The 144,179-nt window shown below is 36.9% G+C and overlaps 5 protein-coding genes, 1 long non-coding RNA gene and 1 other non-coding gene across 15 annotated transcripts; 2 read left to right on the forward strand and 5 right to left on the reverse strand.

Moving 5' to 3' along the window:
• Window positions 1-17,675: 17,675 nt before the first annotated feature.
• LOC104908797 (uncharacterized) lies at window positions 17,676-23,183 on the reverse strand. The gene is made up of 6 exons (XM_010697951.4): window positions 22,803-23,183; window positions 19,023-19,222; window positions 18,525-18,665; window positions 18,327-18,407; window positions 18,101-18,228; window positions 17,676-17,988 (listed from the first exon to the last, which is right to left on the reverse strand). Exons 1-6 carry the CDS (start codon window positions 23,032-23,034, stop codon window positions 17,943-17,945), a joined length of 828 nt encoding a protein of 275 aa, XP_010696253.2. The 5' UTR covers window positions 23,035-23,183; the 3' UTR covers window positions 17,676-17,942.
• A 6,135-nt stretch (window positions 23,184-29,318) lies between these two features.
• On the forward strand, window positions 29,319-31,547 carry LOC130592053 (uncharacterized). The gene is made up of 3 exons (XR_008970110.1): window positions 29,319-29,518; window positions 30,061-30,120; window positions 31,171-31,547. It is a non-coding gene; the product is annotated as an uncharacterized LOC130592053 (long non-coding RNA).
• Window positions 31,548-40,807: 9,260 nt separating this feature from the next.
• Window positions 40,808-64,652, reverse strand: LOC104908796 (uncharacterized). The gene is made up of 6 exons (XM_010697950.4): window positions 63,745-64,652; window positions 63,344-63,543; window positions 62,188-62,328; window positions 53,143-53,223; window positions 41,828-41,955; window positions 40,808-41,392 (listed from the first exon to the last, which is right to left on the reverse strand). The coding sequence occupies exons 1-6, from the start codon at window positions 63,977-63,979 to the stop codon at window positions 41,347-41,349; spliced, it is 831 nt and encodes a 276-aa protein (XP_010696252.1). The 5' UTR covers window positions 63,980-64,652; the 3' UTR covers window positions 40,808-41,346.
• LOC125492098 (small nucleolar RNA R71) lies at window positions 49,900-50,005 on the forward strand. Its single transcript, XR_007268545.2, has one exon. It is a non-coding gene; the product is annotated as a small nucleolar RNA R71 (small nucleolar RNA).
• Window positions 64,653-65,683: 1,031 nt separating the features above from the next.
• On the reverse strand, window positions 65,684-75,040 carry LOC104908793 (uncharacterized). 2 transcript variants are annotated; one of them, XM_010697942.2, is made up of 6 exons: window positions 74,542-75,037; window positions 71,009-71,208; window positions 69,704-69,835; window positions 66,862-66,942; window positions 66,609-66,736; window positions 65,684-66,222 (listed from the first exon to the last, which is right to left on the reverse strand). In XM_010697942.2, exons 1-6 carry the CDS (start codon window positions 74,771-74,773, stop codon window positions 66,177-66,179), a joined length of 819 nt encoding a protein of 272 aa, XP_010696244.1. In that variant the 5' UTR covers window positions 74,774-75,037; the 3' UTR covers window positions 65,684-66,176. The 2 variants fall into 2 exon arrangements, with proteins under 2 accessions (XP_010696244.1, XP_057252126.1); XM_057396143.1 differs by lacking the exon at window positions 66,862-66,942 and having other exon boundaries at window positions 74,542-75,040.
• Window positions 75,041-94,555: 19,515 nt separating this feature from the next.
• On the reverse strand, window positions 94,556-98,357 carry LOC104908794 (uncharacterized). 8 transcript variants are annotated; one of them, XM_057396409.1, is made up of 11 exons: window positions 98,167-98,354; window positions 96,512-96,592; window positions 96,327-96,379; window positions 96,146-96,199; window positions 96,024-96,074; window positions 95,853-95,915; window positions 95,622-95,687; window positions 95,436-95,474; window positions 95,213-95,335; window positions 95,017-95,109; window positions 94,556-94,939 (listed from the first exon to the last, which is right to left on the reverse strand). In XM_057396409.1, the coding sequence occupies exons 4-11, from the start codon at window positions 96,188-96,190 to the stop codon at window positions 94,682-94,684; spliced, it is 738 nt and encodes a 245-aa protein (XP_057252392.1). In that variant the 5' UTR covers window positions 96,191-96,199; window positions 96,327-96,379; window positions 96,512-96,592; window positions 98,167-98,354; the 3' UTR covers window positions 94,556-94,681. The 8 variants fall into 8 exon arrangements, with proteins under 8 accessions (XP_057252392.1, XP_048504605.1, XP_048504601.1 ...); XM_048648648.2 differs by lacking the exon at window positions 96,512-96,592 and having other exon boundaries at window positions 96,161-96,199; XM_048648644.2 differs by lacking the exon at window positions 96,512-96,592.
• A 3,687-nt stretch (window positions 98,358-102,044) lies between these two features.
• On the reverse strand, window positions 102,045-110,443 carry LOC104908795 (uncharacterized). Its single transcript, XM_010697949.4, has 6 exons — window positions 110,110-110,443; window positions 106,976-107,175; window positions 106,432-106,572; window positions 103,830-103,910; window positions 102,845-102,972; window positions 102,045-102,530 (listed from the first exon to the last, which is right to left on the reverse strand). Exons 1-6 carry the CDS (start codon window positions 110,339-110,341, stop codon window positions 102,485-102,487), a joined length of 828 nt encoding a protein of 275 aa, XP_010696251.1. The 5' UTR covers window positions 110,342-110,443; the 3' UTR covers window positions 102,045-102,484.
• Window positions 110,444-144,179: the final 33,736 nt, after the last annotated feature.

Raw genomic sequence — 144,179 nt, forward strand, 5'->3', positions numbered from 1 at the left:
CCACAGTCGCCCTCATCTGCGCCAAGTACTCATCATACACCCTGCGATCCTCCTCTCTCTCCTTTTGCCTGGCGATGTGTTCCTCTTCTCTCTCCTTTTGCATCCGCTCACGTTCTCTTTGAATCTCGGCTCTCTCTTCCTCGAACTTCGCAGACAACTGAGAAAACATGGAAGGAGTGCAACTGGAGGACGAACTACCTCCTCCCCTCGAAGACCTCTCAAAATAGAGGTCTGCACTCGTTCGGGGCCTTGGTTTCACCTCTTTCTTCACATTGAGCAAGAGTTTTGTCATAACTTTTCTGCAAGAATGGATTAAGCAAGTTTAAGACACTTAGCCAATGAAAATGAGAAAAACTAAGCATTTTCGTGTCCTTTTTTGGGTTCATGTTACAATAATCCTACCTCTATGCCTATTTCAAGTTCTAATAGCTCATGCAAGTCCTAGAATACTCATTTAAACTATCTACTAGTTGGTTGTATGATTCTAAGCAAGTTTTAATACACTTAGCCAATGAAAATGAGAGAAACTAAGCCATTTCGAGCCTTTTTTTGGGTTTCATGTTCCTATAATCCTACCTCTATGCCTATTGCAAGTTCTAATGGCTCATGCAAGTCCTAGAATACTCATTTAAACTTTCTACTACTTGGTTGTATGATTCTAAGCAAGTTTAATACACTTAGCCAATGAAAATGAGAGAAACTAAGCCATTTCGAGCCGTTTTTTGGGTTTCATGTTCCTATAATCCTACCTCTATGCCTATTTTAAGTTCTAATGGCTCATGCAAGTCCTAGAATACTCATTTCAACTTTCTACTACTTGGTTTTATGATTCTAAGCAAGTTTAATACACTTAGCCAATGAAAATGAGAGAAATTAAGCCATTTCGAGCCCTTTTTTGGGTTTCTTGTTCCTATAATCCTACTTCTATGCCTATTTCAAGTGTAATGCCTCATGCAAGTCCTAGAATATTCATTTCAACTTTCTACTACTTGGTTGTATGATTCTAAGCAAGTTTAATACACTTAGCTAATGAAAATGAGAGAAACTAAGCCATTTCGAGCCGTTTTTTGGGTTTCATGTTTCTATAATCCAACCTCTATGCCTATTTCAAGTTCTAATGTCTCATGCAAGTCCTAGAATACTCATTTAAACTTTCTACTACTTGGTTGTATGATTCTAAGCAAGGTTAAGACACTTAGCCAATGAAAATGAGAAAAACTAAGCCATTTCGAGCCCTTTTTTGGGTTTCATGTTCCTATAATCCTACCTCTATGCCTATTTCAAGTTCTAATGTCATGCAAGTCCTAGAATACTCATTCAAACTTCTACTACTTGGTTGTATGATTCTAAGCAAGTTTAATACACTTAGCCAATGAAAATGAGAGAAACTAAGCCATTTCGAGCCCTTTTTTGGGTTTCATGTTCCTATAATCCTACTGATATGCCTATTTCAAGTTTTCATGCCTCATGCAAGTCCTAGAATACTCATTTCAACTTTTTACTACTTGGTTGTATGTGATGCAAGCCCAAAATCCATGAGAAAAGCCCATGCATTAGTGTTGATACTTATATTTCCAACAGCCATAATTCGGTCAATTTGGTCATTTCGTGGACTTTAATATGTCTATCAATAAGTTCACATTCTGAACCTACGGAAAAAGTGGTCAAACACTTGATTTGGACACGTTTTAAGCCAAATTCAAGTGTTGCATTACATGGGATGTTGATTAAAGGCCCAACGAGTTGCTGCTTGAAGTTGGACGTGTTGAGCTTTTTCCAGTGGTGTTTTTACTTGCTTAACTTGGATGTCGGACTGAAAGTAACGTGAAACATTGAAGGGCCCGAGTTCTGTTTGGGCTTCAAGCATGGTTGTAAAGGAAGTCCAAGTTCTGTTGGATTCCTATTTAATCTATTTGTTTTTCTTTGTTTGAGTTGTAATAAATCATGAGCTTACTCATCAAGTAAAAGCTCATGTTAGGCGTGTGGTTGCTGATTATTAGGGAAGTCTAAGCATCATATTAGGGTGAAGAAATGCTGCTGTAACTCCTTGTAATAGCCCCATTAAAAAGGAGTTACTAGGGGCGTAAATCAAGGAGCATTTGGAGCTCCTAAAACCATAGCTTAGGATTGATTGTTAGTTGTTTTTTTGTGTGTTTGGTACTTCATTTGGCTGCTCCTATTTCCTATATAAGGAGAGCTTAAGCAATGAGAAGTTAGATTTGAGTTTGATAAAAAAAAACCTTTGTGTTTATAGTTTTTACTTTGAGTTTGTCTCAAGTATTGCTAACCCTTATTACTTTGAGTGAGTCTTGAGTGATAAGCCTAGGAGAGATTGAGTGAGTCTTATCTCTGACCTAGAACCCCAAAACATTGAGTGTGTTCTTGTGTTTTGGTACTATCCCTTGTTTCGAGTGATTTCTTGTCAAAGTGAGTATTCTATTGTTCATAAGTTTAGAATCATCATCCAATCCTTTGGAGGGTGATTTTAGATTCACATCAGTATGATTCTAAGCAAGTTTAATACACTTAGCCAATGAAAATGAGAGAAACTAAGCCATTTTGAGCCCCTTTTTTGGGTTTCATATTCCTATAATCCTACCTCTATGCCTATTTCAAGCTCTAATAGCTTATGCAAGTCCTAGAATACTCATTTAAACTTTTTACTACTTGGTTGTATGATTCTAAGCAAGTTTAAGAACACTTAGCCAATGAAAATGAGAGAAACTAAGCCATTTCGAGCCCTTTTTTGGGTTTCATGTTCCATAATCCACCTATATGCCTATTTAAGTATAATGGCATGCAAGTCCTAGAATACTCATTTCAACTTTCTACTACTTGGTTGTATGATTCTAAGCAAGTTTAATACACTTAGCCAATGAAAATGAGAGAAACTAAGCCATTTCGAGCCCTTTTTTGGGTTTCATGTTCCTATAATTCTACTTCTATGCCTATTTCAAGTTTTAATGCCTCATGCAAGTCCTAGAATACTCATTTCAACTTTCTACTACTTGGTTGTATGATTCTAAGCAAGTTTAATACACTTAGCCAATGAAAATGAGAGAAACTAAGCCATTTCGAGCCGTTTTTTGGGTTTCATGTTCCTATAATCCTACATCTATGCCTATTTCAAGTTCTAATGGCTCATGCAAGTCCTAGAATACTCATTTAAACTTTCTACTACTTGGTTGTATGATTCTAAGCAAGTTTAAGACACTTAGCCAATGAAAATGAGAGAAACTAAGCTATTTCGAGCCCTTTTTTGGGTTTATGTTCCTATAATCCTACCTCTATGCCTATTTCAAGTTCTAATGGCTCATGCAAGTTCTAGAATACTCATTCAAACTTTATACTACTTGGTTGTATGATTCTAAGCAAGTTTAATACACTTAGCCAATGAAAATGAGAGAAACTAAGCCATTTCGAGCCCTTTTTTGGGTTTCATGTTCCTATAATCCTACCTCTATGCCTATTTCAAGTTTTAATGTCTCATGCAAGTCCTAGAATACTCATTTCATCTTTCTACTACTTGGTTGTATGATTCTAAGCAAGTTTAATACACTTAGCCAATGAAAATGAGAGAAACTAAGCCATTTCGAGCCGTTTTTTTGGGTTTCATGTTCCTATAATCTTACCTCTATGCCTATTTCAAGTTCTAATGGCTCATGCAAGTCCTAGAATACTCATTTAAAGTTTCTACTACTTGGTTGTATGATTCTAAGCAAGTTTAAGACACTTAGCCAATGAACATGAGAGAAACTAAGCCATTTCGAGCCGTTTTTTGGGTTTCATGTTCCTATAATCCTACATCTATGCCTATTTCAAGTTCTAATGGCTCATGCAAGTTCTAGAATACTCATTTAAACTTTCTACTACTTGGTTGTATGATTCTAAGCAAGTTTAATACACTTAGCCAATGAAAATGAGAGAAACTAAGCCATTTCGAGCCCTTTTTTGGGTTTCATGTTCCTATAATCCAACCTCTATAAAAATGTATGATCCTATATTATTTCAATTACCTTGATTTTTTGGACTTTGTCGTTGATCGGCACCTTCTTTCCAGACTCATCCCTCATGTATGTGTCTATGAACAAGTCCACAGTGGAAGGCAGCACCCCTCCACGCTGTGCGGCCTACACGTTCAAAGACATTAATTAAATCAAGTTTCCGGATTAAATGTATTCAAACAAGTTACACTTACCAATCTCTTGGCGCGCTCTGCTGAGGAAATGGAGCCCTGGACATGAGAAGGAGGTACGTTGCTGGTCAAGTCACCTCCTCGCCGGTTCTTGCTAGCCTTCTGAGATCGGGCTTTGAACTCCTTGTCTTGAGCACTCTTCATCATTTGCTCGTGAATGCTCAGAGACAACCATGTCGGACAAACACCACCCTTCTTCTTTACTATCGAGTGGTGATTATCTTTCAACCTTTTGGCCATTTTCCTGTCGAATGTAGACCTCACTTGGGATTGAAGCTCCTCCCTCCATTTATATGTGCCCTACATGCATGTAAGAAACCAATCATAAAGGGTTAGTTTACATATTATAAACTTAAGTATAAAGTGTTAGTTTACATATATAAGAAAATAGAGAACCTCAAATATGATTTCACCTTGAAAATAGAGAACCAAAGGTTTTTTGTATCGTCATCAACCTACGAATAGTTCCTCCATGGATGATGGAAATGTTGCTTGAAGCATTTAGTCATGTCGCGAATGACTCCATTGTCTTCAAACCTGATAAAAAGCAATTAAAAAAAAGTGAACAACACCAATAAAATCTATTAAAAGTAATAGAGTATTACGCTCATAATATAACTTACCAAAGTCCATTGGGATCCAACTCCTTTTTCTTGTCACCTACCCCAACCTCATGATTATCCTCGTCCCTCTCCAACTCGCCATCACGCTCAGGCTGAGGCTCACGCCCCTCTCTGCCACTACCCCCATCACGAGGACCACCTCCGGATCCGGTACCTGATGACATCTGCAAAAGCTTGAAAGTAATCACATATTATAATCAATAAACTATGAAATTAATCACAAACAAATTATAAAACCGTAGTACAAAATATTGAAAATCACATAATTAATCAATTTGGAAAAAGCTTCAAATTAAAAACATATTAAATGACTAAAAAAAAACATATAATAGAAATAAATAATATGTCTTACACATAGAGGTCTGCACTAGCGATAAAATGACAAACATATTGTCTTACAACAAAAGCAAACTACATAAGGTAACAAAATACACTAACCGTCATCAAACAAATCACCTCGTCATCATCATCGTCAGTCAAATCACCAGTCTCGTCGCTGCTTTCATATTCACTTGGTTCTCCTTGTTCATTCGGCGCCCCAAATTCCATGATCTCATCATTATTGTTGTCGTCACCAGCATCATAATCTGGTATCTCATCCGGAGCACAAAGAACTGCAGCGGTATCAACTCTTTCCCCCTGGAGAACATCCAAATCAACCGAGGCATCAACTTCGGACCTTGCCTTCGTTTTAAACACAACCCACCAATTGCAGTTTATCCCTCCTAAGACTGGGATACGGCGCGTAGTATACTTGGCTAACTTGGTACGACAATACAAACAGATCATATTTTGGGTATTTCTTGGTGTGATTGACTTCCACAAGTTTGTACTATTCATGAATGTTCATACCCTTGTCCGAGTCCATCCAATTGCACTTGAATAAAATTATCTTATAAACAGCCAAATAACCATGGTACACCAGTTCAATAACCTCCTCCAAAATGCCAAACTAATCAGCTCTATCAGCAGCTTGTACACATACACCATAGTTCATAGTTGACTTATTCTTGTCATATTCCTATGTATGAAAGTTATATCCATTCACAAAAAACTGATTCCACATTCTCACATGTCTGGAAGGACCCATAGCAAGAGCTCGAGTGACATCGTCACTCGTCATGGCACCAAGAACCTGATGTTAGGGACTAAGTTAGTTCATGAAGGAATCTCAATGGTTATAATAAATAATGTACGAAACTCACATTTGTCTTGAACCAACTAGGGAACTCGGCTTCGCATTTGCTCCACACATCATCCTTAGCAATGTTCGGTCTTGAATTGACAATATAATCCTCGAATCGCCTTGAGTACGTAATGTCACACACGTTAGGCAAAGGACAAGTAGAATGTAACACAATGGGTCTACAACTTCTCGCCAAATTACCTTTCATAATCACTTAAGATGCCACTGTTTGCAAGTACGTAAAGATGTGATCGATCGTACTCATTATCTTCCAACCATCGCAAACATCCATCTGTTCCCGGTCGACCGCAGTCTTCCCTGAACAACTCGGGGACACCAAGACCATGTGTGCTAGCGACATCAGGATTGACATTTCTTCCTAAGTCCCTTGATTTTGTGTCAACCCCGGGCTGAAAGTAGTTGGAGCAGAAGTTCGTTGTCTCCTCAGTTAGGTAGGCATTGCATATTGAACCTTCAACACGTGCTTTGTTTCCCACTTTACGTTTTAAGTGGTTAAGCAACCTGTCAGTAAGGCGAGGATTAACACTTTATGTATGAATTCAGTATTATATGACACTTAAAACAAATCCAATTACCTTTCAAAAGGGTACATCCACCTATACTGGACGGGGCCACCAACTTTTGCTTACTGACAGTTTTGACCCTTCACATCCATCACAGTGTTAATGAGTTGGTCGAAAAAATTCTTTTCAACATGCATGACATCTAAGTTGTGATGGATAATCAAATCTTTCCAATATGGAAGCTCCCACAAAATATTCTGTTTCAACCAACCTTTTTTATCCTTCTTCAATCGGTTCAGCGCCTCAGGACCATCAGTTGCTTTAGGTAAGTCTTTCACGCACTGCCACAGTTCCTCTCCAGACATTATGTGAGGAGCTACGCCATTCTCAACCCTATTCTTACAAAAAGCAGTCTTATTCCTTCGAAATGGGTGGTCAGAGTGAAGAAATTGTCGATGACAATCGAACCATGTCACTTTACCCCCATGTTCAAGCCAAAATGCCTTACTTTTATCCATGCAATAAGGGCATGCCTTCTTTCCAGCAGTAGACCATCCGGACAACATACAATACGCAGGAAAGTCACTAATTGTCCAAAGCAGCGTTGCTCGAAGGTTGAAATTTTGCTTCCTTGAAACATCATAGGTCATAGCCCCAATATGCCACAACTGCTTCAACTCTTCAACTAGAGGTTGCATAAACACATCCAAGTTTGCTTTGGGATTTTTAGGCCCCGGAACGAACAAAGAAAGAAACATGAATGGTTTCTTCATGCACATGGATGGAGGCAAATTGTTTGGTGTGAGGATAACTGGCCAGCATGAATATTGCCCTCCGAACTTACCATATGGAGAAAATCCGTCGGTGCACAGCCCGAGTCTAACATTTTGAGCCTCAGCGGCGAAATCGGGAAAGGTTCTATCAAAGTGTTTCCATGCTTCACTGTCACTTGGATATGTTAAGGTACCTTGCATTCGAGGATTGTCGGAATGCCATGTCATTTATTGAGAGATGTTCTTAGTTGCAAACAACCTCTGCAACCTCGGTGTGATTGGAAAGTAGATTAACACTTTTGCATGAATAAGCTTGCCCTTAGAGGTTTTCTTGTACCGATCACTACCGCATACACTACACTTATCTAAGTGAGCATCGCCCTTCCAAAACAACATACAACCTTTAGGACATGCATGTACCTCTCATGAGGAAGCTCCAAATAAACCCTTTAGAACTTTCTTTGTCTCGTAGAAAGTTTTTCCCATGTTGTTGTTCTGGGGTATCACCTCATTCAATAAACTAAGAAACCCATCAACACATGTGTGGTAGGTTATACTCACACTTTAAACTTATGATTCTAGAAGCCATCTCCAGCACGGACATCTTGCTCCCTTCATACAAGGGATTCTCGGCCGCCTTGAGAAGGTCGAAAAACTTCTTTACTTCACCATTCGGTTCTTCTTCAACTGAGTTTGAACCGGCAAGCATGGCATGATTTTCAGTATTCCCTAAAGCATCCACAACCATATCCATATATGGATTTGACTGAGCGGAAGATTAGGAGGACCTCGTAGCACGTTCACCATGACATAACCAGTCAAAGTAATTCGGTTTAAAACCCTTACTATACAAATGTACTTTGACCGTGTCCACATCCAAGTAACGCAAGTTATTACACCTCATGCATGGACATTTTATCTTGTCACCGTCATTTGAATGAGGATGTTGTAAACAAAACTCAATGAACTTATCAACTCCTTTCACAAACTCAGTTCTAAGGGAACGCCCATCAAGTTTGTTATACATCCAGCTACGTTCCTTCCTTTTCATAGTTTAAAACTCTACATACAACTAGAAAATATCAATTCATTATATTCACTACTTGTTAATAGAAGTACGTAAGATATGTAGTAGACAAATATTAGACAATTTATGAATAATTAAGAATTACTAACAAATCCAAAAGATTAACAACACTACATAATAACCACATTCACAAATATATAGTGAACATATACTAAATATACACTAAGTCTAGTATACTAAACAATCAACTCAATTCGATACAACTAAATATACGTGTAATAAATTAATCACTCAATTTATCAAAAGCATGTAACATTAATAACATCACTTCACTAATTATCATGAATAAATTAAACAAGTTAATGAACAACACCAATACTAAACATGTTCTTTTATCAACAACACTTAACATATTCGATTATCAACAACAACACTTAACATATTTAATTATCAACAACAACAACACTTAACATGTTCAATTGTCAACAACAAATTCACTTAACAACAACAACAAATTCACTAAACAACAACAACAATACAATTAAAAACAACAACAACAAATTCACTAAACAACAACAACAATACAAATTAAAAACAACAACAAATTCACTAAACAACAACAATAATACAATTAAAAACAACAACAACAAATTCACTAAACAACAACAACAATACAATTAAAAACAACAACAATCATCACACACAACAACTATCAACAACAACTATGAACAACAACTATACATCAAAAATACCAAAAACCTCAATTAACAACAAGAAATTCAAGCAAAAAATCAACAAAATTAAAGTATAAATCCATACCTTAAACAACTGTAGAAGAGAGAGAAAAGGAGGCGGCGGCCAACGGTTGGCGGCGTATCAACCCTAGAAGAGAGAGAGGAGCTGCGGCGCCACGTGAAGAGAGAGAGTGAGGTTTGGCGATGGGGTTTAGAACGCCACGCGAAGAGAGAGAGAGAGAAAGCAGCGACGAGTGCGGCAAGGTCGCCAGTCCGGCGGCGGTGGGAGTGTCCGGCGACATGAGGTGGAGATTCGCCGGCGAAAATGAGAGAAAGGTTAGGTTTTTCGTAGAAGCAATTTGGGGAAGGTGTGGTCGAAAAATTTTGGGGAGGGGTCGAAGAATTCTTGGTATAACCGCGAAAATAGCGTCCGCTAAGGGACTTTAGCGTCCGCTTAACGGACGCTAATTTGCGTCTGCGTCCAAAATGGACGCTAACGTCCATTAGCGAACGCTAATTGTCGTCTGATAAATAAACAGGCGCTAAATTAGACGCTATTTACCGTCTGATGGTAATACGGACGCTATTTTCGCGGATACCGTCTGTTTTGTTAGACGGACGCTAAGGTCAGACGCTAAAGACGCGAATTCTTGTTGTGTCACAAACTCACCAAGAGATAGAAGACTGACTTCAAAGGAAGGATATAAGCCTGTGGCCCAAAGTCCTAGGAGACTGGCGCCAGAACTAACATAACCTATACAAGAGGAGATAAACAAACTCCTTAAGGCAAAGTTCATAAGGCTTTGCCAATATGCTGATTGGATTTCTAATATAGTCCTAGTGGTTAAGAAAAATGGCAAGATACGAATCTGTATTGACTTTAGGGACTTAAATAAAGCAAAACCTAAAGATCAATATTCCATGTCTGTAACTGATATCCTAATAGATGCATCATCCAGATATGAATATATATCTTCCATGGATGGGTGCACATGCTATCACCAATTAAGGATTACACATGAAGATTGTAACAAAATAACTTTTAAATGTCCAAAGTCATTAGGCTTATTTGAATATGTACCTATGCCATTTGTTTTAAAAAATGCTGGTGCTACATACCAACGAGTCATGGACGCAATCTTTAAAGATATGATTGGTGAGATAATGGAAGTTTATGTGGATGGCATACTTGTGAAGTCAAATGATTTTTTAAAACATAAAGAACAATTGATTAAGTCATTTACAAGAATGAAAGACTATCACCTAAAGATGAATCCACTAAAATTTGCATTCGGGGTTAAAGCCAATAACTTTTTAGGATTTCTTATTCATAAAATGTAATGAAAATTGATCAAAATAAGGCAAAAGCAGTTTTGGCAGCTAAGCCACCTTCTAATAAAAAGGAGTTTCAAAAGTTCCTTGGATAGGTCAATTATGATAAGAGATTCATGACTAATCTAGATGGGAAGATTAATAAGTTTCCACCTCTATTATGATTAAAACATGAATCAGAATTTAAATGGAATAAGGAGCATCAAAAGGCTTTTGATCAAATCAAGCAAGATTTAGCAAGTCCTCCGGTATGAATTCCTCCAAGGCAAATGGAAAAACATTAAGGTTGTATCTATCAGCTTGTGAAGATTTCATTGGTAGTATCCTTACTCAAGAAAATGAGAAGGGACATGAACAAGTCATTTTCTATCTATGTAGAATCTTGCATGATACATAGCGAAGGTATACCATGGCAAAAAAAAATGGTATTTATGCTTATATGATGCATCCATTAAGCTCATACATTATTTCATGGCCTTCACAGTGGAAGTGGTGTCCCCAACAGATGTCATAATATATATAATATCTCAACCTTTTATAAAAGGTAGGTTAAGTAAGTGGAGTCTACTTTCATCTACTGCAATTTGACTTAATATATATGCCTCAAAAGGTAGTAAAAGGTCAAGCTCTAGCTGATTTCTTAGCAAATCACCTTTGCTGTGAATATGGAATTATTGATGAAATAATCCTTCCATGGACATTATTCTTTGATGGCTCTAATACTAGAGAGACAACGAGAGCTGAAATATATATTCTATCTCCTGAAGGGATTCCAACCAAATTAGCCTTAACCTTCACTAGTAGAATAAATGCTATTTGTTGCGGTGATATTGCTGCGGTTTTACCTATACGCAACAATATAACACGAAAAAAGAAATAAAAAAATAGAAATTGATAATATTGTTGCGGTTCCCGCCCAAAACCGCAACAATATTGTTCAACGGATAAATTTTGAAAAACATGTGGGGCCCATAACAGCTAATATTGTTGCGGTTTCCACGTAGGACCGCAACAATATATTAAAAAAATATTTTTTTAATATATTGTTGCGGTCCTACGTGGCAACCGGAGCAATATTAGCTGTTACCAAAAAAAAGGGGGCGGGTTTCACGACATTCTCTTAGTCTCTCTCACACTCTCTCAAACTCTCTCACACTCTCGACCCTCTCACACACACTCTCTCTCTGTCCTCCGGCGAAAGATTTCTTTCTTCCGTGTTTGCAACAAATTTCCGGCGAAAGATTCTCCTCCTTCGTTTTCCGGCGACATTCGAATTCCTCAACTTCTCTCCTTCGTTGCTCCAACGAATTCGATCCTCCGCTTCTATTTCACCGGCGCCACTTCAAATTTCCGGTGCTTATCCTCCGGCGCTTCTCCTCTGAATTTCAGGTGCTTCTCCTTTAATTTCCGGTGCATTCAAGCTATTTCCTCGAATTTGTCATCTTAGGTTAGTTTTTTTGTAAATTTTTCTTAATTAATGTTTTAATAAAATTTTTGGCTTAAATTGTAGTTTAAAATGATTAGTATAAAGTATATATATATATGCTTAGTTATAAGATTTGAGTATTAAAAACTGATTCTGTGATAATTTTGCTTTAGTTTTTGTATGCCTAATATGTTATACGGGATTGTTTATGCTTAAGTTATTGTGATGTTTTTGCAATTCTTTGTTTAAAGTGATATGCATGCAATACCTTTATATTGATAGACTCACCAATGGGAAGGGAAGGGAAATCTAAGGAATGGTTTGGTACTTGTTGTTTGATGATAACTTGAAATCGCTTGAATGCGATTATTGTTTGGTGAATACTTGGAATCGCTTGAATGCGATTGTTTTTATGTACATCATATTGCCTAGATACCCGTTCAAGACTTACTCATTAGGAGTAAGTCTTAAATAGTCCCCGTTTTGGGACTATTCTTAAACGTCACATCTCACTTAGGTGGTGAATGTGTGTTGATTCTTTGATTATAAGTGAAATACGATTAGTCATTTCCCTAATTTATTCTCCAAGTACATATAAGATAAACAATTATCTTTATCATGTACTTGGAGAACTGAAGGGAAATGCTGCCGAATTTTACTTAGAATCAAAGATGATACATGCATTCACTAGTGGGATTGGACGTTTAAGGATGGGTTAGGTTGGAGTGATAAGGACCCAATGAAGCATGCATTGAATATTAGTTTGTTTGTTGGAGTTATGTGAATTTTAAATTGATAATAATTTGTATGTATGTGTTGGGGTTTTTAGAAATGGATCGAAGTTGGATGTATGGAAAGCAGAATACGTTGGAGTTCGTAGAAGGTGTAAATGCGTTTTGTAAACGTGCTGTACAACATCAACAACTTACTTGCGAGGCTGAGATTTATTGTCCATGTGTTGATTGCTACAATGTGAATATGATTTCTGATATTAGGACCATATGGGATCATATTATTCGTCGTGGATTTAGGGCTAGTATTATATTTGGTTATGGCATGGTGAGAAGGGAAAATATACTCAGAATAGGGTTAATGTTGATGTTAGCACTAGTAATTCATTAGAGATTGATATGTCGAATGTCGGGGTTGAGAATGAAGTTGTGATAGAAGATCATGTTAGGATTAAGGTGATGATGTAGTAGGTGATGAAAATGACAACGGAGATAATAGTGACACTAAGGATGAAGAGTTTGGTGATCGATTAGGTGAGATGTTGGAAGGGGCTCTTGACCATTTTAATGAGCGGCCACGAGTGTTTGACAGTTTGTCTGAAGCTGCTGGGAAACACCTTTATCCAGGGTGTACAAAATACACTCAATTGAGTGGGGTTTTAACTCTTTTCAACATAAAAGCGAAACATAATTTGACTAATGTAGGCTTCACAGAAGTCTTAGAAGCTTTGCAAGATATGTTTCCTAAGGGTAATGTTACCAAAATCTACCTACTATGCCAAAAAAATTAATGTGTCCTTTGGGTTTGGAATATGAGCGGATCGATGCATGTCTGAATGATTGCATGTTGTATCGAAATGTGTATGCGGACCTTTATGAATGCCCGAGATGTGCCAAGTCCCGCTACAAATTGGCGGATGGGGTTGAGCCCGAACCGGGCAATACTGGTCCTTCTGCGAAAGTGTTGTGGTATCTTCCAGTTGTGCCAAGGTTTAGGAGGCTCTTTTCTATCAAAAAAGATGCCCAAAACCTAAGATGGCATGCTGATCGGAGAAAGAAAGATGGGATGCTTAGGCATCTAGAATATTCTCCTCAATGGAAAGCTATCGATTCCAGATATAGATAATTTGGTCAGGAAGTTAGGAACTTGAGACTTGCATTGTGTACGGACGGAATGAACCCTTACGGTACTTTGAGTAGTCAACATAGTACTTGGCCTGTTCTTTTAGTGATATACAATATTCCTCCATGGTTGTGCATGAACGAATATATATTGTTGTCTCTTTTAATTTTGGGCCTAAGCAGCCGGGAAATGATATAGACATATATCTTGCACCTCTCATCGAAGATCTCAAAAAGATGTGGGACGAAGGTGTTACGGTGTTTGATGCGTATTCTAATGAAGATTTTAGGCTTCGTGCTATGTTTTCTGTACTATAAATGATTATCCTGCTTATGGGAATTTATCGGGGTATAAGGTCAAAGGGAAAAAGGCATGTCCCATTTGTGAGAATGGTATGGAGGCTACACATTTGCCACATTGTGGGAAACATGTCTATATCATTAATAGGCAATTCCTACATAGTTCTCATCCATATCGAAAGAAAAAAGCACCATTTAACGAGTTTGTTGAAAATGCTCCAGCTCCTAGACCGTTAACTGGAAAAGAAGTTTAAATGATCGTGTTAAGGGGATGGGAACATATTTGGTAAGGGGGTTAAACCTTCAGAAGACGATGGTGTCATTTGGAAAAAAGAGTCTATATTCTGGAGACTTTCTTATTGGAAATACTTACCAGTTAGACATTGTCTCAACATAATGCATATTGAAAAAAATGTTTGTGATGCAATTATCGGTACTCTGTTGAATATGCCAGGAAAGACTAAGGATGGTCTTAAGGTTCGTAGAGATATGGAGAAATTGAAGATTCGGCCTAATTTATGGCCAAAGGTTAAGGAAAAGCTAAGAAAGGAAAGGGAACAACAAGTATTTGCCTCCAGCTTGCTATACATTGTCTAGGAAAGAGAAACGATTGTTAGTGAGTGTTTATACGGTATTAAGGTTCCCACTGGATACTCATCTAACATGAGAAGACTTGTTTCTATGACTGATCTGAAATTAATTGGGTTGAAGTCTCATGACTGTCATGTGATGATGCAAGTGTTTTTGCCGATTGCAATACGCGGGATTCTTCCAAAACATGTCAGGCTTGCTATCAGAGGTGTGTTCATTTTAATACCATATGCAACAAGGTACTTGATCCTGATAAGTTGGATGCTTTGCAAAATGAATGGTGATCACACTTTGTGAATTTGAGATGTAATTTCCACCTTCTTTTTTTGACATTATGGTTCACTTAGTCTTTCATTTGGTAAGGGAGGTTAAATTGTGTGGTCCTGTGTTTTTAAGATGGGCATACCCTTTTGAGAACATATGGGTTCTTTGAAAAAGAAAGTGAAGAATCCAGCAAGACCAGAGACGAGTATTATTCAAGGAACAATTACCGAAGAGGTTGGAGGATATTGTCCTTCTTATTTTGCTAAGGCTGTGACGATAGGTCTTCCAAAGTCCAGACACGAGGGTAGATTAGAAGGCAAAGGTAGGGTCGGAATGCGACATATTGCACCTTCATTGGGTGAGTTGCATAAAGCTCATCTTTTCGTGTTGCACCATGTTACTGAAGTTAATCCATACTTAGAAAGACATATGCGTGAATTGCGTCACAAAAATCCGTCAAAAGGGGAGAGGGCATTGATGAATGAGCATAACAGGTCGTTCATTGACTGGTTTCACAATAAAGTAATTGGTGAATTGTTTGCAAACAACCATCATGTACCTGATACAATTAAGTGGTTGGCATACGGTCCACGTGACAGTTTTAACTCGTATGAAGGATATGATATCAATGGTTATACCTTTTACACTGAACGTCAGGATAAGAAATCAAAGGTGGTCCAGAATTGTGGGGTTTCAACGGTTGCATCATCTAGGGAGTATGCGAGTGCAAAGGATAAAACTCCGATTGATGCTACACAATCATATTATGGGATCATTCAAGAAATTGGGAGCTCGATTATTGTGACTTCACTATGCCTATTTTTCGATGCAAGTGGCGGATAATAGACGTGGTTTGCAAGGGATGAGTGCGGTTTTACTCTAGTCGATATGAGTCGTCTGAGTGACACTGAAGAACCTTTTATCCTCGCATCGCAAGGAAAACAAGTGTTCTATGTATCTGATCCTGAAAACACTCAATGGTGCATTGTTGTTAATGGTAAAAGGCGAATTTTAGGAGTAGGTGATGTTGACGACGAAGAAGAATATGATAAGTTTGATGATATCCCCCCTTTCTCAATCCCAAATGATGATATGATGAATGTTTGATACTGAAAATAGTTACATGCGAATGGATCACCAAGAAGGTATAACAGTCATCGAGCAACCTATTGACCAAAATTAAAGGTAAAAAATGTTCTATATGAGTAATTTGACTTATTTTGGATTTTGTTACAATAATGTGATGATGTATATTGTTTTAAATTTCGTTAACACTCTTTCTTATTTCTATGTATATGCTACAGATATGGCTAGTGACGATTCGAGCGATCATTCATCGGAGTCTGATGCCCCTTTTCACCCAGAAAAAAAGGCTGACCAGGGAGAGGACAATGATCGTGCTGCAGATGCGTTAGATGCATGGATGGAGAGATTTGAGCTAGAGGCTGATAGGAATGCTTTACTTGGCATTAAGGTGTCAGGTGATGGGCAGCCAACCCCCTCAGGTTCGCGTTTATTTCAATATTGTAAATATTCAATATGTAATTTACTTGTTCGTTCTCTAATTTAATTTCCTTATTTTTATTCTTAGATCCACGTCAGACCACTACATATTATGGTGCACAAGGGAGCGGGAAGAAGTCAAGTGGGAATCCAAAGGCATCTAAAAGAGTAAACGAGGTCCCACGATGAATCTCCACAACACAGGAGATATGGTCTTAGAGTTTGATGATTTGGGAAGACCAACAGGTAAATAGATGTAATTTATCATACTTAGCTTATTACAATTTCATGTTTGGATTTCTAATTGTTTCTTTACTAGGTCAATGGTGAGCCAAGTATGGTATTTGGATCGGTCTTTCTATACGGAAGCTGAACATCAATTGGTCATGGAGACACATTTCTCCTACCTTGTTGGATGTGATGTGGACAGACACTATGGCAAACACCTCTAACATATCATATATACTTAGTTTCATGTATTTATTGGTAAATTTGATTGGTAATGCAACATATGGACAAGTTGGAACCAAAATTAGCCATTTTAGGCAATTTCAGGCCGTTTTCTTTCCATATTAATGAATATGAGTTGTTTCATGCTAGTTTAAGTTGTAAACACCTCTAACATATCATATATACTTAGTTTCATGTATTTATTGATAGATTTGATTGGTAATACCACATATAGACAAGTTGGAACCAAAATTAGCCATTTTAGGCCATTTTCTTCCCAAATGAATGAATATGAGTTGTTTCATGCTAGTTTAAGTTGTAAACACCTCTAACATATCATATATACTTAGTTTCATGTATTTATTGGTATATTTGATTGGTAATACCACATATAGACAAGTTGGAACCAAAATTAGCCATTTTAGGCCATTTCGGGCCATTTTCTTCCCAAATTAATACCTATTGCTTTCCCATAATTGATGCGCGCCCAAAACCGCAGCAATAGGGCGCTTTTTAACCGCAGCAAATAGCATTTATTCTACTAGTGCTTAAAGGGTCCATGCACTAATAATAGAGCGAAATATGAAGCTTTATTGATTGAATTGGAGTTGTTATTAGAATTGAGGGCTAAAAAAGCTAAGGTATATGGAGATTCTCAGCTGGTTATTTATCAAATGACTGAAGAATTTAAATGTATTTCATCTGTATTCCAGGAATATGGCAAGAAAGCACATGAATTATCTAAACAATTTAAAATGATTTCTTTCATGCACATTCCTAGAGAAGAGAATGGAATAGCAGATCGGTTATCCCAAATAGCTTCTGCTAGAGATAGGATATACCTTCACAAATGAGGATATCATCCTTCAGGAAGAGATCAGTCATCCTCACTGATGATACAATGAAGCATACAATATATAGATAGGATGATGACTTTTTCACTGATTATACATGGTTGATGAAGTCGAAATCCATACGTCTACCAGAAAAATCCATCACTGAGAGCATACAATGTTTTGAATCCCATACCCACAAATTATGAGAAACAAAATCTTATTCTTTTTCTTTTCTTTATTTCGTGAAGAAACTGAGTTATACAGATAAACTTGTGCCTTTCCATAAACAGAGTTTATTGATGCAGCTCTCAGCACATCCTATATCTCACACAAATGAAGGTAGCTTCATCATGCGCCGTCCCTCCATCACACTGTCGAATTCAATTTCTCTTTAGAAATTATACTTTTGTAATCATAGAAGACACAAAAAATACATGAACATCATAACAGATGTTTTGTATCAGGAAAGGGAATCGGTCATACCTCTTGACGTAGTAGTAGCAGAAGTCAGCCAAGATGAAAGTTTGAACCACCTCGGCGAGTAGAGCAACCAGTATATAAAGATGACCAGACCCTATTTGGGTCAGAAATGCTCCCCTGCTATCAATAATCTGTATGTAGTCGCAACAATATACAGCTCTAAGTCAAGCAATATAGACAAAATCTCAATACAACAGTAAAATGACATATTATGTCCCGAGTTCCTAACCAAATTTATCCAATTTGCGCACGAGAAAAATCTTGAGATACCCAAGGCAAATACATAGTGGGATGTAAATGGTTCAACCATCTGCAGCGCAAAAAAACAAGCCGAGAAGATAGTGGACAATGTGAGATCAGGAATTCTTGGCCTACACAGATCTTTATTACATTCTCATATGACCTATGTGAGAATGTATTACATTACCTTAGCATTTTGTATTAAATGAAGTTGAGGGAGTACTGAAACGGCTTCAACTGTCATATAATACACAAACACGAATCCTAATACCAAGCTAGCTTTCAATCCAGGATGACCAATTACTGCAACGATGGCACAGGGCACCAGCTGCCAGTAACAAACATAGCATGTCACTATATATTACCGAAATTTATTAGTTATACAGATATTATCAATAATCCAGCGATCTCAATATAGCTAGAGTTCTCTGACAGAGCTTGTAGATGACTAGCTGAAACCAATGTTGGAAAGTTTTTAAAAGAAAATATAGCAGAGCTGCAAAGTTTCTCTCCAGTAATGCTAACAAATTGTGAGTGCATTAGATCTAGTGACAATACTAACATATACAGCAATATATGATTCGCTGGAAATGTGAGTCCATGTCGATGGTAATAAAGAGAAGAAACATATGTGAAAAGTCGAAAGGTAAAGGATTGAATAGAAGGCAAGAAAATAATTGCTTACCACATAATACAAAGGCAAGTTGTCAAGTTCTTTCATGTAGGTGTCCTTTAACTTGAAACGCATCATATAGATCACCCAGAGAGTACATAGAAGGGTTAGAGAATCAATCAGAACGTGTACATCGCGTAAGAATCCAAGAGAAGATAGGATTCTCAGGCCTAAGAATATTGCTGTAAGCTCCTGGGACTTCAATGATAGACCTGCGAAGAATAACAAGGCTATGTAAATATAGACATTTCGAAGTTGAGACAGAGAACCGATTTGATCCAACACATGCTATGGAAACCATTTCTCAAAGGTTGGAACTTGAATTAGAAAAATGTTGTTTTATTTTCAAGTTTGGTGGATAGAGAGCCACACAAGATGATAGTATGGACAAGATTTGATCCTAATTTTTGGCTACCATCTCCACTTTACCAACTAAGCTACTAGGTACCCACGCTATGAGCCAGAAGATTGAGACAGAACCGATCAGATCCATCACATGTTACCATAACCATCTCTCACAATTGGACTGGAAAATTATGTATATTTTCAAGTTTAGTGGATAGAGAGTCATGCAAGGTGATGATATGGACGGGATCATTTGATCCCAAGTCTCGGCTACTATCCCCATTTAACCAACCAAGCTACTAGGTGTCCAAACTATGAGCTAGAAGATTGTGGCTATCTATATCAATATGATAAGCAGACAAACAAGTGAAGGAGCCACACTATGTTAATGAAATTCTTAGAGGAGATGAACAAAGATTGTCTGATGGTATCTCTTTTCTTCTTTTTCATTGATCTGAATTCTGAGGTAAGGAATTCAAGGAGATTAGCATCACCACTATGTTGCAAAAATTCTCATGCTAGTCTTTACAAACTTACTATCAATAAGGATAGATTTCTAACCTTAACTTCTTCGCGACGTTTGGTAATGCTAGCAAAAAAATTCATAAGCAATTTTGTGAAGAAGGTTCCTTGTTTATTGTGCATGGTAATGACAATGCTTACCATCCTTGTTATAGTGGAAACAAAAGTATGAAGAATAATATGTTTGTGGATGGGAATTAACAAGTTTTATTTTTATGAATTTACATCTAACTCAGTTCCCATTAGGATGTTCTAATTGGTGATCATGTGCTTTTTTCTCTTTCAATTCTGGATGGTTACTAAACCACTTTAAAGTTTAGGAGTAAATCCTCGTATCTCCTAGGGCTGGCAAAAACTGACCCAACCTGATAACCCGACCTGAAATTGACCTGAAAGTTTCGGGTTTGGGTTGAGATTTTCGACCCGAAAAAAAAAATGGGTCGACCCAACCCGACCTGAAAATATAATGGGTTAGGTTCAGGTTGAGGTTTTGAACCTGAAAACAACCCGAAATGACCTGAAATAAAAATAACATAAACTTTCTTATAATATTGGGCCAAGCCAATAAGTCAATAACCCTAATAAGTCAATAACCCTGAAATATGTCCTAACATTTATGGTTTTGAATGTAGAAAGTTGAAACTTTAACTTTTACATCTACAAGTGTTTTGCGAATTAAGTTGACAATATTTTAGTTGATTCTTATTTCAGGTCATTTTGGGTTGGTTTCGGGTCAACCCGAAATATATAAGGTCGGGTTTGGGTTGACATTTTCGACCTGAAATATAAATCAGGTCGGGTTTGGGTTGAGGTTTTCGACCTGAAATATAAATCAGGTCGACCTGAAATTGACCCAACCCGACCTGATTGCCAGCCCTAGTATCTCCTCCTCCTTATTGGGCCCATTTCATGTAATCTGAAAATTTACATGGTATCAGAACCCGGGTTGTGAGTCTCTTCTAAACTGGGCCTTTAATCAAGCAACTGCGTAAGTATTTACCTCGACAGGATGTCCAACCCCTAATAGATTATTTCTAATTACCTTTCTAGTTAGCTTTAAATTCTAAAGAAGCTCACATGTAAGGGGGAGTGTTGAACCCCATTGATCACCGCATGAGTGTTCCATATTGGAGAAAGAAAAGAGACTAAAACACTTTATAAGCTTAAGAGTTACTCCTCCTATCACCAATTGGTTTTAGGATGGAACCTCCTCGGGCTTGTAACTTTGTATAAAGTAACTTTGTAGTTGATTATCTCCATAGGATTTTAGTTGATGATGCTCGTGGTGTTGCAACTCCACGCTTAGTGCATTAGTAGGTTTGGTTTTGTTTTTTTTTTCCTTGTTTGCTTTTTTCTTATTCTTGGCTTTTGCTTCTTTTCAATTAAAAAAAATCTAAATTCCTTCAACCAACTGTTATCTAATTAAGAAAAAAAAATCTTTGAAAAAACTTGTTTTCCCTCTTTCTAAGAACTATAACTAAACTTCAATTAAACTAGAAATTAGCAAATATGAGAAATGAGTTCACGAGACTTACTTTATACACTTAATTAACAAGATTTAGATAAGTGGACCTAAACACCTTGATTCTTTGACAAATGGCCAAGGGGGACCAATCTGATCGACTTCACTTGTCCTATTTGGATTCTAATCTTCTCTGTAGTTGTACCAGAAATTGAAAAGTACATTTTTAGAGTATGAGGCTCCAATTCTATTGAGAGTTTTTTTTTTTTGTCTTAATGACTCCAAAGTCCAAACTGTTCTATAATCGAGCGAATATCATAACATCACGTTTTAAGTCTGTTTATAACTTTATCTTTTTATATTTTGTACTGCGTTCGTGTGTGACTCATATAGTAAAAAAAAATAACTTCAACAAATACACGCTTATAATGTAACCGAAGATCTATCTCCGCTCCTTATATAATTTTTTTTTAAAAATTGATAAGAAGAATTCTTCTAAGCCGTAAGGTTCATTATAAGTCAGACACTCCCAACCTCCCTCCCCCTTAAATTTCAAGCAAATGTTTGAGTAGGAATTAAACCCTAAACCTTGCTAAGGAAGATGAGAAAACTCACCACTTAAACCAACCAATCCTAAAGAAATATGCAGAAACCCCGCTCCTTATATACGGTGGGTATGACTTTCATTTCCATCCTCACTTCACCACCCGTCAGACATAGACCCATCCCTACCTTCCTCCAGTCACGGTGAGACGGTAATTCGGCGGGCCTTCTAATTGACTCGCGCAACTAATATCTCTAGATCACATTCCTATACATATATATACTACCTCCGTCCTTTATTAGTTTACCCACTTTAACTTATAACACTATTCAACTTTATTACTTTGACCATCATTTATACTTTATAGGTAAGGAAAATATAATCATGTGTGATAGTGTGTGATTCATCTTAATATGTAGTTTTGGAATATTAAATTTTTATAATTTTTACAAATACATAATTAGAGATATTATTACTCAAAATTTTACATTGATAAATGTGACGGAGGGAGTATATACTAATACATACAAAAAATTAGAAAATACATTGTATAACATTTGATTTCATGACTTTAATTTTATACACTAAAGTCTTAACCATTAAATCAATTAATTGTTTAATATTATAATTTCAAGGTAAAATATTAGAAATGAAAATTATAATTACCCCGCTAGCTACAGTATTATAAAATTATTTGTATTGAATTAATGTCAGTGTACAGTTCTAATTTATTAGTGACTGGGTCGGCACGGCCCAAAGCAAGGCGCATAACCAGCCGAAGGTGAGCTGTTGTATCAAGTCAACGGATAAAAAGTCGGAAAGAAAAGAAATGGTATGGTCTGATAATGATGGGAAAAAATGGTGTAATATTGACATAATACGAAATAGAAAAAGACAGAAAAGAGAAGGTAACACATACCAGAACAAGTTTTGGTGATGGTGAGCTTGTAAATTAAGAGTAAGATTCCAGTAAAATGAGCAACTTGAGAAGCAACAAACAAATAAGTTTGACTTTTTACGAAAAGTTTCAACAACACTAGCAACACAAATGCTGTAATCACAGCCATGGTTACTTGTTCTCTCACCGATCGACTTCGAACCCATCTCGATACTCGCTTCACTGCTACCGGAGATGCGTTTTTTTCGCCCATCTCGATATTCAGACTTCACACTTCTTTGTTAGAGAGATATTGATAGAAAGAGAAGAAAGAGAGAGAGATAGAGAGTTTGGTTAGTTAGAACTAAGAGACAGTAGCCAGTACAATTAATAATGACCAAGTGATTGTTCCATAAAAAAATTAATCGGGAAATGGTCAAGTGATTGCACCATAAAATAATAATGAGGTGGTGAGAGTCGTGTCTTTTTTTTTAATTGGTATTGGTTCCCACTTCCCAATCAGTTTTGAGATTGGATATCACTAAATCTTGAGCAATTGTTTGTATCTTAGAATATTACTCCAATAAGTTATCACCTCTCATTTGAAGTGAGAGTCGCGTTTATAACTCTAACTAGCTTTTAACCCGTGCAAAAATGCACGGGAGGTTTTATATAGATATGATTTGGTCCCGTGCATAATTTATGTGTTTAATTTTGTTTATTAAGTAGTGTTTTTATTCCAATTTATCTAATTCATAATTATTAGAATCCAAGTATTTAAAGTTGAAAGATTATAAAATGTAAAATTATATGTCTTGATATTTGTTACAACATTTTAAAGTTTGAAAATCTTATAATTGTGATAAATACATTATGAAACAAAAAACACATCAACATGCACATGAAGTTTTTTGTTTTATACATTTAATATTTTTAGGATGGTCTCATAAAATTATAGTTTGAATATTAGCTCGTGATTTAAAGTTTTTATAATAATATCGTGTATTAAGAATACATTTTAAAATCAGTTTTAGACTTGTGCCACTTGCACGGGAAGTTTTTGTTTTAATAAATTTATGATTTTATATTATCTCTCCTAAAATCATGGTGGAAGTATTTAACCCGTTAATCTATAAAAATAATAATATAAAAATTAAGAATATAAAAAGTGAAACATACATATAAGTTTAAAAAAGTAAATTTTAATTTGCTATTCTCATATACAGGTTTTCTAAAGTATGAGTGGTCAGCTATAGAAAATCAATGGTTGAATTCATGATTATTTACTTACATAAAAGAAAAAAAATTGTTCAATACTTTTGAATTGGTATGAAATACTTTTGACATATTATTATCAATTTCAATGATTATAGTAAATGCTTTTAGACTTTAAGAACTCATGAGATAATTCCATATAAATTTTAAAACCAATAACATGTGTTTTAAATTTTATGATCTTGTATCGAGAGTATTAAATGTGGCTATGACCCGTATATTATATAGTTATGATTTTTTTTTTAAATGGCCTTGATATCTGAAAATTTGCTCATACTTTTAAACTGGCAATATAAAATACTTTTTACATATTTCCATCAATGTTATTGACTATACCGTCCGTACTTTTAGACTTTGAGAACTGCATTAGAACAATTCTATCTAAATTGTAAAATTAATAACTTGTGATTTAAATTTTATAATCTTGTGTTAAGAATAATTAAAACCTGGTACGTTGAATAGCTACAATTTTAGGGAGAATGTTTGTTGTTGTAATGATTACTTAGCTTGTGTTCAATCAATATTCTTGTATTGAGAATAATTAAAATTGCCTTATGACCAGTACATTATACAGTCATGGTTTAAATATGTATGGATTATATTATACAATGAATATTAACTACGCGATTTTCATAACTTATATAAATATACTATCTAGTATTGCAAGTTGTTCCGATATAAACATATAATATAATTTTTAGTTATTAAAAGATTTATGCATAATATGATGTAATTGATAAATTTTTAGCAAGAAATCGTAGTGATTTTATTGCGTTTTTTTACAGTGTTTTGTTAAAAAACGTGAAAAATAAATAAATGTTGACATATGATTTTCGTTTTTAACAATTTTTTGAAAAGAAAGATAGATAACTGAGATCATTTCAAAAAAAAAAAAAAAATTCAAAGTCTTATTTCAATTTTGAATTTCAAATTTCAAAAATTGTAAAAATTACAGCTAAAAATAAAAATATTAGCTGGTGATTAAAATTTTATGATCTTGTATTTAGAATACTCGAAAATTAGCTTGCAACCCATGTGTTGAACTATGATTTATGACATTCATGTTATATCCATGTTATATTTTACAATGTCAACGATCCTGGAGCATTTACTAACAAAGTTATATGGAAAACTTTTTAGTGCTCGCAAAGGTAATATAATAGTGTTATATCCTTGTTATATCGTACAACATATATTATGGTAAAAACTAATAATTGAATATGTAATATAATTTTGGAAATAGTTTCATTTTTCTTTGCTCAAGTTACAGATTTTTTTTTAAAATCTCTATTCTCTTCACGTGGCTAAAATAAATTTTGCTTTTAGATAAATATATAGATTACTCATACTTTTAAAATAATGTTTGCTTGAAATAGTGACACTTCATTTATTGTTTCAATACTTGGAGAAAATATTTTCTAAACTTTCCTTAAAAATGGTGTAGATATCATAATTTCATTCTAGGTCATCATACAAATTTGGTTTGGTCAAATTATCTATATATATTTGCCTAATGAAATGTTTTAAAAAACATGGTCCAAAAAATTACACCCTAATTTTATGTAACTAAGTTGTTAATCTTATTTTTTCTTTAAAATTAAAGTCTTTCTACCTGCATCTACTATATAACTTTGTAGATAATAAATCATTTATAACTTAAAATGTACCATTTTTCCCCCTTTTGTTTAAGTGACGTTATATTAATCGATGCAATGGATCAATGTACTATGATTTTTGTATTGATGGAGCAATGAACTCAGCAAATGGTATAACAATATTTTATGATCATTTGAGACTGATAGACATGAACTCATCACATGTAGTATTATGATTTTTGTATTGATGGAGCAAATGATTTAAAGATGATAACAAATAAATCTTCCAATCAAATTTCCTTAATTCTTGTACATAAATCTTGTATATGTTTATTTGTTTGATTTAAGGATGATTATAATACTCTTTCCTAATGAGAGGATTGTAATTGATTTACTTGATATTCTTTCCTAGCTTTAAATATTATGGCACACGCCTTGAAAATATATGCAAACGACACGTAAGCAATAGATTTCCTCCAATTTACACGTGGCATATGGATTGTGAGAAGGCATGAGAATTTGACATTTGGCGAATTAATTGTGAGGGTGACACATAGGATTTATGTACCCAGCTTTATATAGATATATAGATAATAGCATTTTTGTTCATTACCATGTAAAAATATCAAAAAAAAAAAAAAAACATATCTCCTTCTGTCCTATTCTCTGTTTTTAAAAATTAATGTTTTGCCTTTTTTTACAAGAAACAATAATCCCTTAAAAGTTATTTTCATAGTTTTTTTTTTTTTTTTACAAAAGATCTTTTAAAATTACCAAAAGTAATAAAAAAGTCAATAAAATGAATTTTGTAAGAAGAGTAAAAAAATTGTGCATTTGAAATATTGATTTATTTTTCCCTTTAAAAAAATATAGATTTATTTATAGAGCCCTAATATAATAGCTTTATAAGGGTTGATATTATTATTATTTTTTTAAATATTTTTTTTTCATTAACCAGTTTATTCTCTCTCCTCTAAAGGTTGACAAGTGGCAAAAGTTTATTAGAGCCATGTTTGATGATTGATGATCAGGATAAGATTAGAGGTCTTGAAAGGGGGGCCAAGCACGGATAGACAAATCTGTAGTGTTAGAGCCCTTGGAATTTGTATTTGTATTTTTTTTTCTCTTTGGTTTAAATTGGGTGGGCCAACAGGTGGGCAAAAATTTGCATAAGTTATCCACGAGCAGCCCATTATCGAGCCTCTCTTGCAGGCTGAGCCGCTGAGCTCGTACCAGGCTTGTTTCGGAGCTGGGCTAAAAGTCATGCTGACTCAACACACATACATTACTAAAAGGAAAATTTGTTAAATAAAACTGTTTAAAAGTTCAATTTTACGAAAAAGAATATGTTAAAGCATTTTTTGCAAAAAAAATCACAAACTTAATTTTCTTTGCAAGATGAAACTTATTCCTATTTTAGGTATGATTTTTGAGATGCATAGGAGTGACCATTCAATCTTCCAATTAACCCTCTATTTTCATTAACTGCAACACCACGTCTGTGAATCTCAAAAAGCACAACGAAAAATGCTAATAGGTTTCATCTAGCAAAAAAGAATTAAGTTTGTGGCTTTTTTTTTTTGCGAATAATGCTTTAAAATTTTTTTTTCCGTAACATTGAACTTTTAAAAAGGTTTTTTTGACAAACTTTCCTAACTAATAATAATTCTAGACTAGAGATTTCTCATATATAATGGAAAAATTATTCGGTGACATTTTGGTGATAGGAGATTGGACACGTTGAGATAAAATGATAGTACAATCATAAGCTGCCAAAAAAATTTCAAATGGAATGCAATTGTCATCAATATAACAATATTAATCATTTTATACAATTAAGAATAGATCAACCATAACCTATATTTCAAGCATTTTTATTAGCAAGTTTCATCTATACAAATATATTAAAAGACGTGTTTAAGCCAGAAACGGTGCCACATGGCACTGTTCCTGAGGGAGTTTTACTCCATATAATCCACAACAATAAAAAAAAATAGAAATTACATAGTGTAAGGTTTGATCCCAGAACCTCAAGAACATACACTAAAGTCTTGACCACTAGACCAAATAATATTTAGTATTATCAATATATTATAATATTAATAAATGAAACTTTTCCTTACCCGAGGCGTAGCCCGGACCTAATAACTAGTTTATTCACTAATCCATGTGAGACCAGATTAATGAATCTATATGCAAATATTAGTGCAATTGTACTTTAACATTCGGTTTATTAAGAATGCTCTATTGTAAGGCCAAGTATGCTGAAAAGTATACTTTCATACTCCCTCCGTTTCATTTTAATCTACACACTTACACTTTTCACGCATGCCAATGCAAAACTTTGAGGACATATATCTTTAGTTTTGTATTTGTAAAAATTATAAAAAGTACATATTAATAAAATACATGTTGAAACCCATTGAAAGCCCACTTGTGAGTGTCCCACATTGGAAAAAGAGGAGAGAATAAACCACTTTATAAGATTAAGAGTTACTCCTCTTATCACCAATTCGTTTTAGGATGGAACCTCCTAACTTGTAAGTGGGCTAAACTCTCCTCCTCCTTATTGGGTTACCCAGACCCATTTTCATATAATCTGAAATTTAACATGGTATCAGAGCCCGGGTTGTGAGTCTCTTCTAAACTGGGCTTCTAATCAAGCAACTGGATAAGGGTTTACCTCGACAGGATGTCCAACCCCTAAGAGGATTATTTCTGATTACCTTTCCAGTTAGCTCTAAATTCTAAAGACACTCACAAGTGAGGGGGTGTGTTGAAACCATTGAAAGCCCACTTGTGAGTGTTCCACATTGAAAAAAGAGGAGAGCCACTTTATAAGATTAAGAGTTACTCCTCTTATCACTAATTGGTTTTAGGATGGAACCTCCTAACTTGTAAATGGGCTAAACTCTCCTCCTCCTTATTGGGTTACCCAGGCCCATTTTCATATAATCTGAAATTTAACAATACATGTTATGATGAATCTAACAAGATCCCACATGACTATATTTTCATGCGCGTATAAATCACAAATGATGGTCAAAGTGAAATTTGTGAATAGTGTAAAATGTCAAAGTGTGTAGATTAAAATGAAACGGATGGAGTATATGATAATGCCTCCTCTCTCCTTTTTTTTTCTCTCCCACAAAAAAATTAATTTTCAACATAAGAGCTATAGCAATCCTTTTCGGCGGTGGTGAGCCCCTTTTCACCTTTTTCTCACTAGTTTTTTATATTTATGTTTCCAATAAACTTCAGTCCTTCTCTAATGGAGAGTTTTTCTACTCATATATTGGGTTATATTAGAGGTGATAATGGGACGGGCCGGGCCGCGGCTAAAAAAATTGCCCATTAAACGGGCCGGACCTAAATTCAGGCTAAATTTTCGTGCCCAAAGCCCGCTATTTTGGTGCCAAAAATTAGACTAAAAAGTCGTTTTTTGCCTTGCCCAAAGTGTAATATCCCAAATTTTTATAACTATTTTATAAAATTAATTTTGTTATAATAAGATTTTATATATATAAAATTCTGAAAATAAAGTAAAATCATAATAAATCAGATTTTTATGAAACTGTTTTTATGTATTAAATCAGATTTTTTTTAAAAGAAATTTCGAAATCAAAATTTTGAAATTAAATCAGATTTTTATCTTTTGAAGATAAAAAAAAAAAAAAAAAATCGGAATTTGATTTTCAGATTTTTCGTCCAAAACGAAAAATAGAGAGAAAAGAAAATTCTGAAATTATAATTTGAGTTGGTTTTGGAAAAGGATTAGATTTTTGTAAATACTTATCTTTTGGTGAAACCCTAGATTTACATATATATATATACCCCCAAAACACCAAAAAAAAAATTCTCACGTAATACACTTTCTTCATCTTTTTGGTAAGTTTTAAATTTCAGATCTAAAATCACCATTGTTGTGTTTGAAGGTTTCAACAAAATAAAAAAAAAAACTTTTAAAATCCGATGACTTGGCGCGGATCCGGCGTCGGTTTTCTTCTTCTCTTCTTCTTCTGTTTTCTTCTTTCTTCTTCCTTCTTCTTTCTTCTTTCTATTTCTTCCTTCCTCTTTCTTATTTCATTTGGCTTTGCGTGCGATGCTTCACAGTAGCTCCAAGATTTGATGTTTTTAAAATAAAAAAAAAAAGAAAAAGAAAAAGGAATTACAAGTGCATTAAAGTCCACGAGAGATTAGACTTACTGTAACATGAAAGTTGAAAAAAAATTTCAAGAAAAAATTTCCTTTCAATCTGTGACGATGCTGTCACTTTTTTTTCAAGTAAAAGCTTTTTAATTTTTTTTTCTTTTCAACCTTGGTTATTTAACTTTGTCAACTATTAAGTATTAACCTTGTAAGCTTTGATTAATTTTTCTTTCGGAATATTTTATTAAGTGACTAACATTAGGTAATATTATTTGTTGTAGACGGAAACTTCGTAGAAGGCGATTTTTAGTTGATATTGCTATACTTGGGACGCGTTTGAGGTAATTCACAATGTCCATCAACAACTAGAATCCCGTTAGGAATTGTATGTGCTATGTGTAATGCATGTGGTTATGTGATTCTATGTTTATGTTAGATGTATATTATGTGACAGGAATCGTATAGTACTTTCTATGACTAAAATTATTATTATTATTATTACTATAGTACTATTATCCCTGCGTATAATATATATGTATCTACTGGTATTGTTGTTATGAATTTGGATTTATAATGTACCTAATTATACCATCGTATTAAAATTATGCTAATATTGACAATGTACTTAATGGGTATAACTAGTGTGTTAATGATGTAGCGAACGGTATTATAAGTTGACATATATTGTAACTCTATGAGGCTCTTGATGGATATATTGGTTACTACGAATATATGGACGTTGATTAGTATATATTTTTATTAAGTGGCTAAGTTGTGAAAAATATTATTTGAACTAAAGATGTTCCTGCTAATGTTAATGTGATGTTTGATGTGTCACAACTTTTAAAAATCTATTAATCACGTAAAGTGGAAATTGAGGGAATTATCCTGTGGATTTGGATCCTCCATAGGTGATGAACAGTACTTGATTTTATTATGTTACAACTCTTTATTGTCTTCCTCCTAATACTATTGGTGCGCATTGCGGATACCCATTAGATTAGTGAGGGGTGTGCACACTAGGGACGTTCTGCAAAACGATATTGGCCATTACTCTTAATTATCTGGGTGACGAACCCATGTTGAAGTAGAGGTGTTACTGGGATTAAGTCCCGGCCACCTACTGACGTTCGATTCCCTTCTAATAAATAAAATTGTTGTGTATGACTCATATAAACTTGAATAATTGAAATGGTTAATCATATATATATACTTGTCTGTATTATGTTATACTTGTCTGATTGTATTATATTTGTATGTATGTTATAAAAATTATTTTTAAAATATAACTATTATTCTATTATTTTACGGGATGGAGTTGTAATTACTTAGCTTTCGCTAATTTTTGTGTTTTTGTTTTTCTTTGTTTTTTTCCTATTTATATTGTGCAGGTTGGTGAAAGGGACTACGTTGCAGGAATGAGTGAATTTATAGTTTTTAAGTTCACCTAGTTTAATAAACACTACAGTACTGCCATTTGAGATTGTTTAGTTTTGTTTGGTATAAAGTAGACAACTTAGTTTGGTTTATTTTGATACTTTGGTTTGTGAGTAAAATTTTTATTTCTAATAATTAGCCTTGCATTTATTTTGAACAATAGATGCGGCGGTAACACCCTAAAGGTTTGGTCAGATATTTTAATGAAAAGTGAATATTTTATAAAGTTTTAGAACCAAAGTTTTGGGGTGTTACAAATTGGTATTCAGAGCTTAGGTTATAATAAATATAAATTAGGAGTTAATAAAATTTGATAAATAATTACGAGTCTAAGGTTAAATTAAGTAATAAACATTAAAATAAATTGTGAGAGTGGGATCGAAAAGGGTTTATGTGCCTTAATGTGAAAGCACTTATTTCAGTGCTTATTAATTGTTTCTTTTCGTTCTTGTATGTTTAGATGTTGTAACTACAAGAAAATGTTGACGCTCTAACCATAGGATTTAGAAATTTATATTAAGGTCTGTATACAAGTTCTTTAGTAGTATTGAAATTCTCTAAGTTCCTTATTATGTGTTTTATTAGAGAATCTTATTACTTGACTATTTGAGTTGAATAGAGTTTAAGTTCTTGTTATAATTTATTGCTTACTTGTCAAATTGATGTTATGTGGAAGCATGCAAAGGTTGTCTTGAAATGTTATGATGAAATATAGTTTGGTTGAGTCATGTAATTTTCTTATGATGAAAGTTGTATTGAGTAAATAAAACGATGTGCAAGACCATGTATGGGTGAATAGATGTAGTAATACCAATGCTAATGTGCAGGAATTGTATGCAAACCTATCAAGTATACACTAGATCTCGTAGGAGGACTTTTGAACAAATGGCTGAAACCCCTGAACAACTACTTGAGAGATTGAGATCTCTTGAACAACTTTCGCAACGTATGGGTTTAGTGTTACAAAACCAATTAGGGAATAATGGTGGAGAGGCCCACAAGCTGCTATGGCAAAGAAGTTAGCAACCCTTAAACCTCCAATCTTTGTAGGAAAGGAAGACCCCTTACTCTTAGAGAACTGGCTAAGAGACTTTGATAAGTTATTCACTGCTACTGGGACACCTGAAGCTCAAAAAGTAGACCAAGCTACCTTTTATTTGAGGGAGGATGCAGACACTTGGTGGGAGAGTCAAGGACCTATTGTTAGAGCTCAGGAAAACTTTAATTGGAATGCTTTTAAGGTTGCTATTAAGGATAGATTTTTCCCTGAACATATTAGGAGGCAGAAATCAATGAGTTCACTAGATTTAACCAGGGAGGTACTATGTCTGTGCAAGAGTATGCCCAAAAGTTCAATGAGTTAGCTAGATTTTGCCCTAATGTTGTGCCAGATGAGAGAGCAAGGCTCAAAAGTTTGAGGATGGTTAGCATTTAGAATTCAGACCAGACTTGGGGGACAACTTCTGCAACTTTTCAGGAGGTTATGCTAAGGCTTCTAATATTGAGAGGGTTTTGAGGCGTGAAGAGGAAGTTATAGGGAGGAATAAGAGAAAAGACCCACCTAACAATCCAAAGACCATGGAAATGACAAGAAACCTCGATATGGGGGTAACAATAATAATGGGGGCAATAATCACACTAATGGTGGTGGTAATTATCAAGGGAATCGTAGCAACTACCAAGGTCAGGGGAGATCAAACCAGCAAGGATCCCGTACCCAGAACCCTACTTGTAGAAAGTGTAACAAAAGCCACCCAGGATTTACCTGTCAAGGAGACCCAATAACTTGTTATGCTTGTGGAGAGAAAGGCATAAGGCTAATCAGTGTCCCAAGCGTCAGAATAATGGACAAAATGGAAACAATGGGGGAAATAGGAATGGTCATGGGCCTAATCAGAACCAGAATAACAATAACCGTCCCTACAACAACAACTCCCAGGGTCAGACTTCGAATGCTCAAGGGGGAACAATACTCAGCATAATGGTCAGAATAACAATCGAGCAAATGGAGGAAACAACAATCAGAACGGCAATGGAAATGGTGCTCGAGGCAACAATGGAAGAATCTATGTTATGAACCAGAATGAAGCAGACACCAACGCCAATGTTGTGACGGGTACTTTCCTCGTAAACTCTAACCCTGCTTACTTGCTTTTTGATTCTGGGGCGTCTCATTCTTTCATAGCTAGTTCATTTGTTGAAAAGTTAGGTCTAAAACCCTCAATCTTGTGTCAAACTTTCATTACAATACCTTCAGGAGAAGTAGTTCCTTGTAGTTCTCTATACCAAGACATACCCATTACCATATTAGGATCTGATTTGCCGCTGATCTTATTCAGTTTGACCTACCCGACTTTGATGTAATATTGGGAATGGATTGGCTTGCTAAGTATAGAGCTAGGATAGAGTGTCATACTCAAAAGGTGTCTCTTAGGGGGCCAAAGGGAAATAGAATATCCTATCAAGGAATTGTTTCTAAACCTGGAGTCAGTATTGTGTCAGCCATGTCATTCAAAACCTATATTAGGAAGGGTTACCCATATATTTGTGCCATGTGAAGGATGTGAGTGTGGAGGATGGAGAGATATCTCAAATACCTGTGGTGAGTGAGTTCCAAGATGTTTTTCCAGAAGAAATTCCAGGGATGCCGCCAGTGAGAGAAATGGATTTTAAGATTGACCTAGTGCCTGGAACTGGAGCTATTTCTAAGGCACCATATAGGATGGCACCTGCAGAGATGCAAGAGTTGAAAGTGCAATTGGAGGAATTATTGGAGAAAGGGTACATTAGGCCAAGTGTTTCACCTTGGGGAGCACCAGTGTTATTTGTTCGAAAGAAGGATGGAACCTTGAGGTTGTGTATTGATTACAGAGAGTTGAATAATGTCACAATAAAGAATAAGTACCCATTGCCTAGGATTGAGGATTTATTTGATCAACTTAAGGGTGCTGGAATTTTCTCTAAGATTGATTTGAGGTCTGGGTATCACCAATTGAGAATTTCGGAGGAAGATATACCAAAAACAGCTTTCGTACGAGGTATGGGCATTATGAGTTCACAGTGATGCCATTTGGACTTACTAATGCACCTGCAGCATTTATGGATCTTATGAATAGAACATTTCAGCCGTATTTAGATAGATTTGTGGTGGTGTTCATAGATGATATATTGGTGTATTCGAAGGACAAAGAAGAGCATGAAGGTCATTTAAGGAAAGTTTTGGAGATACTTCGAGAGAAAAGGTTGTATGCTAAGTTATCAAAATGTGAGTTTTGGCTTGAGAAAGTTGCATTTTTAGGTCATGTGATTTCGAAGGAAGGTGTTGCTGTAGATCCATCAAAGATACAAGCAGTAACAGAATGGGTGAGACCTAGTAATGTGACTGAGATTAGAAGTTTCTTAGGACTTGCTGGCTACTATAGGAGGTTTGTGCAAGATTTCTCAAAAGTAGCTCAACCTTTGACAAATTTGATGAAGAAAACAACTCGATTTCAGTGGGATGAGAGGTGTGAGAAAGCTTTTCAGGAATTGAAGCAAAGACTTACTTCAGCACCAGTTTTGACTTACCATCTGGATTAGAAGGTTTTGAGGTGTATAGTGAGCTTCTAAGAATGGGTTAGGATGTGTATTGATGCAACATGGTAAGGTGGTAGCATATGCTTCGAGACAACTTAAGCCTTATGAACAGAATTACCCTACTCATGATTTAGAGTTAGCTGCTGTAGTATTCGCATTGAAGATTTGGAGGCATTATTTGTATGGTGTGTCATGTAAGATTTTCACTGATCATAAAAGTCTGAAATATATATTTACTCAGAAGGAGTTGAACATGAGACAGAGGAGATGGCTTGAACTATTAAGGATTATGATTTAGAGATTTGTTATCATGAGGGTAAAGCGAATAAAGTTGCTGATGCATTGAGTAGGAAGACTAGTCATTCGATGAACATGATGGTGTTATCTGAGAGATTGTGTGAAGATTTCAGGAGAATGAGTTTAGAAGTCATGGAGCAAGGGCAAGTGGAAGCTCAATTGAATGCACTATGCGTGCAACCCACCTTATTCGATGAGATTCGAGAGAAGCAAAGTAGTGATGAGTGGATGGTGAAGATAAAGAAAATGAAAGAAGATGGAGTTGTCATCGAGTTTGACATTGATGAAAATGGTGTTGTGAAGTACAAGGGAAGATGGTGTGTTCCTAAGGATGAGGAGTTAAAAAGAAAGATTTTGGAAGAAGCTCATAATACGCCATATTCTGTGCATCCTGGAGGAGATAAACTTTATAAGGATTTGAAGCAGCATTTTTGGTGGAAAAACATGAAACGTGAAGTGGCAGAGTTTGTTGCAAAGTGTTTGACGTGTCAGAAAGTGAAGATTCAGCATATGAGACCTGGTGGAATGATGCAACCTTTAGAAGTGCCGAGTTGGAAATGGGAGTCTATTTCAATGGATTTTGTGATGGGATTACCACTTACTAAGTCAGCTAAGAATGCCATATGGGTTATAGTGGATCGATTGACAAAGTCGGCCAGATTTATAGCAATGAAGGATACTGGAGTATGCAACAGTTGGCTAGTGCATATGTGCGAGAGGTTGTTAGACTGCATGGATACCAAAGGATATCGTTTCAGATAGAGACTCGAGATTTTTGTCCAAGTTTTGGGAGAGGTTACAACAAGCCTTTGGGACATTGCTCAAATTTAGTACAGCTTTCCACCCTGCAACAGATGGACAGACAGAGAGAACAATTCAAACATTGGAGGATATGTTGAGAGCATGTGTGATAGACTTTGGAGGATCTTGGGATGATTATTTGCCAACTATAGAGTTTTCGTATAACAACAGTTATCACTCAAGCATAAAGATGGCACCGTATGAAGCATTGTATGGGCGAAAATGTAGGAGTCCTTTGTGTTGGAGTGACATAAGTGAGACGATGACTTTAGGGCCTGAGATGATTGAAGAAACAACGAAACAAGTTAGGCTTATTCAGGAGCACATGAGGGCAGCTCAAGATAGACAAAAGGCTTACGCAGATCAGAATAGAAGGGAGATGGAATTTGAGGTTGGGGAGAAGGCTTTGCTAAAATGTCACCAACAAAGGGGGTCATGAGATTTGGTAGGAAAGGAAAGTTGAGTCCACGTTACATTGGACCATATGAGATCTTGGAACGAATTGGGGAAGTAGCCTATAGATTAGCCTTACCAATGGAGTTAGCTAATGTCCATAACGTCTTTCATGTGTCTCAACTTCGAAAATATGTCCATGATCCTACCCATATCATTCAACCTGAAACCATTGAACTAGATGAACCTTATCCTTTGAGCAACGCCCAGTTAGGATTCTTGATACCAAAACGAGAAGTACCCGGAACAAGGCGGTAAAACTAGTCAAGGTGTTATGGTCAAGTCAAACTTCTGAAGAGGCTACTTGGGAAGCCGAAGATGATATGAAAAACCGATATCCCGAACTTTTCCAGCAGGTACGCTTGAGTTTCGGGGACGAAACTCTTTAAGGGGGTAGAATGTGATACTAACTTTTTGTTTGCATATTAGTAGCGAGCGATAACGTTAAAGTTCGAGGACGAACTTTCTTTTAAGGGAGAGTAGATGTAATATCCCAAATTTTTATAACTATTTTATAAAATTAATTTTGTTATAATAAGATTTTATATATATAAAATTCTGAAAAATAAAGTAAAATCATAATAAATCAGATTTTTATGAAACTGTTTTTATGTATTAAATCAGATTTTTTTTAAAAGAAATTTCGAAATCAAAATTTTGAAATTAAATCAGATTTTTATCTTTTGAAGAAAAAAAAAAAAAAATCGGAATTTGATTTTCAGATTTTTCGTCCAAAACGAAAAATAGAGAGAAAAGAAAATTCTGAAATTATAATTTGAGTTGGTTTTGGAAAAGGATTAGATTTTTGTAAATACTTATCTTTTGTGAAACCCTAGATTTACATATATATATATCCCCAAAACACCAAAAAAATTCTCACGTAATACACTTTCTTCATCTTTTTGGTAAGTTTTAAATTTCAGATCTAAAATCACCATTGTTGTGTTTGAAGGTTTCAACAAAAAAAAAAAAAACTTTTAAAATCCGATGACTTGGCCGGAGTCCGGCGTCGGTTTTCTTCTTCTCTTCTTCTTCTGTTTTCTTCTTTCTTCTTCCTTCTTCTTTCTTCTTTCTATTTCTTCCTTCTCTTTCTTATTTCATTTGGCTTTGCGTGCGATGCTTCACAGTAGCTCCAAGATTTGATGTTTTTAAAAATAAAAAAAAAGAAAAAAGAAAAGGAATTACAGTGCATAAAGTCCACGAGAGTTGACTTACTGTAACATGAAAGTTGAAAAAAATTTCAAGAAAAAATTTCCTTTCAATCTGTGACGATGCTGTCACGTTTTTTTTCAAGTAAAAGCTTTTTAATTTTTTTTTCTTTTCAACCTTGGTTATTTAACTTTGTCAACTATTAAGTATTAACCTTGTAAGCTTTGATTAATTTTTCTTTCGGAATATTATATTAAGTGACTAACATTAGGTAATATTATTTGTTGTAGACGGAAACTTCGTAGAAGGCGATTTTTAGTTGATATTGCTATACTTGGGACGCGTTTGAGGTAATTCACAATGTCCATCAACAACTAGAATCCCGTTAGGAATTGTATGTGCTATGTGTAATGCATGTGGTTATGTGATTCTAGTTTATGTTAGATGTATATTATGTGACAGGAATCGTATAGTACTTTTATGACTAAAATTATTATTATTATTATACTATAGTACTATTATCCTGCGTATAATATATATGTATCTACTGGTATTGTTGTTATGAATTTGGATTTATAATGTACCTAATTATACCATCGTATTAAAATTATGCTAATATTGACAATGTACTTAATGGGTATAACTAGTGTGTTAATGATGTAGCGAACGGTATTATAAGTTGACATATATTGTAACTCTATGAGGCTCTAATGATGGATATATTGGTTACTACGAATTATGGACGTTGATTAGTATAATTTTTATTAAGTGGCTAAGTTGTGAAAAATATATTTGAACTAAAGATGTTCCTGCTAATGTTAATGTGATGTTTATGTGTCACAACTTTTAAAAATCTATTAATCACGTAAAGTGGAAATTGAGGGAATTATCCTGTGGATTTGGATCCTCCATAGGTGATGAACAGTACTTGATTTTATTATGTTACAACTCTTTATTGTCTTCCTCCTAATACTATTGGTGCGCATTGCGGATACCCATTAGATTAGTGAGGGGTGTGCACACTAGGGACGTTCTGCAAAACGATATTGGCCATTACTCTTAATTATCTGGGTGACGACCCATGTTGAAGTAGGTGGTTACTGGGATTAGTCCCGGCCTACTGACGTTCGATTCCCTTCTAATAAATAAAATTGTTGTGTATGACTCATATAAACTTGAATAATTGAAATGGTTAATCATATTATATATACTTGTCTGTATTATGTTATACTTGTCTGCATTGTATTATATTTGTATGTATGTTATAAAAATTATTTTTAAAATATAACTATTATTATATTATTTTACGGGATGGAGTTGTAATTACTTAGCTTTCGCTAATTTTTGTGTTTTTGTTTTCTTTGTTTTTCCTATTTATATTGTGCAGGTTGGTGAAAGGGACTACGTTGCAGGAATGAGTGAATTTATAGTTTTTAAGTTCACCTAGTTTAATAAACACTACAGTACTGCCATTTGAGATTGTTTAGTTTTGTTTTGGTATAAAGTAGACAACTTAGTTTGGTTTATTTTGATACTTTGGTTTTGTGAGTAAAATTTTATTTCTAATAATTAGCTTGCATTATTTTGAACAATAGATGCGGCGGTAACACCCTAAAGGTTTGGTCAGATATTTTAATGAAAAGTGAATATTTTATAAAGTTTTAGAATCAAAGTTTTGGGGTGTTACACAAAGGCCGCCCAAAGACAAAAAGCCCAAAATCCCGCCCGAAAATGGGGCGAGTCAAAATGATCACCTCTAGATTATATCTACCTATATATTGAGTTTTATCTCTCTTCATATGAGAGTTTGGAGAATTTTTGGGTTTTTGTGTAATTCAAGAGATTGATTTGTTGATCGAAATTTGTGCGGAGTTGCAACAGATGTCAAGACTTCGTTTACAATCACTTAAATTGAATCCAGTTCTGCTTCAAAACTACAAAAGATCGATAGACCCCCTTCCAGAAGGCTGCATCAGAGAGCGATGTGAAAGACGATGGTTTTCAGAAGTGTTAGATATACTCAACGATCGTGGTTTTGTCATATTAGAGATGTGTTGATTTCATTTTGATATATATTTGTTTAGTTTAGACTTCTATTGTATATGTCGTATGACTTTGAATCAATGAATTAATGTAAATTTTTTTTTTAAAAAAAGAATGTTCTATTGTAACCACGACGAACTCAAACCTATTTAGGGCCATGGGCTTATAAATTAAAGGATTTTTTGTGGAAAACGACCAATTAGAATAGGGTTTTTGTGGGATAACACCAATTTAATTTTTTTTGGAGGGAAGGACCAAATAAAATACCTTTGTTCACAACTAAACGCCACATTACGATTTTCAGGCCAAATTGTCAACTTTTTCCAGCGTTGACAATTGGTTTTCCCCAAAACCTCGATTATTTTTAGTTTTGTCAACTCATATTCTTTGTTTTCTCCTCTTTATTTCACAAGATCCCCATCTTTTTTCTTTCTCTCTAAAATCTTCATGTCATCTTATTCTTCTCCTTCTTATCCACTTCTCCATCTTCTCACTAGTTAACACTCTCTCTTCCTCTCTCCTCACTCACTCATATTGTTCCTTATTTTCGTTTACCAACAACAACAACAAGCCTGATTTCCAATCCGAGTTCACCCGTTTTTCTTTTTCGAATTCAGAATAGTGCACTTGCTCCAAGTTCTCTAACTAGTACTACTACCCACTTCGAGGTTGAGGATGAGAGTTTTAGCTTCAATTAATGAGGGAAATTGGAAAAATTGGGGGAAATTTGAGCTTTAAATAGTAAGAAGAGTAAATAATTCAAAACAAAAACAAAAAAAACGAGGTTTTGGAGGGAAAGAAATTATCAATGTCGGAAAGTTGACAATTTGGCCTGAAAATCATAATGTGGTGTTAAGTTGCCAATGAAAGTATTTGAATTGGTTCTTTCCTCCAAAAATAATTCTAAGTGGTGTTTTCCTAAAAAAATTCTATTTTAATTGGTATTTCCCAAAAAAAAACTAATCTAAATTACATTTCTTAGGAATCGTAAAAGCTATCGGAAAAAAAATTAGAGAACGCTTAGAATATCTACATCTTCCCGTTGGAGTAAAGGTCAATTTTCTCTCATTCTTTCTTTTTTCCACATTTTTCACTCTCAATTGACAAATTGGGAAAAATATTTTACTTAGTTAAGATTATATGAAATAATTAATAGTTGAGATTATCAATATTGCGACTATTTTAGTCAAATTTATCCAAAAAATAAAATGATCAAACCTTAAGATCTTTTGGACAAATAGTAACATGTGACTATATATATTTAGATAGATACTCATCACGTGGTGTAGTTTACACTTTACTTAGGCTCCGTTTGGTAGAGCATAAACGTTTTCATGTAAAACTGTTTTCCTATGTTTTCAGTTTTACATTGTTTGGTTAGCAAATGAGTGTAAAACCATTTTTCCTTGGGGTAAAAGTACTCTCACAATGATGGAAAACCATTTTTCATTCAAAATGAAAGGAAAACCGATTTCCTTACTCTCCAATTTTCCTTTCATTTCATTATTTTTCTTACATGAAACCAAACAACGAAAAACTAATTTTGGAATTGCGTTTTACATTGTAAATTGTTTTGCATGAAAATCATTTTACACTAAAAATGTTCTACACCCTACCAAACGGAGCCTTAGTTTCTAATTAAGGATAACTGAGAAAGAACAAAATCTTAGTCTAACTGGTAAATTTGAGACAGAGAGCATACAAGTCTTGCTGTCAAATTTACAAAGAATATTGGGATTAAACCAAGGAGTTACGAAACTTGAGCATCTCCATAAACACAGTTCATTACTGCACCTCGCAACATATCATACTCAGACTAGTGAAGGTAGCCTCACCATGCGATGTCCCTCCACCACACTGTAAAAACCATATTCATTTTTAGTATTTGCATTTATAACCAACCAAAGAAAGCAAGACAGATATTGAGAATATAACTTGTGAAATCAATGCTAGAGTAACTTAGTATGTTGATAAATTGAACGGATACTTAAATTCCCTCCATCCGGAAATAATTGTTGTCACGTACTGTAACGTAATTTAAACTAGTAAAGCGACCAATAACAAGAATGTAGCTAAGGTTTGAGGATAGTATTACGACAATGATGTAGCAAATGTTTATATATACCAAGGATGTCTTGGCTTAGTGGTTAAGATTGAGGTGCTGTGAACGATAGGTTACAAGCTTGATTCCCCCTCCCCTTCTTTGTACTTTGTACCGCCTTCATGATTTATATGGATAAAAAAAAAAAAAAAAAAAATGTTTATATATGAGTATTCACTAGTTGAGCATACCTCTTGACGTAGTAATAACAGTAGTCCGCCAAGATGAAAGTTTGGACCACCTCAGAGAGAAGAATTACTAGTAAGTAAAAGTGTCCTTGCCCTATTTGCATTAGTAGACCTCCTTTTGTGTCGATAAGCTGTATAATGCATTTGCAAAAGATGGATGTAAGTCAAATAAACTTATACGAAATGCTATCTACACCCTCCATTCTTAATATTTGTACTAGCCTTCATATGTACGCGATGCGTGCGTTAATTTTAAAATTTGTTATTCTATTAGATATGAAAGGCTTATCGCGTACCTAACAAAAATAACCTAACTATTCCTCCTAACTAATGTAGTCGGGCAAGTAAGGATCGAATCCCAAGAGACTAACTGATTCAAAGTAGTTAAATTGACCTAATTAATACTAAGCAAGTAATCAATTAAGTGATGATGAACTAATCTAAATAACTAAAGCAAATGAAATTATCAAGAGTGAATCAAAGACTAAAGACATCTAGGTTTAAGTATCCCCACTAATACAAATTAATGCCACAAACAATCCCTTTTCCCTTAATTAACTAATAAATAACTCATAGGATAGACGCGCCCTAATAATACTAAGGATTTCTTTCGATCAATCAATAGCTTCCCTAACAATGCAATCATGCCTATTTTCATGGAGTCATGCAAATTAAGGACTTTAGACATAGCATCCTAACATCCTAATAAATTCCATCAACTACTTTCGTGATGATTTCCTTTATCTTAAATTAGGGTTCTAGATTCGATTAAGATTCAACTTTCGTTGCAAAAATAATCACATTTAATATATACTATTTCTAGTCATAAATTGATAATTAAAACCAACCATAAAATAAATGAATCATAAATTAATAAAGTTTGGGAATTGGGAATTAAACAAGCATCAATTCATATTAGGGTTCAACCTAACCCTAGAATAAGAAACTACTCACACATGATGATTGAACAAACAAAATAAAGATTAAAAGAAAGCATGATTAACAATAATAATAAATAGACTAAAGAAGAGAAAATAATACTTGAATTAATTGATGAAATTGCAAACTTAATGTCGAAAACAAAACTTGATGAAAGTATGAAGAAAACAACGAAAAACGTGAAGAAGCGTCCAAGAGCCAAAACAAACGTGATTTTCTCTCCAAAAAATCCCCTTTTCAAATTCTATCCAAAACCTATTTATATCTATCCAAATACAAGGAGTTTGACTAGGATTTGGACTCCTAAAACACTCTAAAACTAAGATTACGTAATATTGAAATTGGAGACCGCCATGGCCTTGCGGTAAGCTTGAAAGGACCGCCAAAGGGTGGCGGTTTATGCTGTTTTTTTGTTCTCTTGCTATCAAAATTCCATTTTGTAGCTCCTTAGGCATGGTAATTAATGGTACCAACACCATATCGCAATATATCTTCAAAATCATCGCCGAATAAAGCTATCAATCCATCTGAATGCTCCGCAATCATCCAAGCTTTCGTGCAAATCCCAATCAACTCCAATAAACGCCATAATCCTACAAAAACAAAACAAATACACCCGAGGAGAGCAATAAGAAAAGTAAAAATAATAGCTCTAAGAGATTAAATATATGGGAAAAATATGGTGAAAACACACAAATAATCACATAAAAATGAGTATATAAACGTGTTATCAAATTCCCCCACACTTAACCTTTGCTCGTCCTCGAGAAAAGAACTAAAAAAAAAGGAAACTATTCTAAGGAAGCAGTAAAACCTATACTCACTGTCGTAGGAATCACGATTGCACTTAGCACGTGCAACAAGCCCTTTAAACCCCTAGGCTACCCTAGTGGACGAGTAAGGTCTCGTGAAGGTTTTCAGAAGGCATACCTACAAAGCCAAATGATGAATTCCCAAACCAAATAGCAAAACAAGATAGTCATGAGAAACAAAATTCATTTTCTTTCGAAATCACTTATGCGTTACAAATCAACAAGCACAAATCAATTTTCCATGCAAACCAGACTTAGCACCCTCAGTGATCAACCAGTCTTACCACACATCTCCCCCAAACTTGACTCAGTTGTACAATAACAGCTTCTCACTCTAGTTGTCAAAACAAAACAAAGAAGCCACTCATGTGTTTAAGAGGTTAGAATAAGAATCACTCATCCTAAATGCAATAAAGCACATCAACTTCATATAACTGTCTTCTTTAGATTTGCAAATTGACTTTCTCCACTTATACTGTTAGGATGCAACACGGAAGTCATGAGTTCTATAAAAAGGGTAGGCTTGGTTAAAGGGGTTGGATAACGTTATTTGGGATGTGGTGCTCAAAAATAAAAGAAAACTTAATCCCACTACATATTCCAAATGTCGGGTTCAATCCATCCTTATATCCACCAAACTCCATATAAGCTTGCCCTTTTTTTCTTTCACAAATAATTTCTTTCAAACAACAACCAAGGAACTTGTATGAACATTGAAACTTACATTGAGGAGATAATGCACATACTTGGGGATTATATATATAGATATATTTTTTCACTCTTCCCCATTTTGTTTCTTTTTCTCAAATTCATCTCCTTTCTATTTTTCTTCAAATTCCTTTTGTTTTCAAGAATCGATGTCTCTATTTTTTTCTTTTTCTTTTCAAGTTTCAATTACTCATAGGGCATACCAATTGATCCACCTTCAAGACAAAACCTAAAAAAAAGGCTCTAAGGCATATGATGTAAGGCTATCAAAAAGGCAATTATGAGGCTCAAATTGGTTCATCCTAGGGGTAAATGTAAAAAGGAAAAAAATTATTGTGGCCCTAAGATGTTGAAGCTCTAATCATCTAGATAGAACATCAATCATTCTTCCATATTGCATCGCAAAGTCTCAAATAGTCACAGAGCAAATCCAAGATTCAAGTTACATGAGGATAACTAACACACATGAAAAGAACACGACTGAAATAATGTGCAACAGTCGAATATGGCTTAAATTCCTCACCAAGGTACTCAAGCTATTATTGTCGGTCGAGTCAATATCAAAGGAGACCATTCTAGCCGCAAACCGAATCACAGAGGGATTTATGCTATCTTTCATGCAATAGATCATCAATTCAGTGCAAGTTGATTCATAACAAAACATTCAAAGCAATGTGTTTCAAAGTTCTCACTTGAATTGCCATTCAACTTGGAAATATCGAACTAACCTAAAAAAGAAAAAGAACTACCAAAAACAAAGAAAAATGAACAAACGACTATATACAATGAATCCCTCCCCCACACTTAAATGGTGCAATGTCCACATTGCAATAGTAAAGCACAAAAGAAAAAGGGAGAGGTACTCACAAGATCTCACTGATGAGGAGGAGATGGAAGATTGGGGAACCCTCCAGATTGCATCCAAGTGCTAAAGCTCTCCAAGATCGCAAACATAGATGACAATTGTTGCTTGATGTCCTTCTGCTCGTTGATGATTCCATTTACCGATGTTTGAAGTTGCTCAAGTTTGTCAAGTGCTCGCTCAATAGGTGTAGCAGAGAAGCTAGCACCTTCAGATGTGCTAGATGGAAGAGATTGTTCAAGGGATGGAGCAATAGGCAATGGTACAGTAATTCTCCTCGAAGAACAATCAAAGGACCAATTGACTGGATTCGTCAAGGTCATTTGCTCGGGCTGAGGAAGTTCATCCTCATCATTCTGGACACACCAAAGAGTAGTGCCGTCCTTCTTCTTAAACCAACCAAAAGGGACTTCAACAGCATCAGTCCCATCAACAAAGCCAGCGTGCTTAAGTTGTTCAGCATAGCCCAAATAAACAGCGATTCGAGTGATAAACCCTCCTTGCACAATTTTACCTCCAACATTGACATTGTTGGCTACACGTTGTAGTTGGTGGAGAAGAAAGGCTCCAGTGTCAATAGGTGTAGCATAAAGCATGTGATGAAGCATGAAGAGCTCATCTTGGCGAACCTTACTCCCTTCTTGACGGCCAAAAATAGTGTTGGAAAGCACCTTGAGAATATAGCGCAAAGCAGGGTGGCGAGTGGATTTGATAGAGCTCGAGCTCGAGTCATAGGTAGACTCCCCACTAATAATTCGCCAAAGTGGTGTAGCGGACCATTGTTGAGGAGTAACTCGGGCCCCACCGCCTCGCAAACCAAGTGCATCATTAAGCATCTCCAAAGTCCAAGTTTGGTCATGATTGAATAATCGAAAAGTGATTGAAGATGTACCACTAGACGGATTAGGAAACATGTGAACTTTCAGGGAGCTAAGGAATTCAAGTGTGGCTCGTGTGCATGTCGGAGTTTTTGTCATAAGAAAATTGCCTAACCCAATATTGTTGAAGAGCCAATGAACATCATCTTCTATATGTAAAGTTGTCAAGGCATCAATGTCACAATATTTAGTAGCGAGAACTCCTCTTTTGAACAACTTTTCATATTTCGCCTTGAATTGTGCATCACCATTAAAATCAATGTCATAGTAGTTAATGTCTACGTCCTTTCGCTTTGTCCTAGTAGTGGATGGAAGTGCTTTTCGTCCATTTGAAATAGACGACTTACTCTTAGAACCCTTTTTGATAGGAACGGATTTGGCCTTAGAAGAGTTTGTAGGCACGTTCTTTTGTCGAGCATTTAGAGTGCGTCCCATTAGAATAGGACTAATGCACAACCAAGTCTCACACACAACCAATAAAATACTCCACCACACAAAGTTGTCAATCAAAACCAAAATACTGGAACAACTCAGTCACAATACTTCTTGAAATAGTCCTACAGCACACAATATGTCTTTCCCCAATAGTCCAGCAATCAAATAAAACCTCAAATTATGCAAATTGAGGGTTCGAAAGTCCCCATAAGCACAATCGCAGCAATTATTCAAATTTCAAGAGGCCAGTGCAAGAGACCATGGAAGAACAGCGAATTGAGTCAAGAATTACCGCAATTTCAGCCGATAAAATCCGAACCCAGTAGTCAAGTGTCGAGTCGAAGTTGATGAAAATTGCAGCAATTCATCATATTTCAAGAAAAACCAATGCAAGGAGGATTGAAAAGCAGCAAATTTAGTCAAGAAGCGCCGCAATTACAGCCATATAGTGATGAAAAATCGAACCCAATAATCGAATTCCGACCAAAAACGGGGGAAACAACCAGCATCAATCTCAATGGAGTTCAGCGACTGAAGAAAAAAACACGAAGGAGGGAGAGATCACTAGGTGTAGCCTGCGTTTCTTGTTGCTCTCTTTTCGATTTTTTTTTTTTTTTTTTTGTTGTTTCGTTGGAGTTGTGTTGCGTCGCGGCGTTAGGGTCGAATTGCAGAGATAGGTTTTTTTTTTTTTTTTTCTTTTTCTTTTTGTATTTCGTCGCTGGTAGGGATGACTGGGCTTTTGTTTTCGATGAGCTGCGTTGGTGACAGGAGGGATTGCTAAGGGTTGGCAGTAGTGGGAGCTGAACTGCGATGGGATGGCAGTGGGGTGTTGTGTTTTTTTTTCGATGGGTTGGTGGGTCACAGCAGGGATTGCGAGGGGTTTGCGGTAGGCAGAGACGAACTGCGACCTCTTCGCAATACACACTGATCTCAGCTCTCTCCTTTTCTCTTTTTTTTTTTTTTTTTTTTTTTTTTTTTCTTTTTTTCACCTGTACAAAAACACACCAAAAATTAGGAGAATTAAACTCTAAAAAGAAAAATAAGATGCTAGGTTTCTAAATCCTATAACTAAAACTTAGACTAACTAATCATATAATACAACTACATTATTAAACTAACTAGAAATATAGACCAAGGAACCTTAAAAAAAAGAATATAATAAATAATAGGAAAAGTGAAGGAGAAAGCTTGGGTTGCCTCCCAAGAAGCGCTAGTTTAAGGTCATCTAGCTTGACCACCTTTTCACGTCACTCTGAATAAGGGTCGGAAAGGGTGTAAACCGCCTTCCCTTCAATAGGTTCACCTTCTCTATAGTGCTTAAGACGTTGTCCATTTATCTTAAAAGAGCCAGTTGCTTCACTCCAAATCTCAACCGAGCCATATGGAAAGACCTTAAGGATTTTGAATGGACCAGACCTCCTTGAGCGAAGCTTACCAGGACATAGCTTCAATCGAGAGTTGAATAGTAAAACTAACTCTCCTTCATGAAATCCTCGCCGCATGATATGCTTGTCAGGCCACTTTTTCCTTCGTTCTTTGTACAACCTTGAGTTTTCATAAGCTTTTAACTCTACCTCAGGAAGCATAGTACTCTCCTTAGATTCTTCGTGTGTCAACACCTCCTTGACAAGCTCAACACTAGGTAATGAATGTGGTTCCTCTAAGAGCCTCTTGTACTTCATAGTTTTCCAAGCCTCTTCATCAGCACTTCCCATGAGGACGGTTTGCAGTGAATCCTTAAGCTGTAGCCTAGCAGCTCTTACCTCTATCGCCTCATCTAGAGCATCCACTCTATAGATAGTCTCTCCCACAGAAGGAGCTTCCATGGAGTTCGTGAGATTGTACTCCATCTTCTCATCACCCACTTCAAAGGTAATCGTTCCATTCTTCATGTCAATGATGGCTCCAGCAGTGGCCAGGAAAGGTCTCCCAAGAATGATAGGGACCTGCGCATCCTCCTCCATCTCCATTACTACAAAGTCACATGGAATGAAAAACTTCCCAACACGGAGGGGAACATCTTCAAGGATACCAAGTGGATACTTTACAGTTCTATCTGCTAATTGTAGGGAAATACGTGTAGGTTTTGGTTCACCCAATTGAAGCTTTTGCAAATTGACAAAGGCATTAGACTAACACTTGCCCCAAGATCACAAAGTGCCTTTTTTATTTCAATATCTCCAAGCTTCACAGGAATAGAGTAGCTACCCGGATCTCCTAGCTTCTTAGGAAGCTTATTCTGCAATATAGCACTACATTCTGCTGTAAGTGAAACAGTGGCATTCTCCTCGATCTTCCGCTTGTTTGAGAGCATGTCTTTCAGAAATTTTGCATAAGATGGCATCTCAGAGATAGCCTCCAAGAATGGTATGTTTATGTGCAACTTCTTCAGTATATCAAGGAACTTCCCATATTTCTTCTCTAATTTTGCACGGGCCAACCTTTGTGGGAATGGAACTGGTGGCGTGTATGGACGAATAGGGGTAGGAGTAGGTTCCCTCTTCTCTTCTTCAACAATCTCATTCTCTACCACTTTCTCAGTTTGAACCATCTCTTCCACATTTCTTTTAGATGCTCCTTCAAAGGATGATCTTTAGCTCTTTTCCATTCCTCAAAATCACAGCATTGATATGAGCCTTAGGTGGTTGTTCACTATTACCTGGAAAATGACCAGGAGCTTTTGATAATTGGCCCACCTGATGTGCAAGTTGGCTTATTTGACTTTCCAAGAGCTATTCTGAGCTTGAACTGTTGAATTGCGTTATCAGTCTTCTCATTTTGCTTACCTTGTTGAGCCATAAAGTTAGTTTGTTGGGCTAAAAGGTTCTCCATCATAATCTCCAAGTTGCTCTTCTGTTGAATTGGAGGAGGTTGCTGATTAACACCTGATTGACATGATGATTGAATGGTGCTCTAACTTGAAAACCTTGTGGTGCATTAAAGTTGTTGCGAGGTGGAGGAGGCGGATTGAGTTGTGCTTGAGTGTTCTTGTAGAGAATGCAGGATTGTGCTTCCATCCCTCATTGTACGTGTTAGAATAAGGATCATATGGCTGCTTTGATTGGAGTTTAAAGAGCATTGGCTTGCTCAATTGTCATCCTATCATTGTTGATTTGACATTCAGTAGCAGCATGTCCTTGTACTCCACACATCTGACATGAGACCATCATAGATGAACCAGCTTGGAGTCGATCAAACTTGTGAGATAGTGCCTGCACAGTATTAGTCAAAGTGGTTAGCGCATCAACATCATATTTACCGCCTTCTTAGCACGATTGCGACCATTTGGATGGTAGTTGTCATTGGCCGCCATCTTCTCAATCAACTCCTTTGCTTCGGTTGGATTCTTAGTCATAAGGGAACCCCTGAAGCAGCATCATGTAGATACGAAACTCATGTGTCAAACCATTGTAGAAAGTCTGTATCAACATCCATTCAGGAATCCCGTGATGAGGACATTGTCTTTGCAAACGTAGAAACCTTCTCCATGCTTCATACAATGATTCGTCTCATGTTGCTCAAAGGTTGCTAACTCGTTCCTCAGCTTCGCAGTCTTTTCTTGCCCCAAAAACTTCACCAAGAATGCTTTGGCAAGTTTCCCCATGTATCAAATTCCAACACCTTCATCTCTCAACCACTCCTTTGCTCTATCTCGAAGAGAGAAAGGAAAAAGGCGTAGTCGAATAGCATCCTCACTCACACTGTTGATTTTCACTGTGTCGCATTTCTCCAAGAAACTAGCAATGTGACTCACAGGGCATTCATTGGGTAACCCTGCAAATGAATCGTTGGAGATGAATTGGATGAATTGAGGCTTAAGTTCAAAATTTGCAGCATTGACGGCTGGTCGAACAATGCTCGATAATGCACCAGTTGTAGTATCTGGTACACCATACTCCCAAAGAGTTTTAGTTGCTTCTTCACCCATTGCTTGATTCTTATTCTTAAGTCGCTCTTTGTACTTCCTTGCTTGCGTGCAGTGGCTTCGATTTCAAGATCTAGAGGAATCAAATTCTGTGGACCTCTACGTCGAGTTTGCATGCAACAAAGAAAGAACTAAAAACAAAAGATCAAATAAACAAGAAAGATAGCCGAAGCAGCAAACTAAAAGAAAAACTTAGCAAAAATAAAATCAAAAATAACTAATTTAAATACCGTTAGTCCCCGGCAACGGCGCCAAAATTTGAAAGGCTTTCGCGTACCTAACAAAAATAACCTAACTATTCCTCCTAACTAATGTAGTCGGGCAAGTAAGGATCGAATCCCAAGAGACTAACTGATTCAAAGTAGTTAAATTGACTCTAATTAATACTAAGCAAGTAATCATATAAGTGATGATGAACTAATCTAAATAACTAAAGCAAATGAAATTATCAAGATGAATCAAAGACTAAAGACATCTAGGTTTAAGTATCCCCACTAATACAATTAATGCCACAAACAATCCCTTTTCCCTTAATTAACTAATAAATAACTCATAGGATAGACGCGCCCTAATAATACTAAGGATTTCTTTCGATCAATCAATAGCTTCCCTAACAATGCAATCATGCCTATTTTCATGGAGTCATGCAAATTAAGGACTTTAGACATAGCATCCTAACATCCTAATAAATTCCATCAACTACTTTCGTGATGATTTCCTTTATCTTAAATTAGGGTTCTAGATTCGATTAAGATTCAACTTTCGTTGCAAAAATAATCACATTCAATATATACTATTTCTAGTCATAAATTGATAATTAAAACCAACCCTAAAATAAATGAATCATAAATTAATTAAAGTTTGGGAATTGGGAATTAAACAAGCATCAATTCATATTAGGGTTCAACCTAACCCTAGAATAAGAAACTACTCACACATGATGATTGAAAACAAAATAAAGATTAAAAGAAAGCATGATTAACAATAATAATAAATAGAAAAGAAGAGAAAATAATACTTGAATTAATTGATGAAATTGCAAACTTTAATGTCGAAAACAAGAACTTGATGAAAGTATGAAGAAAACAACGAAAAACGTGAAGAAGCGTCCCAAGAGCCAAAACAAACGTGATTTTCTCTCCCAAAAAATATCACCCTAGAATAAGAAACTACTCACACATGATGATTGAACAAACAAAATAAAGATTAAAAGAAAGCATGATTAACAATAATAATAAATAGACTAAAGAAGAGAAATAATACTTGAATTAATTGATGAAATTGCAAACTTTAATGTCGAAAACAAGAACTTGATGAAAGTATGAAAAGAAAAAAGAAAAAGTGAAGAAGCGTCCCAAGAGCCAAAACAAACGTGATTTTCTCTCCCAAAAAATATCCCCCCTTTTCAAATTCTATCCAAAACCTATTTATATCTATCCAAATACAAGGAGTTTGACTAGGATTTGGACTCCTAAAACACTCTAAAACTAAGATTACGTAATATTGAAATTGGAGACCGCCATGGCCTTGCGGTAAGCTTGAAAGGACCGCCAAAGGGTGGCGGTTTAGCTGTTTTTTTGTTCTCTTGCTATCAAAATTCCATTTTGTAGCTCCTTAGGCATGGTAATTAATGGCTACCAACACCATATCGCAATATATCTTCAAAATCATCGCCGAATAAAGCTATCAATCCATCTGAATGCTCCGCAATCATCCAAGCTTTCGTGCAAATCCCAATCAACTCCAATAAACGCCATAATCCTACAAAAACAAAACAAATACACCCGAGGAGAGCAATAACGAAAAGTAAACAATAATAGCTCTAAGAGATTAAATATATGGGAAAAATATGGTGAAAACACACAAATACATCACATAAAAAATGAGTATATAAACGTGTTATCAAGATACTCCATTCGTATTTTATTTATGATTAAACTTAAATGTGAAAAATTCAACAGTTTGATGAATTTAGATATATTAATTTGCTAATGTAAAAAAATAAAAAGGTTGTGAGTGATTAATTTTTTGTGAATGAATATTGAACAGAAAGAACAAAAATAATGAGTTGGTTTAATTAGACTAAAGAGTATCAAAGGTAGTGAATGTTCAGACTTTTCATGTGCACGTTATGTATGCCATCTTTTTTATATAAGGTATAAATATTTTGTCCATATAATTTTTAAGAAGTATTTGATGCATATACCATTTTAAACTTGTTTTAAATGGCAAGTTGGAATGAGATTTTTAAATGATTTGCTTTTGTAATTTTTTTCATTCCATTAATTAGATCATTAAGGGTATTTTATTTAGTCACTTCAAAAGAGGACACCACACCTCCTCCCTTGGCTTATATAATAGAGATCATGTAGTTTGGACACGCAGTTTAAAGAAGAGAGGAAGAGACTAGAGAAAGTAAAGGAACATATCAATTACTCCGGTAAAATAACTTGAGCTCCGGTAAAATAAAAGCCTAATATCTTTACAAGTTATTTTACCTTATATGTTCCTTTACTTTCTCTAGTCTCTTCGGGGGACACCATAACTCCGGTAAAATATGAGCTTCGGACACCAAATTTTTGTTTGAAGAGACTAGTATAATAACTGAAACTCCGGTAAAATAAAAGCCTAAGTAATTGGATGAGAGGCATGATGCATTATTATGCAATGCATGAATATGATTAATAATCCCATGGAATTAAAACAAGGGTTAAGAAAAAACACTTAAAACAGTAACAAGTATGATATATTATCCTCACAATGATTATCCAATTTGCGCACGAGAAGAATCTTGAAACACCCAATGCAAAGACATAGTGATCGGTAAACGGTTCTACCATCTGCAGCACAAATTTTTAAAAAAGTGAATAGAAAGGGGACCAAATTAGATCATCCATGGAAATATGAAAGAAAATAGATCAGCAAGATAACCTAAAACATAAGCAGAACATATAAAATAAAAATTCATCCCACATATTTTCTCTGTTTCACAATAAGTGAAACAATTTCCTTATTTGGAATAATCACAATAAGTGAAACCAAGCTTCAAATGGTAAAAAAAAGTTTACTCTTATTACAAATATACCACCAAAAAGTAAGAGAAGACCACAACTTCAATACTTCTTCACTCTACTTTATTGTGGTTCCAACTTTTTCTCTTTAAATTCCTTGGTAACTTGTTATAACATCAGTGTTTTAGAACAAGATATGAGATAGAGAGAAGAAGAATGTAATAATATTGATGAATGAATTATTACAAGAGAGGAGCATAGTATTTATAGAAGGAGTCTACTGCTAATTGAGGCATAACAAAATGCCAGCTCATCATAACAGAAAGTAACTAACAAAGAGTTTGTTACATTTTATTTATAACTTGTAAGCCAAGTTACTTATGTATCTCCAGTATCTCCAATACCCCCCTCAAGCGAGGCAGGGAAGAAGCAGAAGGCTGCAACATGCCAAGCTTGGAAGTAAGCTGCTGAAATTGGGAAGAAGGAACCACTTTGGTAAATATATCAGCCAATTGTTGACCAGTAGGCATGTAATGAACTTCTAGGAGCCCTTCAATGATCTTATCTCTTGTAAAGTGGCAATCAATTTCTATGTGCTTTGTCCTTTCATGGAAGACAGGGTTATGTGCTATATGTAAAGCACTTTGATTGTCACAAAAGAGAGAAACAGGTTGTAGTTGGTGTACACCCAATTCTTCAAGTAACCAAACTAACCAAGTGATTTCAGATGCTGCATGTGACATAGCTCTATACTCATCTTCTGAGGAAGACTTTGAAACAGTGGATTGCTTCTTGCTTTTCCAACTAATAGGAGAAAAACCAAGTAGAAGAACATAGCCAAATATGGATCTTCTAGAGTTTGGGCAGGCTCCCCAATCACTATCAGTGTAGGCTTGAAGAGACAATTGGTCAGAGGCTTTGAGAAGTATGCCTTGTCCAGAAGTAGACTGAACATATCTTAAGGCATGAATAAGGGCATTATAATGAGGAACCCTGGGGGCATGCATAAATTGGCTAAGTGTCTGCACTGTATAACTAAGATCTGGTCTAGTGTGTGTTAGGAAATTTAATTTTCCTACTAGACTTCTGTAGTATTCTGCATCAGTGTATAAGGCACCTTCATCAACAAGAAGTTTGAGGTTCAATGGTAGAGGAGTAGCTACTGATCTGGAAGGGGGAAGATCAGCAAATTGTAAAAGTTCCCTAGTGAACTTTTGTTGAGTCAAGATGATGCCATCAGAGGTATAAGTTACTTCAATACATACCCAAGAAGTAGTGAAGCTTGCCCAAGTCTTTGATGCTGAACACAGTGTCAAGATGAGTTTTAAGAGCAGCAATGGATGATGAATCAATCCCTATGATGAGTATATCATCAACATAAACAGCAACAACAGTGAGATGGCCAGATGATCTCTTAATGAAAAGAGAATAATCATGTTTGGATTGTAGAAAACCTTGATGAGTGAGCTCACATACAAGCTTGGCAAACCATTGCCTAGAGGCTTGTTTTAAACCATATAATGATTTTTTTAGTCTGCAAACATGATTGAGAGGATGAGAAAGACCTTCTGGGAGCTTCATATAGACTTCTTCATTGAGGTCTCCATGCAAGAAGGCGTTATTGACATCCAATTGGAAGATGTCCCAACCTTTAGATGCAGCAATAGCTAATAGGCAGCGCACTGTAGTCATCTTCACAACTGGAGAAAAGGTCTCTTGATAATCAATTCCATATTTTTGAGTGAAGCCTTTAGCTACCAACCTGGCTTTGTATCTTTCCAAACTGCCATCTGCTTTAAGTTTGACTTTATAAACCCATTTACATCCAATGGGTTTTTTTCCATGTGGAAGAGGAACAATATCCCAAGTATTGTTATCAGAGAGAGCTTTTAATTCTTTTTGCATAGCATCAACCCAATTAGGATCAGTGGAAGCTTCTTTATAAGAATGTGGTTCAGATTTATTAGAGAGGGAAGAAATAAGAGAGATATGAGAAGGAGAAAGATGAACAAAGTTACATCTGTGTTGGGTAAGGTTGGATGTTTTGTGTGTAGGTAAAGTAAATTGAAAGTCATGAAAATGGGTAGGTATTTTAGGTACTCTGGAAGATTTTCTAAGAATAGGAGAAGGAGGTGGATGAGGGTGTGAGGATGTAGAAGAGGGAGATATAATAGGTGAAGGAGGATTGAGATCTGTAATGGAAGAAGGTATGTTATCTGTAATAGTAGAAAGTGTGGAGGAATCAGGTGAAGATGTAGAGAAGATGTCAGGAAGGTCATAATAGGGAAGAGAGGTAGAAGTGGTAGAAGTAGGAAGAAAGAAAGGGAAAGAAGCAGAATGAGGAGTTTTAGAAAAATGGAAGGGGAAGTGTGTCTCATGAAAATGAGGTCCCTAGTAACCTGAATTTTCATAGTGTGAAGATTGACGACTTTGTAAGCTTTTTGATGTGGTGGATATCCTAGGAACACACAAGGATGAGCTCTAGGATCAAATTTGCTCCTGTGTGGTTTCAAGGTAGAAACATAACACAGACAGCCAAAAGCTCTCAAGTGATCAACATCAGCAGGCATACCATATAACTTAAAGTAAGGAGAAGTATAATTTAAAGATTTCAAAGGTGTCCTGTTTATGATATGTGCAGTAGCAAGCACAGACTCTCCCCAATAAGAAGGAGGCAACTTGGATTGAAAAAACAAAGACCTGGCAGTCTCCAGTAAATGTCTGTGTTTTCTCTCCACAACACCATTTTGTTGTGGAGTGTGAGCACAACTTTTCTGGCAAATGATGCCCTTGGAAGAGTAAAAATGTGAGAGAGGACCTTCAGTAAGTTCCTTAGCATTGTCTGATCTTACAGCAATAACAGGTAACTATACTGAAACTAAGTGTCAGCATATGCAATAAAATTTTGCAAAACATGAGAAACATCAGATTTATTTTTTATAAAGTGTATCCAAGTACATCTTGAGAAACCATCTACAATGGTAAGAAACAATTTACAACCATTGTGAGTAATTGTCTTGTAGGGTCCCCACACATCAACATGTATTAATTGGAAAGGTGTAGTGGTTTTGATTGTGCTATGAGGGAAAGGCAACCTAGTTTGTTTGGCTACAGGACAAATTTGGCAAAAACATTATGAAATGTGGCTAAGATCAAGATCAGGTTTGATGTATTTAAGTTGGCTAAAAGGTAAGTGGCCCATTCTTAAATGCCACAACTTAGCTAGTTCATTACAAGAAGATACAATACTAGCTTGAGCAATATGAGAAGCAGAAGAGACATTAACATTCTGAAGAGTTGTAGTGCAGTACAAGCCTTGCTTCAATTTACCAAGAACTTGTGGAGGGGTTAGTTGAGGCTCCTGAATCATGCAAGAAGTAGCATTAAAAATCACTTCAGATTGCATATCCATACACAATTTGTGAATGGAAATGAGATTGAATTGAAATCCAGGTACATGTAAGACATCTTTAAGAAGAATATGGTCATTGAGTTTTACTGAACCAATTTGAGCAATAGGCACTTGACTACCATCAGGTATGGTAATGGTGGAAGAATTATCATCAAAGTTGTTATGTGACTCAAATAATGTCAAATCAGGGCAAATGTGGTCAGTTGCACCACTGTCAAGAATCCATTCAGAATTTAAGCTGGACAAAAAAGGCAGATCTTACCTGCTAAGAAGGCATTAGCAAATCTGGTAGGTTGTTGTTGTGATTGTTCTGGGTGATCAGTACCACCATATTCTTGATTTTGTTTGCTCAAAAGAGTCAACAACTGTTTGTATTGATCAACACTAAGAGTAGTATTGAGAGAATCAGAAGTAGAGTAATCAGGAGACTGAGATTCAGAAGCAACATGATCAAGATCATCAATAGACTGCACCATATTAGCACTTTTTTTGTCTTTATTCCAGGTGGAAGGAAGACCATGTAGTTTAAAGCATCTATCCACTCCATGTCCAGCAGTCTTACAATATTCATGGAACCAAGAAGATTGTACTTTCTTGGCATTAGGATAAATTTTCTGATTCACAAAATTGTTTAATGGAGGTTTAGAAAACTGAAATTGAGAACCAGGCTTAGAAAACTTATCTTGAAACTTTCTTCTATCAAAGGCAAGAGCCAAAGGTTCTTGAACAATATTACTGACTTCCTTGTGTTTTTCTTCTTGAACACAAATTCTAAAAGCAGCAGTTATTGTGGGAAGTGGTTCCATCATGAGAATGTTGGTTCTAACCATAGCAAAATCATCATTCAATTTCATAAGAAACATCAAAAGCCTCTTGGTTTGTTGTGATTTCAGAAGTTGTTGAGTTAAAGAACAGGTACATTGTGTACATTTGCATATAGGAAGAGGGTCTATGCTATCCATTTCATCCCAGATAGTCTTAATTTTAGTAAAGAAAACAGAAATAGGCTCATTCTTTTCATGCTGCAATTCATACAAGGATTCTTCTAAAGAAAATTGTTGTGTGGTGGATGTATGACCAAACCTTTCTTCCAGATCTTTCCAAAGATCTCTTGCGGTTCTGCAAAACCATACACTTTTTGCTATGTTTTTCTCTAAAGAAAAGAGAAGCCAGCCTAAAACAAGATCATTACACCGTTGCCACGCCTTGTAATTTGCATCAGATGCAGCTGGACAAGCTATGGTCCCATCAACAAATCCTAGTTTGTTTCTAGAAGATAAACTCAACAACATCGACCTCTTCCAATCATTGTAACAATTACCATCAAATAAATCATGAACAAGTTTTGTATTACTGTTGTCTGCAAGGTGAATGTAATACACACTTCCAAGAACAGTGGTAGGATCAACAGTTGTATTTGAACTAGGCATTTTATACAGAAATTGAAATTTTCAGCAAATTCAAGACAGAATTTCAACACAGATTTTGAAATTTTCAGCAAATTTAGGACAGAATTTCAACACATAAATTGAAATCCTTCAACCACAACAACAAATCTTCAACAATTTGAGCAAAGAAGATGAAGAATGATTAACAATTTCGCAAGAAAAAATCGTTAATCCTAGAATCAAGAAAAGATATTACCAGAAATCATGAAGTTTTCGCCGAAATTCATTGCAGAATCGAGCAAAAATAGCTCTGATACCATGTTATAACATCAGTGTTTTAGAACAAGATATGAGATAGAGAGAAGAAGAATGTAATAATATTGATGAATGAATTATTACAAGAGAGGAGCATAGTATTTATAGAAGGAGTCTACTGCTAATTGAGGCATAACAGAATGTCAGCTCATCATAACAGAAAGTAACTAACAAAGAGTTTGTTACATTTTATTTAAAACTTGTAAGCCAAGTTACTTATGTATCTCCAGTATCTCCAATATAACTCCCCATTTTGGCTATGTTCAGTTCACCTTATTTTTGCTTATTTCAGATCTAATCAGATCAGATCAGATCAGAAAAATAAGTTCAGATCAGATCAGTTCAGATCATGCTTATATTTAAAAATCACAATATATTTCATTACATATTAGTAAAAATTATAATAATTGAATATTAATAAAGTACTCATTGAGACGAATCAAACAAGACCCCACACGACTATATTTTTTTCTTATATATTGAGAACAATCTAAAAGATAATATCTTGTTATCAGATCAGTTCAAATCAGATCAGAAAAAATAAGTTCAGATCAGATCAGATGAGTTCAGATCAGAGAATTTCAGGTGAACTAAACATAGCCTTTCTCTATGTTTCACTTTTATTGTGAAACGGATGAAATATTTGACTATTCTTGTATATATATTGGTCTACAGTTGTGTTCTTTCAAACCATTTAACTAGTATCTCGTTATAGCAAAGTGGACTAGCGGAGTAAATTAGGAGAATACTTTCTTCAGTAGATGGTTCAGAGCACTAGATATTAGAAGTACTATATACTACCTTCGTTTCAAATTAATCTACACACTTTACTTTACGAAAAATTAAGGAAAAAGTGTAAAAGTACTTCTATGAGAAATAAACTAAAAAGGTGGAGAGAGAAACTAAAAAGTGGGTTAAAATATTAAAAAGTGAATGACATGGATGGAGAAAAAAAAGAGAAAGTAAATGTGATATATTACCAAAAATAGAAAAAGCAACCATGTATATAATAAAAAAAAAAAACAACCCAAAAAGGAAAGTGCATACATTAAAAAGAAACGAAAGTAGTACATTCCAAGATAAGCATTTGGTACTCTTATGTTAAGAGATTGGAAAATATCTAACACACTTTTAGTGTGTTGCTCTATTATAAAAAGAAACAACCCAAAAAGAAAAGTATGTAAATTTAAAAGAAATGAATACATTCCAAGATAAGCATTTGGTACCCTTATGTTAAGAGATTGGAAGATGTCTAATACACACTTTTAGTGTGTCACTCTATTATATATAGGAGTACATGTTTGAAAGGTTTACCTATGTAAGTAAAAAGTCCGACTAAATCACCCACAAGATAGTATAATAAAGCATGTGTTTCCCCAACCTATCGCCTCCTCTCTCCTTTTTTTTCTCTCTTCTCTCTCCTTCTTTTTCTCTCTTCTCTCTCCTCCGACAAAACCCTAATTTTCAACCTAGGGGCTACCACCACCCTTTTGGGCGGTGGTAAGCCCCTTTTCTCATTTTATTACTAGTTTTTTTACGTTTATGTTTCCAATAAATTTCAGTCTCTTTTTAATGGAGAGTTTTTCTACCCATATATTGGGTTATGTCTATCCATATATTGGGTTTTATCTCTCTCCATGTGAGAGTTTAGAGAATTTGTTTTTGGGTTTTTGTGTAGTTCAAGATGTTGATTTGTTGATCGAAATTGACGCGGAGTTGCAACAGAGGTCAAGATTTCGTTTACAATCACTTGAATTGAATCTAGTTCTACTTTAAAACTACAAAAAATCGACAGACCCCCTTGCAGAAGGCTGCATCAGACAGCGATGTGTAAGACAAGGGTTTTCAGAAGTGTTAAATCTACTCAACGATCGTGGTTTATCATATTAGAATTGTATTTATTTATATTGTAGATGTCGTATGACTTTGAATCAATGAATTAATATTATTTTTTTAAAAAAAGTAAAAAGTCCGACTACTTCACCATGTAGCTTGGAATGCTTATGAATGAATATTGACACGAGGCCTTACAAGGTGTCAAGGATCAGGGGTGGAGCTACCTTCATAGCTCTAGGATCATTTAACTCCAGTTGAAAATTTAAAAGTTTAAAGAATAATCTGATAATGAATTTCGATTTTTTAATTTTTTTAGTCAAATTGAAAATTTGAATCTAATAAGAACTTTTAATTTTTGTTTGACCCCACTATATTTTTCTGTAGATCTTCCATTTCATTGTGGTCGTATGATTTTTCTAAACTTGGTCTAATTACAATCAGTATAATCGTAAAGTTGCTACACTAAATGAATTTGTTAGATTGTTTTCAATCGTAAAACATCTTCATTATGCATAAATTTGAATGTTGTTTTTTTTCTAACGGGTAAATTTGATTGTTTTGTCTAGGTTTAACAGTTACAATAAAGTAGGATAAATGTGCTCATGTTTCATATGGGGAGTAATGCTACTATATATACTTAAAGAGGTTACAAAAAGCTATGGAGTTTGACACATAAATGAGCTTTTATCGCCTGCTCAGTAGGGCAAATTTCCAAACTTGCCCACAAATTTCCATTTTTTCTCTCGTGTCCGTTGGGTGGATGTTCCGGCAAACGAATTTTCATCACTTATCTCCCCATAATCATCATTGGTTCCCTTGTTACATGAAATCATCCTCCAATTTCGAACAAGTTATTTTTTTAGATGATCCGCTTTGACTTTTTAACACTATACACATACATTATTTTGACTATCTTTTATGATTTAAAAATATAGTCACATGAAATCTTATTAGATTCGTCTCAATGTATATTTTCCAAATATCAGTTTTGTATAATTTTTACTTATAAATAATTAAAGATATGAACCGTGCCTCCACAAGTGTGTCCAAAGAAAATGGATCAACTAAAAAAGAAGCGGCAAAGAAACTGTGTTCAATGTTAGACTCCCCACCCGGCCCTCACTTCAAAGCAACAAAAATTGCAGCTGAAATTCATGCTACTTTCTCTCCTCTCAACAAAGAACCTATCCCTCACACCTTTAATCAGAATCCCCCACAACCGTGGCTAAACATGTTCGTTGATGCATCCTTTACTAGTTTCTCCTCTGTTTCTTGTATTGCGGGTGTTTTATTTGAAAATGCAGGTAATTGGGTCATGGGTTTCCAAAGAAAAGTATATGCTAACAATGCCTTACATGAGGAACTTATGGGAATTCATCATGGTGCGATTATTGCGCAAGAACAAGGGGCAACACATTTAGCCATTTCTAGTGATTGCAAGAAGGCCGTCCAACTCCAACAAAATGAAATGACCAACCTTAGGGCTCGAAACTAATGTTTCCAAGAGATGAATGTCCAATTGTGCCCAGGGAAGCTCAACTTCATTGCGGATAAGATGGCAAAGGAAGGAAGAAAGGAGAATTTAGATATTAATGTAACGAGGCTTATCCCCACTCCCTAGTTACCTCTTGAACTTATAGGACGACTTTGTACTCAGGCTTTTAGCCATAACTTCCTAACTTTAATGCATCCGTTTTTCACCAAAAAAAATAGTGAAAACTGTCACAAAATTACATGACATGTAACATGTTGATGGAAGTGTAACCATCTAGCTGGAAGAACTAATCCAATTAAAGTGATAATATAAGCAAAAGAGCCAGAGAAAGAAAAGTTGTATGATACCTTGGCATTTTGTATTAAACGAAGCTGAGGAAGAACTGAAATGGCTTCGATTGTTGTAAAATACATATAGAAGAATCTGAAGATAACTTCAGATTGCCATCCAGGATGGCCTATTAATGCAACCACGGCACAGGGCACCAACTGTAAACACCACATATAACATGTCAACGGTTCATGATATAGTCTATAAATACTTGCAAGTTATCCAAGCAAAGCCTTTATTAAATCAATTGTAATGAGAATCAATTGCAAAAATTTATTTTCAGTATTCTAAAAACTGACAGATTGGTTTGGAAAATCCTATTTTCTTCATGTACGAGCCACAAGAACAATGACGTAAATGAAATTTGATCCAAATCATGTATTATCACCTCAAAATTTCACCTAATAAATAAGCTTGTTGATGTATACTACTCCCTCTGTATTTTTTTATCTTTCTCACTTAGAATCTTGACACTATTCACAAGTAGAGAGAATCTTTTAGATTTTTCTCGATATATAAGAAAAAATATAGTCATGTGGGGTCTTGTTTGATTCGTCTCAATGAGTACTTTATTAATATTCAATTATTATAATTTTTACTAATATGTAATGAAAGATATTTAACGTAGAATAAGTGCATTGGCAAACGTGCAAAGTCAAAGTAGGAAAGATAAAAAAAATACAGAGGGAGTATTACTTTCCATATGTTTTTTTATTAGCTAAGTACTTCAGATATGCACTCTACATATTGATATTGACTGATTTCTTTCATATAAGCTAACAAATAGAAAACCGGAATTTCAGATACTGGTATATTGATTACCTCATTGTATATGTAGTTTGAGCAATATAAACCATTGAATAACAAAATCAATGGCTCATATATTTTCTTTTCAAAATTCCTCCTATTTTTTCTTATCAAAATTCAATCCCTAATTTTTACTTCCACCTATATGAACTCTTGATTTTAAAATGTATAGTTCAGATACAACTGTAAAGTTTCACCAAAAGTCTAAGAGGATCCCATTGTGTATTTTCAAAATATCAATTTTCTATATTTATTTATAGAAATTAAAGATTTCAATGGTGAATTGATGACAGATGATGCATATGCATAAAAATTAGAAACGAGGGAAGAGAAAAATAAAAGATTGATGAACATAATTATGCATACCACGTAATACAAAGGCATGTTGTCAAACTTTTGCATGTAGGTGTTCTTCAACTTAAATCGCATCATATAGATGACCCATAGAGTAGATGCAAGGCTTATACAATCAAGCAAAACGTGTAATTCCTCCAACAGTGTAAAGTAACATATAATTCTCATGATCAAGAATATCATCGTGAGCTCCTGAGTCTTCAATGATAGACCTGTAAAGATCATCAAATATATATCCACACATACACAATTACTAATGGAACTTTACGGTCTTGTTTTTTCGGACTTATTTTTAGAAATAACATTTTGAAATGGGAGTAACAACCAAAAAGTTAAGGTGTTAATATATTTACATGAGGTTATCACGTACAAAAACATAAGAGTATATGACAATTGATGAAATAAGTAGGTACCAGAACAAGTTTTGGTGACAGTGAGCTTGTAAACTAAGAGTAAGATGCCAATAGCATGAGATGTTTGAGCCGCAATAAAGAAGTGAGTTTGGCTTGTCACAAAAAGTTTCAACAACAGCAGCAACACCAATGCTGCAATGACGCCCATGCTTACTTTCTGCCTCACTGATCGGCTGCGAATCCATCGCGCCACCTGCTTCAACGCCGTCGGATTTGCCGTCCTTTTATCCCCCATTAAGATCACCTGACTTGTTTGGGTTCTTGTACTAGTACTATGAACAAAAACAGAGAAAAAAGAGGGAGGGAGATATATGTTCTTTGATGGGTTAACTTTCTAGTTGAAACTTGAAAGTATACCATACCCTTGGCCACGTTAACTACATGTCTACATATAATGGAATTGAGAGTTGAGACAGACTTTTTCTAATTGAAAGGAACCATTAGCCACGTTCTATTAAGTGAAGGGGATCAGGATAAAGCTATAAAGGGTGTTTCGACAGAAATGGTGTATAAATTGGTCGCATCTATTGTAATTTTGGACAGATTAAAGTGTTTTGGGTTAATTTTTTTTTAACATTGAATTGTTTTGAGAATTGTGAATCGGATTTATAATAATTTATTGTGTATCAAACTATAAAGGGTGTTTGGACCGAAATGGTGTATAAATTGGTCGCATCTATTGTAATTTTGGACAGATTAAAGTGTTTTGGGTTAATTTTTTTTTAATATTGAATTGTTTTGAGAATTGTGAATCGGGTTTATAATAATTTATTGTGTATCAAACTGATTTTATTACACAAAAATAACCTATATCAAGAAAAAAAAATCATATTATACGAAAACTGACTATATCACAAAATCGACTATGTATACGAAAACTGACTATCTAAAAACTAATTATATTAACGAAAACTGATCACATCAAATGAAAACTGATTACATCACATGATTTTCAATGCACAATAAGTTATCATAACTCTAGTCTATGTAAGTTTAATAATTGAGAATTTATCTTCTAAAAAATACAAAAAGTGCTATTTTGATCGCAAATAGACAAATGTGCATATGGATATAAAGTTGTCGTTTCCCTTAACTAATTCATGGGATATGAACTGGATTTTCTCTGAATGATCTCAGGTACGAGTCATGAAGGTTTATTTTTTTTGTTTTCTTTTCCGGAAAGAATATTTGCGATTCTTCCATGGGTGGGATTTCAGATTTCCTCTATTTATTATATAAATTAGAAAGATCTGATTGGATATATAATAAGAGGGTAGGTAGAAATTGTTCATTTGTGCTAAACATGATCTGCATACACATAAATTCCCCATTTCATTTAGTCTTAACTTGATAAATTAAGATTATCTTCATTTTCATGTCTTAGCACTTCAGTTTGATTGTGTTTTGTGACACTTGAATTATCAGAAAAATAATAATTCCCCAAGCACTCCCTATTTGTCTCTCCTTTGTTATTTCACTTATTTCAATTGGTAGATGGTGGACTCGTGTTTACCATCTAATTTGCGCACTTATTTGCGTCAACATTCTTTATGCCTTTTACACGGTCTTTTAGAATGTCCCGAAGTCGGATTTCCGTGTATTAAACATGACGACTTGAATTCAACCAGAATTTATCGTACCCCAACAAAAGGGACAAAATAGCAGGTTGAGCAACAATGTCCTGACCCGAAATGATAGCTTTAGCCATGAACATTGTTCAAAAGAGTTCCCCTCAAGAGGAAATATCTGGAAATTGAATCGAATAATCCATTAATGGACATGGGTTTCCCTCAAAACAGTGGTCACAGACTCCTTAATTACTGTTATTCACACGATTAGTCGATCATACTCCTAGCTAGATTAGCTGTTCAAGATCAAAGTATGGATCAGTACGTCTGACCATACACTTTCTCCTACAGATCAAGGGGAGGCAAGAGTATAGAATGTATAGTTGTATACTAAATCATACAACATAAGTTTTATTACTTTTATTCCAAACATACACGGGCTGCTTCAAGTTCGGGTTGGACCTTTTGGCTTTTTGTCACCCTATTTCTTTCACATATGCTCATGTAATGTATATATACACAAATCGGATCCATAATGCTCATCGCCTAATTAATGATAGCTGAGGAAGAGCAAAACCTTATCTAACAGAGATATCTTAGTCTGAAAGTGTACGAGCTTTACCGTAGCCAACATGGAGAGGACTCGGATCGTTCATCATGCCGCACCAAAAGCTACTTTATTACTCATTGAGCAGCAAAATGAACTTAGGCGCACACCATTCCGTTCTTTTTTTTTTTTTTGGCGGGAGGAGGCAAGGAAGAGGTTTAGCTGGTGGCAGTGAGCAGAAAGAAAGAATATCACATACTCGAGCATCTTGATGAAGATAATTTATTGATGCAGCTCCCTATATACATATTCCAACTTCAGACCAATGAAGGTAGTCTCATCAAGCGCTGTCCATCCATTACACTGTAAAAATCATTCTCTTTAAGAATTTGTAATTTTTAACCAAAGAAAGTAGGGAAAAACAAAACAAACAAGGACAGTTATAAAAATCATGCTAGAGTGGCTAGGAGGAATATGTGTCAACAAGTAAAATATCAATTTATGTTCGATGTGGGATGATAAGAAATTTAGCATTTAGACATATATCAAACAAATAGACTCCCTGTAACCAGAAAAATTATAGTTGTCACTTTGTCACTACATCGTGCTCACCCTTCTTTTTTTTCATGTTGGTTTGTGAGGGCTTCAAAAGCTCATTGAAGTGTTCTGTTTTTTCTGTTCTAGTATGAACTTGCTTAAGATTATAAAACTTCACCAACAATGACGTGGGATATTTTTTTAGTAGTTACCTCTTGACATAGTAATAACAGAAATCGGCCAGGATGAAAGTTTGAACCACCTCAGCGATAAGTGTTAGTAGTATGTATAGGTGGCCTCGCCCTATTTCTGTCAGCAATCCTCCTTTGGTGTCAATAAGCTGCATCCAGTTGAATATATGGCATTAAGAGACTAGGAACCACAACGAAATTTTAACGTAACACAATATAACATAAAGATATGCTTCCATTCTACAACAAATGCAAATCTATGCAGTATTCATACCATGATTATCCAATTTGCACATACGAAAAATCTTGCAACACCCAAGGCAAAGACATAATGGGAAGTAAATGGTTCAACCATCTGCAACACAAAATTAGAAGGGCCAAAAAGAAAAATGTTAGGCCACTCAAGGACCAATATAGATATTAGCAAAAGAAGCTATATATAATAAAGGGGAACTTAAGTTCTAAGAGAATCTGATCACTATCACACAAGTTCTCGAAGACCGTCAATGGCTTCACTCTGTGAGTGAGAATGAACCGATGAAGGAACATACTCATCTTTCTCCAACAACACGTGGGGCTATGTCCCTCCAACTCCTCAAAGATAGTTGGTGCAAGCAAATATTTGGGGTGAAACAAAATCCTGATGGCATTGTCGAGAGATATAAAGTACAAATCTTACCCACCGCCAAAGGGTTCCATCAACGACCTGTCATTGATCAGTCTAAAACGTTCCACCCCTTCATGGTTGTTCGTCATCTTTACTTGACATAACAATGCCTCCCTTCAAGGAACTCTCACCAAGGATGTTGTCATAGCCCAAACCCCCGTGGATTCATTGACCAAACCTACTCTACCCCATCGTCCCCATGTCTCGATGAATTAACTCGTTTCTATATGATTATGGCTTCTGCAACTCCATCTACCTCTTGGTCTCTGTTGACGAAATTATAGTCACTAGACCATCCCTCCATGCCTTAAAAACGTTTCATTATTGTACCACTCTTACATCTCCACTTTTCCTTAATGGACCTAGGCTGCCTATTTTTTTGGTTCTGAAGTTGTCCACCACCCAACTGATTCTTCTATCATCCAAAAAAATATATCTCCAACCTCTTCTCTCAAATAATGTTTATGCTGAAACGGTTGAAACCCAAATGTCTCCTAACCTAGCACTCACCATCGCCTTTTCCCTCTCCCAAACCCAACTAGATACCGAGCCTTAGCTAATTACCAATATCTGACCGGACCAAAATAAATAAATTATCTCAATATACTCATTGTTCATTAAAATTTCATCAGAAGGCTCGCAGAAAGTTATTTCATCTCAATGACACCTCTCCTCATGGGCCCATGCTTCACAGCAATTACAATTACAAGCAATTAGTGGCAATGATTGAAGGTAAGTAAAGATAACATCTCTAATGCTAGGTTTAATCTATATGTTGGCTGCAATCCCATCTCTCGAGCCTCCAAAAAGCAAGGGTGTTACCACCACAAGCGACTACAAAGCAGAACATCGGGGACTTGAAAGTCCCTTTGCAACACCATTACTACACTAGAATAAAAACTTATTCTACTATTCTCACTTCCAGACTTTCTGATTTTCACTTATTTTAAATTTCTGTCTTGTTTCAGAACTGGACCTGGCTGCCTACGCATAGCACAGATTTACCAGATTGCTGATGCACATACAAACTGCTCTGCGGAGGTGCAAACATGCTTTCAGGTATTGTTAGACAAGATCAGATTGTCAAAGTTCATCTTTCTATCTAATTTGTTAAGTAGTTGAATCAATCTCTTATCACCTCTTATATAAGGCTTAACTTGGTTGTGTAAACCACAGACTACTTATGTATGCTATTTATAGAGATTCAACACTATTTAAAATGGTTGCGCTTTTCTAAACCCTTATAACTAGCAAAAGAAGCTGCAGATAAATTATGGGGAACAAAAAGATAAGAAAAAAAAAATCTCATGTGGTCAAGATGAAAATTCTGTGAAATTAAGAGTATAGCTACGGAAAATGCTTTTAACTTCTACTGCTAGCATAAATTGAACTCCGGTATGCCATCTCAACACAGTGAAGAATGCTTGTGTTCAAACTTGAACTGCTACCACGTGTGAGCTTGATGCATTTGTTATTTTTTTTTTTTGATGCTGAAGCTCATCTCAACTTTAGTAGTTGATATAAACTACAATATATTCATATAAGTAGTAAAAGGGTAGTCAAAGTAACCAACTGGCCTAACTAAACTCCAATTGCATATCCTTGCCAAGTCCATTATCAAAATCATCCATACTATTCTCCTCTGGTACCTTAACCTTCAATGATGAAAGCTTGGAGAACTCTCTGTGAACTGGATCTGGTGGTTGTCCGGCCATTATCAATTTCACACGGTCACCTGCACAGACTGCCGGTTTAATCACCAGACCTACCAGCCTGGTCCACTGTGAGATACACTCACCACCAAATTAACACCACCCACACCTCCCACTTTCATGGTTCTGAACATGGGAGATTCTAGGGCATATTGTTACCTGACTACACAAAGACTCTTGTAAATAGGAAAATTTGCTATTTCCCTAATATCTCTTATATATTACACTGACACACCCATCACCCGGGAAGATTGTGGTACAAAACCCCAGCCAAAAGTTTCTGATTCTCTTTTGCCTCTCTCTCCTCTAACATTTGTCCTTCTTCCTCGAGCTAATTCTAATTAAAATGTAATGCAGTACCAATAATACCCCTATCATTTGGCCAGATCATTACTATGAATTAGATTGATATAGTCACAAAATTGCAATTAATCTATAAAATTCAGCTCATACAAAGGTTGCTTGAATGAATTTTTTTACATTAAGTCAGATTAGCAAATCAAACATCTAGAAATAATATAAATAAGTGATCAACGATGCTAGGCAAGTGGCAGTAATTAATGACAAATTTTAAGCATATAAGTGTCAGTGTGCAAGTAACTTCTTGTAGTTGAAGAGCTCAATAATAATACTAATTTGAGCCTAACCAGTTTACCAACTCAAATTTGAGCTTTGTCAGAATCTGACTTCAGTAGCTGCCTAATTGATTAAAAGTATCAAATCTATTAATACAGTACCTTCGCATTTTGTATCAACTGCAGCTGAGGGAGCACTGAAACAGCTTCAACTGACTTACAATACATATAGAAGAGTCCAATAAATCCAATTCCAGGATTGCCAATTAAGCCAACAACAGCACAAGGTACCAGCTATAAACAAAAGTAACATGTCAGTATGTCACTATTATTCAGGATTAGTAATTTCTGTAGAGGTTGACATTGCAACAGTTGTCCATTGAAACAATATGGTGCAATTGCAGCCACTGGAGCGGGTAGATCCAAGCCCATCAACCCGGAGTACAATCCAGGTCAAGCCTGGTCAACCTAGTAGGTGGTTGGGGGCAAGCTTTAATCCACCAACTTGCTTTGATCTGGCCCACCTTGGCACCTTGACCAAACCTAGTTAACATGGATGTTTTAAGCCAAATTCCTTTAGAAATCTCAAAAAAAATCCTACCAATTTTTAACCCGCCTCACCCGCATTACTTAGTGCACAGTCTTGTGTCTGGTTTCTCAACCCAACTCAACCAATCCAAAGGCACATTTGTCAGGAACATTTCTGCAAGGCAACAGATTTTTATATATTTGTATTCTATATTTGTACTCCCTCATTTCCAAAAATACTTGCGTAGTTTTTTCTTTTCTAATTTTTAGATGTCCCAAAAAAACATTTCACTTTTCTTTATAGTTATATTCCTCTGCTCATTATCCTAGTCCCTACTCATTCTGTCAATCTGTTAATTTACTTTCACTTACTTTTTTCATCTTTTTAATCTCAGTGCCCACTTCCAAATCCTTTGCAGTATATTTTCAACAACAAAGCAACCATGTCAATTTTTGTGAGACAAGGAGAAATATTTGTTGATTTTCACTTTGAAGTACATTAGTATCCTATGAATATGTCACCATTTCTCACTTGTTTAGAAAATCAAATATTCTAGTGTAGTATTTAATTGTGGTCATGTGTCAATGACTATCAAATACGTCCTCTGATCTTTATTAATTGCGACAATTAGATTTTCACGCTATTTCACACACAACCCTATCACCATCCATTGTGATTTTTACGTACGGAAAAATATAATCATGTGAGTTCTTGTTAGATTTGTCTCGATATACTTTGAATATATCAATTATAATTTTTACTAAAAGGTAATTAAAGATATTAATGGTAAAAGTTGTATATTGGCAAACGTGAAAACTCAAATGTTGCAATAAATAAAGAATGGATGAAGTATAAAACAAATGACTTATTGAGAAAGCCAAAAAACAAGTATCAAAATTTTCAAGTATCAAAATTTGAATAAGAATAACATTGCTTACCACATAATACAAAGGCATATTATCAAGCTCTTGCATGTAGGTGCTCTTCAACTTAAATCGAATCATGTAGATCATCCAAAGAGTACATACAAGGGTTAGAGAATCAAGTACAATATAAACATCGCGTATGTGCTCAAAATGACATATGATTCTCATGAATAAGAATACAGCCGTAAGCTCCTGAGTCTTCAATGATAAACCTGGAGATCATCAAGAGAATACACACGTAGTACTTACTATAAGGTGTGTATATACATAGAGTAGTATGAATTATGGACTAAATTGAACAACACTTTTGATTGTTGGTGATTGCGAAGTAGAACAAGAGATTAGCATTTAACCTTATCCAGCTATGGCTACCATATTAGTTTTTAAGAATTAGTCAAAATAGTGTTTAATTAGATTTCTTTTAGACTATGTTATGTTCAACTTATTTTAACTTATTCCAGAAAAAATAAAATCTTATAAGCTAAGATAAAATAAAATAAAATAAGATGTTAGACAACACAATAAACTATCTTATAAGATAAGATAAGATAAGAAAAGTCAAGATCAGATAATATAAGATAAGACAAAATAAGTTGAATCAAACGGACCCTTGGTGTCAACCTTCCAAGATTTCTATCCTTAAAAGGTTTAATCTATCTTCCAAGATTAGTACATAATTAGCGCTAAACTAAAGGACTATTCTCTTCAACTTATTTACTACTCCCTCCGTTTATTTTAATTTACACACTTTATACTTTGACACCATTCACACCCTTCGCTTTGAGTATTATTTGTGATTTATACATAAGAAAGCATAGAATCAAGTGCGATCTTGTTAGATTCATCTCAACATATTATTTTTAATACATCAACTTTTAGATTTTTACTCATTAATAATCTGAATTAAAAATAAACAAAGGTAAGAATTATTTGAAAATTACTTTTTCTAAATAAATTTGAATTTTATGGTGGTAATAATCATAGGGAGTATCTGATGCATCTTTACATGTAAATACTCTGGTTTATATATTTTGTCATAGCTAACATAAAATAGTCAAAGCCAATTTCTCTTCAAAGTTTAAATCCAAAAAATGATTTTTGTAAGTACTAGAATTTTTAAGCACATACTCCCTCTGTTTCATTTTAATTGTTACACTTTGACATTTTACACTATTCACAAATTGCACTTTGACCCTTATTTGTGATTTATACGTGAATAAAAATATAGTCATGTGGGATCTTGTTAGATTCGTCTTGGTATGTATTTTATTAATGTGTACTTTTTATAATTTTTACAATTTCAAAACTAGAGATATACTCCCTGCGTTTCCTCAAGATCATCCCTCTTTCCGTCTAAGTGCGTTTCCAAAAGATCTTCCCTCTTTTACTTTATTCCTTATTTGAAATTTTTTTCTCCTTTTTACCCTCTCATGTTCCTATCACATATTTCAGCACATAACTTTGACCATTATATATTAATTATCTATGAATAATAATAAATACATATGAAGATACAAATTAAGAAAAATTCAATACTCCATCCGTTCCTTATTAATGTTCCTAGTTTGATTAGAACATTTGTCAATACATATCTTTGATATTATTAAAGTACTCATTGAAACGAATCAAATAAGACTCTACATGATTATGTTTTTTCTTATATATTGAGAAAAATTTAGAAGGTACTACGTAATTTTAAATAGCGACAAAATTTTTATTAGTAACATCAATAAGAAACGGCGGGAGTAACATTTTACATAATAACATTTCTTTTGAATAAAGTCAAAAAGTTATGGTAAGTAATAAAAAGACTCATACTAAAATTTGTAGTTTATATAAATTCTTACATCAATAAAATTTTTGGGACTTTAGACTAAAGTTTTATGTGAGGGCAGAGGGGAATGGAGACTAGGACCAGAAACACGATTTTTGGGATTTCAAAGATGAGGTGATTGTCTTTCCAATATAGTAGGGTTAGCAATAAATGTTTTAGATAATTGAGTATATTAGTTGTGGGTAGGTTGTTAGGAAATTAATTGATGGTAGTTGGCACTTGGGAGTAGTTGATGCATGTAGTTAAACTAACAAAGGTATATTAGATTTTTTTTTTCTCCTCTTTTTAGTTATATATATATATATAAGGCTGTTACAGTTTATTTCCATAATTTCTGAATAGAAAAAATTTTCAAATAAAAAAGATCAAACGATTAAGGATCTGTTATCCCCAACTTATTCAGTGCAATTCAATTCACTTGCAATCAGTTCGATTCGGTTCGGTTCAATTCAATTCAGCTCCAATTATCATTTTTATCAGTTATAATTTAATTCATTTCGGTTCAGTTGAGTTGCAATCAGTTTAGTTCAATTGCAATCAGTTCAGTTATTTTATGTCGAAGAAAACGACCCCTAAGGAAAAATTTGTATTTACAAACAATATCTTTGTCAATAATAATAAATTTCTACTTGACCTTCTACATAAAATACTTTGCTAGCAAAACAATGTCAAATACAATAATCCTTTTTTTTTTGTTGAAAACGAATCAAATAAAATATTTTCTCATTTATTTTGGGACATAAAATACTTAAAACACCTGTTCCATGCTCTGTATACAATCCAAACGTACCATACTTGAAAATTGACATGTGAACGACTACTTTATTACGTATTGGACCCCTATCTTCTCCCTATTGGCAATCAAGTGTAATAACAATATAAGATTTTTAAACTAAAAATTAAGAATAATTCAGAAATTTTCCACTAAAGAATGTCAACTGAGATTTCTTGCATGAAGCAATTGTCTACCAAAGTTGAAGCAATTGTCTACCAAAGTTGAAGCAATTATCTACCAAAGTGGACAATTTTATGTGTTACGGAAGAATCATCCTCCAAATAACTCTAAGGGGGCGTTTGATTAATATAGCGGTATGGGTTTAGAATCAGGAATGAAACCAAAGTGGTATAGGTTTGGAACTTGATATCAAATAGGCTAATACCATGTGTTTGGTTTTATTTGGGAATGAATTTTTTTTTTCTATTTAGGTATTGGCATGAGCCATAGCCACCTGTCTCTTAGATTTCTAAACCTCATACCTTATGAGTTTGAGGTATTAGTTTCAAATCTATTAATTTTGTAAACAAACACTAAGTATGGATTTTGCTCATTCTAAAATCTAAACCCATCCCTCATACTATAATCATATGAACCAAACACCTCCTAATACGGTGGGTTTACTCATAGTTCCAAGTTTTATGAGAGTGAGGATAGCTCGTTGTTAGGTATACATTCCTTCCCCGTTTCGGACTTCGGAGATCCTGGGATCAATTCTTATTATTTGTCTTTGTCGCTTTCTAAAAACCAATAACAAAATTCCAACTTTATAGTGTATGCTAGACAATACATTACTCTAACTACTGTAGGACAGAAAGTGTACATAAAAAAATAGCAGGAAAACCTAGAAACTCAATTTGAAGCTAAATAAAAAGAGAGGAGCAAAAGTAGTTAAATTGAAGGGGGGAGGATGAAGAAGAATAGAAGAAATGATACCAGAACAAGTTTTGGTGATTGTGAGTTTGTAAATCAAGACTAAAATTCCAATGGAGTGAGCAAGTTGAGCAGCAACATAAAAGTAGGTGTAATTTCTGATGAACACCTTCATTAAAATGAGAAGAATTAAGGCAGAAATGGAGGCCAAGCTAACTTGTTGTCTCACTGATCGACTTCGAATCCATCTGGAAAGTTGCTTCACTGCCGTCGGAGTTGCTCTTTTGTCTCCCATGCTCGCTTTAGAGAGAGAAATGGTTTAGTTTTTTTCTTGTGTCAAACAAAATTAATTGGTTTAATTTCAACAAGAAGCTTTTATGACTTTCGGAAATTGGGTTACTAGTAGAGACTAGAGAGGTTTTATACGCCTTGAGGAAGTACTAACATTTAATCATGGATTCATGGCCTCATGGTCATGGGTATTGATTGGGGGTATTGTGGGGTTACATTGGATTCTCACCGGAGGTTTTTGGTGGTTTTTGCTGAAAATTGGTTCTTGAAATGGTAAAATTGATAATAATTTAGGTGCGATTTCTTCCCCTTATAGAATACAATAACTAGTTTTTCGTCCCGTGTTATGTCACGAGTAATTATAATAGTATTCATTTATTAACATTTTACTCTATTAATATAAAACCAAACATTACTTAGTTTGGTGGTTAATACTTTAGTGTATAAGCTTAATGTCATGAGCTCAAATCTTATGAGATGCATTTTCTGTTCCTTTTTTACTGTATACGTGTTTACATAAAGTAAACACTCTAGGTGATAGTGTCACGTGGCATAGTTCGTTGCTTAGGAACGTCTTTTAATATATTAGTATTACTTTCTCCGAAACAAAAAGATATGCAGCATTTGCCATTTTGGGGCATAACACAAAAAATACAATACTTTAAAACTTTTTAATTTTAGTTTTAAAAAAAAATTCAACATATTTACAACAATATCATTACTAAAAATCCCTAAAATATCATCACCACTCACTATCCCACATTACATTACTAACCTAAATAAACCAACCCCTTAATGATTCCCACCAAAATTAAACATCTAACCTATCCCTCTCTCCAAAATCAAAAATAAAAAACCTTCAACTACCCCCATCCCCCATTTATGATCTGCAATAACTTTCCCCCCAACTTCCTAGATCAGGATCCTAAACTCTTCCCCCCTTTAAATTATCCCTAATTTCCCAAAAATGCCAAATCCAATATGTACTCTCCTCTTCTCTTATCTTCTTCCTCAAGCGGCGAATTCTTTCTCTCCTTCTCCCCTCCATCTTACACTGTCCTTGTTTCTCATAATTTTCTAGCCAAAATGGTTAACCTTGTGCCCCTTAGAACAATTCTTGCAATGGAAAAAGATCTGGGTAGGAAAAATCTCCTGAATCTGTGTGATCAACTTTTTGCAGCATTGGATTTCGCGCACTTCACTTGCCGATACGAAAGTCGCGAGGCTGCACAACAATTGAGTCCTGAAGCGGTTGCGGCTTTAAGGGTAGCCATTGACAGCATCAATGAGGCTAAAAAGTTGGAGTGTACCGTGATATGTGGTTTGCCTACAGTGGGTTAGTCGGAGTTTGAGTTTATGGAGCGTAGATCTGGGGGGAAAAGGCAAGAAACCAAAACTTAAGTCCCCAAAACCCAATGCCTACTCGGTTTTCTAAGTGTTAGTACTTGCGCAAAACAAGAGGGGTTGGGGTGAAAATTACTAAACCTTCTTTGCTAGTTGAGGAGAAAGAAGAAGTGAAAATTTCCCCCTCAAGTGACGATTCCTCCATTCAAATTTTGGGATCTATGCCTAATTCTAATTTTGTGTATTCTGATTCTGATGCTTATGGAGGTCATGATCATGTTTTTATTCTGTCATCTGACGATGAGTCCCATAACAAATCAGAGACTATCATATTTACTTTGGTAGAGGAACCCAGATAAGTTTAAGACTAATCTCTAACTTTCGCATATTTTTGTTGTTTTGTTGATGTGGAATTATGTTTATGTGGGTGTGTATGATCGGTCGCATTTTGTTGGATTTACGTGTGGGATTAGGTTATGTTGTTCTGGGATTATGCATTTTGTTGGTCTGGGATTATGATTTTTGTTGTGGCTCTTGGATTCGATTGGAGGACGGATTCTGTTGAATGTAGGATCCATTTGGGTTGCTATTGGATTATTTTTCGTTGTTGTTGGATGGTTGGTTGTTGCTGTTTGATTATTATTTGTGATGATGTTGGATTATTTTGTGGGGCTGTTGTATTTTTATTTGTGATGGTGTTGGATACATTTTTGTTGTTGTTGGATTATTATTTGTGATGATATTGGATTTTTGTGTGGCTGTTGGATTTTTAGTTGTGATGGTGTTGGATTATTTTGTGTGGCTGTTGGATTAGATTGGATGATGGAATTTGTTGCATATTGGATTCATTTGGGTTGTTGTTGGATTACTTTTTGTTTATGTTGGATTGGATGTTGTGATTGTTGGTTTGGATTGGATTGGATTGGAGGATTGAATTTGTTTGTCATATGTGATGTTGGGGTTTGATTTCTTCACTAGGGGAAAAATGAAGAAGGGCTGCGCTAAAAATGACCTGTAGGGCTGCGCTTTTTAAGCGCAGCCCTTTCAAGCGCAGCCCTTCACTTTTCAAGTAGGGCTGCGCTAGTAAAGCGCAGCCCTTCACAACAAAGGGCTGCGCTTTTTACTAAAAAGCGCAGCCCTTCAAGCTTGAAGGGCTGCGCTTTTTAGTAAAAAACGCAGCCCTTTTGACCAAAAAAAAAATAAAAAAAAATTTTTTTTTTTTGCATTTTTTATATAGAGAAATATTACGAACAACAACATAATTGACATTAAACACCATATACAAACACAATTCATTATCCGCCATCACCATTTGCGCAAAAATAAAACAGAAACAATACAACAAAAAACCAAAAGTAATAACTGCAGCAAAATATTCAACAAAATCACCAAAATAAAAAATATCCTAAAAAATTACAAAAGAATTACAAAAAATTACATAGTAATTACAAAAACGAATTGAATACAAATCAAAAAAAAGAAATTAATATCCCGAAAAGAAAAACCGAAATAAATTACATCACAATTACAAAACAACAAAATCAGAAACGAAAAATGTAACAAAAAATAAATGAAAATGAAAAAAATGAAGAAAAAACCCTAAAATTATAGATCTGAAATTGTTGCAACGAACGACTGGAAATAGAAAAAAAAGGAACGAAAAATAGAACAAAAATGAAAAAAGATGAACGAAAATGAACAAAAATGCAAAAAAAAAACCCTAAAATTATAGATCTGAAGACCAACTCATCGGGGTTGATGGCGACGGTGGTTGTTTTTGTTGTGAGGAGACGAACGAAGGAGATGCTGAAGTGCAGACGAACCGGTGTTTGTCACGGACTCACGGTGTACTTGCAATTTCTTGAAATGCAGACGAACGAAGGAGGGGATTTCTCAAACATCCTCAAATAAACCATTTGCAGACGAACGAAGGAGGGAATTTCTCGAAATGCAGTAGCATTTGACAGCATGAGTGTAAAAGGGAAGAGAGAGAAGAGGGGGGGCGCATGAGAGAGAAGAGGGGGGCGCATGAGAGAGAAGAGGGGGGAGCGTATGAGAGAGAAGAGAGAGAAGAGGGGGGAGCGTATGAGAGAGAAGAGAGAGAAGAGGGGGGCGTACGAGATGCGTGCTGTGAGCGAGGGTTGCTGAAGTTTATTATTAGCGCGCGGCTTTTATTTTAAGGCCCAATAGGGCTGCGCCTGTTAAAAAAAGCGCAGCCCTATAAAATTGAAGGGCTGCGCTTTTTTAAAAAGCGCAGCCCTTCTAATTGAAGGGCTGCGCTTTTCTACAAAAGCGCAGCCCTTCTGTTAGGTAGGGCTGCGCTTTTGTAGAAAAGCGCAGCCCTATAAAGGGCTGCGCTTATATAAAAAGCGCAGCCCTTCCTGCGCAGCCCTTCTTTTTTTTTCCCCTAGTGCTTGCTCTTACTGTTGCATACGTCCTTATATGTGGTAAATATGTATGAGTCCCTGCTGGAGAAGCCATTGTTGGATGATGTTGTGTGTGTGCGCATGTAAGAATAAAACCTCGAAAACATAATCAAACACAACAAAATCAACAAAAATACATAACAACTTTCATTCAACAATTAATCAAAACATTAAGGATCCAAAAATATACCAGATAAGCTATGCTCCCTTGAGTGTTGATGGTAGCATGGAAAACAACATACTCCATATCCTTCAAGGTACAAACCACATCGAACAAGAGCTTAGGCCGATCCTTACACTGAATATTCACAACCGAGTACCCTCTCTTAATCCAATTCTGAACATTAACATCAGGGAAATCATATTTCACAGAGCTAGTCGATGTAGTTCTCTCATAATCGCGATCATCAAACATCATTTGATGAAGCCTTCGCTCAGTATGAGTAACCGTCATCGAAACAATACTTTTGGCACTCCTAATATCATTATCTCCCTTAAGAACCGGCCTTAATCTCGCCTCGATTCTCCTTATCCGGGGCCTTTGAAATGCAAACCCTCCCAACCGAAAATCCCAATATCAAAACGAAAATGAAAAAAAAGGAACGAAAATAAAAAAACGAACGGAAATGAAAAAAAAGGGAATGAAAATGAAAAAAAATGAACGAAAATGAACAAAAATGAAAAAAAAAGCGAACGTAAATACAAAAGAGAAAAATTATAGATATGAAATTACATGAACATTAATCAAAACAAAGATCAAGAAATTAAAGATCTGAAAACGAAAAATCATCACTTGTTGTTGTCGTTGCTTAAGCGGAGTTCGACGACGATAAAAAGATGGCCGGAGTTCGACCGGCAGAGAAAAGGACGAATGACGAGCAACAGCGCGGTGCGGCAAAGCGGCGCAGGTCAACAAACGACGAACACTCATTGAGAGGAGAAGGAACGAATATTCGCTGCCGTTGGAGGGTGAGAGAGAACGAATATTTGTTGTTGTGGAAGGAGGGAGAAGGAAGGAGGGTGAGAGGAACAGAGAAGGGAGAAGGAAGGACGTGAGAGAGGAGAGAGAATGAGGGAGAGGAGAAGGAAGGAGAATGAGCTCGTTTAATATGTTAAGCCCGCGATTAGTTCCTTTCAAAATTGTTTTTAAAAAAAGCCCATAAAGGGCTATGTTTTTTAAAAAACGCAACCCTATATTACTTATAAGGTTGCGGTTTTTGGGCTAACCGTAGCCCTTCACTAAGAAGGGTTGCGTTTTTTAAAAAACGCAATCCTTTCATTTTTTTCCTCTAGTGTTAAGCATGCATTCAAAAGGTTAATAACAACACATTTCTTCCCAACCATTGAGTCCCATTAACAATTGGCGAACATAGACATCAGATACTTTCCATTAAGTTCACTCTTACTATTAGGATCAACAAAATAATTGTAACTAGTGACTATCATCACGTAACTACAAAAAGGACCTTCTAACCACTACAGTTAACCTAACAAAAAGGAATGTTTAACTTGAAGGTTTAAAATCTAGGTAAGTGAACAAAAAGGGGCTTACACAATTTAGCTTAACCTTCATCAAAAGTGGTTTAAAAGGGCAGTCATCATCATGCTTCTTTTGATTTGCATCAACTTCTATGTCTTCTTCCATTGATTTTGAAAAATTAGTTGTGATTACATTAAGATATGCAACAGCTTCATCAATGATTTCTTGATCAACTTCAACATTCTCCTTTAGTAATCACAACCTTTCCAACCTATCCTTCCCCATATGTGGATTCTTGTAGTTTTTCCCTCTCTTGACCTTTAGAGTTCTACCATTACATGTTGTAAATTAATCCATGTGTACCTAATTAGATTATGATCAAAGTTTGCAAATGATAGGTTAACTTGCTCAATCAACTCATCCAATTTTTTAGGAAATGATTGGTATTGCAAACTTTGAAAAGCCCCAAAAAGAGCTAAATCTAGGATCTTGAAGTCAGGAGACTATGGTGGTTGGACAATTAGGTGAATGTTAAACCCATTTTGGCTTGCGGCATTTCCAAATTCCACATCATCATCATTTAGGTGTGGCCTTGCATTATCATGTTGAATGAAGATGTCCCTGCACATCCCTTTTGGCCATTTTGTCATGATGCTTGGTAGCACATTCCTCAGCAGCATATCTCTGATTACAGTCTTAGTCACATTTTGTATTGCCTTGGTCTCAAGTGTCCTAGCTTCTCTGTTTTTGCTTCTCTTCTTTGCTCTTTTCCTGAGCACAAATGAGAATATTCCAAATTTACCATCATGTATCATCACACCTTGTTCATTAAATAAGGGCCTTGATCTAACACCCATGAACATTGCCTTGATCTTGTACCTTTTTTACATGCATACTCTCTATGGATCAATTTCTGATGGTAGCAGCTAAAACCTTCTCTTGTCAGGATTTAAGTAAAACCATTTTTCATCAATATGAACAATGTTGTTCATATGATGAAGCATGGTTTGCTAAACACTGTTGCATAGTCAATGTGCTTGAGTATCCACTGCCTTCTCTTGTCAGGATTTAAGTAAAACCTTGCCTGTCACTAGTGGTTGGTTGTTGTTTGTGTGCACCTAGCTTTCCTGCTTTCAGCAACCTAAAAATCTTCATGTGTGAGCACTTTAAATAGCCTGCTTATACTCTGTAAGTACACCTCATATGAAGGGGGGCTGATTGTAGCCACTTCTCATAAACTTCTTGTGCTTTCCTCCCCGACTTCCCCTTTTTTTGGACTTGACATCAATGGCTTCTCCTCTTGCTCTTTGTTATTCTGCTTCTTTGAAAATTCTGAAAATCGTACTTTTATGCACCCCAACTTGTTTAGCAACCCATGAAATTTTCCCACATGGTTACTTCCCGTTTTCCAACATGCCAAGAAGCTAAAAACTTATGTAACCTATTTGATTGTTTGTTAAATTTCCAATTTTTTTTTTCTAATAAATGCATTGACCCACATTTCCCCTTTAGTAGGTGTGGGTGCTCCTAACCCCTCTTCATCAAGTAGCTGATCTATTCCAAAGAATGCATTTGCTTCATCCATTTTGGCTGATTTTTTTTTGCTCGGATGAAGGTGCTACTATTGTTGTTGTGTTTTTTTTGGGGTTTAAAGAAGATGAAGATAGAACTGTGTCAGTAAAGTGTGTGCTGATGATTAATTTCAAATTTAACTTAAGCCATGGTGGGCTGATTTTTGTTGTGTACTGAAACAATGAATTTCTTGTGGGTTCCTCTCCTTATATAGAGGGAGGTGTAAACAGTAGATGTGATTAACTTTGAAATGGTGGGAAACTTTGAAATTTTAATCGTTGACTAAAAGTTTAAAATTTGTGTTATATGATGTGATTATCATTGTTTTCTTAGTTACAAATGGCTCCTAAAATTTGGCATGGTTGAAAGGTTTATGGTGGCAGCTGAAAAAAATGGCGCCTAATTTTTGCCTCCAAAATTTCCCCCCAAAAAACTTGAGTAAAATCAGATGGAAAGTACAAAAAGTGGATCCTGTACATTCTCTCTCCGCAAAAGCAAAAAAAAACCCCCCCAAAAGTGGCGCCTATAAACCCCACACGAAAAAATGGTCCCCCTTTTTTCTCTCTCCTCCTTTTCAGTAATTCACCCCTCTTAATACAAATACCAAATTTTGACCAGGAGTCTGTGTCGAGAGGAAATGTTACAATAATATTGTTACGGAGGAAGTAGATTACTTCAAATTAGTTTGGATAAGGTTTAATAAGTTTCATCCATGTCCAATCAATTCGAATAAATCTGAAACAGGTCTAATAAGTTTCAAAAAATCAATAACAAATAAATTAACGTTAAAATCTAATTGGTGGTTGATTATTATTAGAAAAACAATATGTTAATAATTAGCATTATTAAAGTAGTAATTAGTGGTTGACAATTATTAGAAAATATGTATGGCATCAATCAACTTCTACTCAAACTAGTGTTGGAAATATAAGAAATTCCAAATCTAGTGCTTGTCTAAAAAAATTATTTGTTCTAGTGGACCCTAAAGCAAGGCTCGAGGTCCCGAACCTTTTTTTCCTACTTCGCTCTTACTTTCTCGCATAATGAAAAAAGCTTCGCTTTCTCTCTTAAAGCAATAATTAAAAGTTGTTGCATCTTTCCTCATAGTATCACCTTGAGTCCTCCACCACAAAAAAAAACAATGTTGGTAAAAAAAAAAAATCAGGTTTTAAATCAACTGTTGATAAGCTTAAGTAGGTGTTGCTCATTTGTGCATTGTTGGTGTTAAACTATGCCTTGAATATTGCGTTGAAGATGATGTGCGTGTGTTTTGCGATGAGCTAGCTACTCGCAGGCAGGGGCGATTTACTATGGGTTCACTGGGTTCAGGTGAACCCAATGATTTTTGGGAAAAATTTGCCCAGTTCTTTTTTTAAATAAAAAATATTTTAGCTAGATGATATATATAATTTGCGTGGATTATGAAGCATGAAAGAAATGAGGGTCATGGTGGTTTTGTTCTCCATGAAACTCTTTGTGTGTGCGCGCGGGCTGAGGTTCGAATCCCATCAAAATCAATATACCAGCCTTTTTTTTTTCCTTTTCTCCTCTTTTATCCAGCAAAAACCAATATACCAGCCTTTTTTTTCCTTTTATCCTCTTTTATCTAAATTAGCTAAGCATAAAACTGTATCCCTCCAAAGTCAGACATTTATTTTCTCCAAAGTCCAAAACCCTAACTCCCTAAGCAACGAATACAAGAAGGTGAAATTCGTGATAATGAGCCCCCAACATCTAACTGAATGGATGTATTTTTTTTACCAGCTCCGAACCCACAGGGTTGGAATCCTGGATACGCCACTGCTCGTAGGGTTCATCGTTGCAGTCCAAGCTTCTTTTCCCTCGCCCACAGGACATCACCTTACAAAGTTCAACATTATGCCAGACCACAGACTGGTGCCCGTGCTCGTGGGGCTGAGCAGGTTGCTTCCCACGCCCGTGAGAATTAGCACTGATATTTTGTTTGGTCGATCCTCTCTCGCATTTGTTTCATTAATTAAGTTCCTAGTATAGTTAGGAAAGCTAATTGATAACACTAACATATAAATACTTCTTGTGGTCATCGAAGCAATTAAGCACTCAAGTATTCTATAAGTTGTAATCTTTCCTAAAATATAATATAATCGATTTCTCCTCTACCCGTGGACGTAGCAAACACATTGTTAGTGCCACCACATTTTTTGTGTCAATTGTTCTTTATTCTTTACTTCTTTTGTTGCATCTGTCACAACAAACTGGTATGAAGAGCTAAGGTTCGTTGTTAAGTTAAGGTTCAAAATTCTAAACTTCTCGAATTACAAAGATGTCTGCTTTGAACGTGCGTGAAGATTGACAAATTTACTGGGAGAAACAGTTTTGACCTACAGCAGACCAGGATGCGAGCCCTGTTGAAGCAACATGGGTTGTATGTGTCTCTTTCTAAGACGAGGAAGAAGGCAGACGCGGAGGAGAAGGCTCACTCGACAATCATGTTGTGATTGGCTGGTGATGTCATCACTAAGGTCGCTAATAAAGAATCTGTTGTTGGTGTGTGGTTGAAGTTGGAAAGTCTATACATGACAAAATCTCTAACCAACAAGTTGCTTTTGAAGCAATGTCTGTTCAGCCTGCGTATGTAGGAAGGTATGCCTCTCAGGGATCATTTAGATCAATTGAATACTATCTTATTAGGTCTTCGTAATATTGATGCTAAAGTAGATGAAGATGATGTTGCTATAATTCATAGTATCTTTTTCTCTATCATATGAGAATTTTTTGGATACTTTTATTGTTGGGAAAGATAGTCTTTTTATGGAAGAAGTAAGATATGCTCTTCACTAGAGAGGTTCGTCATAAGGCATTTGGTTCTGGTACAGAAAATCATACATCGGGTTAGTTGTTACTGGGTTAAAGGAACATGGAAAATCTTGGTAAAAGGAAATCGAACCATAAAAATTCAAATTCTAAGGGTCCTAAAACTAACGATGTCTGTAAAAACTGTAAGGAGAAAGGAGAAAGATCATTGGAAAAATGAATGTCTAGAGAAAAAAAAAGCAGTAAAAACATAATAAAGATTCCGCTGCTTTGGTATAAATTGATGGTAACTCTGAGAAAGATCTGGCCCTAGTTACTAATAACCAATCACATTATAAGGATGTGTGGGTTCTTGATTCTAGGACATCATATCATATTAGTCAATGTACGGAGTAGTTTTCGACTTATGAGCAGATAGATGGGGGAAATGTTTCTATAGCTAATAGTGCCGCCTGCAAAGTAGTTGGATTAGGCTTTATCAGGTTGAGGACTCATTATGGTACATTTTGTACCTTGAATGAAGTTAGGCATGTTCCACTGATGACAAAGAATCTGATATCTTTAAGTCTTATTGACAGTAAGGGTTTTAGTGTCCAATGTAACAGTGAAAATATGGATGTCAATAAGGGTTCGAAGGTGGTTTTAAAAGGTATTAAAAATGGTACCTTGTATCTTCTATAAGGTTCCATTGTGACAGGTTACGCTGCTCTTGCATAATTTGAGATTCATAAGGAGGCTATGACCAAGTTCTGGCATATGAGGCTTGGACATATGGATGAAAGGGGGATGCAAATTATGTCAAAAAGGGATCTTCTTTGTGGGCACAAGGTATAGGATTTATAGTTCTGCGAGCATTGTGTGTTTGGGAAACTTCATCACAGCAAGTTTCCAAAGGTTGTTCATAGGACAAAGCGCATACTTGATTACATTCAATCTGATTGTTGGGGTCCTTCCCGAGTTGAATTTACTGGAGGTCACATGTATTTTTTGTCTATGATTGATTATTCAAAAATGACTTAGGTAATATGATGAAGCATAAAAATGAGGCTTCCAAGAATTTCAAGCAGTTGAAGGCTTTAGTTGAAAATCAAGCTGTGAAGAAGATCAAAAGGCTGCCAACTAAGAATCGTCTGTAAATTTGTTGGTTTGAATTTAATGAGTACTGCAAGAATGAAGGGATTGCTCACCATCAAACTGTCAGGGATACTCCATAATAGAATGGGGTAGTGAAACACATAAATCGGATACTGCTGGAGAGTGCGAGGTGCATGCTCCCTAATGATGGTTTAGCTAGAAGATTTTGGGCAGAAGCTGTAAGTACAACTTACTATCTGATCAATCGTGGATGTCACATAGGTATTGACTGTAAAACACCTTATGAGGTATGGTCTGGTAAGCTTGCAGATTACTTTTTGTTGATTATCATTTGAGGGTAATTTAGCACTTATAGCTAAGAATGGTGTATTTGTGGGTTTCAGGAGTGGAGTTAAGGGCTATAGAATCCGGCCACCTTCTAAGAGTCGAGCTATACTTAGTAGTAGCGTAATTTTTGATGAAAATTATATACTTAACCCTCACTTTAAAGGTTTTTGTGGTGCAGTTAGTAGTAATATTGATAAATAGGTGAAGCTACAAGTCACTCAAGATGAGAGTGAATCACAACACCAAGGTGGAGAAGATCAACATGCTGCTACTTGAAACTGATCTGGCGTAATCTTCTAGACCAATTGGCCTCGTTTGAAGCACATCAAAGAAGCATAGCTCTTGATAGAGCTAGAAGAGTTGGTGTTTGACCTCCAAGGAGGTATGATTTTGAGCACCTAGTTACTTATGTACACTAGTATGAAATTGTCAATTTGCGTCGGACATGAGACCACTATTTGCGTCGGACATCGGTCCAACGACACCAATCTCGACGTAAATGATGGATACACGATCAACATCAGGTAAGGAAACGATGCAGTTAAGGAACTATTTGCGTCGGGGAGGGCTTGAGGTGCGACGCACATGACGCCTCCCCCCAGCATACATAATGTATTTGTGTCTCCTATCTGCGTCGCATGCCTAGCCATGTGCGACGCAGATGGTTGCAACAGAATAAAAAACAAATTAAAATACGCTTAAATGCAACATATTAAAATATACTTGATTGCAACAAATTAAATAACAATTCCACCACCAATCATATTCCAAACCAAAATTTTTACTCTCTAGAATTGTTCTGTAATAAAAAAACATGAACAATATAAATCTAAAATGAAAAACTTATACAAATCATGTCTAGAAAGATCGAAATATAGAAGTTTGGTCTGCCATTTCTTCTCTTCCTCCACCAGATTTGAAAAAATAATTAAATAGTCGGTTGAAGCAGGGCACAAAGAAGGGTTACGGCTACAGCATGGCTGGGTAGGGAGGCGGCAGCGGCAGGGGTAGCGGGCTAGGGTGCCGCAGGCAGAGGAGATGGACTACAAAATCAATCTTTTACCAAATTTTACCCTACCACTACAGATCCATCAGATCCAGAAATACAAATTAATTGATTAAAATATCAAATCTACGAATCGAATCGAATCAGATCAAAAGTAAAGTGTGCCCTAGAAAAAATGAAATAAAACGAGAAAAAAACTAAAAAACAAGGAAATACAATTGTGGTAACGAAGAAATCGTGTTTTAGAAGAGAGAAAAAAAGAGGGAGTGTACCTTGATGTTGACTAGATTTCGGAAACTGCCACTGTAGGATTCATTGAGAGCACGGGGAAGAGAACGACGAACCAGCGAAATCAGTGAAACTGGTAACAGGCTGACAACGAGTAAGAGGAGAGAGAAACCGGTGAAATCGGGAGCGTACTTTCTTTTTTCTTCTCTCTTTCTTCGATTTGAGGGTTTTAGATTGTCAATTTTTTGCAATCCTGTGATTTTATCCGCCTTAGTTTTTGATTTTTTTGGTGCGATGGACAAAGGGAATGGTCGTTGAATAAGAAGGAATAGAGAGAGAATGAGGTAGGCGTTGGTGGGAGAGCGACGATTGGAAATGAGGTGGGAATGAAGTTAGGATTTGGGGAAATGCGGGGAGTGGGAGAGTTTTAAAAGGTCATGGTCCATTTGCGTCGCGTGTGTCGAACAGTAGCAATGTTTGACGCAAATCATGTTCGTCATTTGCGTCGCATTCTCATCACTGTTCGGCGCAAATGAGCCTACAACCCATCTGCTGTCATTTTTTACGTCGCACGTTCTCTTTTGATACCCGATACGGAATTCAGTTCGATTCGATTCGGGGGAACAGGAACGGGTACGAGGTACGCTACCTACGAGTGTATCGGGTACGGTGAATACATTTTTTATCATAGTTTTTTTTAATGAAATTAATTTTTTTAAACTCTTGTACTCTTAAATTTCATAATCTGATTAAGTGGGGAAAATAAAATTAAAAACAAAAACCGAAATACAATATTCTCTTATTACTTATGAAACAAAGAGCTTTTTTCTTTGCATTTATTATACTTTTACTCTTTTCTGATTAGAAAAAACATCCAAAAAGAGGAGGTGAGGAGTCAAAATGTGTTGAAAAGTAATAAAAGGGGAGGTAAGTACAATATAGTTGTCGTACTTGTAAATAATAAAAAGCTAAGGTACATCACTACACCTGTATTGGTCTTCACGTGGTACTGCCATTTCCCTCCTGACCCCAAATAATTAATAAAAAAAGGGTTTTTCTACGTAGTGTCCCTGTGTTTTTCAAAATTCTACGTTGTACTCGACCTTTTTCAACTCTACACATTGTACCCCTAAACTCTCTAAACGTCACTCAAAATACCCTTACTGATAAAAATTTCTACTCTTAATGTTAGTCTTTAATTTATCAATTCCAAACCTCAGTAATCTAACAAGGCTCCAAAATCCTACTCTATGCCCACAAGGTAAGAAAGTCCAAAATCTACTATTTTATATCGTGTTGAGTATTTTGTACAACATTAATAAATCTTAGGGGTACAACGTGAAAATTTCAAAAACATCAGGTACAATATAGAATTTCATTAAACACAGGGGTACTATGTAAAAAAAACCCCATAAAGAAAAAATGACTAAGTCTATGCTTCATTGCTTCTTTTATTTTTTCGATAAACATTATCTTTCTCCTCTACCCCCTCTTCTCTACGGTGGCCGTTGGCCGGAGGATTGGCCTACGAATGATATTCCGACCAGAAAATTATACCATTAAATTCGACTCAACATGCTGAGAAAAAGCCCCAATGTCTCCATATAAGACATCACACAATTCTTCCCCATTTTCTAGATCTAGGTTTTCTATACTCAAACCCCATATCTAGGTTTTGAAAATTTGCCTTAAATGCTGGACTTAGCCTTCAATTTCTCCGACCAAAAAGGTTCGCTTGGATGCATGAACTGGTTCGCGGCCCTTAGGATCTGTATCGCGTTCGTCCCGCGATTGAGAACGTCCTACCCGGGTCGATGGTCGGAGCATCGTACCACAAACTGGGTATCATTCCGTGCGACGCACATACACTAACGCAAATTTGGATTTCTCTACTAGTGGCATTTTAGGTTGCTAAAGAGGTAGATACTCATGAGTCATCCACCTACAAAGAAGTTGTTTCAGGTAGTGAGTCTGCTCAATAGCTCGCTGCAATTGGAGATGAGATGAAGTCTCTTGATAGAAGTCAGACATAGGAGCTACTCAAACGTCCTAAGGAGAGAAAGATTGTTACATGCAAATGGGTCAAGTATAAAGCTTGGGTTGTTTCAAGAGGGTTCACGTAAAGGGAATGGATTGATTATAATGAGATTTTCTCAAAAGTGATGAGACACACTTCCATTAGGGTGTTATTAGCGATAATTGCACATCAAAATCTTGAACTTGAGCAACCTGATGTGAAAACAACTTTCCTACATGGGGAGTTAGAAGAGGAGATTTATATGACTCAACCATATGGGTTTCAAATTCCTGGAAAAGAAAATTTTGTTTACAGATTGAAGTAATCCTTGCATGGACTAAACCGGTCTCCTAGGTAGTGGTACAAAAGGTTCGGTGGCTATATGATTAAGTCGGGCTATAACAAGAGTCTGTATGGTTGTTGTGTATCACAACAAGTTGGATTACGGATTGATTTATCTGGTCCTGTATGTAGATGATATGCTCATAGATGCAAAGACCAAGTCTGACATTCAAATTCGGAGGGTCTTCTTAGTGCTGAGCTTGAGATGAAGGATTTAAGTGCTTCACAAAAGATTCTGGAAATGGAGATTTATAGAGAAAGAGATCAGATGTAGCTTTTCTTGTCACAGAAAGGTTACATTCAAATTCAAGATTTGGCATGTCATCAACTAAGCCTATGTATACTCCTAGTGCTACAAATATACATCTGTCTTCTGCTTTTACACACTGGTCTGATGTTGAGATGGACTATATGTCTCGAGTCCCATATGCTAGTGCATTTGAAAGCGTGATGTATGATATGGTTTGCACTATACCGAATCTTGCACATGATGTGCTGTTAGTGTTGTTACTAGGTTCATGGGGTAACCTGAGAAGGAACACTGTCAAGCTGAAAAGATGATTCTTCGTTATCTTAGAGGTATGTCTAATGTTGGTCTCATTTATGGGAATGATACATAGTGTTTAGTGGTTATTCTAATTCTGATTATGCTAGAGATTTTGCCAATACGAGGTCTATGACTAGTTATCTTGGTGGTTATGTTGTAAGTTGGAACGCAACTTTGCAGGATAAAATTACTTCATCTACTACTAAAGCAGAGTACATGGTGTTGACAGAAGCTGCTTAAGAGAGAATATGGTTTAAAGGGCTAGTTAGTGAGCTTGGTCTACACCACGATCAGGACATTGTGTATCGTGATAGTCTGAGTGCAATATGCCTAGCCAAGGATCAAGTCCATCATGAGAGGAGTAAGCACATTGATGTGAGATATCAAATTATGACAAGTGAGAATATGATTAGGGTGATGAAAATAAGTACTACGAGCTAGCTTTGAACACTGCATTAGGGTTATTTGTTCATCTGCTCTGTTGGAGAGAATTCAAGTCAAGGTGTTGATTTGTTGAATTATTATACTGCATTGAAGATGATTGTGCGTGTGTTTGGGATGAGCTGGCTGCTAGCAGGTTTCATCACTGTAGTCCAAGCTTCTTTTCCAGCACCCGCATGATATCGCCTTACAAAGTTCAGCATTATTGCTAGCCTGCAGGCTGGTGCCCGCACCCGCGAATATGACGAGAAGGTCACAGGTTGCTTCCCACGTCCGCGGGAATTACTGCGGATTTATGTCTTGGTTGAAGCTCTCTCAGGTGATCTGTTTCATTAATTAGTTTTCTAGTATAGTTTAGGAAAGCTAATTGATAACCCTAGCATATAAATACTTCTTGTGGTCATTGAAACACTTAAGCACTCAAGTATTCTATAATTTGTACTCTCTCATAAAACCTAATAAAATCAGTAGCTAACACATTGTTAGGGAACCACATTTATTCTCTATGTTAATTGTTCTTTATTCTTTGCTTCGTTTATTGCATTTGTCACAACTGTTATAACTTGAAATACATGCTTCGGAACTTCGTTCAAACACATATTTACCAAATTTCCCAGTAAGGCTGATAAGCTGCAGGGAGCTACATATATGCAACTTGCAAGCTTTCCACCTTTACCCGTACCATTGCTAGGAGGTTCTTCTAGTTTCAGCCAACTCTGTGATTGTAAAGAGGTCATTTGTGTATGGGGTTTGATCTGAAATCAGGGGAAGCAATTGATCCCTCCAGATTTTATGTCATGCCTCGCATAGTACATATTATGGTGCTATCGTGAAAAGAAGAATGAAAACAAGTTTTTTTTTTGTTTTCTTCAATTTACAGTTATGGTGGGGAGAGTTGGAGTGTGTAACTAAATAATACTTAGGTTTGGAATCCCAAGCCTACCTAGACACTAGAGTATGGAATAAGTTTTGAGCAAGCACCAAAACACTAAATTAGGAAATGAGTCATCATTACAATATTATAATTTTGGTCAAATAAGGCTTAACATTAATAATTATCATATTAATCACACCAAAAAAAATAATTATCATATTAAAGTAGTAATAATATATTAATATGTTAGTAATATGTCCATCAGGCCAAGAGTCTTGCTCCATCCCAATCAGCGGCGGAGCTACACTGTAACAAGGGGTAGCACCTGCTACCCCTGAATTTTTGAAAAAAATTGAGTTTTCTTTTAAAAAAACAGAGAGAAAAGTAAAAAAAAAGGAAAATTAGATTTTAATAATCCAACCTTTAAGCGGTCTTCTTAAAACAGTCCCACTTATGAATTATTTTTGAACGATCCAATCTTTTGGTGCTATCTTCTCATAATGGTCCTTGACCTGTTGGAACCTGTATAACAGGTCAATTATAACACGTGTCACACTCTCGTTGGTCATTCCATTTTCTCCCACCTATACCTCTTCTCCTCCACAACCACCACCACCTAGTCACCATTACTCCCATCCCTTACCCCTACCTCCTGCGACCCCACCCCACCCCACCCCACCCCCTTATATCCACCCCATCCCAAGCTGATGCAGCCCCACCCCACCCAAAGCCGCTGCATCCCCACCCCACCCAAAGCCGTTGCATCCCCACCCACCTACCCCACCACCCTAAGTCATTGCAGCCCCACTGCCACTCGCACCCTAGTTCGCAGCAACCCACCCCCAATCCTAAATCCACCCCCACCCCAGCCCCCACCTGGTTCCCACCCCTAACCCAGCCTGCTGCAAACCCTGAATCCACCCCCACCCGATTCCCACCCCACATAAACCCCCTGTAATCCCCCACCCTTCGCTGGTAGCCTACCCCGCCACCCTCCCCCCTTTCCCTTTGCCCCGTACCCCCGACATCCCTCCCCTTTTCTCTCCCTACATCTCTTTTATACCCTCTCCTCTCCCTGAGCTTTCCCGACACCACCACTATTGACGACGATCGTACACGCAATTCGAGGAGAGAGAGAAGCGACGACAAAGAGAGAGATGGGGTAGGGGGTCTGGTGGCTGGGCCGGAGCCTAGTGGCTAGTGCGGGGTCATTGAACGACCGACGAAGACGGACGAATCTTGAGAAGGAGAGAGACTGGAGAAACAAAAAAACGGCGACGAAGAGGGAAAGGGTCGATAGCGCGGCGGCCGATGGAAGAGATCTGAGGGGTCAAACTGAACCAAGGAGGTGAAGGGGGAAGAGAGAGAAATGAGTAAGGAGGTGAAGGGGGAAGAGAGAGAAATGAGTAGAAGGAGGGGGTAAAAATTACCTGATGTTCAGGTCACAAGTCACCTGGGACCATTTTGAGAAGATACCATCAAAAGGTTGGGTTATTCAAAAATAACTTATAAGTGGGACTGTTTTAAGAAGATCGGTTAAAGGTTGGATTATTAAATTCCAATTTTCCAAAAAAAAAAGCGTGTTTCCTACTTTGAGCCCTAACTGTTTCTGAACTACTTCCCAATTTTCTCTCTCTCCAATCCTCCTTACCTCTCCTTCTTTCTCCTCTCTCTCAAAAGGTCGGGGCTTTTAGTTTATGACGGCGAGATCTCGGATTGCCGAGCCGAGTTGCTCCATGCCGGAGTCAATGTTTGGACTTCTAGAGTTTTTTTAGTTTAAAATTCTTTCTTTCTTAAAAGTTCTTTCAATTGGCTTTCCATTGAATTTTAATTGCTGATTATAAACTTGTGATTGATGATTCGTGAATTTTTGAATTTATGAATTTGTGGGTTTGTGATTATAAATTTACAAATTTGGGAATTTAAAAATTAAAGATCAGTGAATTTATAGTGATAAGAGTTAATTTGTAATTTCGGAATTTATAAGTTTATGAGTACATTATAACTTGTTTACTTTTTTTAGCAAATTCTAATTTGTAAATTTCTTTTGTTTTGGTCTTCTAATGTTGAACTACAACAAATTTAGTTCACCTTCATACTTCATAAGATAATTCCTTTTGAACAAATCTCTTATCTACATTGATTATAACTACAGATTTATACACTTAAAGCATACAACAAATTTATAAGAATAACTAAATTAACGACAGATAATATGAGAGTGAACAATTGTAATTGAACTCTTGAACTATCAATATAGTCAACAATGGATAGAGGAGAGAAAAATAAAGGAGGTGAGAGATGGAGGAAAGAGAACCTGAAAAGCTCTTGTGGGAATTGCAGAAGAAAGTAACAAGTTGGCTAATGTGGTTTTTTGGAATTTGAAATGAATTGTGTTTAGAATGTATTTAAAAACTACAGTAATGGGTTATCACTCAAAGACGTATGAAATTAAACCAAATTTAAGATCAAATATTTTGGATTTATAAACGGTTGAATTGGCATTTTTGTTTGGTATCTGATCCTACCGCAAAAATACGCTACCCCTTGCCGGAAATCCTGGCTCCGCCCCTGATCCCAGTGGCAGGTATTTCTAGTGCATACTTGCCTTATTATAACACCAGGAGGTGACTGGTGTAGTCCAATACCCTTTGAGATTAGTCGATTATTTTGTGATAGCTTGCGCTGCTTCTTGCTGATTACTTGCTGTTAAGGATTATTACAATTATAAGGTGAAAAGCTGTGACTCAAGTAACGGTTTGATAATCAGAAGCTCAGGGCTCCAATAGTTGGGAACTTGTTCGAATTTGATGACTGCTTCGTAGTTATGTTGACAAACTCGGATCTTGACGGCTACGATCAAGTCAGCCGAGTGTTGAAGATAGTCAAATATTGGCAGATTTGAGCATGATAACTGATATACAAGGCACATGTTGCTGCTTGTGGCTTCATTTGCCACACCACCACACCCAGCAGAGGATTGCAGAGGAGAAACTTCTTATGCAGGGTAGCTGCAGCATGCGGGCAGACCAGATAAGTGGCATCCTTACAGTAAACATCCATGTGTATTAAGATGATGGTCTTATATTTGCATCAAAATCAAAATTGTCTGATACCCTGTTTTCCATTCTTTACCATGGTAGAATGAGAGAAGGCTAATAAAAATTCTGGGTTTAGCTCTCCACTGACTCCCTCTTGTAATTGAGTTAATAAAAGTCTTAGATGTTGGTTAGGACGGGCTCACTGCTCACTCATCTTGATCTGTCACGCAGTAAGTTTGGTACACAGTCCAAGTATTTCAAAACAATATATATATCATATGATAAAATTTCACGGGAGCCAGAAAGATATTACACATATACTATTGAGATAGCAACTACAAAAAACTAGCTATGTACGATCTGGGAATGTCTTGGAGTATTACCGTCTTATCACCTGCACCTCTATAGGACATTGCCGTTTTATCGTCAATATGATTGGTTTCCAGTTAGGCAACAGTACATGTGGCGTTGACGCGTTATGCCATGTCAGGTTTTTGTTCTTTAAGTAGGGTACAATGTATTTTTTCAAACCATCATCTGAGATTTCTAAATGAACCCCTGGTAAAGTTATGTACGTGACATTCCCTGCTTCCTCCAATGCTTTTAAACCAATCCAATCTTCAATGAAAAGCTTCGTCTACGTTTGAGAAACATCAAGTAATAAATTTGATGCATGGTAACCGCTAAAGAACTGATCTTGAAATAATAATTTACCTCTTGGGTAGATAGCACACTGGAGAAGGAACAGTCCGGATGATACCCAAACCATGAGGTTTCTTTCGGTTGTAGAACGTTTTCATTGTCGAACTGTTTCATCATGCAAATGAGTGTTAGTTTTATCTTACTGCATCGTATAATATGCTGTATGTGCAAACTGTTTAAAAATAATCTTCTCTTAAAGCTCGCTCACCTTAATAAGCACCAAGTTCTCTAAACTTTCGAACCTTTCTTTGTAGGTCGAGTTTCTTTCATTCGATAGTTCGTTGTTAAGCTTCGGAAGGAATTTAGAATTTCGGAGATATGAAGGAATATTCTGAAGTATGATACAACATGATATATTGAAGATGGTTGCTGAAATGTGAATAAAAACTGCGGATAAACAGCAGATAGATGTGATAAGAAATATTGCTTACATATGGGATTTTGATATAACCACTGGCAGCCAAATTTTTCTGCATTTCGAAGGAACAACAGAATTTATTGAAAAGGAGAAAAAATTGAACTCGTCAGAAGCTAAAATTGTAGTAAAGGTAGCAGATCATATGACATTGATAAGAAAACATACACACTATAATACATATGTAAAGTGAGATTCTTGCCTGGATAAATTTTCCGTAGATACCAAAGTTGATAAATTTTGCTGCTGCAGAGTACAACTCTCTAAACTGCAGATGAAACAAGCCAAGGAAGAATGTCATCTGAAACTGCTGTTTACGCGCTAATGATATAAAAATTATTCAAATGCATTTTCCATGCATCAAATAAAGTATACTGCTAGTCTGCTAATACGTAATCTCCGAATGTAGCAATGAAGAGATTACGACACTTACAAGGCCGAAAGGGGGTGCAGCTATTCCAACATGTGGCCCTGCTAATGAAATGAAGTTCTTTGCCTGTTGGTGCCATCAAAATTATCATTGTTACAAGACCGTTACCCAATAGGGAGAAAGTAGAAAAGAACCTTGTCTGTTGGGAAAGTAATTATATGAAATTTTTCTTACTCTTGGTGCTCCATCACAGAATTCAATTATGCTTCTTGCGATTAAATTCCCCTGCAACAAGCGTAAGCTTCAGTGAAATACTGCTATAGTTTCTTAGAGAAAAACGATTAAGCCATTAATATCTGAGAGAGACCGACAATGTTATAACCTTGATCAAGCTCTTTCATTCGCTTCACCTGTATGTCATTTTGATAATACACAATCATCAAACACTAATAAATTAAGCAATTATGATTTCTGTAACTCATAATTAAGTCATAAACACTAAGCTGTGTGACTGTTCACTGTACTGAAAAGTGAGACCTTGCTGCAGGCAATCGCTGCCTGATCAGTTCAGTTTTCCGTGGCTTGTTCCTCTGAAGATTCGCAACAAAAGAACTATGAGAAACTAAAGTATGAAATTTAGGCTTAATTATGCAAAAAAGGAAGATCATGAGTTTATATGATCTACAAAAAGCAGAATAATTAAAAGGAATTAACATATATACATGCAATATCCTTCCGTAGCTGACCAACGACTTAACTGCTTAATGAGATCAGAAACTTTCTTAACACTACAATCTTGTCCACTGCTTGTGAAACGAATAAATACATAAAATTTCGTTAAGCACATTATGACAATTTAAACTATAGGCAGAGTTAATGAAACAGCTTGAAAGACTACCTAAAGTACTCTCCTCTTATTAATCGTGGGACAACCCCCATATGCAAAACATGAAATTCAACAAATGAACAAAATCACATGACGTTTACTGTTTACAACCTATTTGGCAGGCGGAAATAAATGGTGGTAATGACATTATTTCATGCAAGGAAAATTCCCGTTACCATAGTGACAAGAGTTTATGGTCAAACCGTCAAACATGTGATTTTTTTCACAAACTTTTATTGGTAACTTTTAAAGTGTAGATGGTAATGCACATTTATGAAGAAAAATGCATGTTTGGAGGTGGATTTTTATTATCATGGACATTAACATGAGTTTTTCTTGCAAAACTACACTAAATTTCTATCATTGCCATCATTTATAATCGCTTACTGACAGGACGTCGGTAACAAAGAGAACTAAGGAAATTGAGATAAGTACTACTACCATTTAACAAATTAGATATATTATGAAGAATCTATATAAGTGATTGATCTATTTAGCTGAATGTTTGTAACCATCATATCCTAAATTCAAAATCATACAATTTAGAGAATAGTTCCAATCATGTTCCTCCAACTCAGATCCTATTCTCATCATCTAGTTTACCTGGACTAAACCCATCATTGCTAAATATGCTAATGAAGCCTGATTTTCCTAATCTAAGCTGATTTTTACTAATTTCCGTGTTTTAGTCATATGTTTCTTTTAGGTCTGTCATCATTCGTATGCAATAGTCCAAATTTACTGCCTCTCATAGTCTCATGTTCCCTCCATTTAGAAATAGTTGCTAATTTTTACGCATGTCGATGTATGATTTCAATCATTAATATTTTTAATTATCAATAAGTAAAAATTATAAAAAGCTTATTTTAAAAAAATTTACATCGAGACAAATCTAACAAGACTCCACATAAAAAATAAATCATCAAAGACAATCTAAGTGTAAGATGTAAATAACGCATAAAATAGAAATAGTGCAACTATTTCTAAATGGAGGAAGCATTTATTAGGATCTGTTTTCTTCGACATAAAACAGCTGAACTGAACTGAATTGAATTGAACTGAAATGAATAGTGATATGTGAGAGTAAAAATATTGTCAAGAGTTGAACTAAACTGAATTGAACAGATCTGAACTGATTTAAACTGAACTGAACTGAATTGAACTGAACTGAAAATAAATTGCGGAGAACAGGCCCGTAGTTACAATCAAACTGTCAAGCTAAGGTAAAGAGGCAAATTAATTAAAAGAACACAAGTACCTATGAAATGAACCACTCCTCTAGTCCTCTTACCGGTTTTTCGATTATATAAACAAACAATTTGTTTTCTTTTACTTCCTATCAACGTCCTAAAATTACGTGTCAAAAAACTTGCAACTATAATAAAAAGGGTATTTATGACCATATGGGAATTAAACTGTAAAAAACCAAATTAATGGCAATAATAAGTAATAAATGAAATGAAGCAAAATGATTAGATAGCAAGAGGATACCATGGATGAGAATGAAAGGGAGAGAGGCTGAACTGGGGAAGTGAGTAGTGATAAAAGTTAGGATGAAGATGAAAGACAGCAAAACAGATTTCATTTTTTTGTTTTTAAAGACACTTCTAGTAAGGAAGTTGCACGCTAAATTTTCATCTCTTTTAAAGATTTGACTAGTCGAAGAGATGAAGCCAACAGGAACAGGGGACACATGGAGTATTGGAGTTTGTTATAATTCGAAACTTTTGAGTGGCGTTTTGGAACATTACACATCATTTTCGTAACAGTAAATATTCCCTCCGCTCCAATTCAGTTGTTACATTTTGACAGTAGGTATTATTCACGTCATAATTTTAACTACTCCCTCCGTCCCAATTTATTTGCTACATTCACTTTATCACAAAGACCAAGGAGGGAGTGGGGACCATTGCCATAACAAGAATTAACAAAAAAGCAAATAGGTAAATTGTGGGACCTATGTATTATATATGGAAATATTTACAAAAACCAAGGAGGGATTGATGGCAAATTTGTAAATAAAGTGTGGGACCTATGTACTATATATGAAAATATTTACAAATGTAGCAAATAAATTGGGACACACCTAAATGGTAAAATGTAGCAAATAAATTGGGACGGAGGGAGTATCTTTTACTCTATATACATAAGAAAAAATATAGTCATGTTGGATCTTGTTTGATTCAAAAATTTGTATTTTCTAAATATATAATTTTTATAATTTTTTTTATATATGCAACTCAATATATTGATATTTGAAGTTGCATCTCGTAAACTGTGAAAAAGCAAATGTAGCAATTAAATTGGGACGGAGGGAGTACACAACATGATAAATATAATGTACTGAGCAACTTGAAGGAATATATCCTTAGATATTTCGATAATTACCAAATATAAATATGAAGTAAATTATAAAGTTAATAAAGTTAATTATTTCATTGATCGTATTTTCTTGCTAAAAAATAAATTAATCAATATATTTATATATAAAAATAAACGAGGAACTTTTCGGGAGTATAGGGAGCTCCTCGAGATTTCAAGGTCATAGATTGTGCTATGTAGGATTGTCATGTCATCAAATTTTATTTTAACCTTTTACAAAAATAGAGTTTTACATAGATTTAAATACACGTAAGGAGTTCTAAATAACCAAAAATTAGAGTTTGATTTTGCATGTACCTAAATTATTAGATTATGTAAATTGTGTATAACTTTTGCAATATAATTCAGAATTTTATAATTTTTATCCATTGGATAGTGCTCGAAATATGCTCCGAATAGGATCCATTTACAATATATATATATATATATAAGAGGAACGTTTCGGGAATATAGAGCGCACCAGATAGGATTGTCATGTCATCAATTTTTTTATTTTTTACAAAAATAGAGCTCTACATAGATATTATGAGCTTTGGATAAGCCAAAATGAGAGTTTCGTGTTGAATGAACAACTTACATTATTATATTATGTAATTTGTGTATAACTTTTGCTACGTAATTCGAAATATTATAATTTTTGTTCCATTGGATAGTGCTCGAAATATGCTCTGAAATAATATTCATTTACAATATAGTTCTACAACTTATGAAATAGAGAACGCCGCGTAGGATTGTTAGGTCATTAGTTTTTATTTTAAATATTTTTAAAAATAGAGTTCTACATAGATTTAAATACGCATAAGAAGTTTTATATAAGCTAAAATTAGTGTTTGATTTTGCATGAACAACCTAAATTATTATATTATGTACATTGTGTATAACTTTTGCTACGCAATTTGAAATGTTATAATTTTTGTTCCATTTGATAGTGCTAGAAATATGCTTCGAAATTTAAATATTAGGATAAAATTTTTTGTTGCATATTATATATTTTATATTGTTTTTATATATATACAATTAATATGTAAAAGAAAATGAGTCTGTGGGGCGCAGGGGCGAATGGGGCTTGGCCCCCTATAATGTATAAGATAAATTAAGTAAACTGCAATTTATGTCACAAAACAAATTGTGGCACAGTGGTAGTGAAGCAAGGTATAAAAGGCTTTGGACTTTTTTTGTTTTTCTTCATTTTAAATGCTTCTCTTTTTTCTTTTCCTTTTTTTTTTGTTTTTTACGTCTTTCTTTCTTCTTTCCCTCTATCTTTGGCTTATATTAATTTGTCTAATGTAGAAAAATCTTTTCCATTGATTGTACTATCTTTTATTCTTCTTCCCTAAAAAACTTTCTTTTTTATTTAACTATAATAATACTTCTTATTTCTTCAAACTCATTCCTAACGATCCTAAAATATAAGTTTATCTCTTTTTTTGTGACTTAAGAAAGCAATTTGGTAATTTATTTAGTTTTTTTTACTGGAGTAATTTATTTAATTGCTAATGAACTATACCTTCAATTTCTTAAAAAATTACTCAATTTCTTGAATATTTCATAATGGTCAAACAAATAAATGGAAACAATTTCTTAAAACTTGCACCTTTGAGATTTTTATTTATTACATTAGCTACAAGCTCTTTGTAGCCATTAATAATAGTATATTTATATTTTGGTGTGTATTAGTGTTTTTATTTATCATTTAAAATTTTACACAAAATTTTTTATTTTATCAATTCGACCCCTATTAAATAATTAGTTAAAATCCGCCACTGATGGGCAGGGTCTGGGTTGGATATGGGTTTAAATCTATCAGACTCGACTTTAACACCCATATCCCACCCAAACCCAATAGGTCTCCAAATAATAGACTCAAGACTCTTAAAAATGCATCAAGCTGGGTTGGATCCTAGGTCCATGCCCATCCTTACACATAAGGCTAAGTATGGGAAAGTTATGAATGTCAATGACGATATGCTATGAAACTACAATTAGTGGAAAAAACTGCTTTTGGTACATTTGGAGCCTTAAACACCGGAGCATTTGAGTTATTTTCCACTTGTAAAAGTTGTGAATGGTTCAAAGCAAGCAAATGGAAGTCATATGTGGGCAACAAAGCAAGTCATAAAAACTCGAGAGTTGTCCCAAGGCATCTCAGATCCCTTAGGAAGATCCTAGACGTAAAATATAGTTAGACCCGAAAATATCCTAAAATCGTCCCCATAACAAGGAACATTGAAGGTTATAACCCACACTTTTAGACATTGTCAAAGCCCGGACAACAGACCCCATGGGATGCACCTTAGGACCCTGAGAGGGCCTTTGAAAACAACCTTGCGGCTATAAATGAGCATAAGATGGCCTACAAAACCATTTTGGGGGCATAGCGAGGGGGTCCAAAGCACCTGTAGGCAATCCTAAGGCATCCTAAGCTCTTTAAAATGGTCTCGAGGGAAAAACATCATCAGATCCTAAATATTTTAAACGACCCTAAAACAGATAAAATTAAATGTTATAATACATGCAATCAGGCATTTTCAAAGGCCAAACAATGGTGGGAAGGCCTTTGAAATCACTCACATGCCTTAAAACGGGCATATGATGGACTCTCGAGTTATTTCGAGGCATAGCGACGGTGGTGTGGAAAGTAAAGCAACAGAAGGCATACATGGGCTACAAAGGGACTCTGAAATATCCTAGAGCCAATCGAAGGTATCCCGAGCCCCTTAGGACATAACATTTTTGTTTAGCTAATATGGACAAATTAAGGTCTTATAAGCCACCAGCAATTATTGCCCCTAACAATAATAAAGTTAATACCCAAGTGGGGAGAAGCAATTAGACCCGAATGCCATAATACATGCTTTTGGAAATTATCACATGCAAATATGCAATGATGTCTCCAAGTTCAAGATATAGTTTCAATGTTTTATAAATCTTCACATCTCTAGGTATAAAAGTTGTTGCTCACTATTTTGAGTTAATCGCACCATGGGGAATTTAATCTTCTTTTCCTAAATCAAAAAGTGAAAGGAGGACCTCAAACACATGCAACCTATTCTCATTAGTCATGGCTTATGCAATGTATAAGACATACCAACGTTATAGAACAATAAAGCTGTTTATTTTCTTTTATTTCTAAATATACAGGGGCTGCTTCCGGCCTGGCCAGGTTTGAATCTTCCTATTACCCCGACTTTTGCACTTATGCCCATGTATCGTAGTCTAGTTTGCACAAGATGGATGCTGAGGAAGAGCAAATTCTTTGTCTAGGAGATTACAGACATAGAGACTAAGAATGTACAAGTCTTGGTGTCACATAGGCTAACATGCGGTAAGAGAGGTTGGAGTTTGTTGGTGGCAATAGGCAGACAGCATGGAGTGAACACACTTGAGCATCTTCATTGTCGCCGCTCCTAACACACACATCCCAAGCCTAAACCAGTGAAGGTAGTCGCATCATGCGCTGTCCCTCCATAACACTGTAAAAGCCACATTCTTTTCAGATTTCATAGTTTGTAACCAAACAATATTAAGGGAGAAATAACTAGAAAGAAAAAATTATAGACCTCATGCAAGGGTAGCTAGGATAGTCAGTCTTAAGTAATGAAAATCAAAACTTGGTTAATGTATAAATGAGCAACAATTAGGGTCTCTTTCTACCCATAAATAATACTTGTCACTGGTAAGTGTAGTCTGAAGCTAGTTTGATGTTAGAAATAAATGCAATTAGATGCAGTATTACATCACAAGAATGAAGTTATAGATATATGTATAATCAAGAATTTTGATGTACCTCTTGACGTAGTAATAACAGAAATCTGCCAAGATGAAGGTTTGAACCACCTCAGCGAGGAGAGCTATTAGCAAGTAAAGATGTCCTTGCCCTATTTGCGTCAGCAATACTCCTCTAGTGTCAATAAGCTGCAAGTATTTGCAATATATGGCAGTAAGTTAAGGAATCTTGGGTAGATTTTTAACATGACATATAATGGAACGTAATAAGTATCCATTAGTTCTACAATATATTCATCAACGAGTGAATGACACACCCATTATAAGTGGGAGCAAGAGCAGTGTTGGTCCTACATTCTAGGTCAATGACCCAGCTTTGTATATCATGCTAGTTTGCAACCTATTCCCTCCGTCCCAAAATATAGTTCCCATTTTCCTTTTTTCACGGTAATTTATGCAAGTAGAATATAAGAGGGATATTAAAGATTTTTTGTTTATTTAAATAAATGTTGTATGGGAAAAGATGATTTTAGGAGAGAGAATGAAAAATAATTGGTGAAAGAGCATTAATTGTAACATTTTGGTTGAACAAAAAAAGGAAAAAACATAATTCAAGAAGCAAATAAATGATGGGACACGGTTTTTCTAGAAAAATTACGGAAAAATGTGGAAATAAATATGGAAATGGGAACTATATTTTGGGACACCCAAAATGGAAATGGGAACTATATATTGGGACGAAAGGAGTAGTTTTTATTCAGAAGCCTGCATCTAATGTCTCACAAAAGATGCAAATGGGATGAGCATCCTAATATGATAGCATGATGGTGGGAACTATGAAGAGTTGGCATACTAGCATGCATTTATCATGTCATTTGTGTATCGAACATTCTTACATATCTATGTTTGCACTCATTTGTGTATTATCATTTCTAGGTTTACGGTTATAGAACTTTCTAAGGTATAACGTCCGTTAACAGCATGATGTAGAAGCACATAACAATCTCATGCTTGAGACAATAAAATATACTATGTTGTATACTGACCATGATTATCCAATTGGCACAAGTGAAGAATCTTGCAACACCCAGGGCGAAGACATAGTGAGCAGTAAATGGTTCAACCATCTGCAGCAGAGTATTAGAAAAAAAGAAATTTTAATCACGTAAGGACAGTTAATGACAATAGCAAACAAAGCTAAACATTTTCAAGCAGGAAATACATGACAAAAGAAATGACTAGACTTCAGATCACGATGATTAGAAAAACTTAAGCCCTTCAGCTTCTATAAATTCCTATGAATGCAGTTGCTCGTTAGCTCCTAGGTGCAACAATAACCCTCACTATCACTGTGTCTCTAAATTTGATTAATACTCCATGCATCCCAAAATACTCTTGACACTTATTAGGACACGTAGTTTTAGATGATAAGTTGTTTGATTATCAAATGTTATTTTATTAAAACGGTAGATGTGATAGCAGTTATTAGGTAGTAAAAGTAGTATTTTTCTATATGATGGAGAGAGAGTGTGGGCCAATGGTTAGAGTTGACAAGTAGTAGGAGTGATACTATTTTTTATTTACAGGAGAAGAGTGTGGGGCAATGGTTAAAAGGTAGAATGATTAAAATAATTGTAGGTTATAGCCAAAAACAGAAGCGTAAAAAGTAGTATGGAACGGATGAAAAAAGAAAGTGTAAAGAGTATTTTGGGACAGAGGGAGTAGCACTTTGTTCAAGAGTTCATGTATTGGATTGGAAAGTCAATAGATGATAGAGCTGTAACCTTGTGGAATTCACCAAATAAACCAGACAGGCAGACAGCTAATCTCAGATTCCATGTAGTATATTTCTTAATCTTCTGTCAGCAAGTATCAAACAAAGATAGAATTCAACATTATACAAGAAACTAGCAATTTTATGTTCACCTCATTCCTGCACCATTACTATTCTTCTACTCAAACAATTTATCTCTGGTGCTACTACGAATTGAACTCCTGTATTGTCATCTAACCCGATGACAATGGTTACTTTCAAACTCAAATAGATTCCATGCAGAGCTTGATACATTTGGTTCCTTCTTATGTTCAAGTTCTTCTGAACTACAGTAGTTCTATTTTTCGTATTATGGAGGAATTGACACTAAGAACTGCAGATTTACTCATATTATATAAATAGGGAGCAAACTATATACTAAGGGGGCGTTTGGTTGGGGGGTGTTAAGAAAGGGTAAGGGAAAGACCATTAATGAAACCCTTTTTTGTTGTTTGTTTCACCACTTTAATGAAACCCTTAACCTATTTTTCCTATTAGGTTACCCCCAAAGTCCTCTAAGTTGATTACCCCACCCCCCCAAGGGTTTTGAAAACCCTTACCCCAACTCATTACCCTCCTCTCTCTCTCCTCTTGTGTACTGCTCAACTTACTTCAACAATTTTTCCCCTGTGACCACCGGCCGACCTGTGACCACCGCGCCGACTCGTGACCACCGGCCGACCTGTGACCACCGCGCCGACCCCGACGACCACGACGACCCCGACGACCCGGCGACCAACTTGTTTCAATTTTCTCCAACGAGTTCTGTATTTTCTCCGGCGACCAATGCATGATTTCTACTCAAAATTTTGATTTTTATTTTTTCCGGCGAATGTAGTATAAAAAAATGCAGTAGTTATTCTATAAACAAGTGCAGTAGATGAAGATTACATATAAAGATGAAATTTTTTTTCCCATGTGACCACCGTATAAATAGATGCAGTAGATAATGAAAATTTTGATTTCTATTTGTTTTTTTTGTGTGATTGTCCTGTAGTGTATAGACATGTATAGTAGTATTAGTACTGGTAAGAGTAGTAGTAGTAGTACTTAGCATCAACAGACGACGAAGAAGAGGAGAGAGAAAGAAAGGGTGCTGTTAAGGGCCGTTTGGTTGTTTGGAGAAATCATCGGCAAAAATGACCACCGTTAAGGAGGTTATCAAGGAGAGTGGCAAACGGTCCTTAGAAATGGTGTTTTGAACTTTTCGTGATGGAGTGGCAATGTAAATAAATTTGACCATAAGCAAATTTCAAAATGGTACTGTTAAAATAGTATTTTGAATTTATATTGTAAAACAGGTTGAATGAGTACAATCATAGGTCAAAAGAACTATAATCTAATAAACTGTTGATTCCCTTTCTTAAAAAACCAAACAGTCACAAAGGGAATCAGGGAGTATACTATTCCCTTTCAGGGTTGGAACCAAACAGACAGACAAAATCAGGGTCATTCCTTTCCTTTCTTCTTGTAACCCTTTCTGGATTCCTTTCCCTTACCCCTGCGCGAACCAAACGCCCCCTAACAAGTTACCAGATGACATCTACACTTAAACAATCCACCTTAATTCATGATTTGTGGTTATATATAATAATTTTAATGAGAAAAAATCATAAAATAGACAAAAGTGATCAACAATGAGTCAATGACATATAAGTAGCAGTAGCTGGTGAAACAATTTTGTACATGTGAGCAGTGTGTCAGTGTGCATGTAGCTTGGCTCAAGTTCTTCCTACTCTCACCACAACATAGAGATTTCTCCAAAATAAGTCTTCCTTAGGAGATAGAGACATTACAAACATATATCCAAAGTATGAAAGCTAGTCTTATGGTACCTTAGCATTTTGTATTAAGCGCAGCTGAGGGAGCACTGAAACGGCTTCAATCGTCTTAGAATACATATAGAAGAATCTGAAACCAAAGTTAACTGCGAATCCAGGATGGCCTACTAATGCAACTACAGCAGAAGGCACCAGCTGTAAACAGGAGAAAAAAAAATTGTAAGAAAATTGTCAACAATTCAAAATGACACAAGAATTCTGTTTTCTGTAATTTATAGATGATCTATTACTTGCTATGCTTGCTTATAAATTACAATCACATTCCCCACGGAATATGTAATTTGCATTGAATTTCATCTGTTTTGGAAAAGCATTACCGTTCAGTGTACTTTAAACAAATTACGGACAGCTAAAGTACATGTCAATGATGATTAAAATAACTAAAATGCTTCTGATTGCTTAAGGTCATTTAAGGTGTGTAATACTTGCAGTGCATGGAATATTGATCATCATTGACAAAGTTCAGAAATATGATCAGAGAAATGAGAAAAGTGAAAAACAAAAGACTAAATATTGGATGAACAACATAACTGCTTACCACATAATAGAAAGGCATATTGTCAAGCTCTTGCATGTAGGAACTCTTTAGCTTAAAGCGTATCATATAGATCACCCAGAGAGTAGATACAAGTGTTAGAGAATCAAGTACAACATAAATGTCTCTTATAAGCATAAAATGACATATGATTCTCATGATTAAGAATACAGCTGTAAGTTCCTGAGTCTTCAATGATAAACCTGTGAAGATCATCAAGAATATATACATTCAGATTGCTAGAAGCAGGCATATATAGTTGTATGATTAAAGGAGCAATTTTTAGTAAGAAAAATTATCCGACTAAGTGAACTGTAACGTAGTCACATAGGTCATCTTTTATGCCTTTTGCATGTTTGTTGTGCAATCGAAAGGATTTGCGTACTAGCCTTTTATAGATTGTATATCCATCATATACTTAGTTCATTCCAAATTTTATGATTGATAAAGCTAGTTTTCATAATTAGATGATCAGATCTTTCAGAGCAATCTTCCAAGATTTCGCTCTTCAAAAGTTGATTAACCTTCCAAGATTCATACAGAAGCAGTGCTACTTCGATCAATTTTTACTACTCCATTCTGAACTTCTTCTACATCTTGAACCTTTGGTGACTGACCATTATTTTAGGGGGAAAAAATTATCTATGTTGCTTTATAACAAGGAATATTAAGTGCTTGTTTGGTTGAAGGTGGGAGTGAAATTCCTTGGAAATTTATTTTCCCATGTAATTGTATTTCCTAGGAATTACTCGTACTAAATGTTGTTTGGTGATTCATGGAAAATGTCACTTACCTAAGTCCCCCTAGTCAAGTAATTTCCTCCATTTCAGGTATTTGTACTCCCCGTGAATTTGTCAAACAAACAAACCAAAATTTTCAATTCCTTAAAATTTTTTACTCATTATGTTAAACAATGTCACCTAAATCTCTAATTTTGTGCCTATTTTCTTCTTTTTATCAATATGCTTGGACTAAATTATCCTTAATTTATCCATAAATTCAAAATACCAAACCTCTCTTTAAAAGAAAATGTGCCCATATTTATTGTTTTTCACCATTCCAAGAAACATTAATTGCTTTTTAATTAATTTTAAAAGGGAAAAGAAAATAAAGGATATTTTGTTTTTCGTTCAGTCCAATTAAACCCTATTTTTACATACAACGTCGGCCCCAAAATTTGAAATCTATTGTTTCTTTTAGTCATGTCACACCTTTTTTCTTTTTAGATTAGTCACGTTATACTTAGGGCCTGTTCTCTTCGGCATAAAACAACTGAACTGAACTGAATTGAATTGAACTGAATTGAACTGATCTGAATTGAACTGAAATGAATAGTGATATGTGAGAGTAAAAGTATTGTCAAGAGCTGAACTGAACTGGTCTGAACTGAAAATAAGCTGGGGAGAACAGACCCTTATATTCATACTTTAATTACTTTTTTTAGTAAAAATTAGTATCATATGTAATATTGTAGAAAAAGAATATTTATATTTTCTGATTTTGCATAACAATTTTGATTTTAAGGACTAATGTCAATAATTAGCATAGGGCCCCTAACCTTTTTAGACGGCCTAATAGGCTACGAACTCCTTAAATTCTATCAAAATCCAATTCGAAATATTTTGGGCTTATAAATTTGAGTCCAATTGACAAGAAAAACAATATCCACACATTAATGAAAGGATAATCAATTAGTGGGGACATTTAAGTTTGGATCATTGGATGCATATGAGATGTTTTATATGTTATGATGAAAAAATACTTCTTAAACTATAAATTCGTAAATGTAACGTTCAACTCTTATCAAAAAATTCATGTCGTGTTAGCCACGATCCGTTCCATACATCTTATACAAGTTGCTTCTACATAACGCGACCACCACTGTGATGGCGACCACATCCACAATTTATTTCTATAGTCTAAATACAGTCTCGATTATTGGAGGTAAAATTCAACACAACAGATCAAATTTCGTCAACATCAATTACCACTTTCTTTCTTTTTCAACAAAAAAGGGGTAATTTTGCCAAATGGAGTAACATCCAATGTGTTGCACACTCGCACGTGGCAAATCAAGGACTATATTATAAAACCATTATGACTCATATCGGTGGGAAGGGGAAAATTAAGGAGTGGATTTTGATGAAAAAATAGCGGAGATTTTGAAAAAAATAATATATGAATCATTAATTTTTTATTTAATGATTGATATTATTCAAACTCTACTTTAGAATTTTAGAGGATCTAAACACCTAATTAGTGGGATTAAACTCCATCACACATGAGATTCTCTCTTTTCTCATTTTTTACGGAAGTCATTCTCTCTTAAATATTTCAAAATTATAGGCACGACACATGAAAGGATGAGGAGCTAGCTCATGTGGTAGAGCACTCCCCTCTGATCTCTGAGGTCAGGGTTATCCCTGCTGGGATATTTCCTTAGCATGTTTTGCATGCTTTACCAGCCAATGTGCTGGTAGTTCCTACAAAGCTAGTAGCCTTGGTAGGGGTTAGCCTTTGGGGTGACTTAATTTCCAACAAAAAAATAAAAATAGGCACGACACATGAGACATGTGAACATTGAACTTAATTAGTATCTTTATTCCTTGGGCCCACTTGGGAGTTGGGATCCTTATCTTCTCCCAATTGTCATTAGAAAAATGGAATTAAGATTAAGACGCAACAATAATTAAGATTTACAGAAAAATAATTAAGAATAGGTTTGTTTGACTTGTTAAGATAAGTTAGACGAAATAAACTCTTCTAAAATAACATCTTTTTATACAATTCCACAAACTAATGCTTTAAACAGTATAACACACAAACAAACAAGACAATTTAGAGAAAAAAAAAATTGTTTAGATAAAATGAGTTCGATAAATTCTAGCAGACAAAATCAGAAACCTTAAGGATCTCAATCAAGTTCCTGACCTTGACACACACATGGGGTACGGTGTGTTATGGCTTTTAATTAAGATGATGAAACTAAATACTCTCTTGAAATATATATGTGATTAATTTATCATCAGAATTTAAAAAATCCCTAGTCTCTAAAGTCTAATTCATAAGTGATGAACTAAACTAACAATATAATAACAAAATTAGGAAATTGAAAAGAGCTAGCAAAGATATGATACCAGAACAAGTTTTGGTGATGGTGAGCTTGTAAATCAAGACTAAGATTCCAATGGAGTGAGCAAGTTGAGCAGCAACATAAAAGTAGGTATAATTTCTTACGAACACCTTCAAAAAAATGAGAAGAATTAACGCAGAAACGGAAGCCAAGCTAACTTGCTGTCTAACTGATCGACTCCGAATCCATCTGGAAAGTTGCTTCACCGCCGTCGGAGTTGCTCTTTTGTCTCCCATGCTGGCTTTACCTTCTTTACTGCTACTATAATTGGGAAAAAAATAGAGAAGAGGGAGAGAGAGATAGAAGGGGGCTGATGAAAACAAAAATTGGTTGGTTTACTAATAATTGGAGGAAGCAGTTTTTAATGAGTCGGGTTACTGGCTGCTCACTTGCTTAGGGCTGACTGTTGAGTGTTTGGGCTCATTTCAGCTATTGCCCAATTTTCAGTAAGAAGTGGCCCAATAGGTGTTCTTGACACCTGGACTCAGGCAGCCATTCAAGTGGCTGCTTTTTAGCCGAAGGTTTCAAAGCACTATAAATACTAGTTGCCTCATCAATAAGCAGGTATTAAATTCTTACCTAACAAACCAGAGGATCTCTTTCTAGACTTTCTCTCTCTAGCTTGATCGTCGACTGATTTGAACGTCAGAGAGGCGATCCCGGAGCAACCTCTGGGACAGTCTAACCTTGTCTTTTGCAGGATTCCGGTGTACGGACAATTGACTCAAGACAACGAGTCTGACCCGATACCTAATCAACACACCTTAAACATAATTAATTTCTAGGCAGAAATAGTTTGGCGCCGTCTGTGGGGATTGACAAAAAGTTACATCGCCACCACTCAGCAAAGTTCACCTCATTTTCTATTCAGCAACAACTTACTTCATTGTTAGTCAGCAATGGCTCAAAACCAAAAACACTCGTAATAAGCACCCCTCTGCGCAAGCTCAGAGGTCTGAAAGGGGGCACTCGCCTCCGCACCACGGGAGATCTGGTCGCGTACCCTCACCGGCTCGTCGGTCTCCCACGATCTAAACCATGGACCCCAACCGGGAACTGTCTCAAGGAGACCATCAGTCACCCTCTCAACAAATTCAACGTGCTGACCCCCACTACTGTTCGCAACGGACATAGCTTTCATTGCAGCTCAGCTTCAGCAAACTTTACAACGCATCATGGATATAATGACTGCCTTCGAGCAGGGGCAAGCCCCACTCAATCTCCACAATCCTCCCGAGCCAAGAGTACGCGCTTTGGTGCGCTCACAAAGAGAAGAGCACAATCCTCGCTCGTCTCATGGCCAGCCTAGCCGGCCACGATCCGAAGCCAGGGAGCCCAGTCGGCTCAATGGAGAGATATCAAGGCAGGATGAGCGCCCCCCCGTCTAGGGAGGGGTCAGCTCGTCATGGGTCAGTCTGTCGAGAAGAAGAGACCCACAGCTCGAAGTCCCCAAGGGGCGATCCCAGGCGTAAGCCTGAACACGCTAGGTATTTTCTTAACCAGAAGCGCCTCAGCCAAAGATACGATGCTCGGAACATCTTGAACAAGAAAGCCAATCAGCGAGAGGGGCAGGGCGATTCAACTCATTCCAAACCCGCTCGATTGAACAACGGCGGTCTCAAGTTCATGGTCCCATTCAACCAAGAAATCCTGGAAACCCCACTCTCGGAAAAATCAAGACCCCCTCATCGAATAATTCGCAGGCCTAACCGACCTGGACGATCACATGGCCACTTACAAGGCTCAGATGAGCGTGCAAACCAGCTGCGAAGCCACATGGTGTCATTTCTTCCCTACCACTCTTAAGGGCCTCGCCCTGAACTGGTTCCAAGAGCTCCCAGCTGGAATCATTACTGAATTTTCAATATTAGAGGACTTGTTCATTCATCTTCTAGGAAGAGACAAAAGAAGACTAGCCTTTATCTCATGGGGGTTAGGCAAGAGAAGAATGAGAGTCTGGCCGACTACATCAAGAGATTCAATGAAGAATCATTGAAGGTCACAGACCTGCAAGATGCGGTAGCCTTTGCCACCCTAATGTCCGGACTCAACTCGGTAGGCTCAGATGGTCCTAGGCGGAGAGTGAAGCAAATACCTTCTCGGAAGCCATGACTAAGGCCCAGAGATTCATCCAGGCAACAGACATATGTCGTCACTCGGATGATGGAAGCAAGAAGAGGAAAGAAGAAGGCAATCACAAGGACCAACCAAAGCAACAAAAAACAAGGGGTCAGTCAGATTGATTCAGTGACCATGGCAACAATCCCCGATTCAGCAAGAATCGGAGAGAGATTTACTTCGACCTCAAGGATAAATCCATACTCCCCCAACCATCCCCCATCAGAACATCTTCTGCCTGAAGAGATAGGAGTTTGTGGTGTGAGTATCACAAGAAGTGTGGACACACCACCAAATACTACAGAGAACTTAAAAAGTCCTTGGACAACCTAGCGGAACAAGGCAAGCTGAACCGCTACCTCAAACACACCAGTGAAGAGAAGGGCAAGCCAAAGGTGGGTCAGTCGAACAGTGGCGACACTAAAGGCTTCATTGGTGTCATAACAGGTGGCTTTGCCTCGGGAGGCCTAATTGGCCGAGCTCGCAAATCCCACCTCCACAGTCTCAAGCACAAGTCCAACAGCCCCGTGATGACTTTGGGGGAGTCGGACGTTACATACACCACATGATGACCCCCTGGTCGTCGAGCTCAAAGTGACCAATACAAGGGTCAAAAGAGTGTTAGTTGATAGTGGGTCATCCGCCGACATTATCACGCTAGAGTGCCTCCGGAAACTCAAATACAGCGAGCGGGATGTCACCCCTTCAATCAGCCACTCATAGGCTTCGGGGGCAAACTCGGTACACCCAATCGATTCAATAAAGCTACCCAGTCGGATAGGTGAAAAAGGTAAAAGCAGAAGCTCACCAATTGACTTCTTGCTGTTGGACATTCCTTTACCTCACAACATCATAATGTGGAGACCCACTCTGAATAAAGCCAAGGCTGCCATCTCAACCTACCAGCTCCTCATGCAGTTCGAAACTGATGATGGTAAAGTGGGAAAGATACAAGGGATCAGCAGGCAGCAAGGGAATGCTATGTAAATAGCCTCAAAAATAAAAACGACGTCCAAGAGGACTCGAAAAAGATTGGCCCTCAAGCAGCCTCGGAGTCTACATCACAGATTACCCCAAACAGTATGAACGCCCTTAACCGGCCGAAGAAGTAATGGTCGACACAAAGCTCGGTCGGACAGTGAGGGTAGGCAAAGCTATGGACCACTAGTAGAATAAATGCTATTTGCTGCGGTGGTATTGCTGCGGTTTCACCCATACGCAACAATATATCACGTAAAAAGAAAAGAAAAATATAAAATAGACATATTGTTGCGGTTTCGGCAAGAAACCGCAGCAATATATGTCAACATGAAAATTTTCAAACTCAAGTTGACTTTTTGACCAACTATATTGCTGCGGTTTTCCGTAAAAACCGCAGCAATATATTAAAATATTTGTTTTTTTATTAATATTTGAATATATTGCTGCGGTTCCTAATAAAAACCGCAACAATATGGTATTTTAAAATAAAATGCCCAGCCCAATTAGGGTTTTATTCTTTCTTCCTTTTTAAAATTCCTCCCAGCCGTTTTTTTAAACCTCTCTCCTCTCTCTCCCTCTCATTTCCTCCTCACAGATCAGTAAACTAAAATCACTCTCTCCTCTCTCTCTCCTCTCCCTCTCCTCACGCTCTCGCATCTCCTCCTCCGTCGCGGTGGTCGTCTCTACGACGTGCTTACCACCACCAGATCTTATCGTCTTCATCATCGACCGTTCTTCATCCTCGGCCCACCGGCCACCCATCACTCACTCATCTCTCTCGCCGGTCTTCATCACCGAAATCGTCTCACATCTCTTCAGTCGCCGATCTTAACCACAGCACACTACAAGAATACACGTAAACAACGACGGCTAAAAGCCGACGTTGATCAGAAAAAAAAAACCGTCGAAATTGCGCATCTCGAGTTCTTCGTCGGCTGTCTTCGTCGACATATCTGAAAACAGATCTGAAACTCGAGTTCTTCATCGGCTGTCTTCTTCGTCGTCTCGTTTTTTCGTCTTCGTCGGCGTCTCGAGTTCTTTGTCGAAGATCGAAGACTCGACTTGAAGATCAATAAAATTCGTCGGCTGTTCTCCGTCGGCGTTTTTTCATTTCGTTGTTGTTCAGATTTTTTTTTTTCGTTTTTTTATTTATATTTGTTTTTTCGTTTTTTGTAATTATTTCAGATCTGTTTTTTTTTTTTCTGATGTAATATAAGCTAGTCACTTTATTTTTTTTGTTTGTGTTAGAACTTAAAATCAATGTTAAGCGTTAAGTTTGTATGAATTTTTGCTATTTTTTTTGAATTTTGTTCACATTTCGAATCTAATGATAAAATGCAAAAAAAAAAAAAAAAATTACCACACCTTGACATATTGCTGCGGTTCCTGGGCCAGAAACCGCAGCAATATTACGTGTCAGCAACCTTAGATTTCACCAAAAATTATAATATTGATGCGGTTCGGCCTAAAAAACCGCAGCAATATTGGTATATATTGTTGCGGTTTAAAACCGCAGCAATATTATTAATATCTATTGCTGCGCCCTTAATTGCTGGACGCCTAAAACCGCAGCAATAGGGCACTTTTTAACCGCAGCAAGTAGCATTTATTCTACTAGTGGACCCTCAAATAAGAGAGGAAATCGTCCAAGTATTCACAGAGTACCAAGACGTATTTGGCTATGAAGCCACAGAAATGTCCGGACTTGACCCGAAAGTCATGTGCCACGAGTTAAACATCAAAGAGGGGTTCAGGCCGATCAAGAAAAAGCTGAGGCACCAAGGCCCTGAAAAGAACATCGCGACGGCCGCAGACACTAGTGGAAAAAAGCCCATTTCATATGGTCAAAACTGGGCCTACGGATGTGGTTTTGGTCCGCATCAAATGGATGCGCAACAACTTTGAGAAATAATCTGATGCAGTTTTGAATATGACCGCATCGGAAAGTACTGATAGGGTTTAAAAAAAACGACAACCAAAACACATATCAACAGCAACAGGCAGTACTAGAAAACAACCAAAACCTAACCAAAACATTGAGAGATAAATTAGTAGGACGAATTAATTGATACGCAAGGGGAATTTACAACAATTTCACATTAAAAAAATAAATTAAAATTCGAAAAAAACCAGATCTACAAACTAAATTAAAGAGCAAATATTACACAAACAAAAAATAAACTAGATTATACAAATTAAATATGAATTTCGATTTCGATGATGTCTTGAATGATGGAATCAAAAACCAGATTTGAATTCGACGAGCATGACGAAAGGAAGAAGGGCGAGGGATGAATTCGACGAGACGCATCTTCAAGCTTTTTTGGGGTGAACGACGGCAAAGTCTTCAAATCTTCACCGGAGCGCGAAACAGGTCGACGGCGAGACGAGACAGCGAGTGAGGAAGCAGCGATGAAGATGGAGGGACGAACGAGAAAGTCGAATATGGAGAGACAAACGAGGAATTCAAAGATGGAGAGGCGAACGAAGAAGCACTAGTAGAATAAATGCTTATTGCTGCGGTCATTAAGTGGCCTACTGCGGCAATTTTGGCGGCGCAGCAATTAAGGGGGAAGCAATAGGTAAATAATATATTGCTGCGGTTTTAAATCGCAACAATATTTGAACATATTGCTGCAATTTCTGGGTAAAACCGCAGCAATAAGTATTTTTTTAATATTAAAAGTACTAGTCTATTGCTGCAGTTTCTTCCCATAACCGCAGCAATAGAGGCAAGGCAGGTAAATTTTTTTTTTCATTTCTCTAGAGGGATTGGGCACAAGATTTAATAAACATCACTTTCAAAAGCCAAAAAGTCATAAAATACCCTTTTTATTATCAAAAGGAGGAGAGAGAAAATCAAACCACACAAGTTTGTGATGGGCACTCTTGTCATTTTGTCACTTTCTTTTATCCATTTAAGGTATGTTTTACTTATTTTGAAACGTTCTAAAATAGTAAGTGTTTCACTTATTATGGAACGGAGGAAGTATAAATATAATTACAACAATCCACTATTACAAATCTGAGAAAAACAAACTAAAAAATTAAAATACTGAAATGAAAAGACTAAGAAAACAATTAAAACTACGGTTTTTTCACCAGGTACCCCTGTGGTTTTTCAAAATTCATGGGGTACCCCTAGTTTTAAAAAAATGCACCAGGTACCCTTATTGTTTCAAACAAATGTACGAAATCCTTAATGACTAAGGTGTTAAGTTTCCGTTAGTCATTAACCCTAACTCACCCCTCTAACCCTAATTAAACCCTAATTAAATCCTAATTAACCCTAATTAAATCCTAATTAAACCCTAACTTAGAACCCATCACCCCTCCCCTACCCCACCCACTCACCACCACCTGCAACACCCATCCCCTCCTTTACCCACCCCTCGCAGCAGCCGTCCTTCCTCCCACCCCCTGCAGCACCTCATCCCCTCCCCCACCCCTGCGGCAACCACCCTCCCCCATCCCTCGCAGCCCCATCCCCTTCCCCACTCTCTCTCTTTCGTCGATTCTTTCCCCCACCCCACCCCCTCTAGAACTGATTTCGAAAATCAAAATGGTTTTCAAAATCATTTTCAAAAATCATTTTCGAAATCAATTTCAAAAACCATTTTCGAAAAGGATTTTCGAAAAGGATTTTCGAAAACATTTTCGAAAACCATTTTCGAAACTATTTTCGAAAACCTTTTCGAAAACCATTTTCGAAAACCAATTTTGAAATTAATTTCGAAAACCATTTTCGAAACCATTTTCGAAATCATTTACGAAATTCGTTTTTGAAAAAAAAAATCGATAAAGAAGAAGGAGAGAGAAAAAGAAATGAAGAAGAAGGAGGTGGTATTTTCTAGCCCAGTTCGACGGTGATGGGTTGATTTAGGGGCTTCGATTTGGCGGCGGGAGTGGAGCAACCAGGGCGGTGGTGGGTCACTGTTGGAAATACGACGGGGTGGTGGGGGGGGAGGGGGAATTCGATGGGGGTGGTGGGGGGAAGGGTGGGGGCTGCTTGGGTGGGGGAGGGGGTGGTTGGATGGTTAAGGTAGGGGTGAGTTGTTAGGAGGTTAGAATTAGGGTTCAAGGGTTAGGGTTAGATGGTTAATTAGGATTAAAGGGTTAATGACTAACGGAAACTTAACACCGTTAGTCATTAAGGGCATTTCGTACATTTGTTTGAAACAATAAGGGTACCTGGTGCATTTTTTTAAAACTAGGGGTACCCCATGAATTTTGAAAAACCACAGGGGTACCTGGTGAAAAAACCGTTAAAACTAAAAGGTAAGAAACTAAAACATAAGCAGAAAATAAATTATACAAATTAAAAAATAACAAAAAATCAGAAACCATAACATTATATTGATTCTTAACAAACAAAAATAAAAAAATTCAAAAAAAAACCAAAATATCCTGTCGAACAACGAAGAACACGAAACAAAATTCTTAAACGAGAGTTCGTGCGCAACCAAGCAAACAAAATTGTGCGAAGAACACGAAGACGAAGAAAATTGTCCAGATTTTGTCAAACAGCGAAGACGAAGGGATTTGACCATAACATTAACATACATAACTCGAAAAAAAAACAATCACTGATACAATTTCGGGAAGGAAACAACAAGGTGATGTCTTTCTAATCAAAATCAAACGAAATTAGATCTTTTAAACTGAATTATTAAGCAAATCAACTAAAAAATTAAACAAAAATCATCGACCTAATCTCATCAAACTCGAACTGATATTGCGAAAACAAGCAGCGGCGGAGACGAGCGCCAATATTGCGAAGAGGAACCGAATTTCAACGAACGACGAGGAGATCTGGAGAAAGGAGGAAGGCTGATGGGTTGAGAAAGGGAGCGCCGGTGTTGGTCGTTGAGAACGACCGACGAAGACCGGTGAGATGAGAAAATAGAGGAGAGGTTGAGAGCAGAGTGAGAGTTTGAGAGGAGAGTAGGCGTGTGAGAGGATGAGAGAATGAAGGGAGGAAAAAACGCTAATTGGTATCTCGCTTGTTTTATACTGGTTTTTAAATATTTTTTTAATGATATTGCTGCGGTTTCTTACAAGAACCGCAACAATATATTAAAATTTCTAGACAAAAATCGCAGCAATATGTCTGATCAGATAATCAACTTTTTTTCAAAAAAATTCATGTTGATACCATATTGCTGCGGTTTTAGGTAGGAACTACAACAATATTTTTATTTTATATTTTACTTTTTCTTTTTACGTGATATATTATTGCGTATGAGTAAAATCGCAGCAATATCACCGTAACAATAAGCAATTATACTACTAGTGAAGAGATCAGAATAGGTGGCGGTTTGAGCGGCAGTTTGAGGAGATCAGAAGAGGAGTGAGAGGAGTGAGAAGAGTGAGAGATTTAAGGTTTGTAGGGAGGTGGGGTTTGAGGAAATCAGAAGAGAGTGAGGGGAAGTTAGGGTTTAAGTGGGAATGAGGGGTGGGAGTGAGTGAGGGATATAGCTGGGGCGCGTCAAGTGTGTATTGGGCAGCGTGTTTCTAAGCCTCTTAAGGAAAAAATAGAAAATCTGATACGGTCCCAGAAACTGCATCAGATTTTCTAAAAATCGCATCAATTTTATAATCTGATGCGGTCCACAAGAGGAGCGCATCAGATTTTCTTCCCAGCTTTCATTACCATTTTTTTTAAAATTTATTTTCAGATGCGATTTTTACAAAATCGCATATGTAACTAAGTGATAGATAAGGTTTTTCCACTAGTAAGAGGTTAAAAAATTGCTCGAAGTAGGGTTCATACAAGAGTGTCAGTACTCAGAATGGTTGGACAATGTACTACTGGTCAAAAAGTTGAGTGGGGAATAGCGAATGTGTGTGGATTTCACAGACTTGAACAAAGCCTGTCGAAAGGACAACCACCCCCTGCCCAAGATCGATAGGCTTGTCGACTCTATGGCTGGCCATACTCTCCTCAGTTTCATGGATGCAAATGCCGGCTATCATCAATACCCATGGCCGAGCAAGACAGGGTCCATACGGCCTTTGTCACCCCTCAAGGGGTCTACTACCACAAAATGATGTCGTTCGGCCTAAAAAACGCCGGGGCTACATATTAACGAACGGTCAACAAGATCTTCAGCGACTAGCTGGGTCGGAACATAAAGGTATATGTCGATGATATGATAGTAAAGATTAAGGCTCAGTTGGATCATCCATCAGACTTAAGGGAAACCTTGGGCACGCTCAGGCGATTTCACATGATGTTAAACCCCAAGAAGTGCGTCTTCGGGGTCAAAGGGGGGAAATGCCTCAGATTCTTAGTTGATGAAAGGGGAATCGAGGCCAATCTCGACAAAATCAAAGCAGTAATGAAGATGAAATCTCCTCGGAACGTGCGGGAGGTGCAGCGCTTAACCGGCTGCTTAGCTGCACTCGTACGCTTCCTCTCTCGGTCAGCAGATAAGAGCTTATTCTTCTTCAAAGCTCTAAAAATAAAAGAATTCGTTTGGGAGGAAGAAGCCGAACAGGCCTTCGCTTCCCTCAAAAAGCACCTTTCGGCCCTCCCAAAACTCATATCCCCTTGCCGAGGGAACCTTTAGTCATCGTGGAATATGCACTCAGCGCAGTCTTGGTGGCCGAAAGGGAAGGGGAAACAACACTCGATCTACTTCATCAGCCATGCTTGCAGAGGAGCAGAAGTCAAATACAACGAAGTGGAAAAAATGATCTTCACCCTCGTAATGGCAAATCGGAAGCTCAAACCTTACTTCCAAGCGCATCAGATCAAAGTCCTCACCGGACAGCCGCTTCGGAAAGTAACTGAGAGCGATGACTGATTGGGCCGACCAACTCACCGATTTCGGCCTAGAATACGAACCAAGGAGAACAATCAAAGCCCAGGCCCTAGCCGACTTTATCACTGAGTGTACAACCCGACCCCCGGTCGGTAAATAAGAGGAGTGGGAGCTGCAAGTAGAATGCTCCTCCACCAAAACTGGGTGCAGAGCCGGGCTTGTAATCAAGCCCCCCGGTCGGAGGCAAAATGGAGTATGCTGTTAAGTTCGAGTTTTTGGGGTCAAACAACAAAGCCGAGTACGAAACTCTGATCTTAGGACTCCAGCTATGCATCTTAGCCGGGGCATCATCTGTTAACGCCAAGTCCGACTCAAAACTTATAGTGGATCAGGTCTCAAGCGAGTATGAGACCAAGGAAGATAACATGAGAATGTACTTGGCCAAAACTCAGGACGTCATCAACAAGCTCTCCAATTTTCGGATTAGCCACATATATCGATCGAAAAATCAACAAGCGACACCCTAGCTCGAATGGCTAGTTCAGCCGAAGGATCGGCCCCTAGGACCATAGCATGGGAAGTGCTCAAAGTATCAAGCATAAATGCCAAAAAACAGCTCGTCTTGAACCGAACCTCTGCATGAATGGAAGATGTGGTCGGATACTTGCGGGAAAGACTGATGCCAGACGACCCAAAAAAGGCTGCACGAATCAAACACAAGTCGGGTTGGTTTCTATGGCATGAGGAGCAACTCTACAAGAAATCTTTCACTCACCCCCTCCTCATGTGTGTAACTCCCAAAGAAGGTAATTACATCCTAAGGGAGATACATCAAGGGGATTGTGGAAGTCACCAAGGAGGAAGAACCATAGTCGAAAAGACACTAAGGGCAGGCTACTATTGGCCCACACTTAAGTCAGATGCCCAGGAGCTAGTCAGAAGATGTCCCTCGTGCCAGATCCATTCGGACATCCCCAGGGCTCCAACCACTTCCCTCACAACAATTCAAGTTGTGCTGCCATTTGACAAATGGACTATGGACCTGCTCGGACCTTTCCCCCAGCGTCCGACCAAAGAAAGTTCTTGATCGTAGCCATTGATTACTTCACCAAGTGGACAGAGGTCGAGCCGCTAGCTTCCATAATGGACAAACAGGTCCAAGCCTTCATTTGGAAAAACATCATCACCAGGTTCGGGGGTGCCTAAGGCTCTGGTGTCGGATAACGGTCGACAGTTCAACAGTGGTCCTATCCGAGATTATTGCGCCCAATTCGGCATACAAACAAAGTTTTCAGCCGTTTCAAGGCCACAAACCAACTGTCAGGCCGAGTCGGCCAATAAAGTAGTCTTGATGGGAATAAAAAAATCCTTGGAAGCAACCAAAGGAGCATGGGTGGACGACCTACCAGGGGTACTCTGGTCGGCCAGAACTACAATGAAAGAAGCAATGGGACACTGCCCATTCGGCCTTGTATATAGGAGCAAAGCTATACTCCAAGTAGAAGTTGGCATTCCTTCTCCTCGATTGACCTTCTTCGAGTTCGACAAAATCGAAGATCACCCGAAACCCGAGGCAACGCCTTGTTGCAATCTATTCGGTACAAGCAAAAGATCACTCGGTACTTCAACCGTCGAGTAAAGGCCAGACCAATCCAACTTGGCGACTAGGTCGTCCGGAAAGTTGAAGCTACTGGACTTTCGCACTTTAAAGGGAAGCTGGGGGCTAACTGGGATGGTCCGTACAAAGTAACACAGGTCTTGAAGCCCGATACATTCCGACTAGAATCGTCCGAATGGGTGTCATTGGCCAGACCCTGGAATGTCGACAACCTTAAAAAATCTATAAGTAGCTTTTGTCACTTGCAATGGGGGTTTAAGCTAGACAGGTTCCCTAGCAAGAAATGTAGCCATTCGGCATTTTTGGTACTAAGCCGAACTTAACCAGTCCACTTAGCTATTTTTGTAAGCCATAGGACTTAAACAGTCCATTCGGTTTATCAAATAATAAAACGGACTTAAATAGTCCATTCAGCGATATTAATTACTTCATAACCTATTATTTATGGCAATGTATTGCGCATTTCTATATACAACGAAAGATCAATCAAATTGTGAGGAGTCAATCAGAACAACATTGCAAATGAAAAAATCCATCAAGTTGTATTCATTAATTGAAAAGTTCGCAAAATTACAAAAGTGGCCGACTCATCGACAGTATTATATAGCAAAAAGATCGTAAGACAAAGCAACCTAAGAGCTAGGAAGCGCTTTCCTCGGATCCGCCTCGGAATTCCTGTCAACCTGAGAGGTCTCTTCGTTCTCGCCCTCAAAAGCCTGAGCCCGGGCGCAAATCTCGTCGGCCTTGGCATCATATATCTCTTGGTACCAGGACCAGACGGTGGTCCAATCCAGCGAAGGGCGAGTCTCGCCCAAGACAACCTTCAGCCGACCCAACGCCTCATCCTCGCCCAGCCGATAAGATACCTGCCCAATCTCGGCATCGTACTCATCACAAGCTTCGGAAGCTTGCCATTTGGTAAACCACTGCTCCTCTTACCAAGTAAACTTCTTCTCGACCTCCTTCAGCTTAGCCCGAACTGTGCCCAGTTTAAACTTGATCCGATCCAGGTCAGCTTGAATCTGGGTGACTTTGGCCTCATCATCGGTCTTTGCAGTTTCAGCACCAGTCTTTGCCATGGTCAGGTCGGCCTTTTCCTTCACCCTGGTATGACGCTCAGTCTCCCAAGCCTTCTCGCCGTTCTTGATGGCCTCGTCCAGTCGAGCCTCGACGAGCCGCTTATCTTCCTTCACCGTCCACATGACATCAAAGTGCTTCTTTTGTTCGTCTTTCAGCATCTTGACCTCCTTGAACAGATTTATACGGTTCTCCGCAACATTATTCATTCGAATGGAGAACTGTTAGAACGGAGAAAATGATAGCAACAAAATAAAAACATTAAATTATGACAAAAAAGGTGTTTGGGAGAGGGGATAACATCAAGCCACGAACGGTAGAGATCGTTCGTCTCATTCTTCCCGAATACTTTATTTATGTGCTCCCGGTCGGTCTTCGTACAAATGATCTCCATGGCCTCATTGACCCTCTTATTCTTGTCCTCCTTGGACATCTTTGTAAAAGGAACGACCACCTCGGTCGTCATTTTCTCAATTCCCTCCGGGGCCGGAGAGGGGGGAGCGAGGAGTATAAATAGCAATACTCACAGGGACGAAGTCGGACACATGCAGGGATATGTCCATCTCTTCTGCCCCGGATCCCACCCGGGGTCTGTTCACCTCGACCGAAACGTCGGTCTTTGCCTTCTTGGTGGATTCTTTCTCTGCCCGAGCTTTGGCCACAACCTTCTCAGTAAGCGTGACCTTATCGTCGGCACACTCCTTACGCTTCTTGGGCTTGGGATTGGCCGGATCCTGAACACTCGAGGTGTTAGTAAAAAAACCACGAAAAAAATAAATGCACGAAAAATATGGGCTCGAACGGGAATACCTTAGGCGCATCGAGTTTTTCATTATCAAGGCATTCAATTAGGCTCGGATCCGAGCCGCCTTCAAGGCTGCAGATGTTAATCGCTCAGCCATCTCTCGATCAATCTCTTTGACGTAGGCGAGGGAAGATTCTGCAAAAGGAACAACGGTTAGAAAATTACGAAGTACAACCAAATGCAAAAATGTAAACCGGACCCCCTCTTCCGTATTACCCTTGGGAAAGGCTGAACTCAACCCCATTGCGGCCAAAAAAATATCGTTCTTGAAATGCTTATAGCTGGGCAACCAATTGCCAACAAGGAAGATTTCCCCACCATTGACTATCTTAGCTTCAAGCTGCATGTAACAAGCGGCTACGACCTTGTCGTCAGTCACCTCGGGCACCTTGAAGTTAAGCCCATGATTTGGTTCGGTAGATAAAGGCACGGTCGCCACTCCCCACTCTCCACCATAGAAAACGAAAGCGAACCTCCGTTGAAATCCTTTTTGAGAAGATGGGAGGTCCAATACCGAACGGTAGCCCCTCCTTGCCTGGAAGCACCACCAACCCGGTCCGTGCTCACCAGCCATCATCTCTACCAGCTTGTACATATGACACCACAACGTCATGGTCGGTTTGACCCCTATAATCTCGCAGATGACTTGGACGACCAATATCCCTCCCCAAGAGTTAGGAGATATCTGGCCCAAGCAAATGTTGTATGTATTCATCAGGTCCTACTCAAACTGGGTCAAGGGGAACCTGAGGCCCATCTCCATGGCCTTGGAGTAGAAAGTCGTACAGCCCGGAGGAGGGGATAAAATTATATGACATGCATCGGGTCGAACTAGAATGTACGAATCCTTTATTTGAAACCTCGCGGCTTGGCCTCGAGGATCCTTTAGAATGGCCTTTATCAGCTTAGGAAGGGGAAATTTGGAGCCTGGACCACCCCTTGGATCCAAATTAGGATACTCGAATCGGTCGAATGTGGACGCTTCATCTTCATCGCTCAACATAGTTATCCTAACTACACCATCAGACAGATACCGGTCTAGGTAACTCCTCGAAGAGGGATAAGCCAGAGACACCTTCCAAGGAAAGGGGACGGTGCCCTTGGCCTCCTCTTCTACCTGCAAAGGAGAACTCGGGAGATAGACCGCATCGGACACGGCCGAGGGACTCGGACATCTTATTAAAGTTGACACCATCACCATTCCCATTCCCATTCCCTTCACCTCCTTAGACAAATTGTAAGGAGGCGAGGCTGGGCGTGTCACTGACTCGGACGAGCACCCCATCATATATCAACAAAGAAGAACTTAAACAAAAAACAAAAGAAGAGCGTACCTCGTCGGACGAGCTGGGGCTCGGAACTAGAGGAAGGAAACTTGGAGGTAGAGAGAAAAAGACAAACTTTTGAGGAATTTAGAGAGAAAATTTGAAGAAAGTGATCTCCAAATTCCTCTCCTCCTCTCATATTTGTAGATGACCTCGAGGCGCGAGCCATATCGTGTCCGATAATGGATCTGGATGCATCTTTTGAGCCCTCTAACAACCTCTCCTAAGCAGCCTAGCTTAATGATCTAAAGATTAAGGTCCAAAGAGGTTGAAACGTCACAAGCAAGCATTAACTTTCCAGAATTTGAAATGTCCCAAAGAACTCCCACATCCAAGAATTGGCAACTGCCAAGTGGCACTCAAGGAAAGGAAAAGGACTATCCAGCTCGTTAGCTCAAAACTGGTGCCAAAGGCACCCACTCGGACAAGCCTAGGGCTAATTATCCCCTCATCCGAGTGGCATTCAACCTACTCGACTAAGAGGAGACCCTATCCTCCTTGCCAAGCTACTTTTTAGCCAAAAATTGCTAAGTCAAGCCGGCACCGACTCGAACAGACTTAGGGATCATTATCCCCTCATTCGAGTGGCGTCCAACCTACTCAGCCAAGGCAGACTTCCATCTCCTTGGTCGAGCCTCTTCCTTGGTCAAAGAATGGCTAAGTAAAGAAGGCACCTACTCTGGCAAGCTCGGGGCCCATTAGCCCCTCATCCGAACGGCGTCCAACCTACTCGGCCCAAGGACACCTCCTTCTCCTTTGTCGAGCCGCTTTCTTAGTAAAAAAAAATGGCTAAGTAAAGAAGGCACCCACTCGGACAAGCTTGGGGCTCATTATCCCCTCATCCGAGCGGTGTCCAACCTACTCGTCCCAAGGAGACCTCCTTCTCTCTTGTCGAGCCGATTTCTTCCTAAAAATGGCATAGTAAAGAAGGCACCCACTCGGACAAGCTTGGGGTTCATCAGCTCCTCATCCGAGTAAGTCCTCGTCTACAAAACGAAAGCATCAACCGGGTCGGCACTCCCCCTTTCTCCTTCTCGAGAGACCGGGTCGGCACCCCCCCTCTTGAAGATCGGGTTGGCACTCCCCCTCTCTCCTCCCCGAGAGTCCGGGTCGGCACTCCCCCCTCTCCTCAGTAACGGGTCGGCACTCCCGCTTTCTCCTTCTCGAGAGACCGGGTCGGTACTCCCCCTCTCTCCTCTTCGAGAGACCGGGTCGGCATCTCCCCCCTTTCTTGAATACCGGGTCGGCACTCCCCCTCTCTCTTTCGAGAGAGACTGGGTCGGCATCTTCCCTTCTCTCCTTCTCGAGAGACCGGATTGGCCTCCCCTCATCCCCTGAAGACAGGGTCGGCCCTCCCCTTCTACTGGGGACCGGGTCGGCCCTTCCTCCTTCCAGGAGACCTGATCGGCCCTTCCTTCTCCTTCTGAGATCGGGTCGACCATATTCAGGTCATCTTGTTGTCCACCTCTTGAGTTCAAAAGCTTCAAGTTGATCGAGACTCCGCCACGAGTGGTCGACATTCAGCTGGGTTTCCATCATCCCCCACCCCCGGGGTGGGTCTAATTGTTTGGGCTCATTTCAGCTATTACCCAATTATCAGTAAGAAATGGCCCAACAGATGTTCTTGACACCTGAACTCAGGCATCCCACTCAAGTGGGTGTTTTCCAGCTGGAGGTCCCAGAGCACTATATACTTGTTGCCTCATCAATAAGTAGGTATTAAATTCTTACCTAACAAACCAGAGCATCTCTCTCTAGACTTTCTCTCTGTAGCTTGATCGTCGACTGACTTGAGCGTCGGAGAGGAGATCCCGGAGCAACCTCCGGGGCAGTCTAACCTTGTCTTTTATAGGATTCCGGTATCACACCTTAAACATACTTAATTTCTAGACAGAATCAACTACTACAATTGGAAAAAAATAGAGAAGAGAGAGAGATAGATAAGGGGGGGGGGGGGGAGGGCTAATGAAAACAAGGATTGGTTGGTTTATTAATAATTGGAGGAAGTAGTTTTTAATAATTCCCTTTTCCTACAACTTGACTTACATTACTTCAACAAGAACACAATTGCAACAAAAAAAAAAACCCAACAGTACACATGAATAAAGCAAACATCAACTTCTTCTCAGTGGTGTTAGATTCAACTTATACAGACTTTCAGTTGTGGCCATACCAATTTCCTCAACTTCATCCACCAACTTTTCTTTCTTCACTTTTAACTTCTTTATTTTCTCTCGACCAAAATATTCTGCCCTTCAAGTTTAGAAATGAACCCATCCCTTACAAAGATCCCATCTTAGAATTCACGCACATCATCCAGCTCTGCCTACTTGAAGAATCCACAAGTTTGCTGCAAAATTAAACAAAAAATTAAGATTTGACAAACCTAATTAAAAACAAAAGCTACAAATTTACATACTTACAGGCCAATAAGTACATCCACAAAAGTGTTTTCCTTTTGTTGGCCCTTGAACCTTATCAACCCTCACAGGCGCAATTTCTTGATGATAACACACCATGTGACCACCACTGTTGGACCTTGTGGACCGAGACCTATAAGAAGAAGAACTAGTTGTGGTGTTCGACGCAATTGAAGAAGGAAGAAAGAGACGAGGAGAAATGAGGGAAATATGTGAGCAAGGGGAGTTTTAATTGTGGGTCTCAACGGTAAAAAATGAAATATAGGGGCAATTCATTGATTAACGAGGTAAATAACGTCACAAGCAAGGCACGTGCCATTGTTTACCAATTCTTCAGGTGATAATAGGTAAATGGGGTATTTTTGGCAGACCTCCCCAATAGCTGGGAGTATTTAAAGATAACTCATAGTTGGGGGTATTAAAAGTGGACGCTTCAAAGTTGGGGTATTCTCATCCATTTTTCCTACTTTGGAAAAGATAATAGTGAATTGGTTGTTGAACAAATGTTTTCTAATTCAGGTACCCATTACTCGACTTGGGAAAATCGAGTACCTGATTTGCGGGCACCTAATTTTTCCTGGTCGAATCATGGGATGCTTTTTTTACTATTTATAATTGTGGATACCCGAATGTTAGGATACTCGCTAATGAACACCCCTAATATTGCGAGGGACCTAAAGTCATATATATGAGACTCGTCACACTCCAATTAATGGAGTGGCCACTTCACCAATATTTTTATATGATAAATTTATAGTCCCTCCATCCCCCAATAGATTTCTCATTTTTTCATTGATGATTGGCCCAAATACATTTCAATTTTCTTATTTAGCATGGGTCTACCTATTAAAATATTATTTACCTTCTATTTTGTTTATTTTAGTACTCATTTTCCTATAAATCAATTATGGATTACCTTACTCGCTTGTATTCTCTCTTCTCAATAAATTATTCATTAATGATGTACCAACTCCAATATTTTTATTCTATTATTATACAACTAAGAGCCCACCTAAAACCTCTTCCTAAATACTTGTGTCCAAAAGAAAAGGAAAATCTATTTGAGGACGGATGAAGTATTTCCTAAACTTGACTTTGTGAACGTAATTTAATTAAACTAAACTGAAACAAGTTGAACTGAATTCTACTTACTTGAAATAAGTTGAACTAAATTGAATTGAACTGAGCTGAATTGAACTAAACTGAATTGAAGTAAAACTGTGAGAGAAAAAAAATTAAGCTGAACCAAAATAAGCTCAATTAAATTGAACTGGACTGAAACTGTGTCCAAAATAACAGGATATTTATTGATTCATTAACTCGTTGAACTTAACACATTTCGTTAAAAGTTTTTGCGTCCTACTCTATTATTGTATTGTACACATTGGTTGATAGAAGAGTAAAGACAAACAACAAAAACTACAATGTCATATAGGCTAAAAAAACGTGTGCCTGCAATTGCATAAAAATTTCTTTAAAGTGGTAGTTGAATCATTCAAACCAATTTTAGGTCAGATTATTCGGCTCGATCACATTCAAATGTTATGACTTATGAGATGAAACTTTGAATTTGAAACTGAAATAAAATTACATATACCATAGAATTTGGTATCCACATCAAATAATATTGCTGCTTTGTCACGAGTTATGCTCCCCTTTCCTCCTGCCAACCAAGCAAAATGGTGCAATTAAGGGAAGTGAAGAGCATGGGGTATGGGTATGGGAGCTCGGAAAAACCGTTGAGCAAATAAGAGAGGTGACAGCTTTGTACAAAACTCAAGCTGCAACTCGCACGTGGTGAAGTCCCAGTTTTAAATAACAGGTCAATCAAATCAAATTAAAACCAACTATATAAACAATAAATAAATAAATAAAACCTTATTTTTTTTGAGGGAAAAATAGAACCTTAATGAAAAAACAAAAGTCTGCAATCTTATTGATATTATGATATTGTTATAATAACACACACTTCATTGACCCGCTTTGCTCTTTCCTTCGCTTTTTAATGGCTTTCATAAATCATACTGCTGCTGCATACATGTCCCCAGCTTTAGTTACGTGACATGCAGCACCACACGTTCCGTACTGGTACCTTCACCTTATCATTAAAAAATAACCAAACATTACTTCATCTTTGAATACTTTGATAATTATTTTCGACAAATTTCACGCAAGTATTAATTTACTTTGAGAGAAGGTGACAATTAACTTGCAATACGAGCATACAATAAATACGCAAAGTAAAATGTAAATTATAGTAAAGAATACAAGACAATTTTACGTGGAAATCTTTAGATAATAGAAAAAATCACGGGAGGATGAGGTGCTTTATTTGTGTTCAGTTTGTTTTCTTAGGTAGTGGTTGTTTGAGATCTCCATGTTAACAATCTCAGCAGTGAGATTAATTCTCCATGAATAAAAGACTTTGAGAGAGAGAGAGAGAGAAATGAGAGAGAAGGATCTTGTATATTATGAAAACAAGATTATTACAGAATGACTTACAAGAGAAAGGGTCTGTTATATTTATACTATGTAATACTAGCTAACAAACTAACTAACTAACTAGTATAACAGAATAACATAATTAAGCTGATGTGGACATTAATAAGATGCGCTGGAGTGGAGCAGCTGTACGTATGTGATATGTTAGTCTCAACATCCCCCCTCAAGCTTGGCAGTGGTGAAAACATGCCAAGCTTGGATAACAAGTCATTGAACTGAGCTGAAGGCAAAACCTTGGTAAGGACATCTGCAGTTGAGTAGTAGTAGGAATATAAGTTAAAGAGATTAAGCCTTCCATGAGTTTCTCCCTTGTAAAATGACAATCTATATCGATGTGTTTGGTGCGCTCATGAAATACTGGGTTGCGAGCAATGTGAAGAGCTGATTGATTGTCACAATGAATGGCACTGAGCAATCTGACCAACCATGTAACTTCAGCAGTAGCACTAGCCATGGCCCTGTATTCTGCCTCTGAGGAGGATTTTGAAACTGTTGGTTGTTTCTTGGACTTCCAACTGATTGGAGAAGAACCAAATAACACCACATAGCCTGAGATAGAACGCCTAGAATTAGGACAAGAAGCCCAATCTGAGTCTGTAAAGGCTTGGAGAGTAAGCTGAGCTGAACCTTTCATCAAAATACCCTGACCAACACTGCAAGCAAGATACCTTAGAACATGATTAAGTGCTTGAAGGTGAACATCAGTAGGGTGCTGCATAAACTGAGAAAGAGTCTGCACAGTATAGGCCAAATCAGGCCTAGTGTGGGTAAGAAAATTAAGCTTTCCCACAAGGCATCTATATGAAGTAGGATCTGCCAAAGGACTACCAACATCAGCAGCAAGCTTCATATTGAGTGGAAGAGGAGTGACTGCAGGTTTGGAAAGATCAAGGGCACAGGTGCTAAGAAGCTCTTTGGCAAACTTAAGAACAATGCCTTTAGGTATAAGAGACTTCTATACCTAGGAAGAAACTAAGTTCTCCTAGATCTTTGATGCTAAAAACTCTGTCCAAGTGAGCCTTGATTTGATGAATGGTGGCAAGATCACTTCCTGTGAGAATTATATCATCCACATAAACTTCTAATATGGTGAGAAGGGAGCCATTAGGTTTCAAAAAAAGAGAGTAGTCATTTTTAGACTGATGAAACCCTTGCTTAGTAAGTTCGAAAATCAATTTGGCAAACCATTGCCTTGATGCCTGTTTTAACCCATATAATGACTTCTTGAGTCTGCACACTTGATTAGAGGGATTAGGGAAGCCTTCTGGAAGCTTCATATACACTTCCTCATGAAGATCGCCATGAAGGAAGGCATTATTAACATCTAATTGATATAATTTCCATTTCTTGTATGCTGCTAAGGCCACAATAGATCTGACAGTAGAGTGTTTGACAACAGGAGAAAATGTTTCTTGAAAAACGATGCCAAATTGTTGTATGTAACCTTTAGCCACAAGCCTAGATTTATATCTTTCTACCTCTCCTATAGACCTGAGTTTAATTTTAAATACCCATTTACAGCCTATAGGAGTCTTGCCAAGAGGTAAGTCTACTACATCCCATGTGTTGTTGGTAGCCAAGGCTTTTAGTTCCTTGTTCATGACAGCAACCCATTGAGGGTCTTTAGAGGCTTGAGAATAAGTAGTAGGCTCAACCAAGGAAGAAGCATGAGAAAGAAAATCTTGTGAGAAGAAGGAAGAGAGTCATAACTTACTAGATTACACCAGTGAGGAGGAGAAGAAGCAGTGACAGTGCAGGCATAATCTTTTAAATAAGAGGGAGCTTTGTAAATTCTGGTAGACTGTTTGGGTGGGGTGATTTCATGAGAAAAAGAGGGAGTGGAAGAAGGTACAGAAGACAAGGAAGAATCAGGTGATTGTTGTTCAGGTAAAATAGAAGAAGGTGGACAAGGAGAAGATAAAGTAGGTATTGTAGGAGGAGAAGAAGTAGGTTCTGTAGAAACAGGAAGAAAAGGGTCAGAAAAGATGTGATCATGATTGATGGTAGGAAGGTAAAACTGGAAAGGAGAAGAGAAGTATGGGAAGTATTGTGAAATGGGAAATGTTGTTCATGGAAAACAATATCTCTAGAGATTAATATTTTCTTGGTAGAAAGATGATATAGCTTGTAAGCCTTTTGATCAGTGGGATATCCAAGGAAAACACAAGCATCAGCCCTTGAATCAAATTTGGATCTCCTTGCTTTTAGTGTAGAAGCAAAACACAAGCAGCCAAAACTCTTGAAATAAGATGTATCAAGAGCAACACCATACATTTTCTGAAATGGAAAAATATTGTTTAGAGAAAGTGAGAGGCATCCTGTTAATAATATATGCAGCACAAAGAACACTGTCACCACACAGATGAAAAGGTAAGTGGGCCTGAAAGAAGAGAGCACGAGCAATTTCTAGAAGATGCCTGTGTTTTCTCTCCACAGCACCATTTTGTTGTGGAGAATCAGCACAGCTTCTTTGATGAATAATGCCATGCTGCAAGTAAAACGGAAGAATATAGCCTTCACAAAGTTCCTTGGCATTATCAGTTCTAATGCCTTGAATAGATGACTGAAATTGAGTCTTAACATATAAGGCAAAATTCTTAAGAATAGGCACAACATCAAATTTAAATTTGAGTAAGTGAACCCAAGTGGTTCTTGTAAAATCATCAACAATTGTGAGAAAAAATCTGCATCCATTATTTGTAGTATGTACATAAGGACCCCATGTGTCAATATGAAGCAATTGGAATGGTTGACAAGTATGAGAAATACTAGAATGAAATGGCAATCTAGTCTGTCTTGCTTTTGGACAAATTTGACACAAAGAAGCAGAAAGAAGCTTGAAGTTAAACTCAGGAAATAATGCAGCCATTTTGGAGAAAGGCATATGCCCCAACCTTAGATGCCAAAGTTTAATGTCATCAATAGTGTAAGTAGAGATGAGAGAAGTAAGAATGTAGGCAGCTTCATGAACTTGAGAAGATCCATTAGCAGCAGTAGAAAGAGTGACATGATCATCAACATAATAAAGGCCTGAGTGAAAGTTACCAAGAACTATTGACCTTGTCAAGGAAGGGGCCTGAAGAGTACAACATTCAGCAGAGAATGTTACAGTAGTGCCACATAAATAAGAACACAACTTAGGTACTGAAATCAAGTTGAAATGAAAACCAGGCACATAAAGCACTTGCTTCAAAGTAATAAAATCATTGAGAATAACAGTCCCAATAATATGAGAGATTTGTATCTTTCTGCCATCAGGAATTGTGAAGTGGTTGTCAGTATTATCAATTACTTCATAAGATTGAAATAAAGAAAGATCATGGCAAATGTGATCAGTGGCCCCACTATCAAGGACCCATCCACTCTTATATTGAGCACTTAGACAGAATTTACCTGCAAAGCAAGCATTATTGTGAGTGTCTGGAGAGGTGTCTTTGGAAACATCTTGTGTTTGAGAGGAACTTCCAGAGGAAGCAAGCATATCAAGCAGCTTTTGACATTGCTCCACAGTCAAAGTTGGTTGAACAACTTCAGTGGAATTGGAAGGAGTCATATCAACAGGAAACTCTTCACCTTGAACAGTTGCAGCAAACCTTTTATGTGAAGGTTTGTAGTCTGGAGGATATCCATGAAGTCTGAAACACCTTTCAAGACTGTGTCTAGGAATTTTACAAAGTGTACAAAAATAATAAGAACCTCTTTTATTGCCAGAAACAGATCTATTACTAAAGTTTCTATCATTGTTCTGAAAAGAAGATTTAGAACCATTGTAACCAGTGTTACCATAGGGAGATGACTGCTTATAAGTGTGAGTTATGTTATTAAACCTCTGCCTATCTACAACAAAGGCCATAGACTCTGATGGAGAAGCACTCATTGCACTCATGTCTTTGTTCTTGAAGCAACAATCTATATCACAACAAGAATGTTAGGCTTTAGCGTCCGCCAAAATCGGACGGTAAAAACACGGTGTCGGTCGCTAAATAAATTAGCGTCCGCCAATGGACGCAAAAGAGCTGATGCAAAACCCCTGGTCGCTAATTGCTATTTTAGCGTCCGCACGACGGACGCTAAACTTTAGCGACCGTTTTTTAAAAGGTAACGTCTGCTCCTCAGCCTGACGCCACTTAGCGTCCGTTTTGATGGCGGACGCTAGTTAGCGTCTGTTAAGTCGGACGCTAATTAGCGTCCGTCAGCAAAACGGACGCTACTTGGCGTCTGCTTTATCGGACGCTAATTGCAGAAAACAGTCGCTAATTTCTCGACCTCTTGCATGGTTCAAATTTCTTTCAGCAGACGTTACCTTCATAGGCGGACGCTAATTTCCTTTTTTTTTATTACAATGCTAATTGTATTTGAATAGTTTTTAGCCTGTATAGTTTTCCAACAAAATATATACTCAAGTTGTCCGCTAATGCGCCGAATTCTGCACTAATGACCTGTTTGCATTAAATATAAATTCATAAATACACTAATATAAATTCATACATACATAAACCTAAGTTAACGGTTTTAACTAAATTATATGTTTTCACGTCCCGAAATATAATATAAACAAGATAGATAGTGTAAGCTAATGTAGGATCCTAAGTCGCACACGCATCACCACCGCCGGTGGGGGGGGTCTCGAGGCCCGGGAGAGGGGAATGAACCACCACACTGGCTCATCATCTGGCTGTATGTCTCCATAGTCGCACTCATCTGCGCCAGGTACTCATCATACACCCTGCGATCCTCCTCTCTCTCCTTTTGCATGGCGATGCGTTCCTCTTCTCTCTCCTTCTGCATCCGCTCACGTTCTCTTTGCATCTCGGCTCTCTCTTCCTCGAACTTCGCAGACAACTGAGAAAACATGGAAGGAGTGCAACTGGAGGACGAACTACCTCCTCCCCTCGAAGACCTCTCAAAATAGAGGTATGCACTCGTCCCCAAACCAGGAACCCACCCTTTCTTTCTGCCACCAATAGTCTCAAAGAAAATCTGGTTCGGGGTCTTGATTTCACCTCTTTCTTCACATTGAGCAAGAGTTTTGTCATAACTTTCCTGCAAGAATGGATTAAGCAAGTTTAAGACACTTAGCCAATGAAAATGAGAGAAACTAAGCCATTTCGAGCCCTTTTTTGCGTTTCATGTTCCTATAATCCTACCTCTATGCCTATTTCAAGTTCTAATGCCTCATGCAAGTCCTAGAATACTCATTTAAGCTTTCTACTACTTGGTTGTATGATTCTAAGTAAGTTTAAGACACTTAGCGAATGAAAATGAGAGAAACTAAGCCATTTCGAGCCATTTGTTGGGTTTCATGTTCCTATAATCCTACCTCTATGCCTATTTCAAGTTCTAATGACTGAGCTGAAGATGAGGAGGACCCCGTAGCACGTTCACCATGACATAACCAGTCAAAGTAATTCGATTTAAAACCCTTACTGTACAAATGTACTTTGACCGTGTCCACATCCAAGTAACGCAAGTTATTACACCTCATGCATGGACATTTTATCTTCTCACCGTCATTTAAATGTGGATGTTGTAAACAAAACTCAATGAACTTATCAACCCCTTTCACAAACTCAGTTCTAAGGAAACGCCCATCAAGTCTGTTATACATCCAGCTACGTTCCTTCCTTTTCATAATTTAAAACTCTACATACAACTAGAAAGTATCAATTCACTATATTCACTACTTGTTAATAAAAGTACTTACGATATGTAGTAGACAAATATTAGACAATTTATGAATAATAAGAATTACTAACAAATCCAAAAGATTAACAGCACTACATAATAAATAAAGCAAAGTAAGTATATACTAAATATATAATATATTATATTATATATATATATATATTATATTATATTATATATATATATACTAGATCTATTATTCTAAACATACAAAACAAAGTCAAGACCAATACTTTCTTTGACTCAATAACCATGATAAGTGATCATCTGTCCTCAAAACTAAATGTTTCCATTTTGTATTAAAGTTGAATAAATTGAGAGTCAACTAACAAACCCCACAAGCCAAACAGAATATCAGATGATACTCATTATTATAAGGACCACTAGTTATTCAAAATTGGGAATTTTCCTACATGCTATAACTAAGATAATGCTCAGATGAGTCATAACTTATATGGAAAATAATGAGCAAACAATTCACCAACATTCAACTACCCATTATATTACATTGACAATGTTACACAAAAATATATTAAAACAACAGCTAGCAACTATAATATCAATTTGCAATTACAGAGACAGCAAGCCACATGAAAAACTATGTTGCTCGTGGTACATGTCCCAATATCAAACTCTGACTATTTTATAAAAAAAGCATTTTTTGTCTTTTCTTATTTATTCATTTTATCCTTCTTTTGTTCTCTTAGTTCTTGCGAATTTCGTTTTGATCCAAAAGGACTTTGAAAACAATACGCACCCATGTCGTAGTTTTGAGGATTCTACACAAACATGGAACCTACTAAAATAAAAAAAAAGTATCTCTGAAAAAAGTCTCACATAAATCATCTGGAAAAAACCCCTCAATTTATTCATATTTAATTATCAACCACAAGTTCACTTAACAACAATAACAAATTCAAACACCAACAACAACAACAAATTCACTTAACAACATCAACAAAAATGCAATTGAAAACACCAACAACAACAATCATCTTTCACAACAACAACATCAAATCAAATATACCAAAAATCTCAATCAACAACAAGGAATTCAAGCCAAAAATTAACAAAACTAAGGTACAAGTTCATACCTTATGTTTTTGTAAAAGGGAGACTGAAGGCGGCGGCGGCACAGCGCCGGTGATGTTCCGGCAGGAGCAGCGGCAGGCGGCAGGCGTCGAGAGCTGCGGACAGAATAGAGGTGCAACCCTAAGATTGGAGTGGCGGTGGCGGTCCTCCGACGACTATGGAGGCGCAGCGGTTCACCGGAGAGAGTAAAGGGCCGCTGTACGCCGGAGAGAATAGAGGGGTTAGGGTTTGGAGTTTCGTAGAAATGTAGTCGAAATGTGATTGCAAGGGTCGTGTTTGCTAATGTTATACCCGGGATTTTAGCGTCCACTTGGGCCCAGGTAGCATCCGCCTGACGGACGTAAATTTAGCGTCCGCCAAAAAGCAGACGGTAAATTTCAAAAACGGACGGTAAAATACGTCTGACTTTTTGGTGGACGGTAAATTTCAAAAACCGGACGCTATTTAGTGCCTGCAATAAGAACGGACGGTATTTTGACGGATACCGTCTGATTTTTTGGCGGACGCTACGTGCAGACGCTATAAAGACGGATTCTTGTTGTGTATGCGTGGGACAGATGTGGAAGCTCAGACATCATAAGAATATTTGTTCTTACTTGTTGATAATCTTCTTTAAGCTTCATAAGAAATTGGACTAGTCTCTGATCCTGTTGAATCTTGAGAAATCTCTAAGTTAAGTTGCACTTACAACCATTGCACTCACAATATGGCAAAGGATTAGTGTTATCCAATTCATCCCATAACACTTTCATCCTTGTGAAAAACACAGCAATCTCATCATTATCTTGAGAAAGATTGGCTAGATCTTGTTGAATAGAATATGATTGAGCAGTGGAAGATTAACCAAAACAATCTTCTAAATCTTTCCATATCTCCTTAGTTGATCTCAAATGCAACACACTTTTAGCAGTCATTGCACCTAATGACCGTAAAATCCATCCTGACACCATGTTATTGCATCTTTCCCAAGCTTTGAGGTTTTTAGGTTCATTAAGTGCTGTAAGGCTTCCATCAACAAAACACACCTTATTTTTAAATGATAAACTAATGGTCATCATCCTTTTCCAATCAGAATAACCAGTGCCATCAAACACAGGTGAAACCAGTTGTGCAGATGTGTTATCAGATGGATGCAAGAAATAGACACTGGTAGGATCTTGAGTCAACTCAAGATTGTTTGTAGTACGTTCAGGTATATTGAAACAAATGCTTTGAATGAGAAGAAAATAAGATCAAGGTCCAAGAACCTTCAGATTTTGTGATCAGATTTAAGAACTAAGAATCGAAATTATCAATATGATTTCAGATTTGCAAATCAAAATCGCAAATTACATAATTGAGAATTATCAGGCAGATGACTATTCGAATCAAGTTTAGTCAGATCAAAAGGCATTTCAGAGAATAAATTTCAAAAAACAATCACAGAATTGAATTAATCCAGCAATTACAGAATTTCAGTAATTACAGATTGTAATTAAATTTTCAGAAGAAAAATATGAGAATTATGCAAGAAGTAAGATCACAGAAGTAAGAACTTCAAACCAGGATAATCGCCAGGAAATTTTCAGCTTAATTCAATCAGTAAAGAAGTAGGATCAAAAAAATTTAGCTGCTCTGATACCATGTTAATAATCTCAGCAGTGAGATTAATTCTCCATGAATAAAAGACTTTGAGAGAGAGAGAGAGAGAGAGAGAGAGAGAGAAATGAGAGAGAAGGATCTTGTATATTATGAAAACAAGATTATTACAGAATGACTTACAAGATAGAGGGTCTGTTATATTTATACTATGTAATACTAGCTAACAAACTAACTAACTAGTATAACAGAATAACAAAATTAAGCTGATGTAGACGTTAATAAGATGCGCTGGATTGGAGCAGTTGTATGTGATCTGTTAGTCTCAACATCCATGGAGGGTGAATGTATGAGGTAGTGGTTGGTTTTGGTTGTGTGTTCTTTTTCTTGTTTGCTTAGTCTCTTATGTGTGCGTGTTTGCTCCCATTTGAAAATCCAAATCACCTTAAAATTTAAATTCCCGCTAATCCAATTCAACATTAGTAGGCTAGTGCATTCAAAAGAAAACAACTAATTGGCGGGGGAGTCGGCACTCACGTTGTCGTTAAGGCCCCAAGGATTCCCTCCAAATTACAATTTATAGAACATCTCAACACAACCCACTAACAAGTAGCAAGGGCAAGCAAGTAGAGATGGAAATATCCAGCGGATGATCCGATCACCCGCTTCACCCGCACTATTAAACGGATGGAAAACCCGGTTTAAACGGATGAGAGGCGGGTGACGGGTTAACGGGTGACGGATTCGGGTCGGATTCGGGTGATAATTTTTCATCCATCACCCGGTCCTCACCCGGTTACCACCGCGACCCATCACCCGTTTATATATATATATATATATATATATATATATATATATATATATTATATATATATATATATATATATATATATATATATATATAACTTATTTTCTTATGCAAATTGTTGTGGGTTTTATGTTGTTGGGCTACTGGATTTTTTCTCCCTTCACCCGATAATCACCCGATCCATCCGTTTCACCCGCGGGTGATGGATGGATGGATTCGGGTGAACATTTATGCGGGTGATGGATGGATCGGGTGAAGCGGGTGGATGGGTGGATGCGGGTGACGATCCACCCGCCCCGAACCCGATCCATTTCCATCTCTACAAGCAAGGGATCAAACTTAAGGGAGGGCCGGTATTGAACACAAATTTCGGACTATTGGAGGATGAGTCTCGATTAAAAATATGATTGAGGGTTTTATTAAACTAGGACACGCAATTAAGTTATAATGAGAATACAAATATACAATATGATGAAAATAGGTCTTGGGGATGAGGCTCTAATCTAAGTTCGTATGAGATAGTCAATGGGAAATTAGTTAATTGAGGTGTGGATGTGATAAATTGAAATATATGCTATAACTAACCACCTTCTCAAGCAAATAAGTACTATGTTAGACTAAGCAACTCCTACTCTCGTGGTAATTACTCAATTTAACATGTATAAGTACATCAAGTTCACAAAATCTTGACTCAAAGACATAATCTCTTCGTGAATTCAAGACAAGTGATTCTAGTGAGCTACACGTCCTAAATTCATCTCCCGATTACTATTAGGAGAGATTAGAAGAGTTTCAATGGTGATCAAGCAAAGAGACCCGCAATAAAATCACACTAAAACTAAATTTTTACATTCACAATCTCATTAACATTCTCCAACCAACTATTCATATAGTCACAAAGAGAGATTTTCACCCCCAAGGCCTAAAATGGGACTACTCACTACTCATGATAAACAACATAGCATACATAGAAACACAAATTACCAACATGTAAGTAGAAATCAAGTAGAGAAATTGGATAAACTAAAGAAACTCAAAACATGCAACTACTTGGATTAAAATCAAGTGTAAAGTGTATAAACTTACTGATTACAAGGAATAATTATCGAGTTTAAACCTTAAAATCCACTAAGAGTGCGATCCACAAGAGTTTGAAGTTGTCACCCCTTCTCTCTCTAGTTTCCCCCACTAACTAAGTGCTTGCATGTTTTTAAAGCTAAAACTAAACTAATGGAGTAGAATTCGCCCCCCCTTTTGCAATCTCCTCCCTTTTGCTTTTATACGGCACTAAAAATAAAACATTGAATCGCGACGGAGAAAACGAAGTTTTGGCGAAAACACAGGGGAGCGCTCGGTCCTCTACAAAGCGCTAGCTCTGGGGTTCATGAGGGAGTGCTCGCTCATGATGGCATGTAGCTCTTCTACGAGTTATGCCCAAGTTGAGCTGGAGCTCCAGTGAGGAGCGGTAGCTCCTATCTTGAAGCAACAAGATCAGTTGCTATTAGCTTCCACATGTTGAGAGCACGCCAACCAAAACCACGAGCCACCTCGAAAACCTGTGAAGCAACACAAACAACACTAAAATGCAACAACAAACTACCCTAGGACACTAAAAAGACTCAAGGACACAAAATTACGAAAAATAAGCTAAAAAACTAACGAAAATTACTCAACCAAAGCTTAAAAGAAGCCTAAAAGACGACCTTGAATGAGTACAAAAGCTCATTCATCAGAGGACAATATCCTTTCAATTCACTATATATGAAGCATTTTGTATCACAAGTACATTGTTTTTGCCTGATAAGCAGAATGAACGAGCAACCTAGGTTTTAGAGAGAGTGTGGCAAATTAAGAATATGAAAGAAGAATGATGGATAATGTGAGGTGTCATAGACACTAGTAAACAACCAATGATTTGCGTCGGACCTGGGACCACCATTTGCGTCGGACCTTGGTCCGACGGCACAGGTCTCGACGCAGATGAGAGAGACAGTATCTGCGTCGGATAAGCAAACGACGCAGATGATTAATCATCTGCGTCGCACATGTCCCACCATATATACGACGCAGATGGGAGATACGCCAATGCCCAGCAACAGTAATTTGCGTCGCACCTAGTGCCACATGCAACGCAAATTTCAGTCATCTACGTCGCATATGGCACTAGGTACGATGCAAATTACTGAAATTTGATTTTTTTTTTATTTTCAGCTTTTTTTTCTCAAATAACAGTGCAAACCTAATCGATCGAATCGTGGCAAAAGCAAATAATTTCAATCACCGAATAGGACAGTATTGCAAGTAGATAACAGTATTGCAAGTAGAACGATTAATTTCCCACAATATGACTTAATATCGCAATCAAATTTTTGCATTAATATGCAAATATTAGATAGAAACAAATTTTTGCATTAATATGTAAATATTAGATACAAACATATGTAAAAAATATATACAATATATACAAAACAAATTACATTGTAAATATGTAAACAAATTAAAACTGAATCTAATAAAAGAACATTGCAACGACAGACGTTTTTCGATGTGTTCGAGGGAGAAAACATCGAGAAGAACCAGTTCTAGATCTGAAAGTTAAAAAGAAAATTCTAAATCTGAAAATAAACCATAAAAATGCCAAAAAGTAAACAAAAAATATTAGATATAAAAAAAAAAAAAAAGAAAGGATTAAAATTTTTATTTTTTATTTGCATGAACTAAGTTTTTATTTTTCAGATCTGAAAATGAAAAATGAATTTTCAGATTTGAAAACCAAAATAGAAAATCAGATCTAAAAATCAAAAAAACATATCAGATTTAAAATTGAAACAAATTCGAACTTGTCAAAGCGAGAGAGAAAATGAAAGATGATGTGATTCGCCGGGAAACAAAAGTCGTCCGCTGAAGTCGCCGGAAAATTCGTTCATTTGTAGAGAGAGAAAACGAAAGATGATGTGAGAGTAAGAGTAAATTTTGGGAAGATGATTCACAGAGTGAGAGTGAGAGAGGAGAACTTGAGAGTGGGAGAGGAGACTTTGAGAGTGAGAGAATGTGAGAAGTTAAGCGACGTGGTCAGAGTGAGAGAATTTGAGCGTTTTTAGGTTAGAGAATGTTAAGGGGCGCGGTGAGAGTGAGAGAATGTTAAGGAGTTATTAGGTTAAATGTTTTGGTTGGTGGACCGCAGATCTGCGTCGGATGGGCCATGAGGTCCGACGCAAATTGGGCTTTTGCAACGCATCAAAGTACCATGCGACGCAGGTAGTGGAATTTTATTTTTTCAAGGAGGAGACGATTTGCGTCGTATGTGCTTGATGGTCCGACGCACATTGGGGTTTTGCAACGCACCTATGGTATGTGCGACGCATATAGCTCGTACTGGTGCTCATTTACCCATGATGTGCGTCGCACTCTTCTTTACGTGCGACGCAAATTACCCTTATGCGTGTTTTGCTTTACATTCGACGTACTTGGGGTGACACAAATCATCGTTTTTCTACTAGTGAGAGTTTTTAGTGTTATGAGTGAGCGGGAGAGAGTTCACTTATTTTGCATGGTTTACAATAGGAGTATTTATAATAGGAAGAATGACGATTTAAGCAAAACTTCTCAACTTGCTCCAGCTTGTTAGTTCTTGCTTTTTAGGGATCTTACTTATCTTCTCAACAGTTTGCCGACTTATTTGACCACTAACTTGTTGTTTGCCTCTTTTTTCACTTACCACTATTTTAGGAATTGCCACAACAACTTGCCACGTTGGCGATCTATGCTTCCATCTTCAGACCAATCGCCTGCTACCAAATGGCAGTGCAGAATAACTATATTGCTGTCAATGATTGATTGCCATGTGTAAATGTATTTATACCCTATAACAATAGCTCCCAATTTCCTATTTGGATGAAGTGAACGATGACGAATTAGGAAATTCTGCTTCAAAATGTTGCTTAGTTGCATATGAGATTGCTAAAAGGCGTTTGTCAATACGGCGTAAAGGATGACGTTTTGCAAATGTTCTATGTAACAATTTTTTAAAATTGAACATGTGCCTCGATATTTTGTCATTTTTATGTTGCTGCAAGAAGCATTTTGTATATGCTTTTTGTTTGCTAGAAGCATTTTGTGTATGTTTGTCGTATGTTGCTTGCTAGAAGCATTTTGTATATGTTTCTCATATGGTCTTTTGTGAATTTGCTTTTGTTTTTCTTGTCATTTCGTTCGGAATGACGTGTTTCATATTTGTCATGCATGCATATGTTGCAAACTAAAACGTGTGTTTCCATTTTAAAGTTTGCAGTTTGTATCTCTTTTTTTTTGTAATTTGTTTACGCAATTTTTCCTTTCTTTTGAAAGGTCATATCCATTGTTGCTTTGGCGTGTTTTGTGATCGGGCGAAATTGCCATCAGATATTGCTTTGTAATCGGGCGAAATTGACATTGGATATTGTTTTGTAAACTAGCGAACTTGTCATTGGATATTGTTTCTTAAGGATCCAGAAAATCCTAAAAGGGTTTGCAAGCTTGAGAGATCCATTTATGGATTGAAGTAGGCATCTCGGAGCTGGAATCTTCGGTTTGATGAGGCAATCAAACAATTTGGTTTCATCAAAAACGAAGAAGAATCTTATGCTTACAAGAATTAGTGAGAGCAGCTTAGTCTTCTTGGTTCTGTATGTAGATGACATACTACTCATGGGAAATGACATACCAATGCTTGAGTTAGTCAAGGAATGGTTGAAAAGTTGTTTCTCTATGAAGGACCTTGGAGAAGTTGAGTCTCTCATACTGGAAATTAAAATCCATAGAGATAGGTCTCGAAGGATGATTAGGCTAAGTCAAGAAACTTATATTGATAAGGTTCTTGCAAGGTTCGACATGGAAAACTCGAAGAGAGGTTTCGTTCCCATGTCACCTCGCTTAGCAAGAGTCAGTGTCCAACTGAGTATGATGAGTTAAATCGAATGAGTAGTATTCCTTATGCTTCGGCTATAAGATCTATCATGTATCCCATGATAAGTACTCGACCAGATGTTGCATATGCCTTGAGAATGTGTAGCAAGTTCCAAGCAAATCCAGGAAAAGGACACTGGACTGCAGCTAAGAGCATCCTTAAGTACTTGAGGAGTACTAAAGGCATTTTCTTAGTCTATAGGAGACAAAGCGAGTTCGTTGTTGAAGGTTATACTAATGCAAGCTTCCAAACCGACATAGATGATTACCGCTCTCAGTCAGGGTACGTCTTTCATCTAAATGGAGGAGCAGTTAGCTGGAAGACCTCAAAGCAAAGCACTGTAGCAGACTCTA

This window comes from Beta vulgaris, chromosome 7 (assembly GCF_026745355.1).
Source record: "Beta vulgaris subsp. vulgaris cultivar EL10 chromosome 7, EL10.2, whole genome shotgun sequence".
In the NCBI taxonomy this organism is placed as follows: Eukaryota; Viridiplantae; Streptophyta; class Magnoliopsida; order Caryophyllales; family Amaranthaceae; genus Beta; species Beta vulgaris.

Excerpts from the sequence above, each read along its gene's own strand:
- LOC104908795 (XM_010697949.4), bottom strand. The coding sequence starts at position 110,341 with ATGGGAGACAAAAGAGCAACTCCGACGGCGGTGAAGCAACTTTCCAGA. Across the intron at positions 103,911-106,431 it reads GCTTAATACAAAATGCTAAG|ATGGTTGAACCATTTACTGC; the intron begins GTACCATAAGAC and ends ACTCTGCTGCAG. Across the intron at positions 102,973-103,829 it reads GTGCCAATTGGATAATCATG|CTTATTGACACTAGAGGAGT; the intron begins GTCAGTATACAA and ends AAATACTTGCAG.
- LOC104908794 (XM_048648641.2), bottom strand. The coding sequence starts at position 96,229 with ATGATTGTGTATTATCAAAATGACATACAGGTGAAGCGAATGAAAGAG. Across the intron at positions 95,916-96,023 it reads TCTGTGATGGAGCACCAAGA|GCAAAGAACTTCATTTCATT; the intron begins GTAAGAAAAATT and ends TGGCACCAACAG. Across the intron at positions 95,110-95,212 it reads AGAACTTGGTGCTTATTAAG|TTCGACAATGAAAACGTTCT; the intron begins GTGAGCGAGCTT and ends ATGATGAAACAG.
- LOC104908797 (XM_010697951.4), bottom strand. The coding sequence starts at position 23,034 with ATGGGCGAAAAAAACGCATCTCCGGTAGCAGTGAAGCGAGTATCGAGA. Across the intron at positions 18,229-18,326 it reads GCGCAAATTGGATAAATTTG|ATTATTGATAGCAGGGGAGC; the intron begins GTTAGGAACTCG and ends GACTACATACAG. Across the intron at positions 17,989-18,100 it reads TGCTACTACTACGTCAAGAG|TGTGATGGAGGGACGGCGCA; the intron begins GTATGACCGATT and ends TGAATTCGACAG.
- LOC104908793 (XM_010697942.2), bottom strand. The coding sequence starts at position 74,773 with ATGGGAGACAAAAGAGCAACTCCGACGGCAGTGAAGCAACTTTCCAGA. Across the intron at positions 71,209-74,541 it reads AATCACCAAAACTTGTTCTG|GTTTATCATTGAAGACTCAG; the intron begins GTATCATTTCTT and ends GATGATCTCCAG. Across the intron at positions 66,223-66,608 it reads TGTTATTACTATGTCAAGAG|TGTAATGGATGGACAGCGCT; the intron begins GTAACTACTAAA and ends TGATTTTTACAG.
- LOC104908796 (XM_010697950.4), bottom strand. The coding sequence starts at position 63,979 with ATGGGGGATAAAAGGACGGCAAATCCGACGGCGTTGAAGCAGGTGGCG. Across the intron at positions 63,544-63,744 it reads TGTCACCAAAACTTGTTCTG|GTCTATCATTGAAGACTCAG; the intron begins GTACCTACTTAT and ends TGATCTTTACAG. Across the intron at positions 62,329-63,343 it reads ACATGCCTTTGTATTACGTG|TTGGTGCCCTGTGCCGTGGT; the intron begins GTATGCATAATT and ends TGGTGTTTACAG.